Source organism: Eumetopias jubatus, unplaced genomic scaffold (assembly GCF_037043125.1).
Source record: "Eumetopias jubatus isolate StellerSeaLion01/CBP00866 unplaced genomic scaffold, mEumJub1_p1.0 scaffold_12, whole genome shotgun sequence".
NCBI lineage: Eukaryota > Metazoa > Chordata > Mammalia > Carnivora > Otariidae > Eumetopias > Eumetopias jubatus.
The window spans coordinates 68580585-68721557 of NW_028274818.1; the positions used below are offsets into that span (position 1 = coordinate 68580585).

The window sequence follows — 140973 nt, forward strand, 5'->3', positions numbered from 1 at the left end:
TGCGGGTCCTGCGCTTCCCTGGCTTCCCCGTGTGCAGCAGGGCCGGGCTCTCCGTCCGCGCACTTGTGTCTCGGGGCTAGAGGGGCAGCTTCAGTTGTTTGGTTTAGGTGGTGTGGCCCGGATCTCTCCGTTTCCCCCTTCTATAAAATTACTTTGTAATTAGTAAGTATTTTGTGCGGCGCTGCTGTGAGATTATCAGTAAATCCCAAACTTCAGGACGGCAGCCGAGTGCTGGCCCTCTCAATCCGTTGTTCCCTTTACATTTATTTATGTGTTGGCTTTCTACCGAGAGGAAGAACTTTCTAGCCTGTCTGTGTTTGTGTATATTCTCTGAACGGTCAGCATCAAGTAAGTCTGGCTAACCGCGAACCCCGAGGGGCTCCTGTGGGCAGGGGTCCGTCCTCGAGCCTGGCTGACAGCAAGCCTGTCCATCTGCAGGAGCTGAACTGCACGAGGACGGTGAGTGCTGGGGTTTGTGGGGCTCCCGGGCAGGACAGGGCAGCAGACAAGGCTGAAGGAACGGTCTCCTATGGAAGCTACGGGTCTGAGAAGACCAGCAGCCGGCGTGTGTCCCGTGACGAGGCAGGACTCACCCTCCACACGCACCCTGAGCCATGGTGCTGCAGGGCCCGTGACGGTGCAGGGAGGCCGGGACGCTGGGGTCCCCCTCCCTAGGGCAGTGCCAGCCGTGCCCGTGCAGCCTTTAGGAGGACGGGAGCAGGATGGAGGTAGACTGTGGCCACAAGCGCCGGGAGGGGGCGCTCCCCGTACGTCTGGGGGCCACCGTGAAGGCATCTAAGATCTTACGTGAGGAGGTCTAGGCGAAAGCCATCGAAGCGGAGGGCACCTCGTGCTAGAGCTAGTGGCGCCGCGGGACACGCGTTCCAGTCCACACGGTGGCCCCTGGAAGATCCCGCTAGCCGGGGACTGCTTGGGCAGCGACAGGTGCCCCGCGGGGAGCTGTCTGTCTGCTCCCGCCCCACCCTGCGCTGTCAGCCCCGGCTGGGGGCCTCCTCGTGCCGATTGGCAGTGACCCAGGAAGGAAGACCAGGACACCGTCATCTCAGGAAAGCTGGGGATGGTATTATCACTGACTCAAAGACAACGTGAGCTCCCGAAATGGCACTCAGTGTGTTTGGGCTGTCCCATCACATGGAAGCCTACACGTTCGTCGGTGGAAGGACACAGCAGTCAGGAGGCCTTGCTCTGAAACCCTGGGGGCAATTCCCATGGTGCGTGCTTCAGTTTTCATGGGTACAGTGTTTTCTCCAAGACGGGGCAACGTCAGGCTTCAAAAACATGCCGAGACTTACAAGCAGGGTGGCCACACTCTCTCAAACATTACTTCTCAAGTGATTTTCTGGAAGCTGTGAGACAAGCCAAACTATACTCCCGCAGCGGGGCTGGATGATGCCCCCAGGGCCCCAGACACCTGTCGGGCCACCTGGAGGGAGCCTGACCTGAGCCCCTCTCCACACTTGGACAGACGCAGTGGGCTGGTGTGCCATCCCGGGAGGCTGTGTGCATGATGGCCCCGAGCCCCCTGCGTCCCGGCCCCCCCACCATGCAGAGGTAGCCCACCTGGGTCAGGGCCTCACGTGCCACTCACCCAACAGCTGTCGGAGCCTTGACCCGGCCAGCAGGGATCTTCCCGGAGAGCTGTTACAATTCAATTTTAGTAAATATTTATTGGCACTCAACACTAGAACAGATGCTCTGGGTGGAGAGCTCAGGAAATGCAGACAGTCCTGCCTTCAAAACACGGACGACTTAGTTGGAACCCAATCAGTGTCGACTGAGAAGAAAGGAGAGCGTGAACAGAGCCTGGGGCTGCAATCACCAGGATTGCCTTTGGCCCCCAATCCTGTTGCCTGTGGGTTCGGGGGCCTGGGGCACGCTGCTTGACGGCTCAGAGCCTTCCAGCAGCTTCCGTGTCTTCATCACAAAGCAGCCCCCTGCGTGGATTTCCTGTGACGATGAGTGGGGGACCAGACACGGAGCACCCAGCATGCCTCTGCCCCTAATCAGCGCCCCACGAACAGCGGCTGTGTCTGGGGCTGTGGACACACTGGACGCTCTCACCAGGCCAGCCCGCTCATGCTGCAAGCCATGAACCAGGGGAGTGGTTCCTGCTTTCATCACTCCTTTAAAAGCCCCAGACCCATCTTGGGGTGCAGCAGAAGGCCCACGGGTAGGATGCTTGGGCGGACTGCTGGTTCTTGTGTCCTCACGTCCTCCTCCCACGTCCCCAGGTGCCCCGTCTAGTGCAGGAGGCTCGGGGACACTCATCGGGAAAGCTTGTGGAAGTCTACCAGCTCTGCTCCCGGCTCCCTCCCAGAGCCCCAGGCCGGCCGTCCACGTGGCCCTGTCCATCTCCTTCAGTGTGGCTCAGGGGCTCCCACTAATATAGCTTCTATTAAACAGACACATTATATTCCTTCTCTTTGACCAAGGTTATTTTTCAAACGCTAAGCGCAAATAACTATCCAAGAAACACTTTGCAGAAACAGCATTGTTTGAAGACTGTACGAACCAAATCTATTCGAGAAGCTTCTACAAAGAGCAGGAAGTGCGGGGGTGGGGGAAGTGGGGGCTGTGTTCCGTCCTTCAGCAAGGCCCATGCGCTGTGGGGTGGGCGCGGGTGGATGCTGCTGGGCCCACCCTGCCAGAGCGCTGGGACAGGCTTTCCAGACACGGCCCTTTGGCTCCAAACCATCACGCCCTTGGATGGAGCGGCTCTGACCCCAAGGGTAAGAAGGAGGACGTGTTTTCCTGGTTCTGAGACCCGGCGGGCGTCAGGGGTGGACTCTGGCTCAGGGCCTCCCCTTGGGGAATCTGGCATCTGACCTAGCGTCTGACAGTGGTGCCCGCACAGGACATTCAACGTCTTGAAACCTACAGCCTCTGCTGAGCGAAAGCTCTGTTTCTGGAGTTTTGCCCCAGGACTCACGAGGCTCCTGGCAGCACAGGCTGCGAAGCCCTGTGACTACCAAGCCACCTCTTGCAGGACCTTCTGAACCACAGGCTTCGCACCCCCTGTCCCATTCGCCTCACAGCAACCTCGCAAGGCGAGCACCCTCACGATGCCCATTTTCCAGGGGAGAAAACTGAGCTCACAGCCGCCACGTCCCGGACCGTCAGTGAGCGGGTGGGGTGCAAAACCTGCGCTTACACCCAACACAGGAGACTCTGCCCCCACGCTTCACCCCATGGCTGCACCCTGCACCCCAGCCGGCAGCCCCCACCCAGAGAGGGAGTCAGGGCCTTGTGTCTGTATGTGTCCTTGACATAAATGGGATGATGCCGCATGTGCACTTTGGCATCTGGCTTCTTCCATCCACTGTTAAGTTTGTGAGATTCACCGAGATGCTGAGGACGGTTGTGACTGTTTGCCCATCATGTGATTGTGCCGCTGATGGACGCTCAGTTGTTTCCAGTTCTTGGCTATTACAAACAGGGTTAGTAAGAGTACTTAAACTTTGGGGTGCCTGGGTGGCTCAGTCGTTAAACGTCTGCCTTCGGCTCAGGTCATGGTCCCAGGGTCCTGGGATCGAGCCCCGCATCAGGCTCCCTGCTCCGCGGGAAGCCTGCTTCTCCCTCTCCCACTCCCCCTGCTTGTGTTCCCTCTCTCGCTGTGTCTCTCTCTGTCAAATACATAAATAAAATCTTTTTAAAAAAAGAATACTTAAACTTTTAAGGTTGTAGGTAAAATGGTCGATGTGCACAATCACATCCTCTGTGAAAAATGAGTGTGGAGGGTTTTTTTCCCCCTTTCCAAACCTTCTACTTTTTATTTCTTCTCTTTTCCCCCCCTGATTTTAAAAGCCTTCAGCATTAAAAATAATGTTTGCTGTAGGTTTTTGGTACACACTCCCCTTATCAGATTAAGGAAATCCCTTTCTATCTGACCTAGTTAAATTTTTTACAAAATCATAAATAGGTATTTTGAATTTCATCAAATGTGTTTTCTCCGTCTATTGAAATAACCGTATTGTTCTGTTCTTTAATATGCTAATGTAGTGAATGTTAATTCCAGATTTTCTGAAGTTAAGCCTTCTATTCCTGGAATAAACCCAGACTAGTCATGATGTGCTATCTTCTTTCACAAAGCACAGAATTCATTTTGCTATTTATGAAGGATTATTGCCTTTATGTTCATGAATGAGGCTACGATTTTTCTTCACTATATTTTTCGAATTTTAGTATTAAAGGCATAGTGGACTCAGAATAAATTGGTAGAGTGTTTTCTTTTTTCCCCAAATGATTTCATAAGATTAGACCGACATGTTCCATGAACGTTTGGTAGAACTTACCTGAAATCGTCTGTGGCTGGTGATTGATTCTTTGTAGGAAAATCAAACAATTGATTCACACATTTTAAGGATTTTGAGCTATTTGGACTTTCCGTTTCTTCTCCAGTTGGTTATTTTATATTTTATTTTTTAAAAGATTTTATTTATTTGTCAGAGAAAGAGACAGCGCACGAGCAGGGGGAGCAGCAGGCTCCCCGCGGAGCAGGGAGCCCCACAAGGGACTCGGTCCCAGGACCCCGGGACCATGACCTGAGCCAAAGGCAGGCGCCTAACCGACTGAGCCCCCCAGGTGCCCCTCCGGTTGGTGATTTTAAAGGAATGTGTTCATTTCTTCTAACTCCGTGCATCTTTGCGTGCTCTCGGGCACACAGTTTCTCTACAGTACACTTTCTTTTTTATCTCTGCTAGAGCCTCATTACACCCTCCTTTTTGTTTTTAGCATTATTTGTGCATCTCTTTCTTTCTTGAACAATTTTGCTAGACGCTTTCGTAGCTTCCCGTTTTCCAAGACTTCATTTAGAACTGTTTTGGGAGGCAGCAGGGCACTCCTCGTGAATCGCAGACCCAACCCGAGGAGACCCACCTTGCGGGTGATCCGCGTTCACGCCCAACGGCCGGAAGGAAGGTTCCCTCCTGCCCCGGCGACAGCTCAGCCAATGGGAAGCCACTACACTTTCAGCTCCCAGTTTCCTCCAGTGGACTTTCAGTTTACAACAGCCCCTCCTTTCCTCTATGCAAGAGCCTATTGTGATTTGTTCTGCTGCCTTGCCCTATGGCTTTGCGTTGCTTGCTTGTTGGGGTTTGCAATTCTCCGCTATTTCCGAATAAATCCATTTTTTTGCTGGTAAAATAACTGGCAGTTTTTATTTGTAAAGTTAATGATGCCATAAGCCTTGGAATATGGTATTTTCATGATGGTCTAGTTCTAACATTTAAAAATTTCTGAGGGTGGGGGCTGCTGGGTGGCTCAGCCGGTTAAGCGTCTGGCTCTTGGTTTTGGATCAGGGCATGAGCTGCTGGTTGTGAGATCGAGTCCCCTTGTCCTCCCTGCCCCCCTTGTTGGGCTCGGTGCTCAACAGGGAGTCTGCTTCTCCTCTCCCTCTGCTCCTCCCCTTGCTTGAGCACTCTCTTAAGTAAACACATCTTAAAAGTGTATTTCTCTCTCTTTTTTTTAATCTACAAAGTATTTAAAAGTGGGTTTAAAAATTCTAGAATATAGTTTTGAGTTCTAATTTAATTGCACTGTGGTTAGAGAACTTAGTCCGTATGATGATGGGCCCTTTATTTGGTATTCCATGGTCGGCTTTTGTAAATATCCTTTTGTTACATCGAATCTATATATTTCCAATAAACCGAACTTGCTGATGCTATTTTTAAAATTCTACTAGTTTTTTGTCCCATCGAATGAAAGAGGGACCTTGAACATCTTCTGCTCTGATGATGAGTTTAATTTCCCTATGTGTTCTATCAATTTTGCTTTACAGACACGTGTAAGCTCTTATATTTGTTCTATCTTCCAGGGGAACCAAACACTTTGTTATACAGAGTCTCTCTCTGTTTATATGATGCTTTTATCTGCTAAGATCTCCTTTTCCAACAGCAGAAAGCTTTCTTCTGGTCAATATTTTGTTCACGTATCTTTTGCTTCCAACATTTCCCTGTCCTCATGTTTGAACGTGTCCGTTGTGGATAGCGCACAGCTGAACTTTTGAAACGTCTCCTGTGACCATGTTGGTCCAGTATGTGGTGAGTTCAGTCCTTTTTCACCATCACGATGACTGATGTGTCATCCTACTGTCTTCCTACTGTGTTGTAGCTTTTTGCTTCCTACTTACACCATTTTTCCGCTGCTTCTGGATTACTAAAACTTCACATTTTTATTTGTGCTCTTATTCCATTTTTTCCTCCTCATTGCTTAGAAATTATGCTGTATTCGATTTCTGTTCTTTCTTGGGGAAGCTTGAAATTTTGTCCTGAAAACTGCTGAACTCTATCATTAGTGCCTCAACCCTCCCACAAACCACACAACCACTTCTTCCCCCAGCCTTTGAACAGCTGGCTGACAGTAATTTAATTCTTTCCTTTTAAGCATTGTTATTAGCCATGGGAATTAGATGTTAGTATTATTTGTCACAGACAGTGTTAATGTTTGCCCACGTTTACTTTTTGCATCTCAGACCTTTCTTCCAGGATCATTTTTCTTCTTCCTGCAGTGCATCTTTTAAAAGCTCTGTTGGCTTAGGTCTGTCGGTAGTAAACTCTGTTTTTGTTTCTCTGAAAATGTCTTATCTCATTTTTGCTGGGTGAATTCTAGGGTGACTGTGATTTTTCTCTCAGCATTCAGGAGATATTATTCCACTGTCTCATGGCTTTGGATTTTGCTGTTGAGAAAATTGCATAAATCTGTTATCCCTTTGAAGGTGATGTATTGTTTTTTAACGCTTTTAAAAAAAAATCTATGGCTTGTCTTGGTGTTTGGCATGTTATTTTCAATGTGTCGAGGTTTGGATTTACTTTTTCTTCATCTTTTTGGTAACTGCTGTCCTTCGTATGTCCTTGCACTCATGTCCTTCATGAGTTCTAGAAAAGTACCTTTAAATCTGGCCACTCCCCCATTGTCTCTCTCCTCTTTGGACTGATTTGGTATCGGAACTTCTCACTCTGTCTTCCTTGTCTTTTAACCTCTCTTTTGCACTTTACATCTTTTTCTTGGGGCTGCTTTCTGGGAAATTGCTACAGATCTATCTTCAATTTCACTGATCCTCTTTTCATTTGTGTCTAATATGCTACTTATCTCACCCTCCGAGTTATTTTTTTAATAGCAAAAACTATATTTTTCACTTCTAAAACTTCTATGTCTTTTTCAAATCTTCCTAGTCATATTTGCTCTTCCTTTCTGCTTGCTCATTTCAGGATTCCATTGCTTTCTTTTAAAAGCATTTCATATGTGGCTATTCTCTATTCTGGTTCTGAGAATTCCAGTATTTCACATCTGTACGGGGTCTAATCTGTCTTACTCCTGCTGATTATCACTCACTAGGATTTGTATCCACGAGTGATGGTCTTTGTGAGCTCGTGCTGGGCTGGTCTTGATCTGTGGAAACCTTGGGAGTTTGAAGTGCACACACTCCAGCGTGGGTTGTGTTTGCTTCTGCCAGGAGCTGGGCACACTGCTGAGATGGACCGAGGTCGTTGCCTTCCAGTTCCTGGTCTAAACTGGGAATCTCAGAGTTGGCTTCTCTTTTTGACATGCTGTTATTTGGAATGTTTTCAGAGCCACTCTGCTCAGGTCTCTGTGTATGTGCGTTTGAGTGTGTCTGGGTCTCCGTGAGGGTTTCCCTTACTTCTGTGACCCCAGCAATGCAAAGACATTGTATTTTATGAAGCATGTAGCTGTTCTGAAGCTGTAGGAAATAGAAGCGGGAGCCTGCTTTTGCATTAATAGAAGGCGGAGGGGGTACAGGAATTCAGGGAAAGGTGGGAATATTTCATTGCCATTAAAGTGAGCCTAACTATGGGCGCCTGGGTGGCTCAGCTGGTTAAGTGACTGCCTTCGGCTCAGGTCATGATTCTGGAGTCCTGGGATCGAGTCCCACATCGGGCTCCCTGCTCAGCAAGGAGTCTGCTTCTCCCTCTGACCCTGCCCCCCATGCTCTCTCTATCTCATTCTCTCTCTCAAATAAATAAATAAATAAATAAACAAATAAATAAATAAATAAAAGTGAGCCTAACTAAATGCTGGTTATTGCACACAGCGTGTACTTTCCCAAATCTCATCTTGTCGTTGTTCTCTAGCTACCTCATGTGTTGAAGCTTGTTTCCTGAGTGCCAAGAGCTCAGCGTCCTTTCTTCTATTGAGCAGCTCAAGAACAGGCTTGCCCTCTCTGGTAACCCCCATCCCATAACTGCCCCGAGAGGCCCAACGCGCAGGCTGGACCAAGTATGATGCTTTGTGCTACAGTGCTGTCATGGACACAGAGATAGGTCCATGGGGAGGGCTTGGCACCTACTTGGTGCTGTCCAAGTCTTCCCTGGCGCTTCCCGTATTGGAGGCAGAGACGTCTCTCCTCTTGGGTTACAGATAGGAGACACATAAGCTTGAGGCTGTCGCTGGCAATCTCCCATGGCATGTGGCGAGAGCGATCTGTAGCCCTGGTCAGCGTATGGTTCTTAGTTGAGCCTAAGGAAGATATTTAGAAAGTGATTATAAAGCAGTGGGTAACTCCTGCCAGTGCACAGATTCAGCCCACTGCAGGACTCCCCGGCTGTGCCATGACTGCGACCTTGACCTTCTGTCCCTTGCCATCTTGAAGGCCGTGAAAGGGTCATGGCTTGGAGCCATCACCATGGTCCACCCAGCACAAGTGATAAGTAGGCTAATGGAGAAAGTAAGATTCAGGACCTTCTGGAGGAGTCCCTCCTCCCCTTTCAAGAATTAGCTCACCTCTGCTTAACCTCAAAAATGTAGGCTTGCCAGTAAATCTGACCACCTAGTTCCTTTGAGTTAAAACATCTGCAACATCAAAGTGAAGCAATGGCCCCTTTTGAAGCACAGAAAACTTGACTGGAAATAGAACTATTCTGGTTTCAAGTGCTGTGAGAAAGGGAACTGGGTCTCCCTGTAACTAGACATGGAACTGGAACACACCCAGAACTTTCTGCATTTTGAAGAAGGCAAAATCAACTGGCAAATGTTTGGTGTCTCAAAAAATAATTTTTACAAAGCCCATCATTGACTCTTGAGTATCTGGAACATATGGAAAGGAGAAGAATTCAGTTGCAGATCATCTCGGTGACCTTCTGAGCACAGGACGGGTTAATGCTGGGAACACTCACTTGAGTCAGTATTTCCCGCCCCTCCCCCCATGCACAATCACTACAGGATCAGGATGGAGGGAGAACATTAATGAAAGCTGGTCCGATGTGGAATTAATTCAATTACACAGCCAGTGGAGAAACACTTAGATCCCCTAGAGCCAAAGGCAATTTCTTCAAAACGCCTGATGTCTTTCAGTTCAAATGCGACTGATATCATTGTCAGTCTTTAAATTCTGCAGTAAAAGACACAGGTGTGCTACGATTTGACAGGAGTTAGATTACTTTGCCATTCATTCCTCCAAAATTCTGAGCGTACTTGCAAATCAGATTTTTTAAAAATTTTATTATGTTATGTTAATCACCATACAATGCATCATTAGTTTTTGATGTAGTGTTCCATGATTCATTGTTTTCATATAACACCCAGTTCTCCATGCAGTACGTGCCCTCCTGAATACCCATCACCAGGCTAACCCATCCCCCCATCCCCCTCCCCTCTAGAACCCTCAGTTTGTTTCTTGGAGTCCATAGGCTCTCATGGTTCATCTCCCCCTCCGATTTCCCCCCTTTCATTTTTCCCTTCCTTCTCCTAATGTCCTCCATGCTGTTCTTTATGTTCCACAAATAAGTGAAACCATATGCAAATCAGATTTTTTTAAAATGAAAATTTGGGCCCAGTATGAGACTCCAGAAAATATTACATACTAAAGGTGAACATGGCATTCATATTGTATGTTAGCCACTCTTCTACATCCCTTACACGTGTTAAACCGTTTAATTGTCACCCCCTATGGGTTATATACTCTACTTCCTTTATACGGATAAAGACACTGATGCATGGATGGGTGATGACCGTGTCCAAGATCACACAACAGTTAAGTGACGCAGCGTGGGTTTGCACATGGGCAGTCTGGTTTCAGAGCCTGTGTCCTCCCCCCATCACTGAGAGGCCATGTGATGCTGGCAAACAGCAGGTGAGCCACAAAGAACTGGGTGCAAATCCAGCACTGCTACCCACAGCAGGAGCCCCTCAGAGATCCTGCTCATCCTCACTACACCTCAGGTGCTCATCTGTGAAATACCGTAGGACTTATGCCACAGAGGTTATACAGTTAAAGAAGATAATTGAATTTAAAAGTCTAGTGTGCATCCGGTGCCTGGCTCAAAGTAAGCATTCGATAAGATTTGGCTACTAGAGGGGCGCCTGGGGGGCTCAGTCGTTAAGCGTCTGCCTTTGGCTCGGGTCATGATCCCAGGGTCCTGGGATTGAACCCCGCATCGGGCTCCCTGCTTGGCGGGAAGCCTGCTTCTCCCTCTCCCACTCCCCCTGCTTGTGTTCCCTCTCTCGCTGTGTCTCTCTCTCTCTCAAATAAATAAATAAAATCTTAAAAAAAAAAAAGATTTGGCTACTAGAAGATAGGATGTTTTGGTCCCAGTTTTGATCTGATAAGGTGCTGATCTTCCTTGACTTACAATAGGGTTACATCCCCACAAACCCATCACCTGCTGAAAATACCGTAAGTCGAAAATGCGTGTAACACACCTAACCTACCGAACGTCCGAGGTTCGCCTCCCCTACCTTAAACATGTTCGGAACACTTAGGTTGGCCTACAGGTGGGCAAAGTCATCTAATACAAAGCCTATTTGATAATAAATGTTGAATTTAAGGTTCAAATGTGTTGTGTAATTCATTGAATATAGCGTACTGGCAGTGAAGACAGAATGGCTGTCGGTGAATCGGTTGCTGAGCCGTGCGATCCTGTGACTCACGTTTGCTGCGCAGCATCTTGGGGGGATCGTACTGCCCACCGCTAACCCAGGCAAAGATCAAAATTCAAGATTCGAAGTATGGTTTCTACTAAATGCGTTTTGCTTTCTCACCATCGCAGATCGGAAAACTCCTGTGGAACCATGGTAAGCCGAGAGCCACTGTTCATGGACACTGCGGAAGTCAGAATACCAGCGAGTCCGTTTTCACTGAGAGAACTTTCCAACCCAAACTCCTTTAAGCCAGTTAAATTCTGTGGTCAGTTTTCTAAACGGTACGGTCATTGCTTCCACATTTTTGTATTTTGTTTTCAGTTTTAAGACATTCTTTGCATTGAGATTAACTGCATTTATTTTTTGGTGTGTTTTTGACGATACCAAGTGTGACCAATGAGAGCCTCTGCTATGTGAGCTTTCTCTTCTGGGAATATTTCCGCCAGGTTCCATCTCTGCAAATTCTACAGATCTAAGCATCCTAAAGAAAATCTGGTTCTATCATTTAATTTTAGTCGATAACAACTGTTTCTGTTTGCAGTGTGAGCCACTGTTGAGCTTACCTTGTGTTAAAAATTTCTACCAAATCTTGTTATCCTGGGGTCAATTTTTGAAGTTCTCATTGTCACCAACAAAAATGCTATTTTTTTCCAGCGATAAACAATGTGAGTTTTATTTTGCTTTGAGGAACCTTTCGAGATCATTGTAGTTTCACGGTCGGTTTTAAGAATGCATACAGAGAGACCCTGGGTCCCTTTACCCAGGGTTTCCTGACGATGACGTCTCGTAAACTATGGTATAATGTTCCCTCTCCCCCCGGCGCCCAGGTCACTGACACCGAGCCGGTCCAGATGCAGCACATTTTCATCACAGAAGGGCCCCTCGGGCTGCCTTCAGGGACACACGTGCCGTGCTCCGTGTGGACCCTGACAGCTCTACTCTGCCCTCCCTGTCTGCAGTCCTGTTCTTTCCATCACGTTCTAGAAGTGCAGTCACACACTATCTGCGTACCCTTCCCTCAGCGCAATTCTCTGGAGATTCGTCTGAGTTGTCGTGTGTGTCCATAGTCGGTTCCTTTCCACTGCTGAGTGGTGTCTGTGGTGGGGAGGTTTGTTTACACTCTGAGATGTCGAAGGACATCCGGGTTAACCTGGTTTGGGGCCAGTGTGAACAAAGCTGTTAGAAACATGCAGGAATAGGTCTCCGTATGAACGTAAGTCTTCATTTCTCCAGGATAGATGCCAGGAACGCCGTCACCGGGTCATGCAGTAGTTACATCTCTAGTGTTGAAGAAACTGCCAAACTGGTTTCCAGAGAGGCAGTTCCACAACAATCCCGCACAGCCTCTGAGGGATGTGGTGTCTCCGCGTTTCATGGGTTCCCTGTCTCTTACGTTGACCCCTCTGATAGGTGAACAGTGATATCCCGTTGTGGTTTCGATGGTCATTTCATTCTTAACAGACTCTTTCTCACGACAAAGCTTTTAATTCTGATGAGGCCCAACGTATGTTTTTCTTCTGTGGATGGTGCTTTTGGTGTTAAGGCTAGTAACTCTGCTTAACCTTAGATCCTGAAGATTGTCTCCTGTTTCTCCCTAAAACATTTTACAGTATTACAATTTACATTCAAGTCTATGATCCATTTTGAGGTATTTTTTGTATAAGAAGTGACCCTTGGGCTGAAGGTCTTCTCTGTCTGTCTGTCTCTCCCTGTCTGTCTCTCTGTCTGTGGATACCCACTTGTTCCAGAAACGTTATGTTGAATTGGCTGTCTTCCTCCACCGAATCGCTTTTGCGCCTGTGTCAAAAATCATAATTAGACGTATTTGTGTGGGGCTGTTTCCGGTGTCCCTACTCTGTTCCACCGCGGTACGCATCTATCCCCTCAACCGTATCACGTGGTCCTGACTCCGGCAGCTACGTCCTAAGCCATGAAGTTGGGTAGACCGATTCCTCTCACAGCATTTCCCTGTTTTGAAATTGTTTTAGCTCTTATGTGCACATTTGAGACTAGCCTTGTCCATAACTACAAACAAACCCACCTGGATTTTGGAGGGAACAACAATAAAACTGTCCGTGAGCTTGGGGAGAATTGACATCTTTATTCGGCTGGTCTTCTGGTCCACGGAGAGTATGGCCCCCTGTTTATGTCAGTCTTTGATTTCTTTCATCCACATTTTGTGGTTTTCAGCAGACGAGTCTTACACATGTCTTGTTAGATTTACATCTAAGTACTTTTTTAGGCAACTGTGAATAGTATTGTATTTTTTTTTTATTTCAGTGACCGTGTGTTCGCTGATAGTATATAGAAAGACATTGATTTTTGTATGTTGATCTTCTATTCCGCGACCTTGTTGAACCCAATTATGAGAAGATTTGTGCCTGTTCCTCAGGGTTTTCACACAGATCTCCCTGTCATCTGCAGACAGGGGTAGCGTTATCTCCTCTGTTCTAATCTCACCTCTGATTTCCTTCCCCCACCCCCCAGCCGAAGGTCAAGAGCCGTGAGAATAGACATCCGTCCTTGCTCCTGATCCTGGGACACAGCATTCTTCCCTCACTATTGGGTGTAACGCTTGCTGTATATTTTTTGTAGATGCTCTTTACTGAGTGGAGGAGGTTCCTTTTATTTTTCTGAAAGAATTACCCATGAATGGGTGTTGAATTTTGTCAAGTGTTTTTTCCGTATCTGTTGATATGTTCTTGTGATTTACTTCTTCAGCCTGTTAATATGTGAGTTATTGATATGGTGACTGATTTTTAAAGAATGAATCAGCCTTGAATTCTTGGAATAAATCCCACGTCGTTGTGGCGTATGATTCTTTTTAGATACTTTGAATGTGATTTGCTAATGTTTTGTTAGGGACTTTGATGTCTACATTCATAAGGGACACCAGTGTGTGGTCTTTGGTTTGCTTCATTCTGTTCTTGTCTGGTTGGGTATCATGATACCACTAGCTTCCAGACACAAACCAGGAAGGGGTCCTTCCTCTTTTATTGTCTGGATGAGGTTGTGCAGCATTGGTGTCAGTTCTCTAAGTGTTTGTGAAATTCTTTTTTTTTTAAGATTTTATTTAATTAATTAATTTCAGAAAGACAGAGAGTGGGGGGGGTGGATAGGTCATAAGGAGAGGGGCAAGCAGACTCTGTGCTGAGCACAGAGCTTACCCAGGCTCGGCCCCACGACCCCGAGACCATGACCTGAGCCGAAACCAAGAGTCAGATGCTCACCTCACTGAGCCACTTGGGTGCCCCAAATATTGGTGAAATTCTTGAGTGAAATCATCTGGGCCTGGAAATTTGGGGGGAGGGTTTTTAAATGATGAATTTAATTTCATTTGCAGTATGGACTGTTTAAGTGATCTATTTTGTATTGAGGGAGTTGTGGTAGTTTGTGTTTTTGGAGGACTTGGTCCATTTGTCTAAGTTCTCAAATTTATGTGTGTGCAGCTGTCCCTGTTATTACTGTTCCAACGTCTTTAGGGTCCACAGAGATATCGAGGTTTCATTTATGATGTTGGAGTCTATGTCTTCTCGTTTTTGTTTGTTTGTTTGTCCATTTCATCCAACTTTTCAAAGAACTCAGTCTTTGTTTTTGTTTTTAGTTTGATTTCTGCTCTTTTGTTATTTTATTCTTGCTTTGGGTGTACTTTGCTTTTTTCTAGGTTCTTGAGGTGGGAGCTTAGATGACTAATTTGAGATTTCCTCTTATATTAAAATATAGCCACTGTTTTGCAAATACTTTCTTCTAGTCTGGGGCTTGTTTTCTCATTCTTTTGATCAATATTTTTTCTTTCGGGGGCACCTGGGTGGCTCAGTGGGTTAAGCGTCTGCCTTAGGCTCACGTCATGATCCCAGGGTCCTGGGATCGAGCCCTGAATCAGACTCTCTGCTCAGCGGGGACTCTGCTTCTCCCTCTGCCTCTGCCCCTCCCCCTGCTCTTGCTCTCCCTCTCTCAAATAAATAAATTATATCTTTAAAGAAAAGAATTTTTTTCTTCTCTTCAGTTTTAGAAATTTGACTATGATGTGTCTTTATGCATTTCTGGGGGTTTGCCCTTTTTTGGGGGTTCACACAATGTCTGGAATATGTAAGGGGAGTTCGTTTACCAAGTTTGTCAATTTTTCCACCATTATTGCCTCAAGTACCTCTTCAGCCCTGCCGGTTTTCTCCTCCCTTCCCGCCCTGAACGTTAGATCTTTTGTTATAGGCCCACAGGTCCACAAGGCTTTTTTTTCTTCCCCCCTTCGGCAAATTTTCTGTTTCTCAGATTGGGTGGTTTTTGTTGTTCCTTTCTGCTGTGAAGCCCATCCCCTGGGCTTTTTATTTTTGTTATTGTGTTTTCCAGTTGCAAACTTTCCATTTGGTGATTATACTTTTTATTTCTTTGCTGAGACTTTCTATTTGCCAAGACTCAGGTGTTTTTTTTGTTGTTGTTGTTTGTTTGTTTCATTTGTCTCAATTGTCCATAATTGCTTACGGAAGCGTTTTTATTGTGTCTGCTGTAGAATCCTTAGTATTCCTCCCACTTGTTATCCTCATGTTGTCTTTTTCATTCAATTTGAGATATTCTTGGTTATTGGTATGACGAGTGATTTTCAACTGAAACCTGGTCATTTTGAGTTTCCTAAGACTAGCCCTTATTTCAACCTTCTGTTTTATCTGGTTTCCTCTCTCCCTGTTCTGGAAGGAAGGAGGTTGAGGCCTCATTACTGCCCAGTGGAGGGAGAAGTCCAGTTTCCCACCCAGGCTCCATTGTCCCCTGCAGTGTATGTGGGGTTCCTCATCACTGCTGAGTGGAGGTGGGAGTACTCACTCCCCTTGGGCCTCATGGATACTCCCTGGCTGCTGGATGGTGATGAAACTTCTCACTGTCCACTAGCCTTTTTTGACACCACCTGGCAGGAAGAGGGAGGGGCACCCTGTTACTGCATGGTGATGGTGATGGTTGTGGTGGTGGGTGTTCATGGTGATTGGGGGTGGGGATGGTAGTGGGTGGAGTTGGTGATGGGTGGGGGTGGTGACTGTGGTGGTGGGGGAGTCGGGGGTGGTCATGGTGGGGGTGGACGGTGATGACTGCAGTGGGTGGTCATGGTGGTAGTGGGTGGAGTTGGTGGTGGTTGTGGTGGGTGGTGGTGGTTCTTGGCAGTGGGTGGTCATGGTGGTGGTGGGCATGGGGATGGGTTGGGTGGTGGTAGTGGGTGGAGTTGGTGGTGGGTGCTCATGGTGGTGGTGGGCATGGGGGTGGGTGGCAATGGTTGTGGAGGGTGGTGGTTGTGGTGGTGGGTGGCCATGGTGGTGGTGGGCATGGGGTTGGGTGGTGGTGGTGGGTGGTCATGGTAGTGGTGGGCATGGTGGCGGGTGGTCATAGAGGTCGTGGGCAGGGGGCGGGTGGTCGTGGTGATGGTGATGGAGGTGGCGGTGAGTCGGGGTAAGTCTCAGCTCCCTATTTGGTCTCCACTGACACTGGGGAGCTCCTTATTTCAACCTGATGACAGCAGAGGTCTTTGAGGGCATGGGTAGGGTGGGAGTCACGGGGTTTGCTGCATTGTTTAGCTGGAGTGGAGTTACTGTCTGAAAGTTTTCTGTCTTGCTAGGCTGCCCTTTTCCTTATTTGGCTAGAGACAGCAGACTTGTTGTTTCGGGGTCACCTGCCTCTTCCACTCCAGGTCTGGGCTGTGTGTGGTAGAAGGGAAACCCAGAGCATTTGCTCTATACGGTTCCTTGGGTCCTGAGTCCGTGGTCCATTGGCCTTCTGTCCACGTTCAGAGTCTTCTCGTGTTTGTTTCACAGATGATTTTCAGGGTTTATACACAGATATGTGTATCTGGGAAAATACATTTATTTATTCTGAGGTAGAAATAGGGGAAAGTATATTCCATCCAAAGTTTTATTTTCTGTTGATTATTGCTTCCAGTCACATTCGCAGACAACTGGATAAAAGAATGACAGTATGCATTTCTTTCTTGGAGGAGAGAGCAAAGAATATTAGTGGGGGTAAAGTCATAGGATATGGATGTGGGGTCAAAACATCCTGCTTGACGAATGTTTTCTTGACTGTATATTGACCAGCATGGGTATGAAATCTCGAACAGTGACCCTGGATCGCAAAATGGATGTGCCCCACCGGCACAATGGTTGAGTGCCCCATGCAGGCAGTCTGTCTGGGAAGGGTGACATCAGGGCAGGCAGCCAGGGTGCCCCACATTTCACAGAGGAAGCAGAATGGGAATGAGGCTCAGGGACACCTGTCGGGGTCTGACGAAAGGGGGTCAAGACAGGGGGATAGGAACTCACAAATATCATCAAGAATAAAATGCAACATCTAAGGACAGGCTCTGCATTAGGCTCTGGGCACTGCGCCGAGAGCCTTATGCTGATTTACTCATCCCTCCCAAGTACGAATTTTAAGTCTGTTTTACAGATGAGTAAGCTGAGGCTCAGGAAGGTTACTTCCCCATAGATCAGCTGCACCAAGAGGAGGAGTTAGGTTCTTGGGAGGTCTGAAGTATCATGCACTCTCCCACAAGGCCGGGAATGCACCTGGTGTGTGGCTGAAACAGCGGATTAACTCGGGGGAAGAGGAGAGAGTAGATTGGAAATTGAGGCAAGATGTAGGAGCATTTTTTGAGCAAAGGAGTGAGGGCCCGAGGAGGCTTTGTTGGGGGCTCCCAGGTCAGGGGAGGGACATGAAAGAGGGAGGAAGTTCTGGTCCCCACTACATGAGAATATGGGCGCCTGGGGGGCTCAGTCCGTTGAGGGACTGACTCTTAATTTTGGCTCAGGTCATGATCTCGAGGCTGTGGGGCCAAACCCCGCCTTGTGACCCGTGCTCAGCGAGGGTCTGCTTGTCCCTCCCCCACTCCCACGCGCTCTCTCTCAAATAAATAAATAATAAAAAGAAAAATGAGATTAGGACTCACTCTCATGCTGACCTCTGAACAAAATCCCTGGCCAGGTTACTTTTCATGTCATTTCAAAAAATCCTAATAAGACAATCGGGCTCATTCCTTCCCTCTTTTCTAAAGACAAATCTTGCATTAGGGGCTTTGAAGAAAACCTGTATGATTTTTTGATAGAAGCTTTGAGATGTGATGGGTTAAATCCTACTCAGCTTGTGGCTCCTTAAAGTGAAAATGTCATGTTCCTGAGTCATGCTGAGTCATTCATTCAGGGCTGGTGAGGTCAATTAGACACCATATGGGTAGACAGATGACATCCCCCACCTCTTTCAGGAGGGACAGAGGAGAAATAGATTCCAATTGACTTTTGTTCCAAAAGACTGGACAGGACTGGCCAAAGAGGCGGAGTGTGCAAGGAATCAGCGCAGAAGATTGCAGTGAGCTCTTGGATAGCGGGGCTGTGGCCAAGCGATGAAGCACCAAAAACACCTCCCAGAAAACCAATTCCATGGAGTGATCCGAGGAAAGAGGAGTGCCACAGTTTGTGAAAAACTCTAGGTTGAACAGTTGAATTTCTTTACTGCAGGCCTTTTCAGAGCCTTTAAAACTTTCAGATGCGTTAGGAACACCCAAGAGGGGATGTAGTATGCAGGGTTCCCAAATCCATTTGTTTACAGAAATCCCCCCACTCACCCAGTCACACAATCTCTCTTCTTCCTTGGAGATTCCTTATGACCAGTACCTCACACCTCACCTTCCATTGATTATTTTATTTATCATCCCTCAAAGCAACCCTTTGAAGTACCAGTTATAATTTGTAGGTTCTGGAAAAGGAACAGAACTGAATCCCGTCCTGCAGATTTTTCTCTAGTTCCTCCACAATGGGCCTGAAGTGTGCTTCCAAGATTACTGAAGAGCTCACCTTTTCTATTTAAATGGAAACTAAGATTACCAGTCATTTTCTTAAATGACCCCACCCTCTCAGCTCCCCGCATGAATCAATCAATGAACCAGTTCAAGAGAGGATAAAGTGCAGCTATTTTATATACTTTTCCAACCCAGTGCTCAGTTATAATCAGATTAGAGAGTGCATCGGTCGCCCGCCTCTCCTCGCCCCTGAGCAGGCCCCCGGGCATTCCCCCCCCCTCCACCGGCTCTCAGCAGCCCTGCGGCCCGGGCCCGCGGGGGGCTTCGCGCGCCCTCGAGTCCAGGAAACTGCCGGCCAGCGCGCCCGCGTGCTCTCTCCTGGACGCCCTGGAGATCTTCTGGAACTCCTCGACGGTGGCGTCTTTCTCCCAGGAGATCTGCTCCTTTTTCCTGATGGCCTCCTTGATGCCCTCGATGTGGCATTTCTCCTCCTTCTCGGCTTTCAGCTTCAGGATGTGATGGTTCTGCTCCCGCAGGACGCTGAGCTCGTGGATGTGCGGCACCTTGTCCCTGACGTTCCTCTGGACGCTGCTCCGGGCCTGCTGTCCCCTCTGCTCCGCCAGCTGGGCCAGCAGCCGCCTGTGCCGGCGTGCCTGCTCCTGGGCGGCCTCCGCGCGCCGCCGCACCTGCGGCCCCTGCTCCCCCTGCTCCCCCTGCTTCTGCGCCCTGTCCCTCAGCTCTCGCGGGCGCTCCTTCATCAGGCCTTGCGCGGGCTCATGGGGCCGCTGGGAGCTCTGCTCCAGGGACAGCTTCCTCAGGAGCTCCTCAGCCTTGGCCTGGCAGTCCAGCAGGACCTTCCGGGCCTGGTAGTTGACGAGGGAGCTGAGGTTGGCCTCCTGGGCCTCTTCCTGGGGCTCCATAGCGTGCAGGCTCTTCCGCTGAGAGGCCTCCGGCAGCTGCCCCCGCAGGCCCTGCACCATCCTCTCCGGCTCCTGCAGGAGCAGCTCGCGGCTCTGCCTCTGGGGCGCGGGCGCGGGCGCCGGCTCAGCCACGGCCCGGGCTCCCTCCGGGTTCTCCAGCAGCGCCCTGCGCGCGCGCTCCGACCGGGGAGCGTTCCTGGCTAGGCCGTCCCGCCGCCGCACGCGCTGCTCCTTCTGCCGCCACTGTTCCTGGCTCTCCTGCAGAAGCAGCTTGCGCTCCCTCTCCAGGGTCATCTGCACCTTCTGGTCCGAGCGCTTCAGCTCCTCCCAGGCTACGGCCGCCTGCTGCTGGAGCTCCCGCATTCTCTGGGCTTTCTTGAGCCGGGTCAGCACTAGGGCCACGATCTTCTGGTCCCTGGAGGACATGACCACCTCCTCCAGCTTGCATTTGAGGATCTGGGTGTGCGGGCTCTGAATCTCTCTGCTGGAGACTGAGGGCTGGGAGAGCGGGCTGGCTAACGACTCCAGCAGATCACTGCCGTCCCTCTTGTGGGCGCACACGCACGCCGACTGCGCCCTGAACTCTTGAGACCGCACGGAAGACTTCTCCGAGACAGCGGAGGACTGGGACCAGTGACCTGGACCCCTGCACAGCGGTACCGCCCACTGGTCTCCGCTCTGCGTCCTCTCCACCCCGAAGGTCCCGCTCAGGGGGGTGTACGCTCCCTCCCGGTAAAGCGGGGACGAGTCTCCCTGGGCCGGAGGGCATAGCTGAGGCCCTCCGGGCTGTAGTTGGGGCTGCCGCCGCCAGGCGGGGCTGTGCGCGCCGCTTCCGGGCTGAGGCTTGGGCCGGGGCTCGCCCCAGGCGTCCTCCAGGTGCCGGCCGCGGGGCCGGGGCCTCCTGGCGCCGTCCGGGGGCCTCGCTGCCACGTCGGTCAGGCTTTGGCTTTCCCTTGGCGAGTCGGAGCACCTGCGCCGGCAAGGCCGCGAGGTGGGCGCGCAGCGCGGGTAGGGCCAGGGCGCCACGGCCTCGTTCCCCTCGCCTCGGGTCGCGGCCCCCGAGCCCCGGTACGGCTCCGTCCTGGCCCCGGGCCCACGCAGCCGCGCTGCGGACGCACGCTTCCCCCCCGGGTCCAGCACCGAGCGCGGGGAGAAGCGGCCCAAGCCCTCCATGCTCGCGTCTGGCGTGTGAGCGAGGGTCCCGTCTCCGCGGTGCTGCGGCCCCCCTCCCGCCCTCCGACCCCCGCCCCCCGACCCCAGGGTCCGTGCCTGTGACGTTCTGGCCACTTCACAATGCTCCTTGGCCACTGGCCTCCCTGCAGCTGCGGCCAGGGGGAGGGGACTGCAGGGGTCAGGGGGCCCCCAAGCCGGGGGTGCATTAGGAGCCCCCAGTATTTCAGGCAGGGACTGAACTCGCATTTGTACACCTTCAAGTAGCAGGATTTTTTTTTTTTTTTAAGATTTTATTTATTTGACAGAGAGAGACACAGCGAGAGAGGGAACACCAGCAGGGGGAGTGGGAGAGGGAGAAGCAGGCTTCCCGCGGAGCAGGGAGCCCGATGCGGGGCTCGATCCCAGGACCCTGGGATCATGACCCGAGCCGAAGGCAGACGCTTAACGACTGAGCCACCCAGGCGCCCCAAGTAGCAGGATTTTTAAAAGAACTCGCGTGAAGGCATCACTCCAGAATGGAACGCGGGGGATGGTCGAGGTGCCCCCGGGAGGGAGGGGGTGCCTGCGTGCGCCTCCACAGTGTATGTAAAGTGAGCGGCTGCCGAAGCACATTCGTCCGCTTCCCCACTCTTTTGCCGGTGAAGTTAGCAAGCCCGATAATGTTTTACTTTTTTTTCTTTTTTAACTTTAGAACAGGAAAAAGACTGGTCTATTTTTTCTCTAGTGTAGCAATTACTGCTTTTGTCACAATATGAATGTTGTGTGCACACTTCTGAAATAGCATCAGCGAATTACCGCCTGAACCCACATCCATCGCTTTTAGTACTTTTTCTCCAGTTTTGGGAGATTATTTTTCCTTGTTGAGGCTCCCTGGGCTCCGGGAAAAAGGACTGGATCTGATTCTGGAAAGGTGAGTCTGAGTGTCCTCCACCACTCTCCACCTGTGTGGTGTGTGGTCTAGGACGTTCTGGAAAAGGGGCATGGAGGAGGGCAGCTGTCCTGAGGGTCAGATAAAGTTAGCCCCAACGGCTTAGCACTTCAGTGCATCAGTAAATGTTAGGTTGATGTCCTGCTAGGCCTCAGTTAAGAATTTTAAGACTTAAATGAATATATGGGTTTACAGAATTTTCTGCAGATTTCCCAGCTTAAGAAAAGAAAGGAATTAGGGTAATTCTGAAGCAGGCTCTGTCATGTTTATCCTGTGCTGTGGGTCTTGGCTGTGTCCCTTTGTCTGGGCTATGACGACAGAGAAGGAGTTCTGGGCAATATTCTCCAAACATGGTCACTCCTGAAAGAGGAGAATGGAGCAGGACCCACCCTGTGAGTCACCGGCATCTCGTCCGAGCTTCGCACCAATGCGGCCAGGCAGGCCCGGTAGGAACTGATAACATGTCCTTAAGAAAAATCTAAGACCTAGCCGGGTTCACGGAGGTCCCCAAAGTTCACTTGGTCCCTGGGCAAGGTTTTCCACGATGCCATGTTGCCTCTCAGGACACGCGCTTGAGGTTGGGGCATGTGCTGTGCCCCCCCCGCCCCCCCATAGATGGAGGCCCTAACACCCCGTGTGTTGGTACTTGGGGGTGGGCCTTTGTGAGGTAATCAGGGTCAGAGGCGGAGGGTGGGGCCCCACAATGGCATCGGTGTCCGCACAGGAAGAGGAGTATGTGGGGCCATGGCGGCCGGGAGGCGGGCGTCTCGGGCCCTCCTGGGAACGGGATGGACTGGCACTTTGATGTTGGCCTTCCCGGCCTCCAGAACAGGGACAAGCAATGACTGTTTAAGCCCCAACCTGTGGTGTTTCGGTGTAGGAACCCGGTATCGCAGCCTGAGCTGCGTGAGATGGAGTGCTTTTAGGAACGTGATGACTGAGTGTCGGCCCGAGGGCCGTGGTGGCCGTGCCCTTGTGGCCACATGGCCGAGCCCTGTCCGGCAGCCACTCCTGCCTGGGTGGGGCCCATCAGCACATCCCAAGTGGAGGAGAAGCAGCTGCTCTACCCGAGATTTCTGTTGGTGCTACTCACATCATCGTCAGAAAAATGATTTTGTGATGGCAGTTTTTACCAAGAGGTGACTTTAAAAAAAATCAAATTCAATTTGAAACGGAATAATTTAAGTTACAATCTATTTGGGCATGAACTGAGTCGTACTGATACCCAAGGGTCCTATCTCTCTGTTAAAGCTTTGGAAAGTACGTTGGAAATTTCCCTGCCTGGAAATCTGGCTGTGGCCAATACCAGCTGCTTCCTATCACCGCAAAGCAGCGTTGTGGGGGACACAACACAGGTATCCAAGAGCCAGGAGCCCTGCCCTAGCCTGCACTGCGACCCACAGAGTCCCCTCAGCTCGACGCTTCACCCTCGACTTCTGGCTGCTTCATCCCTGCAGGAGAGCATCCGTGGGTTTCTTTCAGCTCCAAATGTCACTGGAAAACAGGAGTTCCATCCAGGAAACACTATGCTTCTTTCTGTAAAGCAAAAATGAGTTAATCCATTAGAAACGCTTACTGCGGTGCCTGGCGTGTGCTTGCTCTCTTATAAATATTAGCCACTCACTAGAATTATCGTTATCATTATGCCAAGAGCAGTAAGACTGTAGCAGTGTAGGGCTGAATGGGGAGACCCAAGTTCGGAGCAGAGCCAGGCCAAGAACCAAGGACTCAAATTCCCAGCTGAGGGCTTTGGCCTCTTGCATCCCCTTGGATGTTCTCAGACTTCCTGGTGGAGCCGAGGATGGCTCGCTCACCTGTTGCTGGTTGAATAAAGGGCACAGTCTTAACTTCATCGTGACATGGGGTTAGAAGATCATCTGGGGCCGTCGTGCACCACGTTGCCTGAAGAAACACATCCAGGGCACAGATGTGACAAGTGGCTAAATAGTGACCTTAACGGGATCCCTAAAGGAGGGAGGCCCAGTTCAGAAGGCGAGTTCGTCTGGGTTGTTGGTCGGGAGGCACGAAAGCTGGGGGCAGCCAGGATCCCACCGGATGGGGACGGACGGGAGTTCACAGTGGGCCGAAGCCACAGGAACGTCACGTGTGTTCTGTTCCGGGGGGAGAGGGGGCTATGTGCAGGCGATAACACCAGGAGTGTGGCTGTACCCGGCTTCCACGGGGACCTTCTATGCTTTCCACCCTGCTCTAGGATCGCGGCAGCGGCCGTGGGCCCCAGGCCAGGTGGGCAGCTTTGGCAGCCCAGAAGCATCTGTCCCTGCCCCTCTGCCCCCAGAGCAGCTCATGCTTTACCTGTTTTATATCCTGGGGCTCTCGTTAACACCTCATTGAAGAGAATTGGGGTTCTGCTTATAGAAAGGGCTGGAAATCCACTGTGTAGACAACAGGGAGGCGTCCATAAGTGTCTTGAAACCGAAAGAAGTGGTCCGAGTGGGTCTATATTTTACAGCTCACCCTGGCAGCAGTGTGGACGCAAACTGGGGAGAAGGCGGGGATTGGAGAGGGGCCAGCAAGGAAGTCGGTTCAGTATTCCAGGTGAGCAAGAAGAAAGGTGAACCTGGACCCGGGCCAGGGAATGGGAGGGGCAGGGTCAGAGGTTGAGGGACTGGGATGGAGGGTGGATTCCTCCCAGAGAAACCTGGGCAGGAGTGAGCAGGAGTGACCAGCTCCGTGGAGGTGACCTTGGGAGCAGCAGTCTTGGAGATGAGGTGCAGGTGAGCCCCATAACATGAGCTTGGAGCACAGCATGGGGTGGGGACAGGCATTGGATGAAGCCCTGGGGAGATGATGGGCTCCTCCCCAGGCCGATGAAAGAGATGTTTTGGGAATGCTAAGCTGCCAAGCATTCCCTTGATACTGCAAACAATCAACCTTGTTTTTATTTGGCAGAAAAATCCTCAAAGCATTTCACTGGAGGCCCCAGAACTTGGGCCTTCTGCCAAATAAAGATCTGGGCCTCTTTTTTTTCATTTGTTGGAGTTTTGGAAAATATGGCAAATGCGCTCAGACCACACGATTCAGATTAATCTCTGAAATGGGAGTGTGCTCTGGGCCCTTCCTGGGAAGCTGGCTCTGGCCCCTTCAAGTTCCGTCTCAGCAAAGCTCCTGGTTCTCAGAGCTAGTTTGTGGGTGGTTCCAACTGTCAAGTGTTCTAGAATGCACACTGCAGTCCAAAAACCGACCGTGAAAGAGTATGTGCAATATCTCAACACTTTTTTATATTGGTTACTTGCGATGCTATTTTGAACACAAAATGGACTAAAGAAAATATATTATCAAAGTTAATTTCACACGTTGCTTGTTTTAATGCGTCTACTAGTAAATTTAAAACTGCCCCTCTATGCAATATATATATTGTGGTGTATTTCTATTAGATTGCTTTGAGATCATCTTTTCTAAGAAGATGATATTTGGGTCAAAGGTGTTTTTCTCGATGGCTGGAGGGTCGGGTAAATTACGAATTTTCCAAATGAAGCTTTGGAGTAGTTTCACAGAAACTCAGTCTTTCCTTGCGTCACCCAGGAAAACAAATGCCCCAAAGTAACAGTGTCTGCAAACCCCGCACAGAGCCGCTCTCTGTCCAACGCCAGATGTGGACGCGCTAAGAATGCCAGACCCACAAAACGGTAAAGAAAGAAATCTCGTGTGAACATCCAGGGCAGTACACGGACACCTTAGGCTCATGCCGTACGGAAATGAAAATTGTAGCCTGTAAACTTGTTTCTTTAAAAAAGGAAAATCGTGGGATAGGAGCCTGGCACTATGAAAGTCAGGTTTCCATGGAGACCAGCATTTCCCCACGATGCAAACATTCCACGTGTGAGCTTCGGTGCATAAGGAGGACAGCGCAGGCGGAGCGCGTGCGGGAGCATCCCTGTGAGCGCAGACCGTGCGGACCCAGAGCAGGAGCCGCAGCTGGGGCTGGCCTCCCCGGGCAGAGACCGAGCGCAGACGGGGCGCAGATGGGGCGCAGATCGCGCGCAGACCGCGCGCAGACCGGGAGCAGACGGGGCGCAGACGGGGCGCAGACCGGGCGCAGACGGGGCGTAGACCGGGGGCAGACCGGGCGCCCTGAGCTGGCGGAGGGAGGACCCCAGTGGCACCGCAGAATCGAGTGTGGACAAGGGGCCAGGAGAGGATTTTAGACATTCGCAGTTGAGCGGCATCTTAGGATTTTTTTTTTTTTTAAGGTTTTATTTGTCAGAGAGAGAGAGAGAGCATGAGCAGGGGGAATGGGAGAGGGAGAAGCAGACCCCCCTCTAAGCAGGGAGCCCGAGGCGGGGCTCGATCCCAGGACCTTAGCTGAAGATGCTTAACAACTGAGCCGCCCAGGCGTCCCGGCATCTTAGGATTTTGATGTTTTTCACATTTGTCACCTTCATGCAATTAAAAGCGGGAGATGGTAATTAGCCAATTCTTGTAAAGAAAGGAAGGAGTCAAAATAGTACTTTCAGAGCTGACGATGACCCAGACACAGAAAATAGCAGTTATTTATTTTTTAAATCTTATTACAGAGTTTGTAATGCTAAACGTAGGGAGAGATTTTTCCAGTAGAAACTTGGGGGGAGAGTTACACTTCATAACGTACCCGATCTGGGGTCACTTCTTCGTCCGCAGCGTAACAGACATTTTGTTGAAGATTTTCAGAAAAAAACATGGTTTGTTAAAACTTAAAAAAAAAAGCGTGGAGTTTTTAAATCTGTCTTTCCCCTCTGGTTGGTTAAAATTGAGCCTGGGGTTTTTAACTTCAAAGGAAATGTGTTTTTCAGAAAGCTCTGAGTGAGGGAGGATCGCTCTGCCATGGGGGTCTGGCCTGGGTGGTCTGCCGAGTTTGCAGGTAGCGTAGCGTGTCGAGCACGTGAGCCATTTGCTGGAGTTATCAGCTGGGTGAGCACCCTCAGCCCCCGCAGTTCCCGCCTGCACACCCACAGGTAGGGCTTCGGCAGGTTCTCGGCCACGCTGCTGTCTGCAGGAAGTGGACAGAGGCAGCTTGGTCTACCCGCCTGGGTCTCTGCATGGCCACCGTCAGTCCTCCTCGCCCCATGGACCAGGGCTCCTTCTTCAAGTCCTGGTCCCAGGGAGGCCGTCCCTGACCTCCCCGACCAGATGGACACCCCCACTGAGGACCCTCGAAGCCCCATGGCTGTACCAGCCCCTGTCCTCGGTGCTCTGGGTCCACTGCAGGGCTGCACGTGGGGGGCTCCCTCTGCCGGGAAGTTCCCTCACAGAATGTCCCCACCCATCCCTGGAGTATGTCCAGAGCCTGCTTTGGCCACACCAGTGGTGTTTCTGTGAAAAGACACGCTCCTTCGTTCATTCAGTCGACGATCATTTCTCAGCCCTGCGCTTGGCACAGTGATGCGTGTGGACATTAAGACCTAGTCCCTGCTCCCTGTCAACCTAGAGAGTCCCAGCAGACGGCAGCAATTGCCAGAAGAAAGGTCCTGAAACATCGGGGACGTCCCAGGTAAAGGACCTCCCTCCTGGGTTGGAAGTGTGGGGAACGGGGTTGAGTACCTGCCAGTCTCCCTTCATGGGATGTGAGCTCCGGGAGGACTGGCATCATTGGTTTGCTCCATCCTGGACCGTCCAGCGCCTGGAGCAGTATCCTCACTCACTAGGACGGGACACGTACTTGCTGAGTGAATGGCTGCCCGAATAAACGGACTGCTCGTGTAAGCATGGTAGGGTTGGGTTCACAACTGAGCTGAATGAATGCCGGGTGAATATCGAGTAAGTGATCCCACAGAGCATGAAGCATGCGCCTTCCTGAAGGCCCATTCATGCTGGGCTGACAGAGGCTTTAAAGGGAAGAGCCTTCAAGAAACCAGGAGATGAGGCGAGGTGATAGAGGAGATGAAATAAAAGAGTCAGGAAAATAGCATTTTTAATGTAATTAACCACTGCAAGTCTCTCTGAAATCATGGCTTACCCTACCTGCTAGTCCCTGAGAAGGGAAGATTCAACTGTAGGGCAGGCTGTGGTGAAGCCACCTTGTTAGCCGCACCTGTTTGAAGTAATCCAAGAACCCGATGTTGCTATTTAGAGGTCAGAGCTTAACCTTACTGAAGTTGTGTCCAACTTGGAATCAGAAAGAAAGGCTCAATGCCCAGAGGCCATTTCTGCTGCTCTTCCCCACCCCCGACCGCACCCCTGTGATCTAAAGTGACACTGACGTGTTCTGAGTATCAGGTATTTATGCCAGGCTCCCAAGGGGCGGCTGTCTCTGCTTGGTGAAACGCCTCGGGGCTTCTTTGGGTGAGAAGCCCACGGGCCTTGCTGGGGAAAGAAGCAACACAAGAGAGCATGATGGGCCTCACCCTGAAGGAGCCTGACTCTTCTCTTCCAGAAACTTGTCCCTGGGACTGCCTCTCCCAGGTCCCTCTGCATCTGTGTGGGACCCTGTGACTCATTGGCCAGTGGAATGTGAGCACAATAGTTGGGGGCCACTTGTAGGCACGGCCCACGCACGCCTCACCCTCCTTCCTCGGGGCTGATGTAAAAAATGTTTTGATCGTGCTCTCTTGACCCAGTTTTGGGACCCTGGCTTGAGGCAGGCCAGTTGCCCTTCTCAAGCAGTGGATTCCGTCCACACCCCCAGCCACTTCCCTCACTGGGCCCCCACACTCTGGGGCACTATGCACTGGCTCTCGTTGGCTCACGGGTAACCCCTAGGTCTGAGAGCCCTCCAAAATTATTCAGACTAGCCGATCCATGGGAGCCCACCGGACCTAGCTAACTGCGTCCCACCTGCCGTACATTAGCCGCGCCCTGGAGCTCCCGCTTGCTGCGACTCTGCCCCTGGAGACAACCTCCCGTGTGGCCCTGCCTGACAGCCTTCTCTTGTTTGGAGCTGGAAGCAGCAGGGAATTCAGCCTTCATCCACCTGAGTGTCTCTTGTGTTGGATCCTGGCACTGCTGAGTCTTACAAAGCAGCTGAAGACCAGAGGCTCCCGAAAGCCACGAGCTACAGACAGCAAAGTGGCTTTCTGCCCGTGTCCCTGAGTGACCGTCATGGAGCGGCTCAACTTCAACCCGGTGGTCCCTGTGCTGTGCATCACGGCCCCGGACCAGCCGGGGGAGAGCGAGCCACTCTGTGGCATTGGACCCATCGTGTTTTAGCTTGTCCATTAGGGAGACATACTTAGACGGAGACCTGACTCCCTCCTCGGGGCTCAGGGCTCCCCCGAGTGCCTTTCCTGAACCAGGCTGTTCCTGATTTCCCCCCATCACAGAATATCTGCGGTGCCTGTGAACACTTCCCAGGTACGGGACACTTCGCAGCTGTGATTCTCTTCGTTTAGCTCCCAGGGCTGCTTCCAGGAGGGACACAGTGAGCGTGCAGCTGAGGCTCAGCCTGCCCCTGCCCCAAGGTGCACGCACGCTTTAAGGGCGCCCTGGGTTTGCCGTCACCCAGTGTGCTCAGATGCGCAGATGAGGAAATGACCGTCAGGAAGGAAGACGATTGTCACACTCGTGGTTCCCTAGAAACAGGAAACACGGAAGTCTGGAGGGACACCCCGGGAAGCCCAGGCGGTCGGGAGGCAGGGGAAGCCGGGGTGGCCCAGAGTGTGGGAGCCCATAGAGGAGTTGGTGGGGTGTGTGGGCTCTGGTTTGCTTCCTCCAGGACTTGGCGGGCCCCAGGAGGGGCCGTCTCTCCACGGTCAGCAAGGCCCCGTGTCAACGCGTCAGAACACGGAAAACAAACCCATGGTTAATACACAGCAACTTACCCTCCTACGGTGGAATATGGGGTTTCTCTTTTCCCTGAATTTTCACGGAACTCCCAGTATCATCACACTTACATTTGCAGTCCGTGTGACAGGGGAAACTGTGTCTGCTGTCATTGGCGTGCTCTGATGGATTACTGATGCTGGGTGCTTTTCACGGATCTGTGGGTCAGGGGGAAACAGCCCCTTCTCAGCTCCCCCTCCGAGTTATTCACACTTCCGCACAGACTCTGGTCACAAGCTGCACTCCCCCACATGCCTCACTAGGCCTTCTCGCTACAGCTCGGGTGCTTCACCAAGCTTTCGGGGTGCTTCCCAACCTGCTGTCTCAATTCTGCCCTTGGTCTCTGGCCCCAACCTCCCTCCTGGTCTCTGCAGGGTTGTTCCCCGTGCCTGGGACACTCCCTGCACCGCCTCTGCCCTTCCTCCACACACGCACACACGTACACACGAGTGCGCACACGTGCACGCATGAGCGCACATGCACGCATACACATGTACACACGAGCGCGCACATGTACACACGTGACTGCACATGCACACATGTACACGCGAGTGCACACACGAGTGCACACGCACATACACACGAGTGCACACGCATGCACATGCACGTACACACTCATATGACATACTGGGTCAGGTTGTCTCCAGTGTCCTTGTGTCTTCCAGTCTTATATCTGCCCCATGACACTACCTGTAGATTTATTCTCAGCTCTGCCCACGGACTGCAGACTCCTTGAAGACAAAGACTGTCTTCTCCCCTCCTGTAGCCTCCGTTCCTAGCGGGTGACTGGAACGTGTCAGTACCCAATAGGATACTTCGCATGGCACAGAGTGAGCGGGAGGTGACTGGGCTTACTCATCCTGTTCCCCATCCCAGGCCGTAGCTCTTCTCTCGGAGGGCGCATCAGATGCTTTGAAAATTCTAGATCAGCATTCAAGCATGGCATCCCTGCAAAGCTAGGCTAATGTTCTAGCATGCTCTGAGTTCTTAAATGGGATGTGCTTGGTTAGTTGTTTCCCTGGAGGTGCAGGATTCAGGAAACCCAGAGAGAAGCAGATCCGTTGGCTCTAGTCTCTGGTTTTCAATGTCAGGGAGAGCTTGGTGGGGATGGTCCTCTTTCCTTCTCATAGTAATTAAGTAATTCAGAAAGACAAGTCCTGATTGCTCTACTATGTTCCCAGCCATGTGCTCAGCCACAGATGGACCAAACAGGTGAGCAGTGTTCTTGACCTGAGAACTTGGGATCTAATCAGAGACGAGGGCAGGCAAGCCCCCATCACAGTCTGTGCCCCGTGTAGCCGTGGGAGATGGATGGAAGGTGGGTGTTGGGAAAGCGGTGACTGTCTGTTGGTCTGTGTGGGAGGTGCTTGGTGGAGGTGAGAGCCCCAGGGAACTGATAGGACGCAGGAGGGAGGCAGAAGGGACCACAGGGCGCAGAGTGGTGGGTGGATGGGTTGGACCAATGCTGAACAGCAGCTCTTGTACCCTTTCCTGTTGAAGACCCCCACTCACAGACCTCCTATGGCTTCTGTTCCCACTCTGAGTAACAGCTGGATCACAGCCAAGGCCTCGGAGGCTGCCTTGGCCAGGAGACTTCTCCGACCTCAGTCCGCTGGTCTCCCCATCACCCACCCCCTCCAGCACCCCTGATGTCCTTCCTGTTTCCTGCGTGTATCTCTTCTGCCTGGACATGCTTTCCCCTCAGAAAACTGTATGGCTTTCTCCTTTACCTCCTCTAGGTCTTTCCTAGAGGAAAGTAACCCCTCCCCCCCGTGAGGGCTCCCCTGTTCACTTTATTTTAAAAAATCCCACTTATTTCCTCACACAGACCATGGGATGGACTGGAAGCTCCCCCTGACCACGCCAGGCCCCTCTCCTCTTTTTTCTGGTCACCTGGTTGCCCAGTAAAGACAACATTCCCAGCTTCCCTTGCAACCAGGTTGCGTTCCCGCAAGTGATTTCTATAACTTCTCCTCACTCACCTGAAAGGAAATGTTTGCCTTAGGTTTCTCTTCTTGACCACTTTCCCTCAGGCTGGACCCTGGACATGCCAGTGACCCAGCTTCAGCTATATGCATGAAGACGTTATCTTAGGGGAGGGCAGAGCAATGATGCAGAAGGCATCCAGGTGCCTGAGTGACTCTGCGGAGCAGAGATGCCGAGAGAGAGGAGTAACCTCCTAAGTTACCATGGATGGGATCTCTCTGTTATGACTACTCAGCCTGTACTTGACCTCCACCTCTCCTCCACCAATTCCCTGATTCATTATTTATATTTATTATATATCTATTGTATTATATATTTCTCATTCTACCCAGCACTTAACAGCACCTAACAGACCCAGTGCTTTCCTTCGTCAGCTTAGCGTGTCTTCTTTCACTGGAATGTAAGTTTTCAAAGGGCGGACATGTTCTGTGTCTGTGTTCACCCCTACATCCCCAGTGCCTAGTACAGTGCCCCATTCACAGCTGGTGCTCAAGTAATACATCCTGAGTGAAATACTGTTGGCCACTGAAAGAGAAATCCTAGTTCCCGCCCCCCCCAAAAGAGATTCAGTACGTTTTGAAAAATACTTGTAGGTGGGCAGGGAGAGGCTGGGGGATGGAAGGGAAAAGTGAGGGAAAACAGCAAGGAATTTCACGGGTGGAGGGGTGGAGGGTGGAGGGCAGGGCTGGAGCCCAAGGAGGGGCCTTTGATCTCCTGGTTTTGGAGGAGACTCTGAGGCTTCGTGGCATTGGTTTTGGAGAAGATGTCTATATAAGAGAAGAAGGGAGACTAAAGAAGTTGTTTTCCCACCTAGCAGTGAGTCAGTGATGCTCTTGCCTGCACCCTATTCTCTTCCTCTTCCTGAGAAGAGTACATATTATAATATATTCAGGACAATTCGTTTGGTAGAACCCTCGAGGTGGAAGATAGGAGCACGGTGTTTGTCAGAGGCCTTCCCTGGCTCTGTGCTCTTGAATCAATGGATCATCCTCCTTCTCCTTCATCATCCTCATTTGTAGGACTTCTCATCTTTGTCGTGAGACATTATGGGCTGAATTGTGTCCCCTCAAAATCGATATGTTGAAGCCCTAGCCCTTAGTACCTCAGAATGTGGTTACATTTGGAGAGAGGACCTTTAAAGAGACAATCACCTTCAAACGGGGTCATCAGGGTAGTGTTCCTCTAAGAAGACGTGGAGGGGGACACCCAGGGTACACACACAGAGGGACCACTGGAGGACACAGGGAGAAGGTGGCTATCCTCACACTGGGGAGAGAGGACTCAGAAGAAACCAAACCCGCCAACACCTTGATCTTGAGCGTCCAGCCTCCAAAACTGAGAAAATAGACCTGTCTTGTGCACGCCCCTGCGCGTGGTATGTGGTTAAGGCTGCCTTAGCCGACTAACACAAGAGGTACCGTAGAAAACTCACAAACTGGTGTGTTGTGGCGGCCACCCTAATGTTTGTCTTCTTAAGTTGCATGAATAGAAGCAAATTATTCAGAATAACTTGTCAGTCCCATCATGTGCTGGTCAGAAACAAGCTTTGCTGGGGAGGCTTTTCTAAGAGTGTTGCTGGCAAATATAACAGGCTTCTGCAAGAAGTATTCCATGAGGCTGAATGACAGCATATTAGAAATGTCAGGGGACTCCAGCATAGACCCCGTGTTTGGACCAGAAAAACGTGCGTGTTCTTTTGAATCCTGATAGTCTCTGTACAAATGGATTGCCCTCTGGTTGGAGAACAGAGTTCAGTACTACACAGATCTCCTAAAACATGTGCATGGTCAAATATTTTTCAGCTTTGTTGATGTGATGGCTAGTAGAAAAGCTTTAGAAAATTTACTGAGAAAAAAATGAAATAAGTATTCAAAAGGCAGAGGTCGGTTATAGGACCTCGGAAATGTGCAAGGGTGCCCAACTCAGATTCCGGACCCCCCCACCCCCAGTACGAGGTTAGCAAGAATGAACTTGTGCCAGTCAAAATCTCAAACCTACTTTGTGCAAAGCTGCCATCTCAATTTGAGAAAGCATAAACAAATACCAACACCGAGCTTGACTTACCTACTAAAAGTTAACCTTTTCTGAAAGAATTTGTTAAAATTACTCCCAGTAAAAAGATGACACAGTAAACTATAATTTCCCAATGACCATCAGTACGTGAGATTTTGAGAAAGTCGATAGAAGCAAGGGATGATTTGGCGGCGGTATCAGAACCACGGTTTGCTGCGGAATAATGGGGTGCCACTGGTTGTGAAGTGCCGTCTCCCCGCACCACCTCCTTAGTCCACCCCTCAACTAGAGGGCGGCCAGCCTCTGGCGGGGCAGCGGGGGCGGCATGGGGGAAAGTGGGCTGCACCGCTGAGGGTGCCGGGCTGCGCTCCGGAACGTGAGCGCGGAGGCGCACCCTCCCCCCTGAGAACTGGGAGCAAACACCCGACCCCCTTGGGTTGCGACCTCTCCAGAGGCCTCCCTTCTCCGGGTACCCAGCCTTCTGCAGCTGCACGGGCCGCGCCCCCCCCTCCGTTTCCCCGTGGAACAGCGGCCCCGAGCGCAGACAGCGCAGAGGCCGGGAAGGGCCGGGGCGTCTCCAAGGCGCGGGCCTCGGCTCGGCGCCCCCCCGAATCCCGAAGGGCAAACGCCGGGGTGCGCGGGGAGGGGGAGAGTCTCAGCCGCCTCGGTCACCACGCGGGCCCTAAGGGGACACACGGAGCCTTGGCGGGGACCGAGGGCGGACGTGTCGCGGCCTCTCCGCGGGGGTGGGAGGCGCCCGGCCGCGCACGCGGGCCCGGGACCCCAGGCCGGAATCGGTCCCGCGCCGCTCGCCGGGGGCGGCACAGGCCGTAGGGCTGGCAAGTGCAGGCGCGCGGGCTTTCTATTGGTCACGGGGCCGCGGCGGCCCCGCCCCCTCGCGCGCCGGATCGGGCGGCAGGGCGCGTACCCGTGCGCGCCCCTGCGCTCGGCGCGCCCCCGCCCGCGCTGCCGGGCTCGCGAGCTCAGGTGGCGGGCGCGCGGCCGGGCCGGCGTCCCCACCCCCCGCGCCCGAGCGCCCCGGGAGCCGGAGGGGGGGCGCGGGCGGGGGGCGGGCGCCGCCGAGGCTTCCGTCTGGCTCGCGCGGCGGCGGCGGCGGCGGCGGCGGCGGCGGCGGCAGAGGTCGCGCACAGATGCGGGTCGGAGCGGCGCGGGGAGGCGGCGGAGGCGGGAAGGAGGCTGTCCGAGGAGCCCCGCAGGTAAGCGCGGGAGCCCGCGGGCCGGGGAGGGGCCGCGGCGCCGGGACCCCCGCGACCCCGGGGCAGGACCCGGGGCGAGGGGTGTCGCGGGGGGACCCTCTGCCGCGCCGCGAGGTGCCCGAGAGTCACACGCATAGGCCGGGGGAAAAGTGATGGTCCAGCAGGAGACGCGGGGAGGCTGCGGACTTGGCGGCCGCGGTCCCTGCGCGACCCCGGCCCGGCCGCCCCTCCCCCGCCGGCCGCCCGCGCGGCGCCCCGCGGCGCTGCCTCCCGCTGCGCGCGCCGGGGTGGGGGGTGCGGGGTGATGCTGGAGGGGGGTTGGGGGGTTTCCCACAGGGAGGGGGGCGGAGGAGGGGCGGCCCCGCGGCCCCGCGGCCCGGGCACCGCCGCGTCCGCTCCCGGTTGCAGGCGCCCGCGAGCCGGATGCGGTGCGTGGACGAAAGATGCATCATGGAATGAACCCGAGCCCGGGGGACGGATTTCTGCAGCAGCAGCAACCCCCGCCGCCGCAGCCGCCGCCCCCCCGCAGGCTGCTGGCCGCCGTCCTGGGGATCCAGCTGGCGCTGTGCTTCGGCCCCGCACAGCTCACGGGCGGTGAGTGACCGCAGGGCCCGCGCCGCGGGGGAGGGCGCGGGTCTGAGCCCACCCTCCGCCGGGACCCCCGGAAGTCCCCCGATGCCTGCGTGCGGCGCGCCCGGGGCACACACACCGCCGCATGGTGCCTGGAGCTGCCCGCAGCCTGGCTCCTCCGAAGGGGGCACAGTGAGCCGATCCATTCGTCTCACTTGGGCCACCGGGGAGCCAGAGAGGGGGAGAGGGCGTTTCTGTGCTGAGCGCGCTTTTGGGGGCCTTGCGCCGCGTCGGTGCCCTCAGCGGAGAGAGGCCAGGTGTCAGGTGTCAGAGGCCGGGGCAAGTTCTCAGGACCACCCCCCCCCCCCCACCTTGGAGTGTGAAGGGTCTGAGGACCCGGCCAGGCTGGCGGAGGGACTGTCTGTCGGGAAGTTAACTTTCTCGTTTCTTGGGAGGTGGTGAGTTCCCGCGCCCCTGCGTGTGTTGGGGGGGGCGCAGAGGGTTTCCTGCAGGGGGGCGGGGCCGCGGAGGGGTTCCTGCAGGGGGGGCGAGGGCGCGGAGGAGTTCCTGCAGCGGGGAGTGGGGGCGTGGAGGGGGCTCCTCAGGGGCGCTTCTGGAGGATGGCTTCGCTTCTCCATGTCTGATTTACAGGAGAATACAGTCAAGGGCGTGTGTGAGGGGGAAGCTGGCTGAAATAAAATTGATAGCCTTGGTCCACACCAGAGGCTGATCCTCCGCGTGTTGGGTTCTGGGGGAGGGGGCTCTGTCGGCCTCAGGCCACGGTGGAGGAGGACAGATGGAGTCCCCGGGAGCATTTGGGAGTGCACTGGTGTCTGTTCCTGATTTCTGGGAGAGCTTGCTCATGTGGACCTGGGAAAGGGCAGACTCACATTTCCAAGCTGAACTACTATTCATATATAAATAAATGATAATTGGTGGAAAAGCAGATATCGATTGCTATCAATAAACCATTTCCTGTTTAAAATATTGCTGTTTCAGAGAGTGAAGGTGAACAAGGAGAGACGTGAGTGGCAAACTAGTAAACGTGGAGGAGGAAAAGCAGAGCAATCCAGAACTTGGGCGTTGTGCGGAGAGATCTGGATGTCCGGAGCATAAGGGAGCTTTCTGGGTGTGCACGTCTCAAAATTAGTGAGAGGACACTTGCTTCGCCTTAGGGACCGGTTTTGGCTTTATTTGGTTTTCTAACAAGGAGTGACTTTTTGGGTGTTCGTAGTTCTGGAGAAACGTCTCTGAGGTGGGTGTCCTCTTCCCAGAGGTCGAGGGCAAATGGGAGGCGAGGCCAGCCGCTGTGCGGCCTGTGGGGCTCTGGTTGGAGCCTCTGTGCTGCTCCAAATTAGTTCTGCTTCTCGGGTGTGTGGGCACAGGTGGGCAGGAAAGCACGAGTGGGGGTGGGCCTCTCCCTTCCTTCTTCACTTCCCCCGATTCTAGCTTTGATCCCTCCAATGCGGTCCACGCCACCCTTCCATCCCCTCGGTCCATTTCTCCCATGTAGATGACGCACTGTCAGGGTTCATCTGTGTAGCTCTTGACCAGTTACTGGACGTTGAGCTTCTCAAGCTGAGCTGTGCTCCTGGGTCTGCTGTTCATGTTCACAGAGATTCTCCTGAAGGATCTCAGAGCTCAGTGCACCGCCCAGCCCCCTTGGGCTCATGTTAGTCCTTTACCCCCGTCTTCCGAGGGAGAAGACGTCAGGCACCAACATCCAGGCCTTGAAGGAGAAGCAGGGAGGAAGGGGTTGCCTGTCAGCCCTCAGTTCAGAGCTGTTCCTTCTCAGGCACTCACATGCCACAGAGAGGCTAGCCACTACCTCTGTTTCACATTGAACTCCTTCAGGCTGCGAGGGTGATTCCTGGGAGAGTATTTATCATTTCAAGATTCCTCTGTGGATAAACAGCTTGGGTGGAGAGGGTGGGGGGGGGTGTTCTGTGGAGTACACTATACGGAGACTTCTTTCTCACGGCAGAAACTCATGTGGAGGCTCCTGGATGGTAATAAAAGCAAATCCCTTAATTCTAGACCTGTGCTTCTAAGACTTTGACGTGCATTCTGTCACCTGGGATCTTACTGAAAGGCAGGTTCTGGTTCAGTTGGTTTGGGGTGGGGGGAGGGGCGGAAGATTCCACATTTCTGACAAGCTCCCAGGTGATGTGTGGCTAATGGTTCAAGACTACGCTGATGAGCGGTGCTTTAGACTGAGGCGTCCTTAAACATGTTGTTTCTGACCCTAGAATCACTCGTGGTTACCAAATGCAAGGGCCTGGGCGGGGGCGGGGGAAAGCAGAGGCCTCCCAATCTTCCCGTGAGGCACAGAGCTGAAAACCAGCCCCCACCCCAGAGTGCTTTCCTTTTTTTTTTTTTGTTCACAAAAAAGATGTATGTTTAATAGATACTGTTTTAAATTGTGGATTTTCATTTTTGATTGCTTTTACTGGAAAAAGAAACAGCATAATAGTAAGATATTATAGTCTGAGCTAGGAGGAAAAAACAGGTGTCCAATGCATGCGTGTATTACAGAAAAAGCCCAAGCCAGAAAGGGAGAAATTGAGAAGACGATCAGACTAAGAGGGGAAAGAACTCTGTCAAAAAGGAGATGCTTTGTCCTCGAAAGGCAGACTCACTTCAATTCTCCGAGTCCTAGGAGAGAATCCGTGAGCCTGAGTTTGCCTGAGGTGACTTTTGGGTGGCTCTTTCCAGGTTGTCTTTTGTGGGTTAGGGAAGAGGGTCCTCATCTGGGGCCACTAAGACCAAATACCCTTAGAGGACTAACAGCAGGCTTACAGGGAGACACAGGACCCGCTGTCCCCAGGGTCTGCGTGGAGGGTAGTTTCAGCTGCTTCTCTCCCTCCAGAGACCTACGGGGTGTTTACATGCAGGGCTCAGAGTTTGCTCTGTAAGTCTGTCCCTGAACGCAGATTCATTAGCACATCCCTGTGTTGTGAGGAATGTAGGCCAGGCTCTGCGACTCCATAGCTTTGGGGCCTTGGACTTTGGAAGCCTAGCATCCTCATCTGTAAACTGGGGATGGTGCTGCCTTACTTCAGGGGTTGGTGTGTGGACGGAAACTGTGTAGGTACACAGTAAGTGCAGGTGGATGGCGCCAGAATCTTCCAGGCCTTTGCTTTATTCATTCAGGAAATATTGAGTGCCTGTCTATACCCTGTGCCAAGCACTGTGGTGTACGATGTTGTTTTACCTAGAACAACCCTCTCTTACTCCCTATTTTTTTGCCCAATGAACAAGTTTCACTTCAAAACAAGTTCAAGTGCCATAATCTCTTTCATATTTCCCTGGTCACTGGGCTGTCCCTTCACCTGGGCTCTCATTGCACTAAGTATAACCCTCCCTCATGGATCAGTCTCACCCGCTGGACCGTAAGCCCACTGAAGGCAAGAAGTTGGACTTTATTCACCTCTGTGTTTCAGGTGCTCAGCACAGCATGTGACACGCAGGAGATGCTCAGCTGATGTTGATTGACAGCGGAAAGGAGTCCCAAATTATTGCCACACTGTTTAGAAAATAATGACCATGGGTGGTCACAAAGATGCCAGTTTCATGGCTATTGAGGCCACGTCCGTTTGGAGGTGGTCTAGGAGGTTGGAGGAGAAATCAGGAAAGGCGCTAGAGCAGAGATGACCCTTAGGCTGAGGTCTGAGGGAGGGATGGTTGGAGGGCTGCAAGGGGAGAGACACCTTGTGCAAAAGTGTGGGGGCGGTCATGTGCTTGCCTGTTCAGGGAGAGTCAGGCTGGTCTAGAACAGCAGACCTGCGGGGAGCCAGGAGAGCGGGGCTGATCTAGAACAGCAGACTCACGGGGAGCCAGGAGAGCGGGGCTGATCTAGAACAGCAGACTCACGGGGAGCCAGGAGAGCGGGGCTGATCTAGAACAGCAGACCTGCGGGGAGCCAGGAGAGCGGGGCTGATCTAGAACAGTAGACTCGCAGGGAGCCAGGAGAGCAGGGCTGATCTAGAACAGCAGACCCACGGGGGGCCAGGAAGGTCAGGCTGATCTAGAACAGCACACCCTTGGGAGCCAGGTGAGTAGGGCTGATCTAGAATAGCAGACCCATGAGGAGGCCGGACAGCAAGGAGGACAAATAGGTTGGAACCCTATTATAAAGAACCTTGGAAGCTGGTGAGGATTCTGAACATCGCACTGCGGGCTGTGAGCACTTGCCAAGGGGTTTAGGGCAGGTGCATGATACTGTCCGAGCTGTGTTTAGTTTCCGTTTTCTGCTTGCAAATCTCCGACCTGGGCCCTCCACTCAGCTGCCCTCTCTGTGGGTCAGAGTTAGGGCACCCATGCCAAGGAATGAGGCTCCTTGAGGTCTTGCTGAGGCCGTGGCACTGGGCTGTGTGCCTGCAGTGGGCAACACGTGCTTTGCCTGGTTCACTGATTCCGCGATGCCAGCGTCTCGGTGGAGTCTCATCGAGAAGGTTTCTTACCTGGTAGAGTGGGAGCTTTTCATGCAACGCGATGTCTAAAAGTCACGGTTTCAAAGTGCACTTAATCTGCAAGCGAAAGTCCCAACTTCTCAAGCTACAAAGTACGTGTATTCAGCAAAAGGCCACCTTAATACATGTGAGTAGCATGGAAACTCTTCTGATTTATCCACGAGGTGGAATCTGAGAGCTTTTGGAGACACGAGAAGGGTTTCCTGCAACAGGCAGCAAGTCTCTGCTCTCAGAGGCCTGAGCGAGTCTGTTGGTCTCTAATTCTTGTGGGTAACGAAGAGTGTAGGTGAAGATCTCTCTCCAGTAAATATTGATTGGACACACGAAGAAAAGCACCCACAGTCTCTGCTCCTGGCGTCGGAGGCATATTTCAAAAGCTTCCAAAAGGCCAGGAGACTAGCCCTTAGCCGGGAAGCTCTGCTGCAGCATGAGGGGCCGCGTTCTTCACAGAGTTGTCCGGTGAAGTTCAGTCTCTGCCGCTGAATAGCTACATGGCTTTGGGCAGGTGCGCACCTTCTCCTTGGCTCAGTCCTTCCCACATCGCTGACCCTCTTTGACTCTGTGATTACCGGAATGTGACGGGTTCCGACCTCTCCCTAAAGCTGATTCTCTGCCTCGCATCTATGCCCTGGTCTTTGTGAGTGTCTGTGGTGTGCCCTGGGGATACCGAGCGAGGGGATGCCGTCCTGCTTCCAGGGAAACTGACAAGTAAGGGCTGGTTTCTTCTCAGAAGCTCAGATGCAAAATGCTTGCATAAAATTTTTTACACATATATTTTCAATTCACTGTAAAACGTATTATTTGTTGTTAGTGATGAGAAATGTGATTTTCCCAGGCTACTTTTCTCTATCCTTGTCTTATTTTGCAAGTCCATTTGGTGCTTGACAATTGGAATAACCACACATAGCAGTGATACATCTAAATAGACCGTTGGGATCCTTGTCTCTGAATTCAGGGAAAGAAGAGGCAGAAAAATAGTTTTCCTAATTTGTTTCTAGTCACATTTCACCAAAACCAACCACAGCATTTAGGACAGATACACCAGATACATAATCTCATATATCAGATAAGACCATTTTATTGATTTACTGTTCCATTCTCACAAGAATGAGCTGTTCACCTGTTGCCAAGCACGGACGATTGGAAACAGATGGGGCAGAGTTTGGGGCCGGCCACCATCCGAGCGATGGGTAGGCCTGAGAATCATCAGTAACTGTGCTATCGGCTGGGAACCTGCAGAGTGTTTGTTCCGCGTCAGGGCTGCGCCCAGTGATTACACATATTAGCTCACTGGGTCCCCATGGCCCCTGACTGAGGCTGGCAGCTACTGACCCTTATTTTACAAACAAGGAAACTGAGGCATGGAAGATCCAGCAGCTCGCTCAGGGTCGCCCAGCTGGTTACTAAGGCGCGGTGATCCAGATTATGTTTTACCACAAGCTTTTCCTGTAGGCGTGGAAATCCCTATTGCTAGATGCTTTTTTTTTTTTTTTAATTGTATTTCAAGGCGAGCATTGCTTTTTAAGCCAGAGTTACCAAACATTTAGGGACTTTGGCCCTCCCCACCCTGATATTAAGGGAATTCTTGTCTTGTAACCGAAAAGCAGAAAACATACAAGCAAATCAACCACACGGAACCCCACCACCCAAGACAAAGTGAAGGCTGGAGTGCCTGGGCCTTGAGCTCTGAAGGGAGGGGGGGAAGCAGCTAGAAACTCGTGAGGCCCCGGGAGCGAGGAGGTGGGCCGAGGGGCCCATGTTCTGTCTGGCTCACCCTCGCTGAGGGGCACAGGGTGGGCGCACGGAGTCCGGGACTCTGCAGGTGGCTGTCCCCGCACCCCACCTTCTGCTTGTTGCCTCCAGCTTCTGGCCCTCCTCCGTGAGGCCCTGCTCCCCGTGATTTGGCCGAGCACCAGTAAGAGCTTCTGTTAATATGTGATTACTGTGTTGTTTGCAGGTATTTTCACATGAACCTTATCCCTGCCTTTGATTTTCCTGACAGCCTGGTAAGATGAGATTTTTATTTTTTCTCTCCTCTTTTTTTTTTTTTTTTTAATTTGAAGAAGCATCTTCAGCGAGGTGGGTCCCCTAAGATGTCAGAATAGACAGACAAAGCAGGTTAGGAGCCAGGCCGGTGGGTCGCGCTCTGTGTCCTGTAGGCCCGGCCGGGACACCTGTCTCCCTAGTTGTGTGATGCAGATGATAACGTAGTTAGTATATATCAAAGCAAAAAAGGACAGTTGTGCCCAAGGGTCACACATATGAGTAGGTGCTCCCTCCGGAAGGTTAACTTTGAGGTAAGAATAGGGTTTGGTAGCTGATGAAATCTGAGACTGCTGGTTGCTGTCCAGGAAGACACGTCTGATGGCCCGAGCTCAAGATGCTAAGTTTTCGGGAAGCATTTGGTCCGACATTTCTTCTGCTTTGAGGAAAAGATTGCTCCTGGAAGACAAAAGGGGTCATCCATTCAAGAAGAAAAACAAATAACTGAGTTGCTCACAAAGTGGAATTATGTGTTTTAAAATGGCTTCTTAATTGAGAGTATTGTAATTGCTTTATTAATCTTCAGTGAGGTAAACTGGGAACATCAGAGAAGTAAAACAAAATAATTCCTGATGTTACTTGGAAATGACAGTGCGCTTGGGAGCACCCTAGTGGATGAGCTTCCGGGACTGCACTCTGGAGGGAAGGCCCCGAGGGGTCCCGGGAGGCGGCTGTGGGCAGACCACGCGTGTACCTGCCACGCGCAGGCCCAGGCTCTGGGAATGGTTTTTTATTCTTAGAAGGGAGGGGAGCTGCAGAGCCCGTAAACTTGATCAGTAATCATTCATCGTTATCCCAATAAACTGAGCTTTTCAAGAGGGAGGATGAGTAAGATTTTTTGGAAATGAATGTTTGACCTTGTTATCTGATGTTTCTCTTTGACATTGGTGACTTTTATCTCCTGGAATTACCAGTGTGGGAGTCGAGCTGAACGGGGAGGGCACTCAGGCACTATATTCCTTTTCCTCAGGGTTAAAAAACACAGATCTTATTTTCTTTGGTCTGACTGCATTTGTGAAAGACGTCCGTGACCGCCCTGGTGAGCCGGGAACAGGAAAGTGCTCCGTAGAAGGAAAGAAAATCCATTCTTACAGTGGACCCTTTCACATCTGTACATGTGCATCCTTGGGATGGATCTGGCTGGTCTCCACATTCAGTTCCTCGTATGTGGAGGGTCCCTTGGACTTCCCTAATCCCTCAAACTCAGAAGATGCTGATTCTGTCCTGGGGAGAAACAACCTTGTTTTGCAAGAACGTGATAGATTTCAGGGGTTAATCTCAGTCCTTTGATGAGCCCCCTGCTGTGACCTAATGCAGTTTCAGCTCAGACCCAAGGCCACGATGGGATGCGTTTACCAGTTTCATTCGGGAGACGCGTGTGACAGCAGGTGCTCGATGGCTGCCTGGGGCCACTGCTGTGTTTAGGTCATGCTCGCCGTTCTTCCATGGGACAACCCACTTCTGAATTGCTATGTGGACTTCAAGGCCTTGCTGGCCTTTCCCCTTTGGATGGTGATGGGGGACTTGGTTTGTTCCTGTCACTCTTGCATTTACACCACTGTTTTGTGGATGAGAGGTGCTCGCTGGCTTGTCGTGGTGACTGGTGGGTATGTGTTGATGTCTTGAGGCCAAGAGCTGGAGAAGGTACAAAACGCCGGTGTTCCTGCCATGCCCACCAGCTAGCTACGGGATGGCCCCCTGATCGCTGCCTCAGTTTCATTATTAGGACCTGTGAAATGGAAATAATGGCGCTTCTGCCTCCCACGGGTGCTGTGAGGATCAAGAGCGTTAAGGGTTCGAGGGATCAAAACCATCGCCAACAGACCAGTAATGGAAGCTTGCTCTCTTCACTGTACTGGGTTTACAGAGCCTCCTGTGGCCTGAGAAGGTGTAGCCTAACAGATACATAGAACACTCAGTGGCGCTGGCCCGCGGCCCCAGGTGTCCCACGGAAGCACCATCGCGACATGGTGTGGTGAGTCCGCGGTGAAGCTTTATCACAGAGACCCTGGGGGTGGGGGAGGAGCGGGGAAGGCTCCCACAGACGGGGACGGTCCAGCGAAGTGTCGAGCAGTAAGACTGTTTTCCAGGCCGGGGAGGTGTTGACAAGCTGAGCTGCGGAACGAGGAGGGGCCTGTACTGAAGACAAGGAGTGGCTGGGGGCGCCTTCCCTGAGGGCAGGTAGATTGAGAAGAGATGGGCGGGGGAAGGATGCTGGACAGGCAGGTGGGGCCTGCACACTAACCACACTGATTAGGAGCTTCACGTCCTCTAGCGGTACCTCGAGCCTACAACACGTGTCCTCCGGCCGTGACTTGATTGGATCTTTGCTTTAGGAAGGGATTATTTAGCACGGTGGGGGATGGAGGGGAGATGGAGAGACGTACGCTCATTGTCTTTATTGTGTTCCTGCGGGTGACTCGGTGACCCGGCGGAGGACACAGCGGGGAACAGAACAGAGCCCTGCCCTCCAGGACGTACTCCAGTGCAGCCAGTCAGGAAGCTCCCCACCGGCCCAAGAACAGCCCAGGGAGGGCTCCGATTGGAGGGGAACAGGTGTGCGTCAAAGACGGCTGGCCGCAGGTGGGGAGGGAAGGAGAGAAGATGTCATGTGCAGTGACACAGGTGAGCCCCTGTTGACCAGGAGGCTGGCGCTGTCTGCCCACCAGGAGCAGGGGAGAGAGACCTGTGCCGGAGTGGTGGGTTTGCGTGTCAGCTGCGGGGAGGGGGTTGGAGGGTGGAGCCCGGGCAGCCCCCACGCTCCCGTGTCGGGAGGAGGTGTTGGCAATCATAGTACGACCACCACAGCGGGACTCGGCTGGCTGCTGGTGGCTCCTTCCGACTTGGGGGCAGATTTATTCTTACGTTGTTACCTGAATGATGTTCAAGCACCTTGGAATCAGGATGTGTGCACCACTGGGCCAGAAAGCAGGGCAGAGCGTGCAGGAAGGGCAGCCCACCTGTGCACAGGTGTGGGGTTCCACTGCAGCAGAGCCTGGGCCAAGAGGGCAGAGCTAGAGGTCGGCAGTCCCTTCCTCCCTCCCTCCTGGGGACGTCGTGCAGGCGTGCGTGCGTGTGAGCGTGGTGGGGGCAGGGACTCTTCCCGGCTCCCGGTGCTGTGTGCTCGGTGCAGGGGTGCGTGAGCGGGAGCATGATGATGGGGGCGGGGACACTGTGTGCTTGGTGCAGGGGTGCAAGTGTGTGAGCGCAGTGGTGGGGGCTGGGGCTCTGTGCTCGGTGCTGCAGGGGTGCATGTGCTTGAGTGTGGTGGTGGGGGCGGGAACTCCTCATGGCTCCCTGATGCTGGGGTGCCGTGTGCTTGGTCCTTTGGCAGCCCTAGCCTTCAGTCCTTCAAAGACTCAGTCTTCTTGGGCTGCCGGTTAATCTTCAGAGGCGCAACCCCTCTGTCACCCCCACCCCCTGTGACCAGCGCTGTCACCTCTGAAGCAAGTCACTTGACCTCACCAGGGTTTGGTTTCTTCCTGAGTAATCAGGGCGGTGGGCTGTGCTCGTGGAGGAGGGTCAGGGGACAGACGTTTTATAAACACAAGACAGCGGTGATGGTGACGATTGTCGTCCTGGAAGGAGACGTCTCTGCATGGTGCCTAGGGCGCGTCAGGGCACAGCGTGGAAGCACCCTCCACGTGTGGGGCCTGCCCCTGTGAGAGCTCAGGCAGCAGGCGGGGTGCTCCTGCTCAGTCCCTGCGGCGGGTGGGCCGGGTGAGTAGTCCTGTCTGCAGATGGAGAAGGTCCTCGTGCGGGCGGGAGGGACGCACCTGCAGCCGTGCCTGAGCCTGGGCTGTTTTTGGGCTTGCAGAAGCCTCGGGGAAGAGAATTTGCACACGTGGGGGGCAGTGATTCACCCTAGTGCTCAGGGTCTGCAGCAGGGGAGGGGCTCCCCCACGTGTCCCTCTCTGCCTCCCCCATCCTGTGCACCACCTCTCCTGCTGGAGGCACTGGGCCAGTGGGACCCTGGGGGGCTGGGGGAGTTGTGTTTGGGTCCAGGAATCACTGAGTGCTTTGTCTATGTGGTCTCTTGCCTGAGAACTGCTTTGTACCTTTGCACACGGCTACTGCCTTGGGGCGTCTGTGGGCTGGAGGCTCGGGGTTCCCTGTTCTTAGCGGGAACGCCCGGGGATCCTCTGTCTGCCTTCCAGCCTCTAGGCCCCTCAGGAAAGCAGCCGCCTGCAGGCCGGCCTGTTTTCAGGAATGTACAGGGATGTGCAAGGCCAGGGTCTGTCCTGGGGAAGGGCTCCCCAGGTGCAACCTGATCAGTGTGCTTTGCCTCAGGGAGAGGGTCCTGCGAGGAGGCTCTGGGGTCCAGGGCCTTTATGCTCTGGAGAGCGGCTTCATTTACATGGTAATGAGCACACAGACCCTCCGCCCTTTGTCATCTGCAGATGTAGGAAGACCTCATCCTTTGGGGGCTCCCCAACACACAGAGTGTCTGAACGTGGGGGCGACCCTGCCCTGCCTCTGTGGCCTGGGCAGAGAAGAGCATCCGGGCTCCAGGGCAGGTCCCCGGACAATTTGTCAGCGAAGGTGGGGAGAATTCCTCCTCCAGCCTTCCCCACCTTGCCTCTGGGCAGGTGGTCACCAGGGCCCGGCCTCCCCTCCCCTGGGCTGCGTGCTCACCTCCCACATGCCTCAGCCTTCTCTCACACTTGCCGCGTTGATGTCTTTGCTGAACTGGGTCATGTTCTTGATGACGTTGCACGTGCTAAGTTCTGCAGAAATGCACAAGATCCTGCCAGGCCTGTTTCTCCTCGGGCCTGCGACTTGCATTTACTCTGTGTTGTCGATACTGTTCCTCGGTTGAGATCCACATGTCAAGAGCAAGGTGGCCACACGTTCATTTAGGTTCATCTTTCCCAGAGACAGATGATGCACTAGGCACGGCCCATTGACCAGGAAAACAAGGGTGGAGCAAAACCCAAATTAGGCCTGAATCCATTGTTTGCACCGTCCTAAGCTGCCAGCTCCTTCCTCGGGCTGGCCTGGACTGCCCTCCATCCCTTGTCCAGCTGCCCAGTCTCCCCGTCCCTTCAGAGACAGCTCCCACTCCTTCTGTGACCTCTTGGATGGCCCCTGGCTTCCCCTCTGTCTTCAGCACTCTGGGAGCGCGGGACTGCTGGACTGAGCCGGGGGCTGTGGAGGCGTTGTGGTCCAGGGGCTGAGCAAGCCCCCCGGGCCCCCACATGCTCCGCTCACATGCGCACCTTCTTTACAGTGTGCTTGCTCACTTCCCTCCGGCAGCCGGTGGCCCCCTTGCCCTGCAGAGGAGGAAGACGGAGCTCTGGGGTCCCACTGTGGTCGCTGAGAGCATGGGGTCTGAAGGCAGATCCCTGGGACTGAGTCCCAGACCTGCTCCTCCCCTTGATCCGTCTATGCCTCAGTTTCCTTGTCTGCATGATGGGGATGATAATGCCCACGTCATGGGGGTGCTGGGAGGATGGAATTGGTGTCCACGTGGAGAGCACGGGGGACAGCTTCTAGCATCATTGTCTTTGTGCTGGTTACGTGTCTTAACGCCAGGATCCCATCTGACTCTACCCGACCGCACTCTGCGTGATCTAGATGTTCCATAACCCTATCTCCTGAGCAGTGTGTGCACCAGGACGGAGGGCAGCCCTGGCATCGGGCCTCTGCGGGGGACAGTCGCTTCCTCCTCCAGGGCGGGCTGCTCCAGGCTTGCGCTCCTGATCTCTGGAAGCACAGATGGACGGAGCCTGGCCTGGCCCCGGGCTGGGTCAGTGGGTCACTAAGCCCTGCAGCCGGTTCAGCAGCCAAGACCTGCGACCGTGGGATTAAGAGATACTGTTGAATCGAGGGTTTTGTTACTTCTGATTGCTCCTTCCCTTTGGCTCTGGACGCCTGGGTCACTGGCAGGAAGAACACCGGCTTTGCCTTGAACCCTGTCCCGCCCTTGGCGAACGAGCGCAGCCCCGCAGGGCCCAAGTTTTTCCTCACTGTGGCCTGGTGGCCCGACGGGCTCAAGCAGGGCTTTGAGCTGCTACGAGCGAGAAAGTGGGGCGGTCTTGCCAGCCTCATCCCCCTCCTCTCGCATGGTTGCCCCGTAGAAACTTATTAAGCACTTACTGTGTGCAAGCCCTGCTTTAGGAGCTCAGACCAGAAATGGGAGCGAGGACCCGGTGTCACGTGTGGGCGCTGAGCAGTCTGCTCGGGCGGCCACAACAAGACCCTGTAGACCCGTGGCTTAAACAACAGAAGTTCATGTTCTCGCAGTTCTGGAGGCTGGACGTTGGCGGTCAGGGGCCAGTGAGGCCCGTTCCACGTGAGGCTGTCATCCTGGTGTGCGGATGGCCGCCTTCTTCCTTCTTGCTGGGGCCCCGTGAGGCCTTTCCTGCTGTGTGTGGTGCATGGAGGGAGTGGGGGGGGCGGGGAGGGGGGCTCCCGGAGTCTTTTCTCACGAGGACACCAGTCGTAGCGGCTCAGGACTCCACCCTCATGACGTGTGTTAACCTCAGTCACCTCCTCCACTCACTCGGGGGCTTCAGGCTTCGACATGAATCTGGGGGGGACAGAAATCAGCCCTTAGCAGATACCCGAGGCCAACAAGCGTGAATTCTGATGAAAAGATACCATGAGGACCCAGAGCTCTTATCCCAGCCGGGGGAGAGCAGGGAAGGCTTCCAGGAGGAGGTGATGCCAGAGCTGAGTTCTGAAGGTAGAGTGGTGCATGTGTGTGTGTGCATGTGTGCACGCGTGTATGAGATGGGGGTGTTGACAACCTGCTGTTTCCCTATTCACGTGTTTTCTTAAGTCATTCACCAAACTTTTCCTGAGGTTTGCTCTGCACAGACCACGCAGACACTGATGTGGGGTCCAGGGATGATCTGGAAGCTCAAATGTGCAGCGTTTCCCAAATTACAGGCCATAATGTTTGCTCTAACCTAATCAGCCAACTGTAGACACTCCCGGTATTCGATTACAGTTGCTGGCCCCTAAAAAATCAATTGCAAGTGGGTCCCCAGGCCACGCAGTGGGCCACGTGTGGTTTAGGTCAGGTAAATATTGAATTACTACTTGAGCTGGCCTGCAGACAAGCGATGGGTTAATATCTACAGTAATAGGAGGTTAGCTCTGATTGCATTTTGTTGCTTCGAATTATCTTTTCTGGGGCAGTTTCTTCTCTCCCAGTCAAACATTTCCTTTGTTCCTCCTCCTTCTCATGTTCTGAGTTGAAACACTCAGAGTGTCTGACTGATCTGCGTGTCCAGGTGTGCTTGTGGTGCCTGAGATCCTCGGCAGCCTCGTCCAGGCTGACGGGGAGGGCCGCGGCCGGGCCAGCTGAGGTCGGGCTTCCCACGCTCACCCTGTCTGCTCACCGCCTCCTGGGAGCCCTCAGCCTCCGCCTGAAGTCCAGCTTCCAGAGGCGTGTGAACGCCTCACCCACCCCTGCGCGTGCGTGCAGACTCACACGTGTGCGCCGCCCTGAGGAGGGTCTGTGGCTTTCTGCAGATCCTCAGATGCATTCATTACCCGAAAAGGGTCAAAAAGAATCCCAGGCTCAGAGCAAAGTGCTCAGATTTAGCATGCGGCTGAGCAGAGGAGGACACGGTGTCCAGGGGGTTGGGAAATTGTTTCTCCTACGTACGATTTTCTTGCTTTTGAAGTTTTGGACTTAAACCCTGGAGCGGGGACCAAGGTGTGCGGGGACGGCGGGTGGAGAGGCCGGGCCCACCCGGGCAGGTGCTGTCAGAGCTGCCTGCGGTTTAAGCCCTCGCCCGCCTTGGCAGTTGCACACCCTGCAATTTAGAAAGACCTGTTGCGCGGTTTCGCTATAAATATTAAAAAAATAAGCAGGCCTGGAAGAGGGGGCGATCATTTACCGAGCAAGCGTTTTTTGAGCCGTTGTGATGTACGGGGCGCCGGGCCAGGCAGGGTGGGAGTCAGAGATGAACGACAGGCAGGACCCCAAGCCTGCACTGTTCTAGAAAATCACATGTGGGAAATATTCATCTTTATTTTTTCCCCCTGAAAATGTGGGCAGAATGAGAAATATTCCAATAAACGGGCAAAAGCAATGCTTCTCTCTTAGTTATCTCTGTAATTCAGCACATCGTTATGACACATAGAAGCGTTATGGGCTTTGTAAGTGTGATTATACGCTACTCTTATAAACGGATGGCTTCGTTGCATAGGAGAAACCGTGTTTTTGTTTTTGTGTTTTCTGCAATGAATATTAGAAACATAATAAACGTCCCTGTTGTTCAGATCCGTGGTCTACCCAGCGTGGGCCTTGGACCTTGGAGGGGGTGTTAGTTACTGGTGTGCAGGCGGCCCAGGGGTCGGGGCCCCCGATTTCCTCTCCCTGAGGCTCCCCTTGATGTCTCCCGCCCTCCTGCAGACAGCTGGGGGTCGTAACGGCGCCCACCTCCGGGGGTTCTCTGGCTTAGATGAGATCACATGTGGAAAAGCACTTACAGCAGCGTCTGGGCCAGAACGCGAGCTCGTGGGTGCAAGCCCTCCATGCCTCCCGTGCATCTCGTTCTCCACGAATCCTCTTCAGCACGCCTCGAGTGGGCGCTTCCCCTCGCGTGGTAGATTTAATGCGCTCACGAGCTACTACATACTCCTTGGATCGTCCTTGGGCACGTTCACAGTTGCGGGGACACTCAGATGAGCCGTGTCCATTTCTGTAGACTTTACCATGCGGCTGTTCTTCCCCTCGTGGAGCATCTGTTGGCCCCGTGTCCTCATCTGTCCCTGTGCCAGTCCCTGCCCTGGGACCTGGGGGTCCAGCCCCCGGAGGCCTGGCCGAGCGGCCGTCCACTGCCCATGGCCAGCATGGTGGGTCCCTTTCCACGGGCGTCGGGAACGTGGTTGGCGGCCCTGCTGGTGTTTCCTGACACACGGGGTGATGGGTCCCCAGGCCTGTGTGAGGAAACACCGGCTGCCGATGAACACCGCACCACGTGCGCTGGTTCCCGAGCCAGACTTGCTCATGCCAAGACTGGGGAGTAGGCATCACGGGGAACCCCTCCTGCTGGGACCTCATGCTCATGAGCACAAGCCGTGGGGTTCACACCCGGCCCACAGCCTCCCGGGTAGGGGCACTCAACCCCGGAGGCTTAGATGGATTTGCCAGCCGCCCTGCCTTCTCTTCCCGTGCACCCTGAACCCCAGCCCGAGGATAGTTAAGCCCAAAATCCCAGAAGAAGTAAATGATGACAGGAAACATAATTTCCTAATCTCTTAAACACTGTTTCCTTCCCAAGAACTCATCCGGAGGCCCACGGCAAGCCCCTGGGGGACCCGGAAAGGAGCAGCATGTTTGACCTGCGCTTTAGGGCACGTTCGCCCTTGGGTGTTGGGCGATATCTGGAGATGTGGCGATTGTTGTGAGTGGGATTGGCGTCCAGGGGGAGAGGCCGGGGTGCTGCTTACACCGGGCCGTGCATAGGGTGGACCCATATGGAGGCATGCAGCCCAGCTCAGGCCTGGGCCAGAGGCTGGGAAGTGCTGCTCTGGGGACCAGTCCAGCTGTGGAGGAGGCCCGTGGCCGAGCAGGTGTCCGGGCAGGTGTCCGGGCAGGAGCGGAGGGGACGGGAAGCCAGGAAGACGCCATGAAGGAAGGTGAGGGAGGCGCAGCAGTCGGGAGTTCTCGTGCAGGTGGCGGGGAGAAGCGTGGAGTCCGTATGTGGAATGGAGACGCCAGGGACAAGCCCATTTTAGGGAGATGGTGAGTTTGGTCCTGAGACATCTGGGTTCGGACAGATGGAAGTGCCCTACAGGCCTATGAGAAGGAGTGCTGAGGGGCACGTCGGGGGTATGAAGGCAGATTTAGAGCCTTCTTCTGGGAGGCAGTAATTGTGATCAGTGTTTGTCGTCCAGAGAGAAGACCATAGGCCGGGAGTCCACCAGGGGCTCCCCGGGCAGAGGTCTGGAACTGCCTCTGAATCGCAGCTGTACAGCCCATGACCTTGGGCACGTCCTGGAGCTTCCGTGTGCCTCAGTCTCCTCACAGTGCCCCGGGGGGGTCCGGAGAGGTGGGTGGGGTGCCAGGGTGGTGCAGGGGGCTGGGGAGGGCTGGTCCGCTGCGTGGAACCCCACAGGGGTGGAGGGAGGCGGGCGAGGGGTGCACAGCACATGTGTTAGCTCACTGGTGACCTCGGGGCTGGTGCTCACACGGGTGGTTCAAGGGCCCCTCGCTGCAGTGGGCCTCGCGGGCATGACCTCAGAGAAGGTGAGTCCAGGAGGAGCAAACACACGAGTGCGTTGTGGCGCGCTCCGGCTTTGCTTCTGACCCCAGACCCCAGGCCTTGAGCATGGGGAATGGTGCCGAACTTTCTGAACCAGGAAGCATTCTGCCGGCCTCTGAGCGCACACGCCGCTCCTCCTGGAACCCGGGAGCCCAGGCAGCTCAGGGGAGCAGCGTCCACCCGGGTCACACGCTGGCTGGCCGTATGGAGAAGATGGTGTGGCCCTGAGTTTTCTGGCTACTTGGTGGAAATCTGAGGTTTTCTTCACGTGCCCTTACGTTTAGTTTCTTCTCTGCAGGTGGGTGATCTGGGGCTGGGCGGTTGCTGAGGGGAGCTCCGCGCGGGGCCTGGGAGCTGGGCTGTGTTCTCGTTCTGTCTGTCCGGGGAATGAGGGTGGAGGAACATCCACGGGCTGCGTGGAGGGGCCCTGCTGTGGTGAGGTGGTGCGGGATGATCGAGAACCGGGGAGAGCCCGTCTTTATTGGCCGCTTGCATTAATGGTTCGAACTGTCAGTTCATGTTCTTTGTCAGTTTCTCTGTCAGTGCTTTTGTCTTTTTCTTACTTATTTATAAAAATGCTTCAAGTATCCGCCTTTCCACCTATGTACGAGTACTGGTTTTGCAGCTTCTGTTTAATTGTTAATGAAGAAAAATCTGCATCTTTTCTCCACATTCCCACCAGCTGGTGTCATGTTTAGAAAGTTCTCCACCAACCCAAAGTCACTTAAATATCCACCTATATTTTCCATATTCTATTTGTGACGTTTAAACTTTGGGGCAGTCTGGAAGTTCGCATCTGTGTGTTTGGAGAAGCGCAGACATCATTTATTTTTGTCCAAACGGTTAGGCAGTTGTACCAACGTGACTCACCGAGTGGCCCATCCTTTTCCCGCTGCGTCAAAATACGCCCCCTTGTGATATACTAACACCGTCTAGATAGTTGGGTCTGTTTCCGGGCCTTCCACTACATTCCATCGATCTGATGTCTCTTCCGACGCCGCTCCCATGCTGTTTTACTGCTTCTCCCATTTAAATCTGAGAGAGCGAATCCCCGGTCATTACTCTTGTTTTTCAAAATGGTCTCAGCTAGTCCCATGAAATTATTCTTCCACATACATTTTAGAATCATTTTGTTAATTAGTAGATTAATTTGGGGACAAGTGACATCTATTCAATAGTAGTATTGTCAGAAAAACAGCAAGCCTCTCCCCGTTACTTTAAATCTCCTTTTGGGTTCTTGGGGAGAGCATTTCTTTCTTTCTTTCTTTTTTAAATATTTTATTTATTTATTTGAGAGAGCGCAGGAACAGGGGGAGGGGTCAGAGGGAGAAGCAGACCCCACGGAGCAGGGAGCCCGATGCGGGACTCAATCCCAGGAACCCCGGATCATGACCCAAGCTGAAGGCAGACGCTTAACGACTGAGCCCCCCAGGGCCCTTGGGGAGAGCGTTTCTAAAGACAACATCAGCTCCGAGGGTCCTGCTTTCCTGTGGAAAATACCCTGGCCTGGAGAATATGCCTGAGCTGGAAACTGGACCAGGACACCAAGGGCCCTCGATGGTTTTCCTGACCCATGTGCCCAGGCCCTGTGTGTGCTCCTGGCCGAGGCCCCACGGTGCCCGTGGTCCCCAGGCCAGACCCCAGCCCTGAGTGAGAAGAGGCCGCAAAGGGCAAGAGGTGCTGCCTTTCCGCTCGCTCGCGTACACCATACCCTTCTCAGCGCTTCTCATGTCTTTCCTTGTTTACTCCTAACAGGACGAGCATATTAGTGATCTTGAGCGCTGTTTGACCCTGAGGGAGGAGTGACAGAATGTGGCCCAAACGGGCAGGGGTAGCGACGAGTGGGCAAGAGGCAGACGGTGTCTGTTGAAATGCGTTTGTACCCAGGCCTCTCTGAACAAAAAGCCCACCTCTTTCCACAGCCTCCTTCCCACGAGAGCGGCCCCCTCCCTGCTCATCAGCTGGGGAAGGGAGCTGGGACCAGCCCTGTGGGTGTGGCTGCCACGCAGTGGTTAGCAGGTGTGGACGTGGGGAAGCAGCCCGGTGTGTGTTTGAAAGGAGACCCCCTGCACCCTTTCACCTGGTGTTCTGGGGAGGGGGCTTGATGGGAGCCCCTGCTCACTGCTCAGGGTGGCCTGGGCGGGGGCTCCATTGGCGGCAGCTGCCTTGCCCGTGGGCAGCCGAGCTGGCGGATGCAGCCCCAGCTTTGCTATTTTTAAGCTGTCCGCTGTGCTCTGGTGGAGGCTGCCTGCGCCTGATGCTGAATCATGATCCAGCTTGCTAATTGCGGCAGTGCCCGTGGCCTGCCAAGTACCCGGCAGGCATCTGGCTCTGTGCTTCGGGTTCCGGAGGTGGCAGGGACAGGGAGGGTGACCGACGACCCCCGAGACGGGGCGCAAGGCATGCCCGGTGCGGCGTGGTTCCTGTAGGTACCTCTGGGTTTTATAGATTCACAACAACAGCTCTCCAAGACACCAGATCGTTGCCGGATGTGAAGATGAGGACTGCGAATCAAACACGCATATTTTAGCTGTCAAAGCTGCTTTCATTCCTTGCCTCAGAGCAGACAGGGCCGACGTACAAGTGATCAAAAGGCCACGTAGCGCACGGGAGTCAGATACCGGAGGTCGTGTGCGTCCCTCCGTATTTCTGAGAAGGGAGATTTAAGCAGTGTTCCTGCGGGGAGTCTCTCCTGCAGCAGGCCTGCCTGCTCTGCCGGCTCACGCTCTCCCTCCCCGAGCACCTGCAGGGCGCAGCCTGCCGCGTTCCACCTCCTGTGGGGAGGTCTTCCTGCTGGAGCCCCTGGTGAGCGCACCTGGGGAAGCCCCTCAGAGGTCAAAGCAGGGCAGATGTTATGCCTTCGGGTGAGCGAGGGTTTGAAGGACTAGGCTTCCCAGCCCCTCGCTCACCTCTGGAAGGCCTTCTTTGCACCCGTTCGCATTCCTGCCTCTTCCCCAACACAAGGGTGATGTGGTTTTCAATCACGGAGCCGGCCGGCACCCCACCCGGCTCCACACCACGTGGAAGGGGGCTTCCTCCTCCCCATCTGCTGAGGCGGCCTCTCGGAGGGACCCAGAAGCTTCCAGAGCCTGAACTCCTGTCTGTTGCGGAGGCAGGACGGAGTTCCTAGAAGCCGGGCTGTCATGGGAAGGGGAGCGATGGACAGCGTGCGGCTCCTGGGTCTCAGACAGCGGGTGTTGGCCTCTCGTTCCTTCTTCTTCGCGGGACGCACGATGCTCTGGTGCAGACGCCACATCACAGGCAGATGCCGTCCCAGGACTGGGCCTTGGAGTCATCCTCAGGGACCGTGATTCCTGCAGGATTGCGGGCTGTTGCTGGCACTGGGGGGCAGGTGTGCCCCAGGTGAGGGCCGTGTCAGTGAGTCTCGGGACCTGTGGGGTTTGGTCCACACTTTCCTTGGCCCGTGGACCTGCCGCTCACAGGCTTGAGAAGCTCCTGGCATCCCAGGATGGCGGCTGTCACGGGGTGTGAGGACACGTTCCTCCAGGGCACAGCCGCAGGTGCCTCTCCGACCCAGCCCCCACTCACTGCTGGCCTGCCCTCCCACTGTCCTCCTCTGCAGCCAGCCCTGGACAGAACCGAGTCTCTCTCCTCACTTGCAACTCTCTCTTCAACCCGCCACAGTGTGGTTCCGGCCCCCACGCCTCCAAAATCCTCCTGGCAGGTGTTACCTTGAGAGGACACGTGAGCACCAACCCACGGACATCGTGGAGTTGTCTGTTCTCAATTCCCTTGAGCTCTTTGTGGCCCTTGAAGGCTCCTTCTAGAGAGTCTCCTCCCATGGCCGCCGGGCATCACCCACCAGCTGTTCCTCTTCCTGGGCGTCCGTCTGTCCGTCCGAGTCAGCCAATGCAGCCTGGACTCAACTTCCACCAGACCTGGGGTCCTCCTTCCACTCGGAGTTCTCCCTGCACCTGCTCAGGGTGTGCACCCCCCACTTCCCCAGTCTGCCTGAACTGAAGTATATTCTCTCAAAGTGCTCCTCTCCCCAACTCCCTGTCTCCGTGAGTGGCATGGTCGTCTGCCCAGCTCTGCAGGTCCGGGGCCTGGGCTTCCTGCGTCCAGCATGCCCTTCCCGCCCACCCTCCCCTCTGTGAATGGACTGGTCGCTCCAAACACTCACTGTTTCAGAGTTGTTTGCTGGCTCCCACGTTTTCTGAGGCATAAACCTTACCTATGGGTTTTTGGATGTTACTGTTGGCTTCTTAACACGGACAGCATGACCGATCCCTTCCCTGGTTCCCATTTTTCCTGCTATCAGGCAGCTGTCTCCACAGTTTTGTCAAACCGTGGTCACTATTCAGGCTTCAGGAACTCTGTGAGTGCCGTTTACTGCTGAGCCACATGTACGTGGGTAATATTTGCTTTTTTTTTTTTTTAACAGTTTGTTTTTCCAGGAGTTACCCATCATCTCTTTGGTTTTTGTTTAGTTTTCTCTTTGGCAGTATTTTCTGTGTCTCTATACTTAATTCTTCCCCGAGTCTCTAGAAGAACACTCAGTTTCTCGAGGCTCTGCTCTGTGTGGTGGAATGCAGTCGGTTGGGTGAGCGATCACTCCCACTTTCCCTGGGCACGTTCCTCCTGAGCCCACCGATCACTGCCTGGGCCCGGAAAGCTGTTCTCCAGGTTTGCTGCGATCTCTCTGACCCCCTGTGTTGGGTTCCCTGTTTTCTGAGTCTGTCTTCCCATTTCTTGGATGAGCCCCAAGTTTGGTGGGGCAGATGCTCTAGGAGCTCCCTGAATCAGGGGGTTTGAGAGATAACTATTGTGGGATTTGACTGTTGAAATGTCTTCTCTCCTCGACTCACACGTGACTGGTAGAGTCTTGGAGGAATCACCCCAGAGGTTCCAGCTTCTAGAACTCCCACCGAGGAGTCTGGGGTCATTCTGGTTCTCGGTTTCAGTGTAACCTGCCCTCCTGCCACCAGAAACTTCGGGTCTTCCCTTTATGTCTGCTCCCTGAGATTTCCCAGTACTGTGCATGGTCTGGGGGTCTGTTCGGTTGCCTGTCTCTTGTCCAGTGGGGGGCTTGTGCCCCTCACTTGTGACAACTCCACTCTTCATTCCCCTCTTCTTCCTGGATTTCATATCAGCAGGACACCAGAACTCCCAGACTTACCCCGTATTGTTCTTATCTTTTCTCCTCGACTTCCCATCTCTTAGATTTTTTTGTTCCCTTTTCTGAGAGATTTCCATAACTTTTTTCCATATTTTTTTTTTTTTTTTTTTTTTAGCTACCATGTTTTAATTGTTAGGAACTTTTCCTTTTTATCTAATCATTTTTAGAATGGCATTCTGCTCTTGTTGCTTGGATATGTTCTCTTGTTGTGTGGATGCATTATTTCCTATCTTTGGGGCTATGAATGGTTATGTTTTTCTTCTGGGGCGTGTCCTGTTTCTTCATATGCTGCTTCTCAGCTTGGAGACCGCCTGACCGTCCGTGATTACCGCTGAGACCCACAGGGGCTGTGTGTGCACAGGTGCAGTGGTCTGGGCTGTGGCAGGACCCAGGGACCATTGCGCAAGTGCTAGGCACCGCCAGCCCCGATGTGCTTCTTTTTGCCTTTCCTGTGGACAAGAGTGTTTTCTCTATAACGCTTCCTCCAGGAGTTCAATTTTGTCCTTTAAACCTGTAGGTGGAATTCCACAGGAGTCAAGTCCAACTCCTCTCTCCTCCCCCACCTCATGGTGTTCTGTGGCACAGAGGAGATCCGTGCCTGCGTTCCTTCATCAGAGGTGGGACGCGGTGTGACCTTCAGGCATGGAGCACCCTCACCCTGCCTCACCTCTCCAGACCCGAGTCAGCGGCTGCCCTCCCCCCTGAAGAGCAGGGACCCTCCAGCGGCACACTGGCCACTGGTGCCCACCCAGGCCCTGGCCCGAGACTGCCTCCTGCATCCTGGGGGCGAAGCACACGTGGCCAAAAGAAGCCAGATACCAGAACGTACAACCTGCCTTTGACCCTGAAATCAGCCTATTTCTCGCTGAACAGGTTGGGGCCAGTCAGTGAGCCCCTCTGGGCTGCAGCTTCCTACTCTCTCAGAGGAATGATAAGGTGCTTACCTTCCAGGGCTGATAGGAGGGCTCAGAGATATTATACAGGAGGTGCTCAGAACCCTGCCTCGCACCTGCTAAGCCATGTGTGCTGACATCCTCCTCGCTGTCACTGAGCTCCCCTTGGCTCTTCTGGGAAGACCTCCAACTTCCCTGCGCAGGGCCGAGCCTCTCCCTCTGTGCCTCTGAACGCTGTGCTCACGTCCCCAGCCTCACCTGCCACAGCACTATAATTATTTAGTCGTGTGTCTGTCAATCCAACCACACCAGGCATTCTAAATCTTTTTGTGCTGTGGGTCCCTCCCTGTGGTGTTCCATTGAAGGCAATGGACCCATGAATATAACATTTTTATGCGTAACATAAAATGCAGAGGATTATAAAGGTGAGTGATCGTACTGAAATATAGTTATCAAGATATTTTTAAAAACAGATCCGTGATGTGGTGTGTGTCTTTATTAACACATCAAGTGATGAGATTTACCACTGGCTCTAATGATTTGCCCTAATTTCAAAGGAATGATGAGCATAGATGATATTTTGAGATACTCACGACAAGTAGAACAAAAACACGCGTGATTTCTGCTGCCGACAAAGTCGCAGGGACTTCTAGCATCGCTTAGGGCAATTCCCTGCCTTCCTGAGTGAAGAAAGGGAACGCTCTTCACCAGAAAACGAGCAGAAATAAAAGGTACTTCTTTCTAAGCTAAGACCTCTCGGATTCTGCAGAGAACATTATCTGGACTGGGAGCTTCTGAGAATTCACCATCTATTTATCTTTATAACCTCAGTCTCAGGTACAGAGCTTGGAACACAGGAAGGACTTAGCATGCTTCTTTTAAATTAATAAACTTAGGATATTTTGCCAAATAACTGGGCACTAACTGATGCAAGATAGAAGCTGGGAGATGCTGTGCAGCAGGCAATTAGGAAGATAGATGGCTGGGGATGCGTGTGTGCGCTTGTGCATACGTGTGTGGTCAGGAGTGTGGGGGCTGGGCGTGTGTGTGTGAGTGTGCTGGGGAAGGGAAGGGGCGTGGGGGCAGCACCAGGGCCCTGAGAAGACACGGCTGAGGGCACTTACTCCCTGCATCCGTGCCTTGGCATCGCCAGGACACATCCGCCACAGAAGGGAAACGCTGCAGCGGTGGGTAGCGGAGAACGGAGGGCCAGCAGTGCACGGGGGGCGGCCGTGGAGAGGAGATGGGCTGGGGATGCGACTGAGCACGAGGCCGAGACTCAGGACAGACCAGTGGCAGGCGGCTCTGCCAGGGGACCTCACACCCAAGCGTTCACCAGCGGCTGACTCGGGCCCTGGATGCCAGCAGGATGCCTGGTGGCCGTGGGGCAAGGACTCTGGGAAGAGCTCAAGGCCAGCGTAGCACACCCGCCCCCACCGGGACGGCTGGACTTTCCTCCCCCCAGACACCACGACAACACTTGGGACGTGGGGTCGGAGTGCGGCCTCCACAGGACGGAGCAAAGAGCAGGCAGTGGGCCCTCGGCAGGGCCACACGGCATCGCGGGACTGCGTGTGCTGTTATCAGCCCCCCCCCCGTCAGCATGGCGTCTGGCGTTGGTGCTCCCCCATTGCGGTCGAGATGGGCCTACGAGTCCTGTGCCCTCGTTCTGCCACGGGGGAAGGAGCCAAGGCGTTTGGAAATTTGAGTGCCTGCTTACTTCGGTCGTCCCCAGCCAGGATGGGGCTGAAAGTCGTCTTATGTGGTGTGGCATCACGTCCCCTCTCTCCTGTCTTCCTCACCCTCCCATGTGCCGAGAAAAAGAAAAAACAATAAGCAAATTCCAAAATAAGAGGATTCCCAAATAATACTGTCATTTGATCGAACGGAACCATAAAACAAAACTCAGAGAAGACATGACTCTAACAAAAACATACTGAAAGTTAACGGAGGTTCTACAGAATTCTAAGGAAAACAACTCAAAATGTATACTCGTCGACGGGTGCATTTTCCTATCAACTATACATTGAGCTCGTCCTCCAATGTCACCCAGAAGGGCAAGTGTCCTTCCTGGCTGCGCTCCCACCACTCGGAGGGGCACAGGGGATCCGGGCCGGCGTTGGGACGCGAGGAGTGCGCCTTCTCCTTCCTCAGTGGGCCGGGCAGACGCCATCCGCTCCACCACAGGGCGCTGGCGAGGATTCCGGGCCGCGCCTGCCCCGGCCAGGAGTGCGTGTGCCCCTTCGTCCTCCCCGGGAGAGCACCCCTGCACACACTGAAGGACACATGTGCACGCTCTGCTGAAGACAGCGGTAAAGTCACGAGGCAGCTGGAGAGCACTTCGTGGCCCTGGAAGGACATTCTGCCGTTCGCCTCCTGGCCCCTCCAGCTGCCGGCTCGCCCGCATCCCGCTTCACGAAGTCCCAGCCTGGTCCAGTCGCTGCAGAGGGCTGAGCCGTGGGGACGGAGGCGCCTGTTCTCCAGCCTCGGAGCGCGGCGCCTCCTCGTCTGGCGCCAGTTACGACGTGCAGCAGCCCTCAGGGGGGCATGTCGGGGACGCTACACACAGCCATAAAATACGTAAGATGAGGCTCACGACACACTGGGAGGGTGCTGTTAGGGAGCACGGCTGGGCTGGGCTCGGGGCGGCGGCGGAGGACACATGGCCCTGCAGGAAGTGTTACAGTATGTATATAATGATACATCTGTATCCAGACGCGCAGCTGAATTCCAACAAGCACCACCGGGACTAAACGACCTCGGCGAGCTCTTGCAAAAATTGGGTATTTCCCGCTGCTGGGAAATCTATAGATGCTGTTGGCATCTATAACAACCTTCGGGAGCCCACGTTCCCGGCCCATTGAACACACAGTTTCCTAGCTTCTGTGTGTTTCAACCAGAGGTCAGTAGTTGTTTTTAAGGCTGTAATTTGGATCTAAGACTAAAAACACACATCCTGGGCACTGACCTGAGTTATTCTGTGATCCTTGGTGACGGGAGGTGGCTGTGGGAGGACCCAGACCCACCTCGAGCCACCAACCCTGGTGGCTTAAATCTGCAGGGCCATCCGCCCTGGTGTCAGCACCTCCTTCCAGGGCGAGCATGAGGATTCAGCGAGATTGCACATATAAACCACTGAGAACGCATCTCGTACTATCACCCACGCACAAAAAAATTATTCTGAAAGAAGTTGAAATTAGGGCTTTCTGCTAAAGCTGTCAGATTTAACACGTGGATATTTTTTCTCCTTCCCAAACTCCACTAAAATGAGAATTAAGGAATAAGAAAACGCAAAACCCCACCAACACAGAAAACAGGAGAAGCGAAACAGGAGAAGCGACAATGCAAAAACAGCCTCTAATTTTTTAAAAGTGAAGGGTGGACCGAGGAGTTGGCAGAGCCTCGAAGAACAGCGTGAGGGTGCCCGTCCCGGGCTGCTGACTCCTGGGCCGCGGAGCCCCAGGAGGTCCTGCAGAAGCTGGGGCAGGTGGGGGCAGAAAAGCCTGCAGGAGCAGTCAGATCCAGGCGCTTCCCCAGCCGGGGCCTCGGGATGAGCCGTCCCCCTCAGCAGGTGCAGACCTTCACTCTCCGGATGCCCCGGCCAGAGATTCGGGGGTACCACCTGCAGCAGAGAGCAGGCCCAAAGCAGGGGCTTCAGGGAAAGTATAAATTGAGAGACCAACACCCCTCCCCAGGGCTCTCCCACCTCTGCAAGAATGGCAGCCTCCAGGACACTCCCCTCCTCCCTGCCGGGGGGAGACATCGGAGGCCCTCCTCCTCCCAAGATGACCAGCCTCAGAGAAAAGAGGGAACCACCTGCCCTGACAGAGTGGGTGAACTCCAGCCCAGTTTCAGTGAGTCACAGGAACCCTGCGGGATGGAGAGGGGCTCAGCCCCACCGGGAAGTGGCAGAGCTGGATTCGCACCCGTGCCTGGAGCTCCTGTACCCCACCCCCCCACCGCCCACCCCCAGCTCTTCTAGGCGAGGTCACATCCTTTGTTACTTTGCTGGTCGGAGAGGTCGGTGTGGAGCTCTTCACGGAAAAACACGAACTGTGGAGTACAATTCAGCCCCGGGAAGGACGCCGATGCTGGGAGAAGCCCGCGTGCCCAGCACTGTGACGCCGGACCGTCCAGGCTCCTGCTGCTGCATGCCCTGGCCGGTCATGCATTTTCCGTGTGTGTGCTCGGGACTTGCCTGCATGCCGGCAGGGCAGAAAGAGGGTGTCCCAAGGGGAGGCTGTTGCCTCACCCTCTGAAGGAGGCAGAGCCCACAGGCTTAGGAATCTTGCATTCAGAAGGCCGAGCATCCAGGGGCTCCTGCGAAGTCAGGGCAACCTCAGGGCGGCCGCGGCCAGCCAGGCCTTGGCCTCGTGAGAAGCAGAGCTTTGAGTTTCAGAACCTCAGTACGCAGCGTGCTTCTGGGGGTGAAGGAGGAAGGGGCTGTTGGCAGCTCTGTGTCCCCAGGGCTTCCTGAGGCCTTTCTGAAGGACCGAGTGGGATTTCAGAGCCGAATCTTTCCATAACCAGGTTGAGACCGGACACATCCCGACTCAGGCTTGGCTGGGAGGATTTTGTCCCTGGGGTTCAGGGGAACCTGGAAGCACTGCCTCCGAGGCGCCCCCTTGCCCTCTGGGCCCAGTCCTGTGCCAGGGTTCAAGGCCCTGGTGGGGTCATGGGAGGGGCCCGGGCTGCACTGCCCTGCATTCAGATCCGGAACTGACTTCTGCAATAGCCTCTCCCTCCCCAGGCTTGGCCCCTCCGACCTCGTGGGTCCACAGGGGCTGAGGGGCAGCCACACCAGACAGATCTGTTTCCCAAGACACACCTAAAACTATAGCGGCAGAAACCTTTTTCAAATGAGTCTTACCTGTAACCCCAACATAGAAGACAAGTGGTGGCCCCAGAGCCCCTGGCTGGGCCTCTCTGTCCCGCCTGAGGGGGACCCTGATGCGGCCCATGCTGGGAGGGAGGACTTCCCAGAAGGTTCTGGAGCATTTCCCTATGTGCTGATGTCTGCCCTCCTGTTTCTCCCCAGGTTGGAGCGGCTGTCTGTCCACTGAATATTCGCCCAGGTCCTGGGTGGGGGGTGGGGGGGGATGCTTTGCTCAGCCCTTGTGGCTCCATGTGGCCCTCCGTGTGGAGACTGAGTTTTGGGCAAACGAAACGTTTAGTGACTTGCGTGAAATCATAGAGCTGAGTGATGATAGAGCCTCAGCTCAGCCCCAGGTTTTGCGATCGAAAACCAGGTCCAGCTGGTCTGTCTGTCCTGCCGCCACCCTCCGGAGTGAGCAGGGACCCCATGAGGGGCCTGCAGCTGTGGGGGCCGCCGGCTCCTGTGCCCGGACGGGCTGGTTGTAGGTTTGGGAGTTCCCTCTGCCCGTCAGGTTCGGTAACTACGGCGCTCACGGAGCTCGGGGCAGCGCGGTACTTGGATTACAGTTGATCATAAATACAGGCCAGTCAGAGACTACACATGCAGGGCGACGGCGGGCAGGGTCCCGAACACCAAGTGCGTGTCCTCAGACCTGTCGGCCTGCCGGTGCGTCCGCGTGCATCCCCAGCAGAGAAAGCGCACCCGAGTATGTGCGTCCGAATGTCTGCTGGGGCTTCAGCACCACAGGCACGGCTGACTACATCGCGGGCCGCACGGGGTCGAACTGCGTCTTCAGCTCCCGCTCCTCCCCCGAGGGCAGGCTGACCCCCGTGGCTCACAGCCCCGACCCCCTGGTCACATGGCTGGTGTTTCTGACGTGGCCTGTCCCCATCCTGGGTCATCCTGTTCCTGTGTGCTGTCGGAGGACTGCCATGGGTCAGAAAGAGATGAGTCACCCGGGAGATCCCAAGGACCAGGGGCTGCCTCCTGGGAGTGGGGTGGCGAGGGGGGCAGATTCCTGCTCGCCTGGAAGCTTCTGTAAGTTCCCCAGGTGCTAGAGCGGGCTGGCTGCCGCCGGGCACACCCGCCCCCAAGCCCAGGGAGTGATTCCACATGGATCACCTTTTTTTCTGGTGCAGAGGTGAGGCCAGACCTGCTTTCATGCCCAGCCTGTCCTGTTTGCCAGCTAATGAGACCAATTGTAGGCTCCATAAAAAATTAGACAGCAGCTGCTTCATTCTCTTCCTCTCCAACTTTGAAATTATGACGACCTCATTTGCATGGCTGCTCAGGGTACGGCTGTTGGGGCCTGTAGGGTCCACGAGCCTGAAATGTAAGCAGAGTCCTACGGTGTTTTTGGGTTGGCTGGAATGAAATATTCTGAGCACCAGCATTCACGAACCGAACCATTAGCCGTGCAGATGAGGCACGGGATTTCTGCTCAGCCTGTTGGCTCTAATTAATAATGCCCTACGGGCGGGGGCACACCTGCAGCTTCTCTCTGGAATAACAGCAAGGAGATGGAATGAGCAGGTGATGTGAGTCGGGGGAAGATTAGCCAGCTGCTGAATCCCAGACCTCAAATGCCGCTCTTCTAGCAACGAGGACAGAAGGGCAGTGCAAGCCTCAGGCTCATGCACGTCCTCAGCGCAGATACCCCCACTTTGTACTGGGTTCTGGCCAGTGACGATGGTACGGGCTGCGTCTTGGCAATAGAGAAGGAAAGACTAATTTGCTTCTGTGTTACAGAGGTTTGGGGATCTTACAAAATTTTGCAGGAAAAATAATAACAAAAAAAAGCCTGAGCCTATTTCTGCGTCAACAAATACCTGCTTGCATTTTTTTTCCGTTGTGTTCATCTTAGTGTATTCCCACTCGGACTGCTCACAAAGCCCCCTTGGTCCCTGCGGTAAGGCAGCATTTCACGCCGTGGGCGAGGGTGGAAATCTGTGATGAACGGGGTGTCTTTCGATGCCCTTTACTGACTATGATTCTTTTGAAAGCAAAGCTGCTCATTAGCAGCCCCAGGCTGCGCAGAGAACACCCTACATCATGTGCAGCGTTTCCCTTCGTGCTCCAAGGCAGCATTTAGCTAAGATCAGAGAGAAGGATGTTGTTTCGGGAATGGGCGGTGTTTCCTCAGTCTGTTCCTGATCCATCTCCTTTCTTCCCCAGCTAACTCCATTGACAGGATATTTATAATACAGTTTCAGAAATTTAGTAATTCCGGATAGGATGTAACGGTTCATCATCGATGCCGGGCACACGGCGGTTTTATCCCCAGCATCCATCGGTTTTGCTCTCCCGGTCTCCCGGTGCCTGCCCTGCCTGTGCCCCACCGGTTTTCAGCATGCGGGCCCCCGTCCCGGGAGGAGAGCTGCCAACCACGGCCACAGCATTGTGGTGCAAGCAGCCAGGGACCCTCCCCGTAGACCTGAAGGGCCCAGGGTGCTCGGAGTCAGCACCGCTCCTCCAGCAGGGAGATGACTTAGGGATACCACTAAAGGGATGTTGTGTGGTTGGCAGGCGCCTCGGTGGATTTAATACCCGCCAACACAGAGCCGGTCCTCAGTATGCACTGCCCTGGGAGAGCCCGTTTTATTCTGTTCATCTCTGAGATGGCAAGTCTGCCAAGAGTCCTGCAGGCCGTCTCTCACCTGGCCAGTCTAACACCACCTTGCCATCAGGGTTTTTTAAAACAGTAATGTGGGCTTCTTGATTATAAATGTTCATCACAGAGAATTTGGAAAATGCAGAAATGCATAAAGAAAGCTATAAAATTCATCCTTCAATCCTGAATCCCAAATAACACAGGTCATATTTGGGCATCTCTCTTTCTCTTCTATGCACGTGTATGTTTTTGTATGTTGAAAACAAGGATCATGATGCATATGCTGTTTTGTGTTTTGTTTTTTAAATTAACTATGTGGGGAATTGTCCCATAATCACCCACATTTAATGATCAGAGAATCTTCAGAGCCTTGTATGGTGTGAATGGATCATTAGTGATGATGGTGGTTCGGGCACCTGCCACGCAGGTGCTCGGAGGAAGTGCCGTGTGACCCACAGGCTGGCAAGTCAGGTGCTATGTGGTCTCGTGCGAGGGTCCCCAGGAGGGGAGTGATGGGGAGCGCACAGGTTTGCCGCAGCCTGAGGCTAGAACACTGTGGCCAGCCATGCTGATGGAACAGTCATAGCTCAGGGCCACAGGGGTCGGCTCTGACAAGCCGCTCTCCCCGTTTGCAGAACAGCACTGTCCCGGGCCTGCCCAGCTGTGCAGAGGGAGGACCTTGCAGGACCCCAGGACTCTGTGAAGTAGAACACAGCCTTTTCCTGCCTGCCTCTGAGAAGGTTCCTCTCCATCTCTCCACCACTGGGCCCCCAGGGAGGCCTGCCCCTCCATGCCAGGCACCCCCGGTGCTGGAGCTCATGTGTGGACAGGGTTAGATCTCGGCAGTCAGACCCTGGTGGTGGTGATGTGCAAGGCCACATGGGGAAACCAGATTCCCTGTGTTTTGTGAATGATAAAACGAGGTCAGAAGAGCCTGCTAGTCAAAGATCTGTCTGGCTCAGACAAAAAGACCAGTCCTTGGACGGATACATCTTGTGCTCGGGATGCCTTTCACGGGGGCCTGGTGCGTCCTGGAGTAGCTGCTGCGGGGTCCCTCCTCCCTGCTCCCGCCTGACATCTGCCCGGGGGACGAGACTCCGCGGGAAGTGGGGGAGCTGGGATGCTCCACCCCTGCTCCTTCCATGCTCCTTGGGTCGGACCCGGGGCTCTTGTGGTGCCGGCAGGGAGAGTGCTGGGTCGTCCGGCCTTGGCGGCTGCCGTGGCACCCCCCAGACTCCATGGCAAGTTCCCCAGCCCGTGTCTTGGGCCCAGGCCTCTGGGGGGATCAGGCTGCATCCCCTAAGCTGAGCACGCTGGAAGCCCACGTCCCTGGCCCTTGTGTGCCCCGGTTCCCCTGCTGTCCTGGGGACAGAGGCAGCTGGTGGTGAGCGGGGAGACCGCGCAGGGCAAGGGAAGGAGGCGGTCCACACGCGGGGTGTTCGGGCCTCTGTGAGGCGGTGAGGGCACGTGTGGACCTCCTTGTTTCTGCTTTACCTGCAGCCCCGTTGACCTGTGGCAGGAAGGTGTTTAAGGCCTCACCCTCCGTGCTCGCAGGTGGCTGGAGGAGGGATAGAGCATCAGAAAGGTCGTGTTCCTGCGTCCTATAGTCAGAAAAGAACGACACTCTGTGCAAGTCTGTTGGAACGAATTCATGTTGTCATCCGATCTCAGACAAAATCCTTCCTGTTTAACAGCCTGACCCCCGTGTGTGTTGCTGGAGGTCGGTTTCGGTAGCGGTCGGAGGTACGGGCACGTCGTCGGATGCCCGTGGGCGGGGGCGCCATGCTGTGGCCTCCCCGAGCAGGTACAGACCTGGCCTGGCGCTCTCGGCCCCCCTCATTCAGAGCTGTGTGAGTCTGCACAGTCGGTTAAACTTTTTGGTCTCAAATTTCTCAGCTATAAAATGAAGGAAATGATTTTGGGAAACTTTTAAGATTCCTTCCAGTAAGAACATTCTGTAATTTCTGTGTGGCTGAAAAGCTTCAGCTGATACATATGTGCATATTATTTTGTAGTTTTCAAAACATTTTTTTAAAGATTTTATTTGTCAGAGGGAACACAAGCAGGGGGAGTGGGAGAGGGAGAAGCAGGCTTCCCGTGGAGCAGGGAGCCCGATGCGGGGCTCGATCCCAGGATGCTGGGATCATGACCTGAGCTGAAGGCAGACGCTTCACCGACTGAGCCCCCCAGGTGCCCCTCAAGACATTTTTATAAAGATCGCATCTAACTTAGTTAAGCTTTAGAGGAGACGGGTGATACACATTGCGTATGGGGCACGTCACTGTCTAGATGGTCCCGACACGTTCAGATGAAGGATCTGTTGACACAAATCCCAACAGCTGGACAATCAGCGGTGTTGTGGCTTTGACCCACGACTCCTGGGGGACTGAGCGGACATGTGGGCAGGTTTGTCGGGGCGGCTTTATAAAGGGAGTGGAAGCCAGATTTTCCTCCAGAGAACAAACGAAACTGAAACAGAGCCCTGATCTCTCTGTTACTCGACTGAGCACACAGTGAGGTTTAACTGTTAGCAGGGCACAGAGGGCGATCCCCTCGAGCCCCGTGGCCTGACATCAGCCCACGGTTGCCTCCCAGGGGATCTGGACTCCAGTTTGTGGTGGAACCACTGGCGGGAAGGGGGGCGGACACACAGTCTTTCTGGAAAGACTGTGTGAGGTTAGTGCTGTTGATCAGCGGCTGGATTTTCATGAAGTGACCGTGGACACGAATGCTATCAGATGTTATATTGATCCCATGGGGTTGTTATGTGGACAAAAGGAGATCAAATGTACACTTTGCAAACTGTAAAGTTCCGTGCACAGGGAAAACAGTTTGAGCATTGCTCTACAGTGATTGCTTCCAGAAACAAAAGGACACTTCAAGATTTAAAGACAAGAAAGAGCCACGGGCACTTTCCGAATGTGTTCTAGACATTTTTTTTCTTTTTTTACACCACGAGTTGTCTCCCGGGCTGGGTCAGTCTGAGGGTGTGTGCTTTGGGAGGTCATTACTGGTTTTCATCAGAGAGAGACTAGAAATCCTGGAGTTTAGGAGTGGAGGGGATCTGGGAGGTCTTCTGGTCGCCTCATCTAGTGAGAAGACTGAGCGACCTGTCAGGGCCATAGCTGGCCAGCCGGCAGCCTCCTTATATTTGATAAGGACTTGCTTTAGAAAAGAGACCCATTTTTGACTTACTTATCAGCTTTGTAATTTATCCACGTTCGTCGACGTCGTCAACTAATAATCCCAAGGTTTATGTCAACGACGAGATGTCCGTGCCCCATCTCCTGTTGATAGAAGAGACCCTTGGACTGTTCTGATGGGTGGTTTTCTGTGCTGCTTTATTTCAGACGCAGAAAGGCTTGTTCTGTTTCTCCGTGTTGTAACATTGGAGTCTGGAGTAATTCTGTCCTGTTGTTGGGCACGCGTTTATGGAGCAGTACTGAGACTGGAGTGGAAACCACGTTATGAGTTAGCACCGTTACCAAAATTCTATAGGAGCTGAAACCGAGTGAAAGGATTTCAGAATAATTGGGTAATCAAAGCGAATTAAATCAAGAGGGGGAAAATACCAGTTTTGGCATCAAATGGGGAGCGCGACAACTTCCACATCTGTGGTCTTTATGCATTTTAATCAAGTCTAAATTATGCTATTAAGATTTACTTTTGCTGCATTTACTTGCTCAGATGCTGAGACGCAGCCGACTTTGTATTCCTCTCTGGATACTTCGTGAAACGTGGAAGCATTCTCACGGTTTCCGGGGGGAGAGTTCCCTCCCTGCTGGGCGCTGGGCGCGGGCTTGGACCCCAGGCCATGGTGGCTCCGGGAAAGTAGGTGTGCGTGGTGTGAGGCGGGTGTGAATCCTCTGTGATGAACGGTGCGCCGTGCTGGGGCTCAGAAGCAGCCCCGCAGCAACTCGCCTGCGTCTTGGCTGTGTTTCCCAGGGGATCCTGCTTTTTCAGTGAGAAGTCTGTTTAGCCTAATAAATAGTAACAGTGATCAGCGTCTCCTTTTTCCAGATGTTCCTTTAAATACGTAAAGGGATGCTGCGCGGATCTGTGGCATGACGGAACGCTGTATTCACAGACAAAATGAACTTAGAAGCCTTTGATTTCCTTTGTTGCATTTTTGATCTTGTATCGGAAAATTTGTCCTGAAACTGTTCTTTGGCTCGAGCAATTTCTGCATGTGTTCTGTTTGGTTTTGGTCTGACTCACTGTCCCCAGGAGCGTGCCCATCCTTGAGCCCGGGCCGGGGAGCCTGACTGCTTGCTCCGTTGCAGGGTGCCCACCATCTTGTGCTGCCCACCGCCCTCCCCTCCAAGCCTGGCTCCCGATTCACAGAAGGCCCACTCTGGAGCTTTGTGTGACTCAACTGTTTGCCGAGGGCAGGATTCTAGAAGTATTTGTTATCGTTCTGACGTTCAACAGCCATTTGCAAAGACAACTCTAGAGCAAGTTAGGAAAAGAGCCCGGATATTTTTGGAAATGAAGGTGGTTCTAGGAAATCAGGCGATTGCCTCTTTATGAAGCCATATGTTTTTGTTCTTGAGGGAACTGGCTGAATATCAATGACATAACAGCTTACCTATGTTTCTTGTGAACTTATCACGTGCTGGCCATTGCATTACTTACATTTCTCAGTAGCCCTAGAAGCAGGTGCTTATTCTTAGTACCTGTTTTATAGATGAAGAGAGCTGAGTCACAGAGAGGTGAAGTAATTTACCCAAGACCACACAGCTAGAGAAATGGCCGAGTCAGGATGCAAAGCGCACAGCCTCCCTCCACAACCCAGAGCATCCACATTACTTGAGGTAAATTTATGTTTGCAAATAGGATGACAGGGTAGAGTATATTTAAAGCAGTGTCTTTCAAACCTTTTTGCCTGTGAACCATGGAAGCAAATCTATTTTATCTTGCAGACTAACAACCACTAAAACCACACGAAACAGTTCTCCCCTTACTGGGTGGGATGCACTCTGACTTTTCCTTTTTGTTTCCAAAACGTTGTGACCCTTAAAGTTGATTTTGTGACTTGCTGTAAGGTCACAACTTGCAGATCAGAAACTCCTGACGGTCCTAGATGTAAGCTCACTTTTCGGGGGGTCCGGGCTCCCGTGGTTTGTTGAGTGAATGCCTGTTGACAGCTTTCCTCCAGTGCCCGACACTGTATGTTGACCTACTGAGGATATAAATAGATTATAATAATCCCCTCCTCTCCTCCTTCCCTTTTCCTTTTAAAAACAAACAGCTGAAATTTTGCCAAACGTGGAGATTATTTAGACTGGAACGGAGAAGGTCAGGAACTACTTAATAACAATCTTGTTACAGAAATACGGGTTATAAGTGAATTTTTATAAAGCAAATTCTGTTTTCCCATTGATTTAATTGTAATTGTGACAGTGTTAAATTGTTAATTTGCTGTTTCTCCTGCATTCCGACTCTTGTGAGGGTCTTCTGTGGCCCGCCGTGGCTTCTCCTTAGAAAGGTGTTGGGCCTGGAGTAGGCTCAGCTCCGTGGTCCACGGCAGCCCCGGGCCACCGTGCTGAGTCCTTCGAGCACTCTGGGGAAGATGTCTGTCACCGGGGAGGGGGGTCCTCCCAGTGTTCGAGCCTGACCTTTACAAGACGGGCCTCCAGAATGTGTGGGTAATGTTCGGTTGGCTGTGAGGTGGCTGGAAACTTCTGGCAAGCTCATGGTTCTGTGTTCCCGACCACCATCAGTGTGGAGCATTGCGTTTGAGAATATTGGTGTTGAGGGTTGATTTATTTGCTGGATAGGTTTTGCCAGACGTCACTTCCTCAGTGTTGTCTCTCTGGCTCTTGTCGTTGCTGGTGACTGGTTACAGACACGCCACCAGCTCACATGGTTTCTGGAGCAGGACGGGCTGTGGATGCACCCGTTCACTGGAATAATCAGCTAAGGCCGTTCGGAGAGCAAGAGATTTTTGTGGCTGTGGGGAAGCCCGAGGTGGCGTCCGGGGCAGTGCGAAGGGGGTCGGAGGGGCCCCTCACCAGCAGGCCCTCGGGACCTGCCCAGCAGCCTTTTGTTGGTGCTTGTAACGCAACAAGCCAGGTGCCGAAGCTTTCAGTGTCTTCAAACATAGCAAAGGCGTTCTGAAGATCTTTCCCTGCCGTGACAGAAGGAAGGGTTCCCTTCTGGTCGAGAGGCTTGCTGAGGCACAGTGACGTCTCGCTGGTTAGTGGTCTCAGAGACTTTGTCCGCCTCACTGGTGATGGGAAAAAGCAGATTCTGTGCGGGGGAAGCTGGGTGTGTTCAGATCTGCTGGAGGAGAGCGTCGTGTTGCCAGGAGGGACTCCTTGGGGTCACGCGGGGTCACCGAGCCTCCCCGCCTTCACTCGGGGCCGCCGAGGGTGTGATTCCTGCACTGCACCCGGCTGCTTCTGTCTCAGGAGCCTCTCCCTGGGCCCGAGCTGCGGCCTCTCCCGAGGCTCTCACCGCCCATGTCGTCCACGCCATACTGTGGTCAGTGGCGGCTCCGTGGCCAACTGCCCTGAGTCGGCGTGTGTCGGGTGACACAGAAGGTTCCCCAGCCCCATCTCACCGAGACCGTGTGCCAGGAGGTGTCAGGGTGGAGGAACCACGAGGACTGTTTCCTGCGCGGTGATGAACCCTTCAGAACCCCCGCTGAGGGAAGGATGGTCCCCATGATGTGTCCACTCTCCAGGACTAGCTCACGGATACCTCCCCAGGAGCCATCCCTCCCCGCACAGGGTCTGATCAGGAACCTCTCTTCCCATCAAGGCACCTGTGCCCAGCTCTCCCAGAGCACCCCTCACCCTGGCAGCATTGTGCTCTGCCTCACAGCGTCTCCCACTGGGTTGTGAACTCTGGGGTGGGGGAACCATGTCTTATCCTTTACTTCCTAGTACCCAGCATGTTGTGCAGTGAGTGGGCATGCCCCAGGTGCTGCTAATGAAGGGCAGAGGGAGAGAGATGGAGGCAGGGAGGGAGGAGGATGGATAGTTGGGTAGATGGAGGATGGATGGATGGATGGGTGGATGGATCATGGATGCGTGGATGGATGGGTGCGTGGATGGTAGATGGATGGGTGGATGGATGGGTGCGTGGATGGTAGATGGATGGGTGGATGGATGGATGGATGGATTCCACAATGAGGGAGGCACGAAGTACTCTCCCCGAGCACAGACAGGCTCTTTCCTACACCTTCTCACCCTCCTCCCTTCTCCCAACCTGAGTGGACTGAATTCCTTTGTTTTACAACCTTCTTCCCATCCACACCTGCACACACCTCCTCCTCCCTCGGCAGTGTAGGGCCAGAGGTGGGGGTTAGGGACTCTTTGGGCAGTCACACCCACTAACAAATGAGCCACACTGACCACCAATCATAGGCACAGACCCCTCAGCTTGTCACACCCCCTGCCCCAGGCAGAAAACCATTCTCTCTGAGAGGACAGATAACCCAGGTGAGAGCTGAGCCTCCCTGAGATCCAGCCCTGGATGACTCACACATCCAGCAGCAGGAATGACTCCTGCTCTCACAATAAATGGGAAAACCATGCTGTGAGGACAGAAAAATTTCCTCAGGGACCCAGCTCTGTGCTCTCCTTACGTATTCCTTCCCTGTCCACATCTTCTGCCTCTGAAGGACCACGGCTAGGTTCTGCGTCTCCGCACCTGGACCGTCCGAGCATCAGGATGCTGCTGGCCAGGCCCAGCCACTGACGCAGGAGAGGGAATAAGGACAGGGTGAAGAGCCAGCAGTCAGAAGGTGGGACGGTATAAGAAGAGCATATTCTTCACTCCGGACACCTCATCCCATGGAGCAAGACAGTCATTGTCCATACCTTGCCAGAGCTCTAGATGCCACTTTTCAAAGTACCCTGGAGGGTCAGTCCCCAGCCCGGGCCGTGTCTCTGCAGAGCCGTTCTCTTGGTGTTTTCTGTAACGTGGGGATCAGCCTACCAGACGCACACCCATTTGGGGGTAGCTGGCCTGCTCGGAGGGTCTGGCCCTGGGAACCTGCCCTCCCAGGCTCCAAATTCTGCTTTACAGTCCAGCAGCCACAGCTTCGGGAGGAGAACAGAGTTCACGGGATGATTTCCAGTATGTTTCTTTTGGGGGAAGTGGAAAGAAAGGGGAACGTCCCATTTTCATAAGTCCTGGGAGGGGGTATCCCTAACAGTTCTCCTAAGTTCAGTCCAGAACACAGCACATATATACAAGAGACATTTCACACGTCAACACGACCGGGCCCTGGGCGTGCAGACATTTGGTCCCACAGCAGTCTCGGTGGGTCTGTGGGGTGCTTCCGGATGAGGTCACCGTTGCAGTCAGTAGACTGAGTAGAGCAGACTGCCCTCCCTGATGTGGGTGGGCCTCATCTAATCTGTTGACGGCCTGAATCGAACAAAAAGTTGAGTAAGAAAGACTTCTTTCTCTCTGTCTGCATCCTCAGGCTGGCACATCGGTCTCCTCCTGCCTTCAGACTCGGACTCAGGCTGGAGTGCACACTAGCAGCCCCCTGGGCCTCCAGCTTGCCGAGCGGATCTTAGACTTCCCAGCCTGCATGCCTGTGTCAGCCAGGTCCTTGGTGTGTGTGCGTGTGTGTGAGACAGAGACAGAGAGTGAGCTCTCCCCCTGGCCATGTTCTCTGGAGAACCCAGACGCATGCAGTCTTCCTAAAGCTATTCGGGCACTTTAGAGATGTGAAGACATGAAAGCCAGCCATCCCCACACCCCAGGGGACACCATTTCTCTCTGGACCCGAGTCCAGGGAAGCAGCCTGCTGGGTGGGGGCAGCACCTGGGGCCTGGGATCTGCAAGCCTGGCCCAGAGTACCGGCCTGTGACGCTCTCCTCGGCCCTGGCATCTCTACCCCTGGCACTGAGTGTCCTTCCCGCATCTGTGACCCCAGGAGAGATCAGGGGTAGGACTGTAATTTGTACTTGGCTTCTGGGCGGAAGGCAACATGTTCTCTTGCCCCTTCCTTCCAAATGAAAGCCGGGGTGGTGACAGGAATGCAGGGTCTTCACCCCCCAGAGAAGGGCATTATTATGAGGGCTTGACCCCTCTGGTCTGGGGACTTCAGAGTCTGTTGAAACCCACCAGACCGTTCTGTGAGCAACACGAGAAGTCTCTGCAAAGAATCATAAAAATGAAAGCAGTGTGAAAAGCAATCTTTTGGCTTATTATAACTGGAAAGTCATATTTGAGAAAGGAAGACTGTATCAAATGTAGCCAAATCAATTTAGAACTCAGGCTGGTTTCCATTTCTCTGTAAACTGCTGGGTGAGTCTTTGGAGGAAGAAACAGAATAGAGACACAAAAATTGATTTTTTATGCATTAACTTAGGGAGAGGGTCCTGGGGCGGGTGAAGGGAGGGCATCCCTGCCAAGGTTGAAACACACACGTCTGCACATCTGAGCCAGAATCCAGAGCCCCCTGCCCCCCAGCACTCACTGTCCGCCCCACATGTGGGTGTGGGAACACTGACAGGGCTGGTCCGAGCCCTGGCCTGGGGCTCACGGCACTCACCCTGCTGCCCCTGCAGCCCTTTCGTTGTCGTGTGGCGGGGGTGGGGCTCACATCTTCACGACTTTGCAAACCCTTTGAGGGAAAGGACATCTGTCAATGGTTTTGGGGTCTCTGTACCTGTTCACACAGGACTGAGCAAACCCACACACCTGCTTCCCCATCTGCTCCTCATCTGCAGGCTTTCTTTCTCCCTGCTTTGTGGACACAGGTTCAGATCTCTTTCATCCTCAAATTTTAATACGGTAACAGAAAAGTCCCTCCCTTGACCCTAACGCAGGGATGGCTTGTGCCCTGTGATTCTCTGTCCCCACGAAGCACCGTGCAGGGGAAGTGCATGCTTGCTGCGGCCTCCCCATCACTCGTGGGCGGGCAGGCTCCCCCACAGGCCCGTCCAGCCCCGAAGCCGCCCCGGCCACTCCCTCTCCGGCCAGCGGCCTGCCTGACCCCTGAGACGCCTTCCCTTGCTTCTGCGGCCTTGCTCAGGCCATCCTGTGTTCTCACGCCCTTCGTGGCTGCCTCTGTCTGAGCCATGTGTGGTCCTCTCCCCGTGTGTGTTCCCAGGAGGCCGCCCAGCTGTGCCTTCAGCTGCCGCCTGTGTGCAGACCTGCGGCTCAGGACAGCGCGGCTTCAGACTTGGCTCTCTGGCTGGTCGTCCCCACCCGGTTTGGGTGTCCCGAGGACTCAGACTCACCGCACCCGGCCGCTGCACCGGGACGGGTCCCCAGGCCGGTCTTCACCATGTCCCCTCCCTCTGCATGTAGGCCTGGTGCCCAGCCCTGGCAGCCATCCTCGACGCCTCTCTTAACTCATTCCCCTCCCCCTGGCCACAGTCCCTGAATTCGAGCCTCTGTGTCCTTAGTATGACCTGCAACCTCTCTGGTCCAGTGCTCCCCCCCTTGTCTGGCCCATCATTTCCCTCCAGGACTGTGGCAGGAGCCTCAAGAATCCACAGACCTCACCTGCTGTCCCTCCCAGGAGCTGGACTGGCTGCTCAGAGCCATTTGGAGAGCTTTTCAGGAGGACAGCCCTTCCCCACCCACCAGAGAGCACCTGGGTCTGTGGGTCGGCCTTTCACAAACCTTCCTTCGGATCCTGGTGCAGCTGGTGCCTGGGAGGCATTTCCGGCAGTCTTCCTGCCACCCCTTTGCTGGATTGAGCTCCGCCGCGTCCCCCCTCTGTGCCCCACCCGTCCCCTCAGGCCCATCCTCCCTCTGTCTGGCTGATGTCCACTCACTGGGGGCCTCAGCCGTCCCCTGCCACCTGCACGCAGCCCAGCCCTCTGGGGCTTCTCAAGGCTGCCAGACACTGAGGGCCGGCATTGACCAGCCCCACGGAGGGGCTTCCAGACGGCGGGTTCCGTGGGACTCCGTTCATTCCTCACATGTGTGTGGGGGCGATGGAGGGCGACGGCGGGTTCCCTGGGACTCCGTTCATTCCTCGCACGTGTGTGGAGTGATGCAGGGCGACAGCGGGTTCCATGGGACTCCGTTCATTCCTCGCACGTGTGTGGGGGCGAGGGAGGGTTCCATGGGACTCTGCTTGTTCCCCGCACGTGGGGGGGGCAATGAAGGGCGAGGGTGGGTTCTTTGGGACTCCGTTCATTCCTCGCACATGTGTGAGGGCAATGGAGGGTGATGAGGGATTCTGTGGGACACAGAGATGAGCAGGTTATTTTTCCCTGGATGGCTCCCAGCTGAGCACCGGTGGTGGCTACGCTCTTGTTGGGACACAGAGGGGGTGGCTGGGTGGGTTTGGAAGATACCCAGACCGTCAGGGAGCCTGGATGAGGCCTGGCAGGTGGGGCAGGGGTGAGGAGCAGAGAGGAGAAGGGTGTTCGCTGCTCAGGCCCGTCCTGTGGAACGCCAGCCCTGCATCACCTGCAGCCTCGGTTCTGTTCGTGGAATGTGGTCCATCTGTCCTGCAGGGCAGCTCAGAATCTGCCTCCTCCTCCCTGACCCTCCCGCCTCACCCCCCGCAGCATCTCACCCTGTTTGGTTCCCTGTGTGGCTTCCTTCTCCCCTCCCTGTCCCAGAGCCCCCGTGAAAGGCTGACTTGGCCTTTGGACAGAGACGCTAATGGGCGCTGTTCCAAGCAAGAAGCTGGGTATGGCGTGCACCAGAATGCGTACGTGCTGGAGTGGCTGGGTGCTCACGGTGTGTGACAGGGTCTGTCACGACGCAGGAAGGCCCCCGGCATCAGAAGGACCTATTCAGAGGCAGCTTCTCTTCTCTCTGTCAATGTAGGGTTGGATGACCTTCAGGTGTGCACTGACCCAGGCGTCCCCGAGGATGGCTTCAGGACGCCCGGCGGAGGGGTTTTCCTTGAAAGCTCTGTCACCCAGTTTCACTGCCAAGATGGGTTCACGCTCAAGGGCCCTACAAAGAGACTGTGTGTGAGACATCTTAATGGAACCCTCGGCTGGATCCCCAGCGATAAGCCCTTCTGTGCGCAAGAAGGTAAAGTGCCTGCCCCTGCCTGTGGCAGCCGCTCGCGGGGCGCGGGGACGAGCCGCAGGAGCCTGGGGCCGGGATGCCAGCCGCGCCGTCTGGGGCAATGCTGCATGCTGGTGGGAGAGCACTGAGGCTGGGGCCGTGGGCGAAGGCGGCTTGGCGTCACAAGTCACTGTGTCTCTCTTCTACCGCGATTACAACCCAGGCCGTCCCGTTTCTGTCAGGGCAGGAGAGCAGCTCGGGGCACATGCAGGCTTCTCGCTGCCGTGCCACCCACCAGCCGTGTACTCACTGCCTCGGCGCTTGAGAAAGCGCAGTAAAGGTCCAAACTGCGCGTGCTGATGCAGAGACGCATGGTGCTCAGAAGATCGGCTCAGTTACCGTCGCGTCTGTTCAGGCGGGATCCGTTTAGGGAGACAGAGCAGGGCCGTGACAGGTCGGCAGGTGGATGTGTGTTTGCCGCGGTGACGCCATGGTTTCTCGTCGCGGCGAGGTTTCGCTTACGTCTGGCAAGCATAGCTGCGTCTGCTCTTTGTGGTTACACTGCGTGGGTGCGTTTGAGTTGAGAACGGTGCTCGGAGGTTAACTGGGTGGTGGCAGGTGGCCGAGTGTCTCTGCAGCCGCGGAGCTGATGCAGGTGAGGTGCGGCCTTCACGGCAACGGCTCAGTCTCTGCAAACCGCCCCTGCCTGAGGGTGAGGACAGAGCTTCTAACCCTGACGGGTGACTGTTCTCGGACTTCACGTAGCTCCTCTCTATGGAAGTCCTCGAAGCACTGAATTCGGTAGTCCCTGAGCGCCGGCGGTCGCTGCCCCGGGCTGAGAGCACGCCCTGTCTCTGCCTTCATTTTCAAGGTGTTTTTTTTAAAGAGTCAAAGTTAGTACAAAGAATTAAGGTGAAGTAAGACAAAGAAAGACGACTACGTGTGACAGGAGGAATCTCAACAAGAAACGAACAAAAGAGAAACAGACCCGTGAATGTGGAGATCGCTACTGTGGGAGGGGCGGGTCGGGGCGCCCAGAGGGTTGCAACTGTGAGGTGAGGCGCAGGAGGGAACGTGCCGGGGGGGAGTACTGTCTGTGGTCCTGTGACCACGGTGGGAGGGGACAGATGGGGACTCCCCAGGGGCCATGTCCAAAAGTTTGAAATATGGAATCACCGTGGTTACACCCGACAGCAATAGGATGTGGTTTGTCAGTTATGCCTCAGTTAACAACAGTCAGTGTCACGATTCACAAGAACGCACTCTGTAGGATTTGCGTAGACATTGTGTGTTAGGGAAGGGGGTTTCTCCGTGTTTTAGTTGGGAGTCTGTGTCGCATGACACGGAACACTTCTCTGTATTTACTGCGATAGATGTGTGGTTTTTCCTCTTTAACTTTGCAATCTGGCAGGTTACATTGAACAAGCTTTCCCTTGAAAATCAAAAAATTTTTAAAAAGGTTTTTGAAAGTCAATGAATATTTTCTGCTCACGTGCAGCCCATGCAAAAGCTGTTGTTCCCATCAGGTTTCAGTAATTAAAAGTTTATTTGGCTTCAGAGATCGACTTCCCTGATAAGACTTTTGGCCCAAGACACTCCATGTTTAAAACCCAGACAAGCTCAGGAACATCTCAGGACACAGAGAACAAGTAGGCTTCATGAATATTGCCCAGAGATGAAGGCCTTCTGTTGTTTTATCACCCCGAAACCAGAAGGCTTCTCGAAAGCACAGCCTCTTTCCAGCCCTGTCCCTAACTACGTAATGTGCTGTGCCCCAGTCTCTAAGGCCTTTGCCTGCCCTTGCTCACTGGTTCTCAGACTCATGGGCCTCCTGCGTGTTTTTACAGACACTCGCGTTTTCCTAGCCTTTGCCCCTGCTGTCCCTCTGCCCAAAGCCTCCTTCTCCCAGATCGGCACGATGAGGCTCCTTGCTCTGCAGCTCCGCTTCATCAGTGTCACCTCCTCAGGGTGCCTGTTCTGTCCACCTGAATTCCAGGGGCCCCTGGTCGGTCTCTGTGACCTTGGCACCTGTTCATCAGAGCGGTGATCATGGCGTGTTAGTCTCTAGCTTACGCATCTGCTAACTTGTTCGTGGTCCTTCTCCACGCGGGTGCAGCAAGAGCATGATCCCTAACTCTGTGCCCAGCACCTGGGACGCGTTGCAGGTAGGGTGGGTGCTCGGGGATTCAATGATGGACGGGTAGGCGGACGGGTGGACGGACGGACGGACGGATGGAGGCATGAATGAAACTGATGGATGAATGAATACCGAGCGTTATAAATGCTGGTGTAACCAAAATCCGGCAGCCTTCCAGTGCCTTTCCCACATGGACATGAATGCTGCGTATCCAGTGCGTACTGTGTACGCACGTTCCCAGAAACACTTTTTAGGGAGAATGGGTGTCAGAAGTTGGCACTTGAAGGAATCAGATTCATGTTCACATATAACCGACATTTAAAAAGACGGTAAATCTCGTGTGTGTTTATATTCTTAAAACTTTGCCTTTTCTGCTCCTTAGGATCCTGCTCTGTGCTAACTAATGTGATCAATTAATTTGTCCTTAGGTATAAATGTGTAATACTGCCTTAATATCCCCGCTTTCATTTATTTATATTAAATCCCCTGGTACACAAGCAGGAGTTGGACGCAGCGATGGGGTGGGCTGGGGAGAGGATTTCTAGAAGGGGAGGCTTTGCGATCCCTCAGTTACATCCCCAAAGTGCCCATTTGCGCCCGTCTACGTAGGGTTTGATCGCTGGCCCCACTCATCATCCTTGGTAACGGTGTTTTTGCAGTGGTTTTTAAACATTCTTTCTGCCAATGGAATGCACTTGTGCTATAGAAAATTTGTGTTATTTCTGTTTGAAACCTCACACCTGATGAAGATTATGTATTCGTTTTCGGGCACTAAAGAGCCTGGCTTCTCTGCCTCCATAGAAATGAGGTGCGTAGTCACGTCCAGCTACGGACAGCTGGCTGGGCCAGGCTGTCTTCCGATCCGCCCTCCTTCGGTGGGGGGTCAGGTGCCAGACGCTGTGGGTAGAATCTTAGCCCGGCTCTGGGGGGGTGGCTCCCGCTCCCCGCTCAGTGTGTGTCTCTGTCCTGCAGGGGCTGGTTCCCGTGGTGACTCTGCCGTGAGCGGAGCTTGGGAGGCCGTAGTGCCCTGGGACCTTGTGCCACGTGCCCTGCGGTGGCCACCAGCTCCTGCCTGTGGACACAGGTGTCTGGTCAGGAGTTCAGGGCGCTCCGCATGACTGACCACAACCCGCGGGCCCCGGCGTCGCTTCTGTCCACTGACTTTACTCCCTGATGGCTGGCTGCCTCCTGAGGACCTGGGTCAGTTCCTGGACAAGTCTGAAGTCAGTCAGGGAACGGTGATGTAGTCTTTGCTGCGAATAATTCTTGCGTAGCAATACCGAAAAAGGTAATTCACATTTCCCATTAAGAAGGTAGCAATACCGTGCAGAGTTGTCGCTCACCTCGTGACTCTGGTCAGGATCATTCTGGCATCTATTTGGGGGGAATTTGTCTATTCTGGTAGAAAAATTATTGGTTAAATGTGAGCAGTTGGAAACCCCTTTCCATAGCCTGAAGCTCAAAAACGAGCGTCAAACCAGAACCAGAAGAGTTTTCCAGCAAGGTCGCTTCCTGCTGAAATCCACAGGCAGAGGGATGGACTGGGGGAGTCCCGGGGCTCCGGGGTCCCACTTCCTCAGCATTTCCTCTTTGCCAGCTGTGCGCGGGTTCTGGGAGTGCGGAGGGCACGTGGGAGAATGCGGGCAGCGCCATCCCTCTCGAGCTGACACGGAGACGCAGGCAGACACTGCCCCCAAGACTTGACTTTGAAAGACCCCGGGAGGCAGTAGATGGCCGCCTCCCTGTGCTCTCCTTTCGGCGCCGGGCTGCCCCATCGCTGACATTCTGTTTTCTAGAGTCTGTCGTCAGATTCCCCAACCCCATATCAAAGCCCCCGGGACGTGCTTTTTTAAAGCCGCCTGTGTTCCCGGCCACGGGCTGGCCCTGTGTCTTCCCTCTGAGGCTTCAGGACTCCCAGGCTCAGGCCTCAGAGCCGACAGTTCAAGCTTAGGGGAACCCCAAGGTCAAGGCTCCTATTGACACCATTTCAACCATATGGTGGATTCAGAAGGCTTTCGGGGTGGCTGAGAAACCCACAGTCTTTTAGAGCATTGAGAAATTTCTGGAGAAAGTTTCTGTGATTGTCAAAATGCTGTTCTTGGATCTCGCCTTATTTTTAAAAATTGAGAGGCTTGGAGCACAACCCATCTGTAAGGCAGGGCCCACCGGACTCCAGCAGTGGAAATAAGTGGCTTCTGCTTCCACATAAAGTCAGAGACTTGGGACCGAGGTGTGCCGTGAGAGGTGGGCAGAGGGAGCAGGGCCCGGGCTGGTGGCACAGGGTGGGGGGATGCTCGGTAAACTGGGAGGAGACTGTGTTAGAGGAGGACTATAATTTATCCACTTGATTTTATCTTTTAATCGTCTGCTGTGTGGACTCCTTGTTCCTCTGCCCCCAACGCCCGGCCGGCCGCCTCCCCTTCCGAGTCCGCATCCTGCCCCGACGCTGCCCGCTGGGAGCCTGTGTGGTGTTGGCGGCCGCACGTGCTGCTGCGTTATTACCTGTGCAGACTGGATCAGGTCGGAGGGAAGTGCTAGCAGATGCGGCCCCAGCTCAGCCCGCTCTGTTCTGCAAGGCCTTTCTATCTCATGCCCCAAGGCAGACGCGGTGGGCCGGGCGGGTGGGGACATCGTGAGCCCCCAACTCTTGTCCTTCTTCACTTATTTCCAAAATCACCCGAGGCTCGACAGCATGGTGTGAAGGGTCGCAGGCAGGAGGTAAAGTTCCTTTCGTGGCTGGATCCGGGTACCTCCTCCTCTGTCCCGGTGAAGCGGGTTCTGCCGCTCGCCCTCGGGATCCGAGCCTAGCAGTGAGTGAGGACCGTTTATCACAGGGTAGCCTGAGGCCAGGTCTGAAAATAAGAGCTTTCTTGCCACGCTGTGAAGCACAACCAGCTTAAATTAAAAAAATAACATGTCCTTTTTACACAATTGCAGATTGCCGTATCCCTCAAATTGACGACGCTGAGATTCATAACAAGACGTACAGACATGGGGACAAGCTGATCGTCACCTGTCACAAAGGATTCAAGATCCGCTACCCAGACCTGTACAACATGGTTTCGCTGTGCAGCGGTGACGGGACGTGGGATAACCTGCCACTCTGTCAAGGTGGGGGCGCGGCCGTGAGCATGCGCGTGTCTCTCCAGCGGGACGTGGAGGGAAGCAGGGCCCGCCAGCTCTGGTCTCGGAGTCCCCACACCCTCCCTGCGGTCCCCACCAGCCCCATGCGCCCACTGTGAGAGCATAGACCGGAATCCCTTATTCTTGAGCAATGCTGGATTCTCCTCCACGCTGAGAAACCAAAAGTCGTTTAAGAAATAGGCGTTTGTAACTGGGCTATGGGCACAATGATGAGCTATTGTATATTTAATGAAAATAGCAGAGCATTTATGCTCATTTCAGTGGTAGTGAGAATATATTTAAGGCTAATCTTACAGAGGCTATTTTTTCTTAATGTCATCCCTTTTTATAATGCACAAGGAGCAGAAAAATAATCAAATTCAGATCTTATCCAAACCACACAGTAAATATTAATCCTTTTGCATTTTTAAGATTTGCCTGGGCCAACGTGGAGGGCCCTGTTTGTGAAATTTAGTCCTAGTGTGCACATTAATTCCGATTTTATTTTTTGACCTGTGACTCAGAAGCCAATGCATAATTCATGCTTTAGGGGAGGGCTGTTTGCACCAGAGCACAGGCATGTTCCAATCAAGACAATGTTAACACTGGGCTTGAAGTCACGGCTAGTGGGCTCTGATATTGCTCTTTGTGCCCCATCGTTGGAAATAAATGATTTCCTTCTGCGAGGGCTGAAGAGTCATGGCCCCTTGCAAAAACAAAGGCTCGGGGATCGGGAGGACCGAGGGCGCCCAGACCGCCCCCTCCCCAGTGCACTTCTCTGCAGAAACCCCTGGGCCGTGTGGCCTGCCACACATGACATTTCCAGGGACACATGTGATTCAGGGGCACTTCCAGGGATGCTCCGCAGAGTCGTTACGCAACCCGAGGTCGGGCTGAATGTTCAGCGAACCTTACGGACCACTGGTCTGCTCCTGTCCTGGGGCCAAGAACACTCCCTCTGACACCAGCCACCTCTGCCTTCATGATTCCTGCTTACCCCCGTTCTCCCGCCCTTTCTAGAGGTTCCTTCCTTGTAGGTCTCGTAAATACTGTGCACCTCTTTACGAGCTCTTTTGGTCCCAATTATTTCTTAAGAAATGTCCGATGGTCGTGTCCTCATCAGGGGCTCAGGTGCGGCCTTCCCCTCACTCACCTGGCCCCTTGGGCCCCCTCGGGACCCTGTGTCCCTTCATCAGGCCTCCCGCCCGCCTGGCACAGCAGGGGCCTGAGGGATCTGGTGGCCCTTAGACGGCCAGACACCTTGGAGCCCCAGGGGGGACATAACTGGCCGTCAGACTGATGTCTCGTCCTGTGGCTTTTATTCACACCTGCAGATGGAGGGGTGAGAGCCTGAGGAGCCGGCTCACTGTTGCCTAGAAGTGCAAATAGAAATTGCATCAAACTATTCAGTCAAAGCCCGACTTCTGCTGCTGTGTTTAAGACGGGTGGTCTCCAACCGAGGAGCGTGTCTTTTCTTTCCCTGATGTACTACTGGAGTGATAACCCCATCTGACTCCTTTTGGGGCAGGCGAGCGGGCGGGGTGCTGTTCCTAGGCCACATTTTCCGTGGGAACTTTGTGTTTTGGAAAGCAGGGTCCGGATGCCTGTTGTTCACTGTGGGCCCATTTGTTTTAATTTAGGGGACACCAGCTAGTCCGTGTGGGCGGCCGGGAGCGACACTCCTTCCCGGGAGGAGGCACAGGCACCGTCCCTTGTGCCAACTCATTTGAATGGCGCTGAGGGGCTTGATACGTTCAGTTGTTCGTGTTAATATGCTTGTCTTGTTTTTCTCAGTCCTAGATTCTGTTTATTCCTGATTCCCACCCTCCCCTGCTCCCCAGCATTTCACTTTTGCTGCAAACACTGCCCGTGCTCAGCTCAGACGTAAAATCCTTTCAAGCCGTGGAGAAAGGATGTGGCCATGTGTCTCAATGTGGTGTGGGTGGTGGGTCTGAGGATCTCTGTGGCACCGGGACATGGTCAGCCCCAGAGGGAGCGTCTCCCTAAATTCTGCATGCCAGGGCCTCCCTGGCCTCACCCTGGTCTCATCCCAAAACTCAGACACTGCATACCATGTCGCTGACCAGAGCAGTCCATGGAGCGCGAAGCCCTTCAGTGCTTCTAACGTTGAAGTAAGTCAGCTCGGGAGCAGAGCTCAGGCATCTGTTGTCGTGGGCGTGATGTGATTCGTACTTGGCGACTGGAAGAGAAAGTCGGGATTTCCATTATACACTATTTACTTCACACACAATTAGTTCTCCCTGGGCAGAGACCCAGCTCTGCAGGGTCATTATTCCATCCAGTGAGACTGATGAAGCCGATAGGAAATCCCAGGATTGCCGTGGGGGCCTCACAAAACGGGATTCTGCGCCGCCGGGGATGTTCCATGGGCTGCACGGGCTTTGAGACGGAGAGGCAGCTTCTTCTGTTTTGCGGAAGCAGGAGTGTGGGGATGCAGACGGCATGGAGAATTCTGGGTGTGCTGTGAGGGCTCTTGGCGCCTGGTCCCACGCCTGCCGTGGGCGTCCTCGGGCTCCGTGCAGACCTGGCCGGGGAGCCCCATGGGAGGGCCCAGTGGGGTGTGTTCTGAGACGCCCTTTCCCTGGGTCGTCCTCAAGGTTGAGAGCCACATAAACTGCACATAAAACACAAATCGATCTTGATGTGGAATCGTACGGGGTCGGCAGGTGCCTGCCCCACAGTCCACGCAGTGGAAGGGGGTTTCCACCACCACCTTCTCGAGAACCCCCCAGGCTCCCCACCATCGAAACAGTTGGGAATATGATTCCTGCATGGCACCTCAGTGGTTTTCACCCCAACAGCACGTCAGGATCACCTGGGATCTTTAATGAAGACAGGGTGCCCAGCCTATGCACAGACCCAGGGCTTGCAGCCGGGATGGCCTTGGTTCAAAGTTCCTTGGGTGATTCTGTGGTGCACTTGGGGCTCCCCGATTTCAGCTGTGCCCTCCCTCACTTCCTCCCTGCTCCCGGGCCTCTCCGTGTGGTTTGTAAGTGTGACACCAAATGTCCGTGTCACAAATAGAACGGGAAAGCGGGTGCAGGCGTCTGGACGACGTGCGAGCCCTCAGAGGCCGGGTCACGTTTGCAGCGGGCGGACCGCAGGGGCCAGGGATTCGCAGGTCTCGGTGCACGGTGGGGACTGAGTGTGACCATCTCTCCTCTTTCCCCCATCACAGGCTGCCTGAGGCCTCTCACCTCTTCCAACGGCTATGCGAACATCTCCGAGTTGCAGACCTCCTTCCCCGTGGGGACGGTCATCTCCTACCACTGCTTCCCTGGATACAAGCTGGAGGGGGCCGAGCACCTTGAGTGCTTACACAGCCTCATCTGGTCGACCAGCCCACCCCGGTGCCTTGCTCTGGAAGGTAACGCATTTGCTCTCTGGGAGGTTGAGTAACTGTTACAGCGGATGTCTCAGTGGGAGGTGACGAGCTGAGAGTTATGGTCCGCGTAGCTCTCATTCCCTGAGTGCACGCGGCCCCGAATAGCGGCAGCAAGGCTGGTCATCCGAAGGCTGGTCATCTGCCGAGAGGCAGGACTTACAGCCAGTCATAAAACAGGATTCCCCCGGCCTACACTTAAAGGGGATAAGAGAGAGGAACTTCAAGGATTCGAGGTTAAACTGCAAAATATTGCCAGGTTAAGTGAAATGTCCTCAAAAATTAATTTTCTCCGCACGAAATGAAAACAGATTGTATCATGGCGTCATTCATCTCCCCCTTTATTGTTCTGCCCACACTTCTCCCTGTTCCGTGCGTTTTATGGCTGTGGCCGTTTGGCTGCCGGCGCACACCTGGAAGCCTGAAGCCAAGGGCTCCTTCTTCCCCGTTCTCCTCGAATGTGTGTCATTGCACTGAGCAGCGGCTCACAGTAGTGAGGGGACAGGGCATCCAGGGACAGGAGCAGGCCCAGGACTGGGGGGTCTCCCGCTGCCAAGGTGGGCATGCTGGTTCAGCCCTCGCTTTCATGCAGGTCTTGAAATTATGACTGAAGAACACACACCGATGTGTGTGTTGGCCTCTGAGCACGGTGGGCAGGAGGGGTCTGTGAGGGTGAAGAGGAAAATGAAAGCAGGCTCCAGTCAGGAGCCCCCCAGAGCCTGTGAGCAGCCTTTCCCGGAAATAAGACACGATCGCATGGCGTTCTTTCAAGGGTGCGCGTGCCGCAGGGAAGACGCCAGACCGCGGGGTGTGTGGGGTGCTGACAGCCAGAGGGGGCCGGGGAGCCTCCTAGAGCAGCGCTGGAGGGAGAGTGGGCGGGGGGCCCTGGGCCAGGACAAGAGTGCCCTAGTGAGCCCAGCCCCCCCCCCCCCGCCCCGTCCCAGGTCCCCGGGGCCGAGCCTCCAGTGCACGTGGCAAGTAAGACACGGGATGCCCCGTGAAAGCCGAATTTCAGATAAACAACAAATAATTTCTTAATATGAACGTGCTCTAAATATTGCATGGCACTTAATTCATGGTAAATCTGTGATTCAAACGTAACTGAGCGTCCAATACTTTCACCCGTTAAGTCTGGGGACCCTCACCCGCAGGGATGGGCATCCCCTGTGTCCGGATGTGCAGGCAGGCGGAGGTGAGCCTGGGCCGTGAGGAAAGGGGGGTGTCTGCCTGCTCAGAAAGCCAGAGCTAGATTGGGTGGAAGGTGTCATGGTTACTATTCTATCGGTCTGAAATGCCTGTTTTAAGATCTTGTCAAGTTTGGTTTAAATGTTTTTCAAGCAGTCACCCTCAGAGAAGCTTCATTTTGAAACTTTGAGAGCTGTTTTTGTGGAGCCTGGAGAATACGATGTGAGCAAAATAAAACAGGCCCGAGCGTCAGGGGCAGCAAGCTGAGGTTGGAACGGGGGAGCTGTGATGTGGCCCCGTCCTCCACCAGCGAGGGCCGTAGCCGAGGGTGACCGCTGCCACGAAGGCCACAACGGCCTTTTCCCTCAGGTTTTGGTGTGCGTGCACGCCTGTCTGTGTGTGCGCATGTGTTTGAATAATCTTCACATCGCCATTCTCCCTGTCAAGTATGTGATGGGGTCACTCGTGGGACCTTGAACTGCTACCTGGCTAAAGACGCCAAAGCCAGGATTCTGACCTGAGAGGCACAGCGTGGACTGAGGGATGTTTTTCGTCTCAATACCTGATAGAAACTGGGCTACGTTGAACGATGGGTCAGAGTAACAGGTGAGGGTTCACGGAAGGCTATCCAGAGGTGCCGGGAGTTGATGTTTCTTCAGCCTGACTTGAATCGTATACCGTCTTTGAAAAGCGGGGTCATATCTGTGAAATGCTGTCACGGGGTGTCCACTGGTGATCCGTCACTGGGGACTCTGCCCCTTGCATCTGTCACCCGTTTCCCCCCTCAGTTTCCCGTCTTAGCACACAATCTGGTTTTTCTTGATGTCCCAGTGAAAATCATTGCATGGTGCTGGAAAGCATGATGCTCTCAGGGGCTTTTAAATGTGGGGGTGATCTGACACCCGAGCACCCGGGTCTGGTCAGCTGTGCTGTGGAAGCGCTTCATGCATTCCCTCCTGGGCTCACTGGGACCCACCAGTGCATCGGCACCAGCCTTCTCCACACCCGCCAACAGCCAGGAGATGGGATCACCAAGAGGCTCAGGAGGCAGTGTGCCACGTTGAGCAAGAGTGTGGACCGATGTCAGACTGGCCGGGGTCACAATGTGGGTCCCCACGTGACAGCTTTGCCGTGGGGTGTGTCACTTAGCTTCTGTCAGCCCCATTCCCTCGCCTGTCGAATGGGGCAGATGGTTATCCATGCCTCCTGACACCGTGAGGATCCAGCGTGACAACAAATGTAACACGTTTAGTGAAGCGCGTGGTACATGCTGGGTGGTCGGTCCATCAAGGGCCACCATTAATATTGCTCCCAGAATTCTGCAGAGTCACATTAAGTAAGTGAGTGAGAATCTGGGCATGGCCGTGTGAACCCAGTACCCACACTTCTGTGCACACTCATGACTGTCCTGCGAGTTCTAGTGTTTGTGTGGAAGATGAATCCCACATAACGGGAGGGAGCACTGAACAACACTAGTAATTGCCGTTAATTCTGAGAGCTTACTGTGTGTCCAAATGTTTGATGAGGTAAGTCGCTTAGTGCCTTGTGAGGCAGGTGCTGTTTTTGACCCACTTCACGGATGGGCAAACTGAGGCTTGTAAAGTTCCAGAAACTGAGCAATTCCCACAGCCAGAGCGTGGGTGCGGGGACTCAGAGGCGGGTCTTTGTCCCGTCAGAGCTCGTGTGCTTAATCATCAAGGTACGTCACCTAACTACCTTGTTCTGATCGCTTTGCAGTCCAGCAGGGAAGCAACGTGATGTTTTTATAGCCATTTCTTAGAGAGTCAAACAGTTTTGGAAGAATTAACCGTAGGAAGGGGTTCATCTTTCTAGAGTGGTTGTTGTCACTCTAGAGCTCCCAGCTGCAGGAGACGTGTGGCAGACGGAGGCCACTCACTGCTGCCCCCTGGCACCCCGTCTCCCCATTACAGTGCAGAGCCTGGCCCGGGTTGTGTCTCCTCTCAGGCCAGGACGGACACCTCGAGGGTGACCCGACGTGTCCAGACCCTCCACCTCTGGGGCCATTGCGGCTCTTTCTGCCACGTGGTGCCTCCTGTCCTCAGTGGGCCGTGGGGCGTCTTCTGAGGTTAGGCTTCTCTGGCACCAGCGTCGGGTGGCAGCTGCCCCCCTCACGGGTCAGCAAGCCCAGAGTGGACGCCTCGCTTCATGAAGGAGTTCATACTTTGGAAGGTAAAGCTCTGTCAGCTTCCCCAGAGGTCCAGGTTGTGTGTTCCGACGTCTGTACCCTTCTGAGAGCGGAGGCTCCGGGAGCCTGTGATCCCTGCAGCTGAGCTGGGGGAGGGGATAAAGCGCCAGAAATCACCAAATCTTGCATCAGAATGTTGCTCCATCCTTTAAAAATAGATGGGTGCATATAAATACACCTAGAAGGGGCGCCACAGGCCCCCGTGTGCCAGTGGGCCTCTGTGATTTTCATCCCCGCGCATTGTCCGTTCTGCCTTCATCCCAAGGCATTCATCCCTGTCTGCTACACACACACACACACACACACACACACACACACACACACACACACAAAGAATCCAAGACATTTTTAGAAAAACAAATAAACACCAGACCTTTAACAGTGAATGTGGCATTTTCTTATTTACAAGTGCTAGGACTCAGCTGTCGGTGGTATTTATTGAACACCTGCTATGCACAGAGCAGCACCAGATTAGGCACTGGGGAATGACAAAGAAAGTACCAGAAGTAATTTGTTACTCCGAAGAGTTTATACTCTAATGGGAGGAACCAGACGACAAGTCCCATTATCCAGAGCCCAGCATCATGACAGACAGCACCTGCGGTGGCATATACAGCTACCTTTACCAAGGGTACATAAGTGTTTATGCATTTGGGAGGCTGGAAGGACAGTTCCCATAGGTGATATTACAATTGTAAAATGAAAATTTCTACCCAGGGATTTGCAGGGGTTTTTTTCCTTCTCCCAGAGACCAAACAGAAACAAGTTTTCTGTCTCCACTTGAGCTTTGGGAGAAGAGGAGCCTGAGTATCTCACTCACATCGGGGGCTGTGCATTTTGAAGCTCTGTAGGGCTCATCAGCTCAGGTGGTGTGCCTCAGTGTGTGTGAGGGTGCCATCCCAGTGGTTTGAAGGGTAGGAACGTGGAAGCATGTCGAGGGGGCAAAGAAGTCAGTGAACCACCTGTGCAACAGTACTTACAGGGGAGACTGCATGCACCCTGGGGCTGTCTAGGAGGAGGTGCTAACTGCCCAGAATCCCCTAGGTACCATGTTTTGGGGCTATAAGGGATGCTGCATATAGTGCCTACAGAAAAGGCTCTTTCTCTACATAGGGAAAACCATCCAAACGCCTTAAGTATCCAGAATATTCTTCTCACATTCAGGTTTTTGAATGGCCTAGAAGTAGCTCAGGGTGGTGGGGATCTGCTGACAGGCATTCCTGGGAGCAGGTTAACAGGAGAGGTCACATGACTACATCTTTCAGGCAGGTAGCTAGCACTGGGAAGACAGATGGTTGAAGCTCAAACTTGGAACTTGGAATCTTGATTGTGACCCCGCCCCCTTGCCACATAAAGAGTCTTTGGTTTGCCCACTGTTAAGTTAGAAGGCTAGGCCCTTTAAGCAGAAGTCCTTCTTTCAGTAGATATCTATGGAAAAAGATGGAATCAAATCTGGAAAGGACCAAGTTTTGCTGTGTCATCCAGGGGACACCCCTACATCTCCCCGTCTATACACCAGCAAGGATTACGATTGTGGCCCCATAGGACTGTGTATATTTGCAGACTTTAACAGCTGCTGCCTGAGGGTCTGGCTTCCAGTCAGCCTAAAGCAAGGTACTAAGTGAGATTTCTACTGACAGGTCTTGGCACACCTTCAACGGGGGGACATATCAAGAATAGATCAGGCAGTTTAAACAATCACAGAGGTTCGAGAGACAGCCAAGAGCTAGGGCAGGATGAATGAGAAGTTTCATCACCTCCAAACATCACTCCTTCAAGAGTGAGAGAGGTAGCTGTTTAGCCTAACACATAGAAACAAATACAGAGGGTCAAGCAAAATGAGGACACAGAGAAATGTGTTTCAGATGAAAAAGCAAGACAAGACCTCAGAAAAAGACCTTAGTGATACAGGGATAAGTAATTTGTGTGACAAAGAATTCAAAGTAATGGTCATAAAGATACTCACTGAACTCAGGAGAAGAGTGGATGCACATAGTGAGAACTTTAACAAAGACACAGAAAATAAGAAAGTACCAAAGAGAAGTCACAGAGTTCAAGAATACAAGAACTGAACTGAGAAATACACTAGAGGGGCTCAACAGCTGGGTGAAACAGAACAGATCAGTGGGCTGGAAGCCATGAAACTCACCCAGACAGCGCAGCAGAAAGAAGAAGGTTTTACAAGTGAAGATAACATACGGGACCTCTGGGGCATCAGGTGGAATAACATTCACATTATAGGGGCCCCAGAAGGAGGGGGGGGGCAGAAAAATTATTTGCAGAACTAATGGCCAAAAATTTCCTTAATCTGGGAAGGAAACAGACATCCACAGTCCAGGAAACCCAGGGAGTGCCAAATTAGAGGAATTGAAAGAGATCCACACCAAGACACATTATAATTAAAATGTTAAAAGTTAAAGAGAGAATCTTAGAAGCAGCAAGAGAGAAACAGCTTATTACATGCAAGATAAACCCATAGGCTATCAGCAGATTTCTCAGCAGAAACTTTGCGAAGCAGAAGGGAGAGCAGAACATATTCAGAGTGCTGAAGGGAGAAAACTTCCAACCAAGAATACTCTACCCTGTAAGGTTATCATTTAGAATCAAAGGAGAGATAAACAGTTTTCTAGACAACCAAAAGCTAAAGGAATTCATCACTACTAAACTGGTCTTACAAGAAATGTAACAGGACATGGTTAAGCTGAAAAGAACTGGCACTAATTAATAAAAAAAATATGAAAGTAAAAATCTCACTCAGAAAGGGTAAATATAGAGTAAATGGGTAGTGGCTTAGTCACTTGTAAAGCTGCTTTGAAAGTAAAAAGACAAAAGCAAAATTAACTAACTACATTAATTACTTAAGGAATACATAAAATAAAAAGATGTAAAAGGTGACAAACATAAAAAGATAGTGTTCTGGAACGTGTTCAAATTTAAGTTGCTATGAACTTAAAATAGACTGTTATAAATACAGGACGATGTATGTGAACCTCATGGTAACCACAAAGCAAAAACGTACAGTAAATACACAAAAGAAAATGAGAATGGGATCTAAACATAACACTAGTTCTCAAACTATGAGAGAAGAGAGAAAGAGAAGAAAGGAACAGAGAGAAACTACAACAGCCAGAAAACAACAAAATGGCAATAAGTACACACCTATTGGTAATTACTTTAAATGTAAATGGACTAAATTCTCCAACCAAAAGCTGTGGCATGGCTGAATGGATTAAAGAAGGAGACTCGTGTCTATGCTGCCCACAGAAGACTCACTTCAGAAGTCAGGACACGGACTGAGAAGGAAGGGACAGAAGACATTCTGTGCACATGGAGGTGAGCAAGAAAGCTTCTTGACACTTCTGTCAGAGACTCTGAGACAAAGACTGTGAGAAAGGACACTGAAGGGCCCCTTATTCCCGTACTACATGATGATAAAGGTGCCAATCCAGCAAGAAGATACGACACTGGTAAGTATATTTGTACCCAACACAGGAGCACCTAAATATGTAAAGCAAATACTAACAGACCCAAGGGGAGAAGTTGACTCAATGGATACAATACTAACAGGAGACTCTACCTACATCAATGGGTAGATAGTAAGGAAAGGACAGAGGGTCAATAAGGAAACATCGGCCTCAAACAACCCATTATACAAAATGGACTTCACAGTTATGTACAATATTCCATCCAAAAGTAGCAGGATATGCATGACGCACTGCCAGGGACAGATGACGTGTTGGGCCACAGAGCGAGTCTCAGTGAACACAAGAAAACTGAAACCATATCAAGCATCTTTTCTGACCAGAATGGTAGGAAACTAGAAATCAATGACAAGAAGAAATCTGGAAAAAGTACAAATATGTGGAGTAAACAACATATTACTGAACAAACACTGGGCCACAGGAGAAATAAAAACATACGGAGAGACAAATGAAAACAGAAATGAGCCACAGTGAAATCCACAGGATGGGGCAAGAGTGGTTCTAAGCGGGAAGTTCATGACAATACAGGCCTACCTAAAGAAGCAAGGGGAATCTCAAACAGTTTAGCCTAACAGCATAAAGAACTAGAAGAAGAAGAAGAAATGTCCAGTGTTAGTAGAAGGAAGGAAATAATAAAGATCAGAGAGGAGGGGCGCCTGGGTGGCTCAGTCAGTGAAGCGTCTACCTTCAGCTCGGGTCATGATCTCAGGGTCCTGGGTTCGAGTCCCGCATCGGGCTCCCTGCTCAGTGGGGAGTCTGCTTCTCCCTCTGCCGCTCCCCCTGCTTGTGCTCTCTCATGCACCCACTCTCTCAAATAAATAAATCTTTAAAAAAAAAAGATGAGAGAGGAAATAAATGATAGACTAAAAGGACAACAGAAAGATCAACAAAACCAAGAGCGGGTTCTGTGATAAAATAAACAAAATTGACAAACATTTAGCTTGACTCCCCAAGAGGAAAAAGATAAAGGGCTCAAATAAATAAAATCAGATATGAAAGAAAAGTTATAACTGATACTACAGAAATACGAAGATCGTAAGAGACACTATGAACAATTAGACATAAGCAAATTAGACAACCTAGGAGAAATGAATAAATTCCTGGAAACTTAGAATCTTCCCAGACTGAATCATGAAGAAATAGAATATCTGAATAGGCTGATGACTAGGAAGGAGATTGAGTCAGAAATCAAAAACCTCTCAGCAAACCAAAGTCCAGGGCAGGACAGCTTCCCAGGGGAATTCTACCAAACATTCAAAGAAGATTTAAAACTTACTCTTCTCAGAGTCTTCCAAAAAATTGATAGAGGAGGAAATGCTTCCAAACTCCCTTTGTGAGGCCAGGATTACCCTGATCCCAAAACCAGACACGGATGCCACAAGAAGAGAAAGTTACAGGCCAGTATCCATGATGAACATAAATGTAGATATCCTCAACAGAATATTAGCAACAGATGGAGAACAGACGCGTGAGAAGATGCTCAGCATCACTCACCATCAGGGAAATAAAACCAAAACCACAGTGAGATCCCACCCCACACCTGTCAGAATGGCTCAAATCAACAACACAAGAAAAACAGGTGTTGGCAAGGATGCAGAGAAAGGGGGACTGTTGGTGGGAATGCAGACTGGTGCAGCCACTCTGGAAACTGTACGGAAGCTCCTTAAGACATTAAAATAGAGCTTCCCTACAATCCAGCAATCGCACTGCTGGATGTTTACTCAAAGCAAGTGAAAACACTGATTTGAAGGGAGACATGCACCCCATGTTTGTAGCAGCCAAGATGCGGAAGCAGCCCAGGTGTCCATCGAGTGATGAATGGATGAAGAAGATGGGGTGTGTATGTATACAGTGTTGTATTACTGAGCCATCAAATTAGCAGTGAGGTCTTGCCACCTGCAACGGCTTGGATGGACCAGAGGGTATGCTAAGTGAAATGTCAACAAAGACAAAGACCACATGATTTCACTTAAATGTGGAATCTAAGAAAACAAACCCAGCCCAGACTCCTAGGTTCAGAGAGCATACTGGAGGTTGCAGGGCGTGAGGTGGGGACCTGGGGAGGGCATGAAGACACAGACTCCCGGCTGGAAAACAGATGCAGCAGGGGCATTTAGCCAGTGGTCCTGCGTGAACTCTGGTGACAGGCTCACTGTGGCGGCTGTTTGGTGGTGTGTATAGACGTCCAGTCCCTACGCTGCACAACTGATGTAATCTTGTGTGTCAAATACACTCCAGGAAAGGAAGAAGGAGGTGGGAACAGAGGCGCCCGGGAAGGTGGGAGGCCTGGGGGCTGTTGTGCTTGCTTCTCCCAAATACGGACGAAATCACCCCATTTGCGTGACTTGGGCAAGAGCTCCCCCACCTTTTCCACAGGCTTTCTCCCAGGAACAAGCAAGCCTGACCTCGTTCGAAGCCGAACATCTGAATTTTTCAATCCGACCGGTCCCACAGCTGAGGATGCCCACGGGGTTTCCCCCTTTAACCCACCGGTTTCAGACCCCATTAAAGGGAATGCGGCTTTCGATTTCCTGAGAACCTGCGAGTGCCCAGGGATCCGCGCAGCTCCGCGGCCTTCTGAGAGAAAGCGCGAAAACAAGAACGAACCTGAAAAACCCTGTTTGGTCAAATGTGAAATCCCTGGAAATGTTCCGATTTAGGATCGACACTGAAAGCCAGTGTGGACATGGAGGGGTTGTCCGCACCTGTTGGGTCCCAGAGCACCTGGTGCCCTTTCCACGGCAGGAAGCACCTCGCGGCCACATGGCAAACCCGTGAAGGAAGCAGGAGACCCGCAGCAACAAGTTGGGGTCCTCACGTGTGACCTGGGATACACTCAGGCCGTTCCAGCCCTGCTGTGCCTGGTTGTTCCCGTCTTACGTGAGGAAAACTCAGAGCACATGAAGGAGTAGTCCGGGATGTGGTCACGTGTCTCCGTGTCACCGCAAACCAGCTGGGAGCCTCTCCACGTGGGGCCGGTGCCCCTCCTGCCACCCCCACCAGACCAGCCAGCCCGGGAGCGTCGGCTCTCTCCCGCCCTCCTGCCTGAGGCCCCCAGAAAGTGCAGAATCGTAACCCTTCTTAACTGGAAACTCTCCTGCATTGGGTTTTAAGTAGCTCAACAGAAATGGCGTGACTGAGTCACTGCGGGATTGACTGGTGCTGAGTCTGGACCATCAGTCATGGAAGTCAGAGCTTAGGAGGCCTTAGACATCACCCGTGTGCCATTCTCCCCGACCCCACACGCCCCGGTGGAAATGAAGCGGCAGGGACAGAGCTGAGTGGCCATGTCCCAGGCCTGGCCGGGGTGTGCGAGTCCCCGTGCCACCCACACCCTGGCTTGGGCGCCACCCCTCGCGTGGGGCCCCTGCTGCTGTGTCCTATCCTTCCTCCCCTGCACCAGGAAGACAGCCTCCAGAACTCAGCTTCCTGCGAGAAGCGTGGGGCCGGGGGCACCTGCGTTCCTTGCCCTGGAAACAGCGGGAGCTCGTGCAGCCAAAGGTCCTTTGATTGGCTCCGCGGGCAGCCCAGGAGGCCTGCACGGTGCCCGGCGCCGCGGGGTGCCGTTAATACTCGATCACTCATCCTGAGGAGCCTCCCTAGAAGCGTGGAGCCACTGATGGAGCGGAAACAGGCTCCGCCGGCGTCCGCCCTTTCCCCAGGTTGCCCGCTCACAGGTGGGCCTGTCTACGCGCCCCCTGAGCCCGCGGCTCCTCCAGGCACTTCTAGGACCAGCGTACCTGCTGGAAGTCAGGCTCTGGGTTCTAATCCTTGCTTCACAAGCCCCTTTTCTCAGATGCAAAGGGAAGGGGCTGGGGGGATGGGTCTCCAGGCTCCTTCCTGGCACCACATTGTGGGACTCTGCTCCTACCCAGAACGCACTGCTCCAGGGAGGCTGCAAAGGGATGGGGTGCGAAGAGCGTCCCCCCGGTGGCCGCTCCAGAGTTCCCCTGGGCCTGCCTCACCAGAAGGGAGCCGTGTCTGCCGCAGGCCATCTTGGCCCCAGGCACTTCACTCCGCGTCTTTATTCCGCCTCGCAACAGCTCCGGGGTTATTACAGGCTCTTGGCTGAGAGAACAGGCCTAGGAGCCCGCTGCAGGGGCCTGGACTCACTCCCCAGCAGCTCTGTGCTGGCTTCCCTGTTCCACTGCTCTTCCCCGCACCCTGGATCTCCAGCACGAGGGTGTTTTGGAGGAGGGAGGGTACACACTGTGATTTGGCCCAGGCTGCTCAGCAGGTGATGGGGCTGGAGTGTCCTTCCTCCTTTCCTCCCTCCTTCCCGGGAGGGCTGTGGCGCCGGCCTGGACATACTGAAGCTCCCCTCAGCTGGGGTACCAGCAGTGAGCTGCCCGGGCCTCCCACCGCTCAGAAAGCACCAGCTGGCTAGCTGCTGCCCTGTGAGCCTCCCCTGGGCTCTCCAGCTCCCCACAGACTCACCCCTGATCCTGCCACCCCTGCATTCGGTGTGAAATCGAATCAGAAGATGAAGAAAAGAGCAATGAGTCCCTTTTCTCCTCTCTTCTCTCCCCAGCGTAGCCATGGGGCTTCTGCTCAAGGGAAGACGGAGGGCGTCTGCTCTGTCCGCTCTCCAGCCTGCACCCTGCTCTCGGCTTCCCTCCCGCGTGTAAAAGGTTTCCGCGGGGCCACGTAATGCGGGCTCGAGCTGCGCCCTCCCTCCCCGAGGCCCGGGAGCTCCTCAGGAAGCAGCGGCTGGCGTGGGTTGTGTTCCGTGCCCCCACCCCAACACTCATCCTTGCACTGCGTTTCCGTTTAAGATGTATTTGAAGGAAGAGCTTGCGGCCATAAAGCGTGCACGTCGTTCCTCTCGTTCTGCCTCCTGAGGACCTTGATACCAGAGTGAAATCACCCCCCTTCACAGTCCCCGTCTCCTCGGCTGCCAGCCTGCCAGAGAGGAGCCCAGCCTAGATCAAAGTCTTACAGCATTGTTAGGTCTCAAACACAAGAGACTTGTCGGCGCTCTGTGAAGACCTACGTGCGCCCTGGCCTGGGGAAGAGGCAGGTGGCGTTGGCTCGCGGAGCCCGTCGGAAGCGGCGTGGGGACTGATGTGCGCTGCCCCCGTGGAGTTTACCTCATTGCCTCGCTCTGTCCTCCGTCTGCCGGCATCGGAAACTCCTGTGCCGGGTGCGGTGCGACCCCAGCACGGCCTTTTTATTACGAGGAAATGCAGAACTCAAGCCGTCTTGCTATCTTACGTCCGAGAAGGCGTTAAATCCCTCCTAGCAGGCAGCAGCAGCACTGGGACCATCCGGGTATTGGGGGCGGTGTTGGGGGGCCACTCCCCACCCCCTGCTCTTCTTCACAGATGGTTGCCAGAAGGCCTGTCTTTCCCCATTTGGGGGACAGGCCATCAGCTCATGCCACCGTTCCGCATGTATCTCAGGGTCTTGAATCTTTCAACGTTTCTGTAGGGCCTGTCACCATAAAGCCTGTGTTCATAGTCATTTCCTCTTTTTGTGCAGGAAGAGGAATTTTTGTTGTTGTTGGTTTTGTTCTTGCAAAAAGATGTGGCCTGACTCTAAATTGCGCCCGGACTTCTATGGAAGTGACAGCTCATCCTTCTCCCAGGGGCTGTGGCTCACATCCTGGCCAGTGCGTCCTGATGGATGAGATCCTAATGCGGTTTCCAGCGCTTGGCTTCCTCACGCGAGAAGAGGTGTGGAGAAGGGGGCAGAGCTGGACTTTGAACAAAGGCAGTTATATTGGAATCTGGGTTTTAAACCAGTCCCCAGCGCAGGTGATCACAAGTGAACACCCATCTGTGTTTTCACACCACAAATACCTTATCCCGAAGGAAACTGTTTTGACTCGGGAAGAAAAGTAAATTTCTAGGAAGCACGGTGGCCCCAAATCCTGTAGCCCGCCACGGCTGAGGAGCGCGAGGGGACCTCGCTCCTCTCTGCCTGACATTTTCAGGACGTGGGCCCTTTGCGTTGACTCTGGGCGACTCTGTCCTGTCCCCAGAGCGCGGTGCCCCCCAGCCTGGTTTCTGCGGGCGCGGCCCAGGGAGGCCTGGAGGCCTGGGACTCGGTCTCCCTGGTCACCCTGCTTCCACCCACTGCGGCCTGTCTCAGCGGCCACTGCAGGGCACACAGCTGGTTTACTTCCCTTTGAGGAAATCTCGGTGTCCCGCTGTTTTGGAAAGACACTGATGTGAGCCAGGAAACCCTCCTGGTCCGGTGGGCTGCTTCCCCAGGGCCCCACGGGCTCGGCCTCGGCTGCACGGCTTGTGTTCCTCGCGGGGGGCTCACACTGGAAATCTGAGAAGAGTCCACAGGGCTGTGTTCCCTCGGCGACCCGGGGTGGGACCCCTCCTGCCTCGTCCGACTCCCAGCGTGGACTCCCAGAGCTGCAGTCCCTGCCTTGGTGGCTGGTGGCTGCCTCCTCTCCGTGCGTCTCTCCCGCGGCAGGGACACCGGTCACGCTGGAATGACAGCTGCCCCTCCTGCAGGAGGACCTCCCTGTAACCTGATTTCATCTGAGGCATACCCAGTTTCCAAATGAGGTCACACTCACAGGTGCCTGGACTTAGGACTTAAGCGTGTCTTTTTTAGGGACACAATTCAACCCGCACTGCAGCTCATGCTTCCCTTTGGCTTAGGGGGAAACAGACACCCTCTGTCTCCCCTCTACCTGCTTCCAGTTTGGAAGGATTCTCTTCAAGGCATCCCCAGCCCATTGGCCAGCCGCCTCTGGACCCTGTCCACAGCCCTGTCCCAGGCTAGCGTCCTCTCAGGCCCAGCGTATGGCACCCACTGCACCCCTAGAGCCAAGGGGGCTCCCCCACCTCCTCTCCCTCTTTCTGACCTCCGACCTGCCCGCACACAGCCCACAGCCCAACAGATGAAGAAATTGCTGCTCGGACATCTGCCCTTGGGTGGCCTGCACGCCCTTCCCTGGGGCACATGCGAGACCCCAGGCAAGACTCGGCAGGGAGCCAGGCTCTGGAGTAACTGCACTTACAGTCAGATCCCTGCTCAGCTGTTTATTTGCTGAGTGACCTTGGGCAAGTGACCTCACCCTGCTGAGTCTCGATTCCCTTATCTGTGCAAGTGAGGCCATGAGGAACCCCCCCTGCACGGTGGTTGGGACGGTGTGCATGCAGCCCTCAGGGTCCGTGAGGTCAGCGTACCCCTGGGAGGGTGTCTGTGGAGTTGTGGTTGCAAATCCTGTTTGCATTTCATCTCGCTGCCCATCACGTGGCCATCCAAGGCTCGGGGGTCCTTCCTCATCTGACCAGGCTGCCGGCCGCTCACTGATGGCCAGCCCCCCTGTGTCTCCTCTCACGCCCACAGCGTCTCAGCCAGCGCTTCCCAGATCGGTTCTGATGTCAGGAGTGCTCAGTACTTTTCACAGAACGGCACAGTTTGTTTTCGGAACACTGGGACATACCGTGGAAACCTTAGAAGCGTCTTTGCTGGCGGAAGTCGTGGCTGTTTATTTTCCATGTGTAACGTGGAGCCATGCCCAGGGTGTGCGAGCACACAGCTTGGTGCGAAGCGTGCCTGTCGCTTCCCACGCTCGTGAACTCGCCGTCCAAGCACCTATTTGTCATTGGCAAGGATTTCCGAGGAGCAGGAATGAGAAGTTTCAAGTTCAGAAAATTCAGTACGTTAATTTGGTGGTGGAAGAGCTTGAACAGGGCCACGACACCCTGGCCCACTGACCCGGGCGGGGTCGACGGCGGGAGGGTTTGCCAGCCAGCTCCGCATGCTCTGCGCCTGTGGGACACACTCCTTTTCATCCTGCTCTTCTGCTTGCTTCCCCTTTCAGAAAAGTAAGATGCCCCAATTCCAGCAGGAACCCTTTTGGAAAAGGTTCACAGGCGTGAGGAGGCTGACACATAGTGGCTCGTGCTTTGCTTACCTGCGGGGTCTGAGGCCACGCCCACTTGGCCATCAGCACTCAGTCGCTGCCAAGAGAGAAGAGCAGCCTCATCAGAACCCAAAGCTACCGCCAGCGTTCCCCACGGCCAAGGCCAAGCAGCCGCATGCACCTGGTGTCCTTACCTCTCCCGGGTGCTGTGTTGTTTGGGGAACCTCGACGTGGCAGCTCCATGGTGCAGAGCAGATGGGAGCCCCCCTCAGGGCTGCTGTGCGGTATTGATCTTAGCCGATCCATCAGCACGGCTCTGGGCAGGCAAACGCCAGGCTCCCTGCAGCCCAGAGAGAAGCAGAACCCCAGCCTTGTCGCCATTTCCTTCCTTCGGTGGACATATGTACTGGCCTTCCGTGTTGGTTACAACAAAACCAGAGTGGAAACTATAATGTGCTGCGTGATGTTCACTGACTTTCCCTGAGCGAAAAGCAAAGTTCCCGGCATCACCTTGGAAGCACCTGGGACTTGGGCCTGGAGGGGCTCCGTCCGGCTTCCCGGAATCATTACCCAAATGCAGAGCGGCAGGGGCAGCCGGTGCCATGGCAGTTTTCATTACTGGAAGCCCACCAGCCCGGTGACCACAGAGGTGTGGTGATGCTGTGTGTGTCGCAAGCAGGGCTGCGCCACCGGCTCCTGGGGGCCGCTCAGACAACATGCTCAGTGCCTCGGAATGATTGGCACAGGCCCCTTGGAGCTGCCGACTTCCCGCCGCATCGCCACGCTCCCCAGCCTGGCGTAGAGAGAGCAAGGTCGCCACAGAGCTTTCCCCCCCAGAAAAGACTGTCCGACTCGCCTGGGACTCCTGCCGGATGGTGCTGAGCTGCGGCGTTTCTACAGGCTCCCAGCTGAGCCGCAAGCTGCCGGTCAGGTCCATGGACTGCAGTCGGAAAGCATGGGTCTGGGGGAAGCTGCAGACCCAGCATGGATACCACGGCCACGTCATTCTCACACTGCCGTGAGCCAGCCGCGAGGTGGAGGGATTGTCTTAGTGTCTGATGCAGCCGCGGAGCCTGCGCCCTCAAATCGGGCCACCTGTTAGACCCACCCGGGGCCCTGAGGACCTGGCCGAGCCCAGGACCCAGCCCGGACCGGCCAGACCGCACTTTCCGGTGACACCACGTGCAGCCAGGTTGAGGACCCATTGACATGCGTCACTGAGACATGGTTCAGGTGCAGTGTGAATGGATGGGGGCGGCAGGAGCAGCTGGGTGGGCGCACGGCGCTGTTCTACCCCGGGGAGAACGTGGTAGGCCATGGATGTGAGCGCGTCCCCCGAGACGTTCCGTGGCTCCACCAGAATAGAAGTGGATCTTCACGCACTGGTGTTCGTGTACGTGGGCCGGCCAGTCACTTGGGCTCAGCTGTCTTCAGGGTGTGGCTCCCGGGATCCCTGGGGTCGTCTCTGCTGTGGTCAGCCTGAGGCTCGGCGCGTTTCGTGGCTCAGCCTGGATGTAGCATTTGTCACGTCAGCTAGCATGACCGTGAGGTGGCTCTGAGCCCCGTGGGGTGGCGAGCAGCCCCCCAGCACCAGCGCCACAGGCAGGCGGTCCGGGTGCGCAGACTGAGGGGTGGCCCTTCCCTCCCACAGGACGAGCCCTGAAGCACTGGTCAGCACACCTGGGCTCGCGGCTCAGGGGGTTCCCGAAACAGCGGCGACCGGGGGTGGTGCCCCACACACTTCTGCCCCCACGGTACATTGTGTGTTCGCAAGGCACAGACTCTATGAACTCGTTCTCCTGTTGGCTGGAGAGAGGTCAGCGGCTGAGGCCTGAGGCAAGTGACCAGATGGTCAGGCCAGGTCTCCCCAGCAGGTGGCCTCCCTCAGTCCTCTGTAGGGACTCGCCTGTGGCCACCAGGCTGCCCACAGCTCTGTTGCCTCCCCACCCCGTGTCCCCCCATGAGCGCCAGTCTGCCCCCTCGGGGGCTTCCTTCCACCCGCCCTGCCTCCATCTAGTCCTTGTGCTCAGAGCCCTGGTGTCAGGGGCATCGCCATGGGCTCAGCAGACCTCTGACCACTGTCTGCACCCACCTGTCTCCTCCTCAGCTCATTCCTAAATGGCGTCCCTCTGCTGAGGTCCCGGGGACTCCGTGTGGCCAAGTCAGGTGTCACTCTTCTCCCAGCTTTCTCACTTGTTAGGAGCCACCCTGCTCCCCAAAACGCTCTCCACCCTTGGCTCCGGTGACACGGCCCTCAGCTCGGCCACTCTTGTGCCCTCGGCCGATTCCAGCGTTTGGACTGGGACCCCCCCAACCAGGGGAGTTCGCCCCACCCTGTGGTTTTATCTCTGTGCTTCTGAGCCTTGAGTTCCAGGCGAGCTGCAGACGCTCTCCACGGTTGCCCCATCCCGGGTGGAGATCTCCCTTTGCTCAGACGAGCCCATGCAAAGCCAGACCTCGGTGCCATACTTCCTACCGATGAGCAAACCCATCAGGACAACCCGTCCTGGCGAGGAGCTCCACCATCTGTCAGGCACCAATGTCAGAAATCTGGGAGACACCCTCGACTCCAGACTCCAACCCTCACCAGTCCTGTTGGGGGAACAGGCTGAAGTCTGTCCCCTCCTGTGCTCCTCATGGTCACTGCCTCTGTCCTGGGCCAGGCCACCTCCTTCCTCTCCTGGCTCTGGCCTGAGCCACACGACGGCCTCACCGCTGCCATCCCTGCTCCCGGCGGACTGTCTCATGTTAGCGCTGGCCGTTGCTGAGCGGTGTCCGTCCCTGCTCCCCCAGTGTCCAGCACACACAGGCTGGACCCTGGGCTTCCTGCCCGGCAGCCCCTCCACCCCCTCTCTGGACCCGGGGCCACCGTCCCTGCCACTCTCCCTGTCTCCCACTGGCCCTCCGTGTGCCTGGCCCTGTGCACAGCCCGTGACCAGCTCCTTGCCGCTCTGTGGGCATCGTGCGTTCCTTGTGCCCAAGCCTCTCATCTGCCCACACTGAGAGAACCAGCGGTTTGGCTTCTGTTTTCTAACATGTTATAGACTGATAACCGTGTAACATTGGATAAAAATGGATTATAGAAAAAATAAAGTCGAAGACCTAATACGAGCCCCACTTTAGACGATTAGATACAACAGTATTAAAATTGTATTTCAATAGGTAGAAATAAAAACAGTCTTTGATGTTGCACCAAGGTCACCTTGAAAGTCAGATTGCTACATCTGGTTCCCCATGTCCTGGACTAGAAGCACACGGTCGGAGAGCCGGCGTTGGCCTCTGGGCCCGCGGGACGTGGTGGCAGCAAGCCGCCTGCAGACGGACCGTCCCTGAACCGCTCTCACCCAGGCACCCCACATCGTCTGCGCCTCCCGCCTGCGCTCTGCCACGGCGCCATGAAGCCATCTAGGGCCTTGCTGACCGGCGGGCGGCGTCTCCGGCTCTCTGACCGCCCTGGGGGAGGGGCTTCGGGGCCTGGGGCTCTGGGTGTAACCTGGGAGACAAGAGCTGAGTCTCCAGTGAGGCCCGGGTCGTTTCTGACCTCGACCTCCATTTGCAGGACTCTAACCTGTAGGGTCAGGGTGGGGTCGGAGACTCAGGTGGGGGAGCTGTGGCGTCAGGGTTCCAGAGAGAAGCTGAGCCAGCAGTGTGCTTGCGTACCTGCAATCATGCTCACATGTGGTATGTGGGCTCACGGTGTACGTACACATCGCCATGCATGGTGTATGTGGATACCGTCAGTGCGTATGTGCCTCACGTGTACGCGTATTCGGTCCCAGCGTGTGTGTGTACCGTGTGTACATAACCCCAGTGTGTATGTTCATACTGCATGTGTGGGGTTGGGGGGGGTGGTCCTGGCTGCATCAGGGCCTGGCGGTGCCCAGCTGGGCTGCTCCCAATCCTCACAGGCACCCGAGGAGTTAGGAATCGTTCCCTCATTACGTGGATGGCGAAGCTAAAACCCAAGAACTCAAACGCGCCGCCCAGCACGCTGGAGCTCATCAGCTCAGAGCTGCGATTTGCACGTAAATCTGGGGATGTCCACAGCCCGTGCCCCTTTGCGCCCCACTGCCTCGGTTTCCCTGCTGGATGGCTCATCAGTCCAGCCCCGTCATTCTGTAGCACATTGTGGGACCCTGTGCCTTGGGGTTAATGCAGTGATGGGGACGGTCCTTTGTCTTTGAGGCCAAGGCTGGGGAGTGCTGCTGAGACCACGGCTCCCTGGGCCTTGGAAACATTCTGGTAGTTTTGGATCCTAGTGGCTCCAGGACTTGCTCAGAGTGCCTGCTGGGAGAGAGTCCCACAGCCCCATGTGCCCCTGACCACAGAAAGGGCCTCCCCCGGGCGCAGCGCTATGGGGGCTCTGGGCTGTGGAGGGGGGACCTGGGCAGAGGTCACGGCCAGGCTGGCCTCACCGCAGATGTGGACGCTCCCCACCGGGCCTATCCCTCTGGGGCTCAGGGCATTGTTCAGCCAGGAAGGCGCTTCCCAGAGCCCCACCAGCTCCCTACCTGCCACACCTCTGCCTGCATCCCCAGACTGGCTGGTGCCTCACCCTCTCCCTCCTCCTCACCGGCCACCTCGCTCACCCACCAGGGACGCTTCAAGCGTCCTGGAGGTGGTGCCTCTGACCAGAGCCCCAGTGTGTGGAGCTGGCCATGCACTGGGGATGGGACTCCTTGGGCAGCTCTGGGAAGGCGGCGGCTACCCCTCAGCCTTGAAGTCGGGGCTCTGTTCCTGACCCTGCCTGCTTGCACCTGACGCCACATTCATGGGGCACGCTGGGCCTGCGACCTCAGGCCCCAGCTGCAACCTGCACTGCCCGGCAGGCCGCCTCTCCCAAGTCCCTGATCAGCTGGCTACCCCCGCCCCCCCCTCCAGTCTAGATGGAGCCTGCAGGCTGGGCAGGCAGGGAAGTCGGGCCCTGGGGCATCCTGGGTGGTATTGGAGTCTCCCTGGGCTCCGGCCCCTGCAGGACACACCTGCCCGGTTCCAGCTTCCACTGGGGACCCAGCAGCAGGGCCGCTGCGTGCTGCCGCCACTCTCCACCAGCACATAAGTGGTCCCTGCGCAGGTGTCCCTCTGGCTCCTGGGGCCTGGCTGTCCCTGGCTGCCCACTTCCATGACATCAGAACAGCCCCCAGACTCTCCCGTTTCATTGGCGAGGACACTGAGGTTTACCGGTGAGAAGCAGCTTGTTGGGGGTCGCTCGGCTGGCCTGGCGTTGAGCCAGAGCTCAGACCGGGGACGTGAGCTCTGCTTCCCCATCTCGGCAAAGAGTTCACAGGATCTTACTGCCTGTTCTCTACGGGATTGGAAGAGGGTCTGTAGGGGCCTCTCACCCCCACACCTCCGGACGGCTCTGTGCGCGGGGGCCTATCTGCTAGCGGGCCCCAGGGCCTCCTGCACACGTGGCCTGCGCGTGGGGGCTTCCGCAGGTGTGGACGTGAAGCGGGCTATGTGTTGTCTCCCGGGGACATTGAAGCAGATTGGCCGTTCTGAGTCCTGAAGAGAAACTGAAAACGTTTTCCTTCCCCTAAAATCGAAGAATAGAAGAGTCAGAAAAAACCGTAAATCGTGGAGGGTAGAATAGGCTTCCAACGTACAGGGAAGAACATCAGACTGGGAGAGGCTACGTGACCTGTGGGAGGTCACACATGCACGGGGGCCAAACCGAGCCCCGGATCCAGGCTCCTTCCGCACGATGCCTGCTCCCCCATCAGCAGCCCATCCGGGGTCCACACGCAGCCGGCAGGATTGGGTCGAGCCCCCGCAAGGCACATGGGGATCAGGATGGAGACACCCAGGGGTGTGGACAGCCCCAGATGGCTGCCATAGCACACAAACAGGCTGGGGCCGGCAGGCCCCGTAGTAAGGGCTTCATCCATGAACACCCTAATGTTACCGACCTTGTGGTCGGGCAGAGAACGGCGCGCGCCATTAACACAGTTGCTTAACGCTGTTCGTGAAACGGGCATGCTCTCTACCGTGTGAGACCAACCTCTGCTTCACCAGGTGGTCAACAGTGCTGGGCGGCGGCCGCGGGGGCTTGGCATGTTTAGCGGGTTCCTGGGTGACCCCGCGGAGACAGGTCGCGGGTCTGGTGGTGCACGTGCAGATGCCCCTTCCCGCCGGACCTGTGTCCTGATGGGCCTGATGGCTGGCACGCAGTGCTGACGGAGCTCTTCTCCCCGCCGCCTCAGTGTGCCCGCTGCCTCCAACCGTGAGTCACGGCGATTTCGTCTGCCACCCGTGGCCTTGCGAGCGCTACAACCACGGGACCGTGGTGGAGTTTTACTGCGACCCCGGCTACAGCCTCACCAGTGATTACAAGTACATCACCTGCCAGTACGGGGAGTGGTTTCCCTCCTACCAAGTCTACTGCATCAAGTCAGGTGAGCGCTCATGGCCCGGGCCATGCCACACACAGTGGCCGCCGGCCGTGTCCCCCCCACCACGCGAGGGTCAGGGACGCGGCGCAGAGACTCATCTTTGTGAGTCCCCATCCCTGGGGCAGGAGGGGCCGCTCTGTCTGCCCCCATCCTTTCCCTCCCACAGGCAGGGACCTCAGCCCACGCGTGTGGCCCAAACCCAGCCGTTCTCTTGTGTGTGAGGACATGTGTCAGAACCCAGAGGGTGTCATTATGCAGAACACCTGCCCTCACACGTAGGAAGGCCCAGTCCACTTGGAAATGTTGGTGCCTCTCAGTTCATAACAAGTGACTAGCAGACCAGCCTTACCGCTGACCTAAGGAGCCCGGGTGGTGAGCACGGGGCACAGACCAGGGCACCAGCACCCAGCCACCCACCGTCTCCCGCTCGCCCCGGCCTTTCCTGCCAGAGCACTGACGATCACTGAACACGTAGCCCCCGGCCCCCATATGGGGGGGGAGCACCTGGTGACCCGGGGGCAGCACCTGGTGACACGGGGCCTCTGGAGGCCGATGAATGGCAACGGGAGCCAGAGCAGGATGCCTGTGGAGGTGGCAGCAACAAGGGAGGACAGCAGGGGGCAGATGGGGTGGCCTGGGCCCCAGGGATAAGAACTGCTCCAGAAGGCTCACTGTCGGCTGCCCCTCCTGCAGGTGTGCTGACAGCCAGAGGTGGTGGGGAGGCTCGCCCCTCTACTCCTCTGTCCCTCTCTCTGCTCAGCCCACAAGCCCAGGACGCCCTCCCCCTGGCCCGCCGCCCCCTGGCCCAGGTGCACTGCAAACACAGCTTTCCCGGGGAGACGGACCCCCATTCGGGCCTCCAGCAGGAGTGCTCCCAGCTGGGCACCGGGCTCTCAGCCCGGTGGGGAGCGGCCCCTGTGGGTGCCTTGCAGGGGCCATGCTGCAGGCAGAGTGCAGGGGGTGGGGTCCAGATGCGGGGAGCCCCCAGATGCACGTGATAAGCGTGCTGTTTCCCAGATCACCCACAAACGGACACAGGGCCGTCCCAGTCTGAAAGCCTCATGCACCACTCTGCTCTCTTCCCGGCAGAGCAAACGTGGCCCAGTAGCCACGAGACCCTCCTGACCACGTGGAAGATCGTGGCGTTCACGGCAACCAGTGTGTTGCTGGTTCTGGTGCTCGTCATCCTGGCCAGGATGTTCCAGACCAAGTTCAAGGCCCACTTTCCCCCCAGGTGAGTGCCGGGGTCCAGCACCTATGAAGGTGGGTGGTGAGAGCAGAGGGTCAAGGGTCAGGCTCCTGTGGGGCGCGGTGGGGTGTCTGCGGTCAGAGCGCGGGCTGGACAGGGCTCCCCGCCCTCTCCTCCACCTCCACGTGAGCCCCGAGTGCTGTGGGGCGTGGAGAAGGGGCGTGCAGAGTCGGGGTTGCTGCCACGCAGGACCCCCAGGACCCCTTTCCCATCACGCGCACGTGGCCCACGGCCCACAGGGAGGGTAAGAAATTCACGGAATTAGATGCAGCAAAGGTGTGTGATGCAACAGAGGTTCAAGAACGGCATGCCTGGAAATCTCCAGAAGGAGATAGGGTTCTGGAGAAGGCGTGGGGTAGGGGACAGGACCCGGTCGCCCTCCCCTGCCCGTGCGCAGAGAGGCTCAGGCCGATGCCTCCGTCCTCCCCTCCGTCATCACGGAAGAGGAGCTTGTCCGGAAGCAGGCCAGCTCCTCAGCAACAACAGAGCCATCACCGCGGCTGCTGGCCGGCCACGTTCCCAGGAGGAGGTGTTGCTGGGAGAGCCGGGCGACGAGGGTGCGGCCATCCAAGGCGGAGGGCAGGACGCTGGCCAGCCTCCCCAACGCCAGCCGCCTTCAGCCACCTCGCTTCACGGAGTCTTGAGCGTTCTCAGGCCCCTGTGCTGGCCTCCCCTCAGGGGCCTTATGCTTCCAGAAAAGGCATTTGTCTGCCCATGGGGACAGCGCCACCCCCAGAGCTGTGCGTGCCCCCTCACAAAGGGGGTGCTGATGGTGGAGGAGGAGGCTTCTGGAAAATCCTGAGTCCCTCACAGTCCCGGCCGGGTGAGGAGGGAGGGACGGCACCTGCCCGTCTACCGGCCCAGCCTGCGAAGTGCCACAGCCAAGCCTCTGCCGAGATGGCGGAAGCTTCTGTCCTGCGGTCTCTGTCCTCAACAGCACAGCTTAGTAATCAGGGCCTGTGTTCCATAGTGAGCAATTACAGTGTCTGAAGAAGGCCCAGGGGTCACACAGGGGGGCTCGCCCACACGTTGTGGTTTATGGCACATGGGGGTGCTTGGAAAAGCTGCTCAGCTGTCCAGATAGAAGACCGCGTTGTTTGGGGCAAGCCCAGGATAGACTCTTCCTCAGGCTGCATGGGTGTGGACGCTGGAGAACCACTTGATGAGCACACATGGGGGCTGAGCGCTGTGGGGGGTGCCGTGGACAGGGCGAGGCCCAGGAGGAAGGGGGCTGGCTTGTCCAGGGCACCCGAACGAGAGCGAGCAGCCTCTTGAAGGTTCGCGGCGAGTTCGCCCTTCATCCCCGCCCTGCCTCCCGGGGAGTGGGCCTTGCTCCTCGCTCTCTGGAATGCGCCCCAAACATCCGCAGACTCGGGCTGGGTGCTGCCCTCCCCCAACACCACGTCCCGACATGGCATTTCCTTGGGCTTTGGAGCCCTGCCGCCACCATGAGGGTCTGCCCGCTGGCTGGGCTGTCTTCTCTCCGCTCGCGGCCACTGGGGCCCCGTGGGGGCCAGGAGCAGAGAGGTGGTCAGACAGGGCCTACGGGGTGACGGGGCATGCAGGGGCGAGGCTAGCAGCCGGCGCCGCGTCGGGGACCCCCGCACACAGACCACGGCCCCTCCCGGTGGCCCCCGTGGCTCAGGTTCAGGCGGCTGCTGGGCTGGGGGGTGGAGCGGGGCCCACGTAACGGGTCAGGTGGTGAGAGACGGCTTGGAGCTTTCCTTTCTTCCTGTTTTCTACCTTGACCAAAACTCCGTGAACAAAGTGGCGTAAGCAGCAGGAGGGTCCCCCTTCCCTGGTGGCACGTGGGGTCCTGGGTTCAGGTCAGTCTGCGTTGTCTTCCATTCCCAGCAGGCTCCGCGAGGGGCCCTGCGGGGGCCCGGTGGACAGAGGCCAGAGACGGGGAGGAGGAAGCCTGAGGGGGGCGCGGGGGCCCAAGACAGAGGAGGACACTGCGGGCGGAGTGCCATGGGCCACAGGAAGCCCGGGAAGGAGGCTGGTCCTCCTGCAGGAGCTCCACGCAGGCTCCTCAGCCATCAGGGACAGGGTCACTGGTGGCCTCGGTCCACAGGGACCTGCTGTCTGATCTGTGGGTGCTGCTTTCCTTTGCACAGGGGGCCTCCGCGGAGCTCCTGCAGTGACCCGGACTTTGTGGTGGTGGACGGCGTGCCTGTCATGCTTCCGTCCTACGACGAGGCTGTGAGCGGAGGCATGAGGGCATCAGGCCCCGGGTACCTGGCCTCTGTGGGCCAGGGCTGTCCCTTGCCCGTGGACGACCAGAGCCCCCCAGCATACCCCGGCTCAGGGGACACGGACACAGGCCCGGGGGACTCAGAACCCTGTGATGGCAGCTCAGGCTCTTCTGAGCTGCTCCAGAGTCTGTATTCGCCCTCCATGTGCCCGGGGGGCACACGCCCCGACAGCGCTGACACGGGGGCCGGCATGGCGGGAGAGGCGGCATCCACCAGCCCGGGCATCGACATCGCAGACGGTGAGTATTTGCCCCACGCCTGGCCTCTTCTGCAGCCTGAACCACCGCTTGTCGCTCTCCCTGAGTGTGAGGCCTCAAACGAGGCCGTCAGGTCCCCCTCGATGAGCCCACAGCTGAGACTTCAAGAGGCACACGCCGGCTGCAGAGGCCTGTGCTTGGTTTTGTAGCATCCATGGGAACCAGGATGGTTCCTTCCCCGTCCCTGCTTTAGACGGGGGCCTGGAGGCACTCAGAGACAGGGTCACCGTGCACATGATCAGGCAACGGGTGCACACGGTATAGGGCGGCCCTGGAGAAGCCGTGTGCATGCGGGGCGCTCCTAGCAGGCATGAAGTAACAGGCATGCATGCCTGGCGATCGCAGCTCATGGTAGAGAGACCAGGGTGTCTCCCCGGCGAGGCTCACAGCGCCCCGTGCACACAGGAGCGCCAGTCCCGGTGGTGGCCGCAGCTGCCCAGAGCCCAGTCTCCTTCCCACACGCCTGCTTGCTTCCCTGTCCCTAAATCCCATCTTTCGTCTGGCTTGACTCCTAAAGGCACGGGGTTAAAGTCTTAACGTTTTATTTTTCATGAGCTGGTGGAAGGTTCTTCAGCAAAGAGGCGGCATACGGAGGAGTGGTTTCTGTGATTATTAACGGATATGTGGAACTTAACAGTTTCTTCTGACACAGGGAATTACAGACATTTTAATAGAGCTTTTAACCGCTGGGCCTTGCGGCAAACTAGTAACTGTCTCCCCTTTCACAGAGATCCCGCTAATGGAAGGAGATCCGTGACCAGCAAAGCCACGAAGATTATCCTGCCCCTGCGGGGACGGGAACCGTGCGCCTCAGAGGGAAGCCCCAGAGGGACCGGGCGTGGGGGCGTGGGGGGTTTCTAGCTTACCTACATGGGGACCATGACTCGCATCATCCATCCCGGGCTCGACGCTGTGGCGGGCACTCGCGGGGAGCAGGGACGAGGGGGCCTGGGCGGTCCTGATAAAGGGGTCCGGTGTGTCCCTGCTGCAGAGCAGGGCGCTCCACACACGTCCCGCTGAGCCCCCCACCCCACGGCTTGTGCTGCGGGCACTGCCTACCACCTCTGCAAGCATGTCCCCCACCAATTTGCCCCGCGTTGGCTCCATGCGATGCGGCCGCCACATGTCCTTGATCCGGACATGGTACTCGATTCGAGAGAGAGGAAAGGAAGGACACAGGCAGATTCTGCTTCCTGGAAGTTCATCCACAAGTGCAGTTGATGAGCTCTGAGCCATCCTTTGGACAAACACCATGGTTTTCTGTCTCACGGGCTGGTGTGCGGATCGTGCTCCGGGTAAGTCTCGTGTCTCGTGACTTTGCGGATGGTCGGATGTGCTCAGACATGTCTCCTGGTGGACAGAGTTACAAGGTAACGTTCTGTTTGGCGTTTTAAGGTGTCCCTTGACCATGTGTCTCAAGAGTTGCGAGTCCCCTCTCATCACCCGTTACGATGTTGCCCCCGCTCCCAGAATGCAGCCATATGTTTATTTTCCAAAACAGAAATTGTTTCTGTCAACGTGCTCTTCCTCTGAATAAACTATGAGGCTGGACTTTTTTCTTTCTGTTTCATCTGCCGAGCGCACAGGCCGGCCTGCTGGCCAGACGGCTCTCTGGCTCTCCCCTCTGGCCGCTCCTGCCGCGAGGGCATCCCCGGGCCCACCAAGTGCTCTTCCTAAGAAAATGATTGACAAAAACGTTCCCCAAGTCCTAAAATGTCTCCTCAGATACATGCTGATCTGTGGATTTGATTTCTTTCCTCCTCTGGGCTTTAGGCAAATATAAACAAAACTCTGATCCATAAAATTGCTACATTGATGGAGTGCGGGAGCTGGGAGCTTGGTCAAATCCTGTTTTTTAATTTTAAAAATTAAAAACAACATGGCAGTTTGAAGCGTGGCTTTAATAGTGGAGTTGGGTGGGCAGAGGAGAGGCGGTGACCCCTGTGACCGGGGGCTGACGGCGGTGTCTGCGAGGTGCCCACCGAGCTGGCCCGGGCCCGAGAGCGGGGGGCGCGTGAGGAGCAGTGTTTAGTCACGAGAACTTTGGCACAACTTTGCCTCACAAGCCACACACAAGGAGCTGGTTTTCACGAGTGTTTGTGCTTAAATGCCACCCAGTCCATCAGGAGGCAGAGGGCATAGGCGGCAGGGGGGTCTGGGGTCTGCCGTAGGCTGCCGCCTCTAGGCAGTCGCCCCAGGACCAGGCCTGCGCCGGCCTCCCTCCCGGCCCCTGAGTGCACGGCAGGTCTTCCTGGAAGTGGGCAGGTGGGAAGTGGGCGTTCCTGGCCCCACCACCTTCCTGGAAGTGTTCTCCTCCCAAACTAGGGAGCCGCCCCTCCCCCCGTGAGCCGAGCCCAGGGATGCCGGGCCCAGGGATGCCGCCCCAGCCGTGCACCTGGAGACAGAAGCGCAGGTGCCACACATGTCCAGGCATCTGCAGCAACAGTGTTGGAAACGTAGCAACCAGTTAGAAGATGCCTGCTCCTCAGCCTCAGAGTAACGCAATCACCTGGACCACCTCGGTCCCTTTAGCTTCTGGCCCCAGTCCCTCCCACAAGCGCTGCTGCCGTGACCTTTCATCCTGGGGAGGTGGTGTGGCAGGAGAGAATGCTCGTGACCTCCCCAGCACGTCCTGGTCCTGGTCCTGGCTTCATGTGAAAGTTCTGGAAGGCCCTCTGACTCAGATGCAAGCCCGCGTCCCCTCCATGCCGGCTCCGTGCTTCTGCCCTGGGGGAGGAAGGCGCTTGAGGCCGAGCCCGAGCCCAGACCCCAGGCTGCCCCCAAGGAGTCCGCCCGAGAAGTCCAGGAACTGGAGGGGAGTTCTCTGGTTCAAGCCCAGCAGACGTCACAGGACAAACTCACACCTCACTGCTGTGAGGCTTGTGTTAACTGCAGTTTGATTTGCTGGCGCGGGGTCTTCAGAACCTTCCCCACCCCCCGCATCCATCCCAGCGGCTGCACGAAACCCCCTCCTACTCCCTGGCCACACTGCGGGGCCCAGGACAGCAGGGAGTCAGGTGCAGAGGCTCGCAGGCCCAAGCCTGCCGGGTAAGGATGCCCCTCTGCACCCTGGTGTCCCTGCGGGGGCAACACACCATCACGTGCCCACCCCACCCCCCTGCCGGCTTCCAGTCCTGCCTCTGCCACTAATGGGCTGTGTGTCTGGACGAGGGGTTGCCTTCTGGGGCCTCCGTCTCCTGATGCATAAGTGAGAGATGGCCCCCCCTCGGCCTTCCTCACTGGCCTGTGGTGAGGACAGCTAACGCCAGGCACGCACCCCACGCCCAGCAGGCGTTGGCGGACGGCGGCCGTTCTCCCCTGGTTGCCGAGCGTGGGTGAAGCTGTCATGCGGGTCATTTCCAGGCACTTTTCACCTACCTGGGTCGCCACGGCCCTCAAGCATGCCTGCAGGTGCACCATGCTGGAGGCAGCCCCCAGCAAATGGGCAGAAAGGTGGGACGCCCCTTCCCCTGGACCCGCCCCCAGGAGCTCCTACCTGGCTTCCATATGCTGAGCCTTCCATGCAGGGGGAAGTGTCTGATCCTCTGAATGCTCCGGAAGCTTCTGCTCAGGGAAGGCAGGACAACCTCGGGAATCTCCCCAAGGACTCTGAAGAACCCAGACCACCTCCACAGGCAGCCCTGTAAATTAACACTAACTGCTTCCCTAGTTTTATAATCTGTCTTGGATTGAAGGCATAAAAGCTAACGCCCATCCATTTCCAAGGTGATAGAGGGCCAGACCCACAGTAAAGATGCGTCTGGTCTACTAGCAGGCAGAGCAGGGCCCGGGAGAGAGCAGTCGCTTGTCAGGGAGGGCGGGTCCTGAGCACAATGGTCTTAAAATCATAAAGCTTAATGCAGAGTGTGTGGTGACCATGTGGCCATGGCAGGCAGCCTGCTGTCCCCACGCTGGGCTAGGACTCAGTTCCTGGGTACCTGTGATGCACAATTCTGAGTGGCCAGAGGTGTGGCCCTGCCACCTGCCCTGCTTAGAGGTGCATCAGCGCATCCAGAGCCCACGGGAATGCTGGTCCCTGGTCCCCCGAGGCCGTGGGACATAGAAACCCCAACTCCGGGGGTACAGGATGGAGCCTGAGGGAATGGCTGTGTGCCAGGCCCTGCCTCAGCTCTCTGGGCCAGTGGAGGCAGGCTGGTAAATGGGCAGGTGCAGACCGGGAGCTGGGACGCACGGGACACCCACCCAGGTGCTCAGGGAGGCTGCCATGTGGGGGGCGCCCGGGGGGTCCCCAGGGGTGGAGGAGCAGGTGTGTGGCAGAGGGGCAGGAGAGATGAGCTGAGCTAGGGGCCCAGACGCCAGGAGGAGAAGAGCAGGTGAGGGGAGGGAGGACGGGCAGCAGAGGTGGGACTGGAAGGAAAGCCGGGCTGGCAGGGAGGGGGGTGCCCCTGGAGAAGGACAGTGGTTCCCTGGGGACTCGAACCCACCAAAGGCTTGTAGCAGAGAAGCACACCCAGGGCTGAGCCGTCTGCGAGGCCCCTCAGCTTGTGGAACCAGGCCCAGGAGTCAGTTTCCGGCTGCCCCTGGGCCCCTGCTTCTGTCCCCACCAGTGCCTCCTCCCTGGGAAATGCGGGCTCAGTCAGGGCGCTGTCTACACCAAGAAACTCTGCAGCCACCTCCGTCGGGGAGGGTGGAGACGAGCAGTCTGCAGGAGCAGACTCTGTGGAACACCAGCCCCCGAAATTTGTTAACTTCCGATCTTACGGTGATTTTGATCAACCACCGCTTGGGTATCTGAGGGCTGGAAGCCACCTGCTTCGTCATTGAGCCAAACGCCTGTGTGGACCCAGCGTGGAGTTCCCACGTCCACAGGCCATGCGCCTGCCCTCTCCACGCTGGTCAAGCGCTCCCTCCCACAGTTCCTGGGGACCCCTGACGCGGGCGGAGCGATGTCGGCCTCGGGCTCGTAGGGCCTGGCTCCTGGGGGCCTGGCTGGTGCTGGGCTGCACATGTCCTGGCTGGGCTCTCCGCCCGGTCCCTTACGGAAACCACACCAGGCAAAGACTGCGGCGTTCAGCCTCACGTCCTTCACCAAGGTGAAGCTGTGAACGGCCCCGGCCTCTGTTTCTTGTCTGGGTTCAACACCATGACGACACGGGCCGCAGAGCAGTGCCTGGCGCTGAGTAAACACCCACAGCTGCATCTGTCTTCTCTGTACTCCGAGGCAGCAGTGTCCCTGCCCCTCACTCTTCCTGCCTTTACTAGACCCAGGAATCCTCTGCGGCTGGGTGAGGCCCTCCCGCAGCCCCTGCCCTGCTGGGGTGTCGAGTCCGGGCCTTGGCTGTTCCCCTGGGGCATCCGCAGCCCCTGCTCCTGCCCCACCTGGGAGCCTCTGTGGCAGTTACCACGGTGAGAGCTGCCGGCACTCCAGACAAGGCTTCCTGGGGAACCTCGAGCCATGCGACCAGCCCCTCTCGATCCTGAACTTACTGAAATCTGGCGTCCTCACGAGAACAGGATTTTGTAAAAGCCTCATTGAGGGCTCGGCAGGGAGGCATTATTACAGTTGACCCTCAAATCAAGGGTGCCTCTAGCCCGCTGGCTTCCAGCCGGGGAGGTCTTGCACCCTCGGGGGATATTTGGCTGGTGACAGTGCAGGGGTGGGGCATTACCGGCATCCAGGGGCAGAGGCCGGGATGCTGTCAACACCCTGCATGCACAGGACAGCTCCCAACAAGGATTCACCCCAAATGCCAACACTGCCAAGGTGAGAAACCGTGGTTTAGGAGACACTCATGCTCTCAACTGACACAGGTGAGGTTTGACTGTCACTCTTGCTCTGAATCAGGGCTCTGGGCCCTCCCACCGTCTGCAGAGGCTTCTGGAGCCTCCCTCAGAATCACATCTCCAAATGCATAACACAAAAATGAGTGAATTACATGGAAACACAATTATCAAAACATTTTTAAAACTAACATACAACACAATTATTTTTTTTTCCCTTGATCAGCACACTAAAGAACAAGGTACAACAGCAGGTCTGATCACAATAAATGCAGCGTGGCTAGCGTGTGTGAACAGTACCTGCCCCCACCCTGGCGGAGCAGACCCGCGAGGGCCGGAGCAGGTGGGCACGGCGGTGCGCACGGATGTGGAGGACCTGAGGCAGCCCCTGGGGGGATGCCCCTGGGAGCCACGCAGCACAAGGACACGGACACAGCTCTGGGTGGGGGGCTGCCAGGAACTGGCTCAGCTGTGCAGCCTCTGCTCGGATGCCACAGTTCAAATGCCCCCCATTCCCCTCTGCTCTGCCGCCCCTGCTCAGATGCCCCCCCCGGATGCCCGCGCTCTGCTGCCCCTGCTCAGATGACCCCCTCAGATGCCCCTGCTCAGCAGCCTCCCGTTCAGATGACCCCTGCTCACATGCCCCGTGCCCCCGGCAGCACCCTGCCCGCACTCGGATGCCACGTCACCAGCACCAAGCAGAGAAGCCAAAAGAAACAGATTTTCAAACTATCGATGGTAAAACAGAAATTGAGATCAACGGGGCTTACAGAAAATACAGAATTATCTTTGTATTCTCTCTACAGAAAATGATGTCCTAGAAAAAGATAAAAGAACGTAAGGCCACAGCATGTAGGGGTAGGAGTATGATGGACGATTGGCAGCAGATAATCAATAATCATAATTTACAGACTATTTTGTTACTTCTTTCTCAAGTGTGTTATTTTTGTGATGTCTGTGTGGCCGGCTTATTGTAATCTATAACTTGTTGCGGTTTCTTACTCTAAGTAAATACTCATTTTTGTACCCCAGGTTCAATTTTGCATCTTTCTCCTAACAAGGGCCCCACGACGGCGGGCCTGCCGTCTCGCTGCAGTGTGCAGGTGGCCTGGATGACCCCCACATCCCTCCCAGCTCTGTGGTCGAATCAGCCTACCTAGCGCCCAAAGTAGAGACGCAGCCCCAGTAACGCAGAGACAATCGGACGACACTGAGACTCCGGGTTCTCACTGCCCCGCGCGTGGACCCCGACAGTGCTCACCACCAACCGGGGGCACGTAAGAACTATTCCATGCATCTACATAATAAAGGCTAAAAAAAAAAAAAGAAAAAGAAAAAGGGCTATTAAACCAAAATACCTTGAAACTAAGCATTTTTCCATAGCCTGAGCTGTCTCTCCAGCCTTTGCTGAGCTTGTCCCACCTCCCTCTGGCCTGGACCCCTCGGCCCGGTGACGTCACCGCAGGCAGTCAGGCGGAGCTCCCACCCAGTGATATCAGTGCGCACAGTCAGGCCAGCTCCTACCCGGTGACATCACCCCACACTCAGGTGGAGCTCCTACCCGGTGACGTCACCCCGTGCTGAGGCGCAGCTCCTCGCCCTCGCTCAGTCACGTGTTGTTGCCATTCCTGTGGTTTTTCTATTTACTAGACAAACATCATCATGTGGTAAAGCCAGGAGACCCAGTTTCTGGATCTCTGTCACTAAATGTAGGACTCTGAGCCGATGTCCTTCTCTCTCTGCCCGCAGCTCCCAAACTGGCCAGGTGAGCGGTTGATAAGACTGGGTACCCCTGGCGGACGCTGCCCTGCTTTTAGAATTTCTGGGGGCGCCTGGGTGGTGTAGTGGTTAAGCCTTGGACTCTTTTTCTCTTTTTAAAAATATTTTATTTATTTACTTGAGAGTGCACAAGCAGGAGGCGCAGAGGCAGAGGGAGAAGCAGGCTCCCTGCAGAGCAAGGAACCTGATGCGGGATTCGATCCCAGGACCCGGAGAGCAGACTCCTGATGACTGAGCCCCCCCAGGTGTCCATAAGCACTGGACTCTCGGTCTCAGCTCAGGTCATGATCTTGGGGTCGTGGGAGCCCTTTGGGAGGCGGCTGGAGCCTCATGCCCTGGAAGTCTCCGGGGGCCAGTCCCACCTGCTCCTGGGCTGACCCCTTCCTCTCGAGCCCCCCACGAGGACGTGCGTCTTCAGGCCAGCCTGCCACACAAGGGGGATGCAGGGCCCATCCTGCCTGCAGTGGCTGCTTGTGCCCCAGGGCTTAGCATGATGCTGGTGCAGGGGCTCCTCCCAGGTGCCCCCAGACCCAGGCAAAATCCCCAGGTGGGGTACACCTGCCTGCTGGGGGACACAGACGACTGTACATGTTATGCGGGCAGCCTTCTTTGGAGATTTAGGTGTTTGCTTTTTAGCCTTCCACGTGTACAATAAAAATACAATTAAAAAGTCTCCTTTTTAAATCAGGATACTTCATTTTTAAAAAAGCAACTTTTAAAAATCAGCAAATAACAGCATATCCAAAGCAGGCCAAGTGGTGAATGAGTGATGCTGGGAGCTATGCAGTCCAGCACTGGGCTCCCTCCGGCCATGTCTGTGATTCCTCTAAGCATTTGATGCTTCAGGCAGGAGCCCCTGAGCCCTTAGCACCCGGCAACAAAGCCCACCTTCCAAGACCGTGTGCGTTGTGGGTGTGAGTGTGCACATGAGCGGGGGAAGGTGGATCAGGGAGTGGTCCTGGCACAGGTGACCTGAGCTGCTGACCCCATCGGCCAGCAGTCTCTCAGCCCAAAGCCCCAGAAGATGCTGGGTCCCAGGGATGCTGCCCCAGGCAAGCTTGCTCAAAGAATTGGGGGGTCAGTTCGGAAACCCCCAGAATCCCACCTGCGTCCACACTGCAGACGTCCAGAGGCCCCTGGAAGATGAAGGAATTCAGCAGGCTCTGCCCCCCAGGCTGGCTGGGCCAGGGACGGAGCCCACGTGGGAGGCCAGCTAGGGGGACAGAGGCCTGGCCAGCCCAGTACCAGCAACTGGGGCTGCCGCCGCTAAGGAAACCTCCTGGCCAGTGGCAGGAGCAGCTCCTAGTTCTCTGCCTCAGACCCCAGCGGCCTCCAGCACCTGCAGAATGGGAACCCAGCCCCCTCTCCTCTGCACACCAAGGGGGCCCTCTCCCCTCACCCCGCAGGCCCCTCCCAAGGTCATCGTGCATGCTGCCCTGACCCCTCTGCTGGGCTCCCTGTTGGGGCTTCAGCTCTCAGTGTAAGGATCCCTGAAGGTCTTTCCTGTCCTCTGTACCCGAATCCCTGCTCCCCTGCCAGGCCTCTCCCAGCTTCGTGCCACTGTGTCCCACAGGCTCTGGCCCTGGACTGGAGGCTCCAAGGGGCGGGGCAGGTTGGCCTCCATTGTAGCCATTCGTAGCCATTCCTGGGGCCCAGCTCCGTGGCTCTGCTTGGTGGACAGCGAATGCTCTTTGAGTGAACTAATGAATGAATGATCCCGTGCTTCTGGGAATGACTGCATATAGGAGACATTTGAGTGCACTTGCCATAGAGAGTGTTTGGGGGCTGGCTCTGCTCTTGTACGCACAAGTCTGACACTTCCAAGGTGAGTCTGTCCTCCCCAGAAGGGGTGTCTCCCCCACCCCAGAGTGGGGAGCCTGCACCCCATGATCCAAGGACCCCAGGCCCAAACAGTGGAGCCTCTCAGGTCCTCCTGACACTGGGTGTCAGCCTGGGAGCACCGGGTGCAAGAGGGGGGCTGGAAGTGTCCTGGCAAGGCTGCTCCCCTCCGCACCTGCTTTCTCAGAAACTAGGGAAGCGATGTTCCTGTGCTCCCAGGGCCGTCTGGACCCCAGGCAGAGACGCAGGATGTGCTCTCTTCCAGAACGTTCTGCTGACACTGCCCCATTAGCGTCCTCCAGGTTCGTCCACGTGGCAGAATTTCCTTCTTTTTCGAGCCAGATACTCTCCCCTTGCATGTTTGCACCAGAGAGCTCGAGACCCCACATTCTGTTCTTCCGAGGGTATGCCAAGGTGGACAGCTGGATCGTATGATGACAATGGGTGCCATCCTACAAGGAACCGTCTGTTTTCTTCAGGGGCTGCATCACCTTAGCACAGACCCGGAATCAGCCCCGTCCTGACGCCGAATGCCCTCAAACCTTGCAGGACACGCTGGCCAGGCCCCCCAGGCTACAGAGGCACCTGGACTCGCAACGGCCCAGCTGGAAGGCGCTGCCTGGCCCCGGCTCTCCGTCTGCCTTCCTTGCCGGCCTGTGCACGACAGAAGCTTCCTCAGCCAGAAACAAGGGCTTGTTTGCAGGTGGTTGGTGTGGGGACGAGAAGCCAAGCAGCAGGAGAGGGGGCTTGGGAAGAACATAGCAGAGGGGAGACAGAGTGGAGGGACGGTCTGTTCTTGAGATGTCCCTGCCGGGAGCTCGGGCCCACCCTCTGCAACGCCAGGAGCACCTGCCTGGGAAGCCCTGGCACCGGACGGACGAGCAGCATGGCTCAGTGGTTCCTGCTGCCCCAAGTCCACAGCGGCCCCAGGGCTGCGGCCCCCCGCGTGAGTGTGGTCAGGTTCCAGGGGGCGCTGGATGACGAGGCAGGATGCTGACAAGCTCGCCTGTGTGAAGCTGATGGCCTCATGAGAGCCAGGTCCTTCCTCTCGCACAGGGATCTGGCCTCGGGACAGCGCTAACCCCGTGTCTGTCAAAGTCGCAGCACCAGCCCCCGCTGGCACTTAGGGTAGGCCCAGCGCGGGGCTGTGCGGACATCAGCTCATTTAAACGACCTGCGAAGGCATCTGTGAGCACCCCGATTTACGGACGACAAAGCAGAGCCAGAGGCAGGATCAGGCGTATGCCCAAGGTCACCTCGCTGCCCCACAGTCAAGCAGGGCTCAGGGCAGCTCCGAGGATGCCCCTTGCAGACACCCATCCTGATGCACATGCGCGGCAAATGCCGAGCTGCCCCAGGCCAGCAGCCCCCAGAGACAGGGATGTGAAGGACTTCTGGGCTCTGGTGTCAGGCCAGCCGCTGCGTTCGGGTTGAGGCCCTGCCCCCACGGGCAGTGTGACCTTCAGCAGGTGTACCACTTTCATCTGTAAGATGCAGCTGTGAACCCACTGTCGTCCCTGGGAGCCAAACCGGAAAGCGGCCTGGGCACCTGCCAAGAGGAGGGCGGGACCGCACATGGTGGGTGCTCCTCAGCAGTGGGCAGGCAGGAGTTATGGACGCATGCAACGTCATTCACCACGGATGAATCCTGAAGACGTGCTCAGGGGAAGGAGCCTGCAGCATACGACTCCACTTAAACTGGCAGGTGGTGGAGAAGTTGGGACCTTGGCTGCCTCTGGGGCTGGGGGCTGGGGTCTGCTGAGGACTGGCAGGAGGGAACGTTCCGGCAAGGCGGGAGGGCTAGTCTCTAGCCTCATGGGGTTCGGCTTGTGCAGCTGTTCCCCTTTTTCAAAACTCATTAAATTTGACTTGACCCTTTCCTTGGAAGTACGTTGTTTTTGTTTGTTTGTTTGTTTTTTAAAGATTTTATTTTTCGATGGAGAGAGACGTAATGAGAGAGAGAGCACAAGCAGGGGGAGTGGGAGAGGGAGAAGCAGGCTCTCCACCCAGCAGGGAGCCTGACACAGGGCTCGATCCCAGGACCCTGGGATCATGACCTGAGCCGAAGGCAGACGCTTAACGACTGAGCCACCCAGGCGCCCCTCCTTGAAGTACATTTACCCCAAAAGAAAAGCCTGTAAAAAAAAAGTTGAGCTCTAGTTAATGTTTCACGCTGAATTTAGGGGGAACCGTACAGATGTGCATGGTGTTCAAACCCCATGCTGGCGAGGCCCCTGGGATGCACCCTGTCCACCCTGCTCAGTGTGGGGCAGCTTTGTCTCCCGTGTCCCAGTCTGTGCATCTGCCCTTGTGCCTGAGGTTCCCTCCTCCAGCTGACCCCAGAAGCCTAGAATAGTGCCCAGAGTTCAGCCACCGCAGTGACAGGACCTCGAACAGCTCCAGGCCCACCTGGCCCCGGGGGAAATGCAGAGGGAGGAAACCGGCGGGACCCAAGCCCTGAGCCCCACTCGGTAAGGAGGATGTGGGGCTCCCCCAACACACGGCGAGCTCCTTGCCGCCAGCCCCCCGGCCCAGTCTGCCATTCAGCACGCCACCCCATGCCGGGCACAGAGGCCTCTGTGAGGAGGCGTCTGGCCAGTTCTCCACACGCGGGACCCGTCCGCTTACGTGTGTGGTTGCCAGGACACTGAGCCCGTGGGGCACGCTCAGAGAGAGATTTACCGCAAGGAGCTAGCTCACGCAGTCATGGGACCCGCAGAGCCCATGTCCCTGTTCAAGTCCAAAGGCTGGCAGCCACTGTGGAACCAGTGAGAGCCACATCTCAGCGCGAAGGCCATCAGGCCTGAGGCCTCCCTCGTTCAGGGGATGGTCAGCCTTGGGTGCTACTCGGGCCTCAATGGATCGGACAAGGCACACCCTCTGGAGAGCACAGCCTATGGATTCCCGTGTTAATCCCACCCAGGAATGCCAGGAACAACGTGGGCCCCTGTGGCGCAGTCACGCTGACACGTAAGACTCCCCATCACACACGCCCAGAGCCGGTCACTGACAGCCCTTCCCTTGCTAACGGGGTGTCTGGCAAGTCTGGCATTGCCCTTAGCCCAGCCAGGGCGGACACACAGGTGTCTGTCCCAGAGAACAGCAGACACTGCCGTTCACAGACTTTCTCACCTCTGCCAGCGCTCCCTGCCCCGCCCCCCGGGGCTGAGCAAGGAAGGCCAGTCTGCAGGGACTGGCTGCGGCCCCCGGCCGGGACATGTCCCTTTCTCCCGCCAGCAGGTGCCCAGCACGTGGCAGCAGAGCTTTGATGAGTGGCAGCCTCTCCGGTCTCGCTAACAGCACGGGCGAGGCCTGCCATTGGGGCCTGACTCACTCAAGAGCAGGATGGGGGAGGCTGAGCTCCTTGGCAGCAGCCCGTTGGGGGCCACACGGCTCCTCCATGCAGGGCTGGGGCGGGGGGGAAGGGGCTGCCTCCCTGCTACTGCCCCACTGACCCAGGCAGGGAAGCCTGGAAGGCGGCAGTGGCTGGTGCATTTCCCCCGCCCGGAGTGAATGCAAGCCCTCTGGCCAGCCTCTCTCTGCCCCACGCCCTGCAGCCCCCCAGCGTGGGTCCTGGCCAGGGCCACGGCAGCCCAACAGTGCGTCTCCAGAGACGCGGGACTTCTGAGGCAGAGTGGCTTTCCACCAGAGCAGGCGCGACACATAAGACTTCTAAACGAGTGGCTTTCCACCAGAGCAGGTGCGACAATCAGCTCAGACTGCTGGGCTCCATCCCCCGGCGGTTCTGGTTGTGAAAGTCTGGCCGAGGCCCGAGAACCTGCCTTCCTAACGAGGGGGTCTAACCAGTCAGCGCTTCCCTGGACTTGGAGGGGAGTGCCCTGTTGGGTGGCCATTAACAAAATGCGCCAGACATGGGGGGGCTTGAAGAAGACCATTGTTTCTGGCAGTTCCGGAGGCCGGGAGTCTGAGGTCAGGGTGTCCACGTGGCCAGGTTCTGGGAGAGCCTTCCCTCTGTGGCACCTGGCCACTTTCTTGCTGCCCCATCACGTGGCAGGGACAGCTGTCGTCTGTTCATATGAGGCCACCATAAAGGTCCCATCACAGAGGGCCTCGTCCCCAAGACCTCTTCCAACCTGATTAGACCACCAGCCAAATACCATCGCCCTGGGAGTTAGGGCTTCGCCACGTAAATTTTAGGGTCACACATTCAGTCCGTAACACCCGCCCCCCAATCCTGCCTCTCTGCCTCCCCAGTGCCCACAGCACAGACTGCATTCCTGTCTGCAGGGGGACCGGACATGCAGGTGAGCACTGGGGGGCCCTGATGGAGGCCAGAAGCACGACTTGTGCAGACGTGATCGCTCCAAGTAAACGTTCGGTCCAGTCGAGCTTTGGACGCTCCAGGCTCTTCTTCCTTCTCTCAGGACCCGGGGGTTTCTAATCCCGGACATTCCAGGCCAACGGGGACAAGCGGGTCACCCGAAAACCCCCTTGTTAACCTGTACTTCGTGACAATGACTGAGATTGGGCTCTTTTCATGTGTTTACTGGACTCTTGGGTCGCCTCTGCCACGGTTTTCTTACTATGATTTATCTTTGAAAAACACGGTTAATTCACGGACACTCTCTATTGCTCTCTCTCCACCTAACGGAAACACACGGCCTAATCAACTGTTCACTCTGACTTTGCTTATGGATTTTTCATGTCATACCGAATGCCTAATTTTTACAAGTCAACATATTTTTACCCTTTCTTTGATGGCTTATGAGGTTCCTTCCTCAGCTAGGACAAGTTCCCTCACCCAGGCTTTTACCAATATGCCCCCAAATCCTATCCTCAGGTCTTCATGTTTTATTTTGATGCCAACACTCAACTCACATAGAATTTGTTTTTCTATATGCTTGGGGCAGGGTCTCTGTTTCTCTTGAAGTTGGAAAAACAGTTTGTGTGCATACAATTTCAGTAAACCACCTCTCCCTCTGGCTGGAGGTGCCACCATCACGGTCTGGCTCCCTCTGTCTGTCTGCATCTCCTTCTGGGCTCCCTCATCCATGTCCTACCCACCACTCTGGTGCTGACCCCGGGCCGTCCAGGCACAGAGAACGCGAGTCTGCGTCATACCGTTTACTGAGGCTGGTCCTCTCTCATTCCCACTTTTCTTCACGGATATTCTCTGAACTTTTGAACCCTGAAATTATTTTATCCATATTAAATTGAAAATTACTTTATCCAGTTCTTGAAAGTAGGATTTTTTAGGGGCACCTTGGTGGCTCAGTCGGTGAGCGTCTAACTCTTGATTTCGGCTCAGGTGGTGATCTCCGTATCCTGGAATCAAGTGCTGCGTCTGGCTCTGCGCTCAGTTCATCGTCTGCTTGAAGATTCTCTCTCCCTCTCTCTCTCAAATAATCTTTTTTTAAAAGTAGCATTTTAATTATAGTTGCACTAAATTTATATATTAGTTTAAGGGCTGGCATGTGTCTGATACTCTCTCTGCACAGAAACCCGTCTTGTACATCTCCAGCTGTGGAGGTTCGGTTTTATGTCCTTTGCTTCAGTTCTATCATTTGAAGCAGTAGCATCCCTTTCTTAGCCTTAGAAAGTGTATAGTTTTGTTGCTCTTATGAGTGGGATCAAAACTCTGTATTGCTCTACCTTTCTAAATTCTACCAGTTGTAATAAAACCTAATAGATTGTCTAGGTACGCCTCCAGTCGTCTGCAAATGAAGGTATCTTCTGTCCTTTTCCAATATTTATTGCTCTGCGTTCACTCTCCCATCCCACAGAATCAGTTAGAACCTCCAGCACCGTGTCGATCCGTTGTGGCAAGGGTAGGCCCCGGACTGTGTTCTTGAATTAACAGAACGACTCCTGCATTTTTCCATTTAGTAAAATGTTTGATCTGGGGCTTCAGTAAAGAGTTTTTATCACATTTAAGTAGTTTTTCTCCACACTCAACAACTTCTTAGGGGAAAAAAAGAATATGTACCTGTCAGGTTCATGATAGAAGTACCAAATATCTATGAAATTGGGTCCATAATTTGGGCATATATCATATTTCCATTTTCTCTGCAACAGTATGAAACTCCTAATGTTTTTGTGGTTAGAAAATTTAAAACAGCAGAAAACCATGCTTTGGAAACCACCACTCCCGCCATCTCCCAGCGGGGTGTTCCCCTTGCCCCTGGGTCTGCAGCCCGGGGAGCGTCCACGCGCTGCACTCAGTCCAGGAAGTGGCGGCTGGAGGTGAAGGGGCGCGGAGCGGAGCGAGAGGGCAAGCGTGGGAGAGGCCAGCGTCCAGGCGGGCTGGTGGGTCTGAGGCGGCGGCGGCGGCCAGGCACGTGGCGGACACAGGACAAAGCTGGTGTCTCTGTCGCACTTGCCACCCACAACTGTTGTGTCCGTAAATGAGTTACTCCCAGGAGGACTGCAGAAGCAGGTCCAAATCCCGCCGTCGGCAACGTCCCGCTGCCAGGAGGCCTGCCCTTGAGGCCCCGGAGCGGGGAGACCTGTGTCTCCTCCTCCTGAGGCCCCGGTGCCGGGCCTTCGTGTCCACAGCCTGACCTGCCACGTGGGGGAGGAGGAGCTCGGCCCGGTCTGCAGGGACACATGGCCAGCACTCGGGGACAGCTCAGGGATGCACAGCAAACATTCAGCCTGGGGGCTTCTGACTCTACGGCAGGTCGGGGGCTCCTGCCCACCCTCCCCCCAGCTCCTCGTTTGGCTGCTGCCGACCCTTGGTCCCTTGCTGGCGGGGCCGCCTAAACCTGAGTCTTTCTCGTCCCACTGGTTATGCACCCCCCCCAGGGAAGGAGGTGACAGGGGCGCGTGCAGCGCATCTCCACCCCATGCAGACTCTGAGGAGGGGCCCCTCCACCCCCTGCCCCTCCTCGGCAAGCTCCCCCTGGTCTGGAGGCAGCAGGACAACTCCTCCGACGGTCCTCAGGGTCAGGGCTCACGGTTGTGCCACGGCCGTGTGGGGACAACGGTGGGGGCAGCGAGCCCGGACAGTGCCCGTGTGAAGGGCCATGGGGGCCCAGGAGGTGCTGCCCCGCCCAGCAAGGCAGGGTGTCTGCAAGCCAGCGCCCCCTGCCGTGGAGGGCCCTCGATACACAGGCCACCCAGGAAAATCATCAGCTACATGGCTTCCTCTTCAGACCCAGCAGGTGGGACAGGGTCAGGTATATATACACAATACGTTACAATGTGTTTCTCCACACACAGATGTAGATCTGCATCTCACAAACTTAAATATTCTCCAAGAACATCTTCAAAGCCTGCATGTGTCCCAGGATGTCAATGTGCCCTAATTTCCTTAGCCGGTGTCCTTTGTTTGGTCACTCAGCTCCTCCCATTCTCTGAGAATTACAAACGCTGGGCAGGAGACCCGTCCACACATCAATATTATTGCAAAGAAATGTTTAAACACAAACAAAAAATTTTAAGCACTAAAACTAGTGTCAGAAAAGACTAAGAATTTAGTTCCCTGGAGGGTCTGGGGGAGGGGGTCTTGGGCCGTGTCTGGGCTCAGGAAGGATGAAACGCCCCGTGCTCTCACGCAGGCCCAGGCCCAGGCGAGGAGCGACGGGGCAGCATTCCCGTACCTGGTCCTGGCCCAGGTTGGCGTTCTGTACCCCCCTAGCTGCACAGCCACTCACCACTGGCCTCCCAGGCCCATCGGCCAACACGGGGGGCCCGTTACACTGGAATTGTTAGTTTTTCCAGTTTTTGTTTTTTCATTTTTGCCAGTTGACGGGCAGGCTTTGGGGGAGCTCGGCTGGTAGGATGACTCTACTTGCCCAAGCGCTAAGCCACTCAAGAAAGAAGACAGAGCACTGGGCAGATGGACGACCAGCAGCGGTAAAGTCGGGTGCGAGTGGGAGCCTCAGAACAGCGTGTGCTTGGGTGTAACCACGCTTGCCCAGGCTGGGGGGAAGACAGACCACACTCCCTGCACTCTGCGTCCTGGTGACGTGAGCCCCACCCAGGAGAAAAACAGGAGCCAAATGCGCCAACCAGGTAAGTCAGTCCATCTCCGTGGGGAGGAGACCCGGTAGCATGAGAGGCTGTGGATACAAGGGGTCTCCTTGAAGCAAACGTCAGGATGGGGAAGAGACACTTGTCTCCCAGCAGGATGCCATGACATCACGCTGGTTTGGGTGGGGATCTCTGATCACTAGTGAGGCTGGCACAGTTTCATGAGTTCATTGCCCATTGACGCTTTTTCTCCCGGGAACAGAACATCTTTGCCCATCTTTCGGTGGTGTTCTCTGTCTCTAGCTTAGGGGTCTGTGGGCATGACTGACATCCTGAATACCAAGCTTTCGTCAGCAGTGCACACCACCGACACGTTATTACTGTCTTCGAGTGATGTTTTCACTTATTTATGATGAAGTAGAAGCATATGAAAACTAAAGGGTTTTTTAGTCTTAAATGTAGTCAAATTCCAGGGTGCCTGGGTGGCTTAGTCGTCAAGCGTCTGCCTTCGGCTCAGGTCACGATCCCAGGGTCCTGGGATCGAGCCCCACATCGGGCTCCCTGCTCCGCGGGAAGCCTGCTTCTCCCTCTCCCACTCCCCCTGCTTGTGTTCCCTCTCTCGCTGTGTCTCTCTGTCAAATAAATAAATAAAATCTTTAAAAAAAATGTAGTCAAATCCTTCATCAGTTCTCTCTTTTTTTTTAAGATTTATTTATTTATTTATTTGAGAGAGAGAGAATGAGAGACAGAGAGCACGAGAGGGGGGAGGGTCAGAGGGAGAAGCAGACTCCCCGCCGAGCAGGGAGCCCGATGCGGGACTCGATCCCGGGACTCCAGGATCATGACCTGAGCCGAAGGCAGTCGCTTAACCAACTGAGCCACCCAGGCGCCCATCAGTTCTTCTCTTTAAGGTGCATGGTTTTTATACCTCATTTAAAAAACCTTTTGCTTCCTTTTATGGGCCGGGTGTAGCAAGAGTTTGGGGATGTGCATGAGCTAAGCTGCTTTGACCACATCCTGAGGGTGGAAGGGAAGGTCTGCATGGCCAACCTGGTGGAGAGTGGTGTGGACGGGAGGCAGAGGGGCTGGCCTTCCCCCGCTGAGCTAGTCCTGAGCAGTACAGAGGCCCCCAGGGCAGCGGGGCACCTCTGGCCACAGCAACCAGCAGGCCGGGACAGCCCTCTACCCTTGGGCAGCCAGGGGCCTCCCAAGACAAAAAGCCCTAAGGGTCATGAGGAGCACAGGGAGGACCACCCATGGTGGGTCTGGACCTGCGGGAGGCAGCTCTTTGTTCAGGATGGCCCCTCTCCTCCTCTGAGGACTCTGTTTGTCCCCCTTACGCTGAGCATCATCCTGCCCCTGAGAGGTTTGGGGAGGGGAGAGGCTGAGACGTGACAGGCCCTGTGTCCCTCCGGGCAAGCAGGGGCCCGAGGGGTCTGGGGAGGGCTTGTGAATCCACAACCATGAGCTGGGGTGGCTGCAAGGATGGGGTGCAACAGGGAAGATGGTGCTGGACTGACGTCTGGAGGATTGTTTCCTCCAAATCTGCTTGCACATCCCCGGAGGTGCCTCTGCCAAAACCACCCACGGCGTCTTGTCCTGAAGGCCCCCGGCAGCAGGGCTTCCTGGGCTGTGTCTGCACCTCCCCGTGTCCATGCCAGGGGCACCCCCTCAGCAGCCCCACCAACCCCCACTGCGGGTGATGATCGTCCTGCCCAGTGGGGACCAGCCACCCTCCGGGACAGGCCTGCAGCTATAGTCCCTCCCAGGAGCCCTCCTCCCTAGCCACCCTTCCGCGGTGACGTCCACTCTGCATGGGCTTGGCTGCAGTTAGCAGATGGTTGGCGCCATCATGTCCCTGGGTGCCCGTTGGTGGTGGGCGGCTTCCCCAGAGCCCTGTCCCCTCCTGGGGAAGCCATTCTAGCTGATATGCGTCAGGGGGACGTGACCACCCTGGGAATTACTGCGAATTTCCCGAAGGCTAAATGAATAGGAATTCCCCTAGAATAACGCATGGGAATCAGGAACCCAGTTAAGGTGGTAAAGACACATCGTTATCACCTGCTACTCGCCCATCAGAGCACCTCCCTTGCTCAGCCCTTCCCCCTATCCTGCGTTTGTCTCGGTAGCTGCAGCTATTAACGCGCACACACACACTCCCAGCCATTCGTGGTCGTTTACAAAGCGTTTGCGTGGATGGGCGGGTGAGCGCATGAGCGAGGACGGAGCGGAGGACCGCCGCAGGAAGATCCTCCGTACGCGAGTGCAGACTGGGAATTTTATGCCCCAACTACTCAGAAGGTCAAGGAACAGGCCTTGGGAGCCAGAAAAATCCGCCACCCCAGCGGCGGTTACCGTAAAGTAACCGACACAGAGGAACAAAGTGAGAGCGGGGCACACAGACACAGGGAACAAGATACAGAAAGAGGGTGGCCAGCTCCCGCGCATATAAGGGCGCCCGGAATCCACGGTCCCAGGCGCCTGGGCGTTCCCGGCACAGAACCAACCCACTTCTGCATGCACACACATCAGTCCTGGGAGGAAGGCATTATTCTTTGTGCTTTCCAGAAAATCAAGTCCATGCTGTGGGAACTGAGACATGCCCGGGAAGGGTGTGCGGGGCAGATGCGCGGGCGTGTGAAGACAGGACGTGGTGGTGGCTGCAGGGCACGGCCTGTGGGTCACGGGAGGAGCATCGTTCGCGGTGGGAACCTCAGCCAGTCTGAGCTGGTGCGGCATGCGCTGCTTCCCGATGCGCAAGTTGGAGACACAAACGCTCCATGGCTGCGCACTGCGCCCTCCGCGAGCCCCGGAGTCAGGAACATCCACCTCGGGGGCTCCAGGCCGGCCTGCAGACCAAGCTGACAGTGGGAAGCAGACGATATGGGCATGGAACAGCATGAGGGCTCAGACACCACGTGCTACCGGAACTCAGAGGAAAGGGGACTGCGGGGGCTGGAGCCAACGTTCACAGGGAGCTAAGGACAGAGTAAGGGTGAGCCTGATGGGGAGAGGGGTTCCGGAGCCAGATGCTGTCCCGACTGCCACGGGAGGGGCCTCGACTGACTCCAAAGGGCCTTCGCAGCCGGACATACGCGCGGGGTAGCCTGCGTGTCAGTCACCAACAAAACTTTCCCCTCTTCCCAGTAAAACGCTGGTGGAGATGGAGACTTAGAAGAAACCTAAAATTTAGGTCTAACAGTCAATCCATCGCCATTCCGAACCACAAAGTTTGTAAGCCTGGATGGAGGAGCCCAGAGGCAGATATGAGACCCCATCGCTCCCCCCACTGCCTGGCCTGGATTCCGAAGCACAAAATCCACAGCGACTCAGAAAACCGGCAGCTCTACTGAGCAGGGAGGGACCGTGCTTCTTCTGGCTCATCTTCCCTCCGCACGCACCTGCTCACAAAGACTCCACGGCCAAAGCCGATGGCGCAGGCCGAGAGAGGTGGCGGGAGGAGGGACACAGGTTGGGGAGCCCTGGGAGACATGGCGCTGAGCACAGGACTTCGATACACCAGAGAACAGGCTGGGGAAGACACTCGTCATCCAGCCACTAGACGTGGGAATCGGGCTGGCAGAGATGAGTCTAGAAAGGGAACCTGACACACAGGTGAGTGAGCAGGGGGGCCACGCCCCTCTGGGGACACATGCTGCGTCCAGGCGGATTCCTGTCCCCTCGAGAAGGAGTAAAGCAAACCCCAAGCAGAACCTGTGAAGCATGCTGTGGGACACGGGAAACAGCCATCACCCTGAACACTTAGACACTGTCCCAGTCTCGGCAGGAGGTTTTCTACAGAAACCGAAAGGAAAGCTAAGAAATCCATTCTGTAAAAGATAGGACCTCATAAAGCGGAGCTGAGAGAAAACAGTCTAGGATGAAGACAACAGATCTTGCATGGACGATGAGAAAACCCTACAGTGAAATCAAACATACAACAGGAGTGTTAAAATTCACATGGGTGCCTGATATCACCCCATGGATGGCTTGCTAACCTCAGAGGGGAAATACATCTTCACCACAGAGGGCCCGATGCTTCCTGCCCTGACGCCGAGATCACACTGAGAAGGTCGCCTGCAGACCTAGCTCCCCATTACAGCAAATACAGGGGCAACGGGATAAGCCAAACACACCGAGAGGAAACAATCAGACAAATCCCGAACGTGGGACAGTGTACATGTAACATCCTGGAAGAGCGTGGGGAGCAAGGGGCTGCTCTGGGTTAAAGACTAAAGAGGCCAAACGTCAGAAAGTGATGTGTTAACTTCGACCACACATGGAACTTGGGGGAAAGGCCCTGGGGGGACAGTCAGGGAAGTCTGAATATGACTGGTTATTGGATCCTGGGGAATTATTGTTAGTTTTTAGGTGTGACGTAGTATTGAGATTATAAAGAAGAGAACTTCCTTTTAAGAGACAAGCACGCTGAAGTCCTTCAAGGTGGCATGTTACAATAGTTGCAATTTGTTTTCAGACAGGTCCCTATTTTAAATACACATATATTACAACATTGTAAAACACTGACGATTATGGAATCTATGTGATGACTGCTGTATTATTCTTGCAGCCTTTGCATTTGGTAACTTTTCACAATAAGAAGTGGGGGAAAGCCACGTTGTGTGGGTAAAGGGCAGAGCTAACTGCTACCTACTACGTCAGCAAGTTGAAGACGCCTCCAGGAGCACTTCCGGAAAGCGGAGGGAGTAGCAAAGATGTCGACACTATGAGTCTGGGGCAGCAGGTGCAAGACAGAGCCTCAGGTGTGAGTCAGCAGGTGGGACAAGGGGAGTCTTACCTTCCGAGGAGCAGAAATGAGAGAGGGGCGCCTGGGTGGCTCAGTCTTGATTGCGGCTCAGATCGTGATCTCCGGGTCCTGGGATCCAGCCCTGCACTGAGCCCTGCATGTGGGGCACCACACTGGGCGTGGAGTCGGCTTGAGATTCTCTCTCCCTCTGCCCCTTGCCCCGCCCCTGCTCGCTCTCTCTCTCTCATTAAAAGGAAGGAAGGAGGGAAGAGAATGGAGGCCCAGCATGGGAATGGGAGGTGTTCCTGGAGAAGACGTTGCAGCAAACAGAAAGGATTGGGAGCAGAATTAACACAGCCCACAGCCGAAGTACAGAAGTGCAGTCTGGATTCCAGGGAAAAGCAATTGACCCATTTCTAGAAAACTTCTGGAAGTAGTTTTCAATTATAAAGAAATGCAAGAAAATACTATAACCATTCCCAGAAAAGGGAAAAATTTACATTTGCATTATAAACAAAGAAATGAATTTTATGTCACAGACTTCTAGGCAATGCTAAGTATTTTTTTAGTTACCTCCAGCGCGCTCTGAGTGAAGGAAGAATTCAAGAATACTATTCCCAGCCAAATTACTTGTGATATGTGATATAAAAATATTCTGTATAAAAATATTCTTATATACGGGCATAGAAAACATAACATTTTGGGGAAAAGTTACATAAACCTACGTCCCATTCAACCAAGAGCTAAATTTGAAACACGAGACTGGTGAAGGCACATACAAATGTACTTACGGGTCCTCTCTCGCTGGATCTGGACCCCAGTTTTAGTAATGTCGTCTGATTAGGGTTCCGCAGAGCAAAGCGTGACCGCGCAGAGTCCCCTCTCCTGTTCCTCCCCCGGCGTCTGCGTCTTTTCCAGCGCCAGCCGGTGTGACGTGGGGCGCACGCACCGTCCGCGGGTGGAGGCACCTCTCCCGTGCTCGTGGGCCCTGAGAGAATATTGTTCGTTTCGTCCAGCCGCCACGAGCAGCAGCGAACCGTTAGGTTGGCGGAGGGTTGGGCCAGGGGGGGTTACCCAGGAATCTTTTCTGTCTTTCTCAGATACAGCTACACAGTACGAGGAACTTTAACAGTGATTTCACTACATCGAGAGTGGTACAGTATTTTTGTTTTATTTTTTTAAAGTAATACAGTACCAGGAAGCAAATACTGTCTTTGTATCATCTTCCACCTCTTATGTTAATTATTCCTTAAATAGAGCATATGCAGTGTGGCCCTGACGATGCACGCGCACAGCTCAGGAGAGGAGGGGGTGAGGAGGCGAGACGAAGATGAAGCTTATTCCGCGGATGCAGGGATCCCCTCCTGGGGCATAGTCACACGCCCGGGAAGTTTGCTTTGACGCGCACGCGCGCGCATGCGCATGCACACACAGGCGGACACCGCCGGTAGCTGTAAGGTTCCCACCCACGTGGCCTTTGTTTTGCTGAGTGGCAGCTGCAAGACCTGGTGGTGGTCGAATGGCTGCAGAACAGCGCATTCGGGAGGCTGAGTGGGAATGCTATTCGCTAACTCCTGTTCTGCACCAGACGCCGTTCTAAGCAATGAAGGACAAACAACTCTGCGAGGCGGGTACTATTATGACCCTCACTCTAGAGGTGAGGGAAAGTGAGGCGCAGAGAGGGAAAGTAACCATCCGAGGCCCTACCGCCAGGAAGCAGCAGAACGTGGGGCTCCGGCCAGGCCCGTGGCTTCGCTGCCTCGCGCTGTGGACGCCGCTACCCGTGGCCGGCAGAGGTGCCTCGACAGGAGTGCAGGCGCATTTCTCACGGTGGCATTCCCGGTCTTCCAACAAACTGTTTCATAACATAGTCCATTCTCCTTAAGGCGTGGTAACGTTGAATTTGTTTCGTGGTTCAAGGAGGTGCCACGTATGGTGTGTGCGTGCGGGTATGTGCACGTTGCATGCATGTGCAGAAAGAATGTGGGCACGTAGGAGAATCTCGGTAAGTTTTCCCACTTTATGTTGTCATTTTCTGTAATATTCTGCAGTGAATGTGTGCACTCTTACAATCAGGAGCAAAGATTGTTTCTTAAAAAAAAGGTCACCCAATTTTGCCGTTGCCACATGATGACCGCATAGCCAGTACCTTGGAAAGGAAGTCATCTGAGTGTTAGCAGCGCTCATAACTGGATGGGTGACGAACCCGCGTGGTCCCTTCCTTGCTCGCCGTACTGGAGCTTCCAGCCCGACAGTAGCCAAGTGCCACCTTTGAAATGGAAACAATCATTTTAAAAGAAGAGCCATGGGCTCTTATCGAAGAGGAGGGACGTGAAGACAGAAGGCTGGGGGTTTGCCTGTGACTGGAGGTGAGAGGCTGGGACGGGGCTCGGGAGGGGTCTGGCCCGTGTGTTCAAAGCAGCCACGGGCTGACCACGGCGAGGGGCTTGGATGGAGCGGGGCGCTCCTGCACTAAGCAAGTGCATGGTGGACACACGGCCAACTTCACACGGTGTCAGGGTGTGAGAGGGAATGAGTAGCACACTGACCAGGCAGCGTGGGGCGGGGAGGACGGAGTCCTACTCCAGGTGAGAGGCAGGCGGTGGGAACCACGGGGACAAATCCTGGGAAGAAGGACAGGACGACAGCAGGAGGGGCAGGGGGCAAGAGTCGAGTTTGGGGGCTGTGAGGGGGACAGGGACAAGGAGACTCCATTGGAAGACTTGAAGTAGTGGGACTTCCGAGTCACTCGGCCCATCAGAGAGACCTGACGCAGAGCTGGGCGGAGTCAGCCGCTGGTGGCGGTGATTGGCGACAGGCCTGACCGCGGCAGGACCCAGCCGATAGAGAACCAGCCCAGCTGTAACCCACGTGCCCTACGCTGTCTTGTGGCACTCACATCTGTGGCACTCGCCCTGTGGCCTGCGTGCGTGTGCATCACGGTCCTGTGACAGGTGGGGCTTCTCCACTCCCACGTCACCATGACAACAGCCACGTGGTCCCACCACCACCAGGCTGCAGAGTTTCAGGCCACGTGCTGTTTTAATCCTGACAACAGCCTGGTAACATGGCTATTATCACCCTTCCACTTCACAAATCAGGAACTGAGGCTTCGACAGAAACCCATCCAGGGTCGCAGAGCTGGGCTTCGCACACGGGGCTGGCAGGTCTGGAGCCCATGGTGCTGCCAAGTAGAGATTCGGTGAACACCTGTCAATGAGGGATGGAGGAGAGAAGGCCCTGGCCCAGGGCCGCACTGACGGGACGGACGGGGACCTGCTGCTGGGAGGCAGGATGACCCTCTCTGTGTGCGGGAGCCTCGGGAGCTGTGGGAGGAGGAAGCCGGCGCCGCCACGCCGGCAGTGGGAAGGCCGACCCGGGCAGGGAGCTGGCGGCTCTGGGTCTGACCCGATCCAGGTGACCCACTGTGTTGCAGAGCATGGCCCGGAGGCCGAATCGTCAGCACCTGCCAGCACCTTCTGGGACAAAGGGAGTCAAGACTAATACCGTTCACCACTGAGTGCGGCCAAAGAATGTTCTCCAGCTTGCATGTTGAGAAGAGAAGCGAGGACTCGGGGTCCATCTCTACCCCTTCCCTGCCCAGAAGAGGAAGGGAAAAGGAACGTCGCACCTTCTCACGTTCTCGGGACTGGAGTTGCCAGGAAAGCGTCTCCCCTGGACACACCCATGGTGCCCCGGAGCCGGGAGGTCGGAGAAGCGTGCACGACCCAGCACCACCACCCACGCAACCCTGTGGCCGAGCCTGAAACTGCGGTGTGTGGGTGCAGGTCACAGGGCCACCCGCTCAGGCCAAGTGCCGGGCGCTCACTGGCCCCCCATGGGGGGAAGGCATCCACCTTGACAGGGACCTGGGGGATGGGAGGAAGGGGCTCTGCAGATCCAGTGGGGGTGTTTCCAAAGGCCGGGAAGCTGGAGTCCAGCACAGAGGACAGGCGATGTCCACTTATATAGGACAACTTCCTCTCTGAAGGGGGAGCACGAGCCAGAGGCTCTTCCAGAGCTCAGGGCTAAGCTAGGAAGGCACAGGCTTCACGGGCTACTGAGCTTGCAGGTAACGCCCGTCCTGGAGAGCCATGAATAAGCTCGTCCAGAGTCTGCTAGACACGCTTTACTCCTCAGACGTCTGAGACCCACAGCAGACAGCCGTCTCAGCTATACCTCCCCGTGTGTCCCCTCCCCCAGCCCCCCCACAGGGTCTCCCAGGACTTGCAGCTTACAGGGCGTGGCAGCATGGCGGTGGCTCCGCAGAAGCCCAGAGGCCCTCGTGGGCTGCCGCAGAGGAAGTCCCTGCCCTACGGTCCCCAAGTGTGGCTGCTAAGGGTACAATGAAGCCACACAGCTTTCCACCGGCCTCGGCTCCCTCTTCCCGCCGGCACTGACGGAGCACTCATCGCAACTGGTACCCAGAGCCAGACCAGGGACAGAAAGGTGCAGATAAGGCTGAGTGAGGATCCCCGACCTGCTGGCTGAAAACAGCTCCCGTGTGCTGCCCCACCGCTTCCCGGGTCAGAAATCCCTGCTCCGGTCCTGACAAACCTGAAACTGCGGTGTCCACCAGGCTGCGTCCGTTCCCAGAGCTTGGCCTCCCGATCCTAAGGTGGAAGACTCCGTGGTCTTGCTGAGTGGTGGGGGGACCACTTGTGCTCTGGGGGCCATCCTCAGGTCCTGGCCACGTGACCCCTCCATGAGGCAGCTCACAATGTGGCTGTTTGCTTCCTCAAGGTCTGCTAAGATGGAGTGCTATAGACGTGACCTGGTCACGGGACAGATGACCCACGGGCATCACCGGCCTCCCACACAAGGGGGGGGTGCGCCGGGCGCGGACGTCTTAGACACCTGTCGGGGATCTGCCAGCACAGTGCCCTGCAGCAGGCCACATCCTGTGGGACTCTTCCCTCTCCTTGGTATTTAATTTCTCCCCCACCTTCTTGAGAGCCACACGATGATGACCTTCCTAAGTTCCTCTTTCTCGGTTTTCCTATTTTTCTGTCCACTTACTGTGAGTCTTCCTCTCTTACGTAATTCTGCAATGAGAAATACTGTGCACACACATAAAACACAGCAGCATTTTGTGATGAGCAATCATAACGCAAACCCCCTCGGATGGGATGCAGAACGAGGCCCTGCCGTCCGAGACCCCTTCCCAGTGGGGCTGCCTCCCTCTGGGCCCCTGGCTTCCACAGTGAAGTCGGCCTGGCCGTGTAAAGCCACCTGTCGGCTCTTGACATACACCCTGACAGCACAATGTGGCCTTGCCTGTTTTGCGTTGTATATAAGTGAAATAATATTCGTCTATTCTCTTGGGTCATGATATATATAAATGTATATATCTTTTGCTCAACATATGTCTTCACGTTTTATCCATGTTGTTGGATAGAGTCCTAGCTCATTCCTTTTCAATGCTGTTGAACACTCCATTGTATGACTGTTACTGGTCTGCAGTTTATTTGTCCATCCTACTTTTGATGGACATTTGGGTGATTCTCAATTTGGTGATTGTATTGGGTACCTATTTCCGTATGACAAATCACCCCCAAAACTTAGTGGCTTAAAACAACCAGGACTCTGGGCCTGGCTGCCTGGGTCCTCCGGCCCCGGCGCCTCCCACAGCTGCTGTCCAGACGCTGACCGAGGCCGGGATCATGTCAGCGTTCGCCTGGACTGAACTCCTGTCCACGTTTCCTCGGGGGGTTGTTGGCAAGAGTCACTTCTCACAGGCTGTTGGACTAAGGCTTCAGATCGTTGCTGGCAATTGGCAAGCGGTCCCCCCTGCACCCCCTGCCCTGGGGATGCAGCCGCGGGGCAGCACTGCAGCTGGCCTCCTAGGAGAGCCAGTGAGAGGGCCAGAGAGAAGGTGTGAACAGGTGGAAATCACGTTATTTTGTGAGTTAATCTCAGGAGTGTCACCTGTGCCGCATTCTGTTGGTGAGAAGCGCATCGGTGGTCCAACCCACACCACAGAGGAGGGGTTGCAAGGAGGAGAGAATGCCGGGGAATGAGAATCACTGGGCGCTGTTGTAGAAATTATCTACCATAGTGCCCGTGTGTCCTGCAGTGTGTGCGAGCTCTCAGCCATACCCTGGCAGGCATGGAATTTCTGGGGATCGGGGGACGTGGATCTTCAGCTGTCCCAGAGAATGAGTGCCCGCTTCCCCGAGCGCCCGCGCCAACTCACATTCCCACTGGCAACACGTGCGAGTTTCTGTCGCTTCATACCATCACCAACGCTTGTTATCACCAGACTTCTTACTTTGGGTCAACATGATTATGTGAAATATGGGATCTATGAGGGTTTGATTTGCGTTTCTCAGATCACGGATGAGGTCTGGCACTTTGCATTTTTTCAGTGGTTGCCTTGGATTTGCTCGCCTGTGGAGGGAGTATCTGCCGGTATCTTTCATCCATTTTCCTGTTCTTTTCTTACTGATCTGTGTGGCTTCTTCATATAATCTGGATTCTTGCTCCTTGGCTGTCATCAGAATCACAAGCATCTTCCCGGTTTTCTTTCCTGCCTTTGCACTCTTTAAATGATATCTTTGGATGAACAGGGGTCTTATTTTAACATAATTACATTTAACAGTCTTTTCTTTTGCAAACTCTTACTCCCTTTCCTGGGCCTTGATTTTGCCTGTCTTCTAGACGCAGTTTTTCACCAATGTCTCCAGCTGTCTGCCGGATGGTGCCACCGGCCCTTCCCACAGACAGCCTCACGCCAGTGCACCCCGAACTGAGCTCCACCCACCCTTCCGAGTCCACCTTCTGCCACGCTCCCACCCGCCCTATGTTTCCTGATTCCATGGCTGGCACGCCCCCCATCAGAGAGTCAGGGTGACATCCTTGGCAGGGACCACATCTGAACCCTCCCCGCATCTGTCTTCTGTCTCCGGAGCCAGAAGGGAAGTTCTGTGACATGGGGACCTTGTCCAGCTTGTTTATCACCGTGATATCAGTTCAGGACAGTGCTGAAGGGTTCTGGAGCCCAGGGACCCAAGTTCAGATCCTCACTGACCAGCTGTGGGAGCATCTGGAAGTAACATAACCTCTTTCCCTTCAGTTTGCTCGTTTGTGAAATGGGGGTGGCAGTCGTCCTGATCTGTAGGGTTTCAGTGAGGATTAAATCCGTTAACGCACATATAGAATGGAGCAGAGCACATGGTAAGCACTCAGCTATGGATATTACATCCTACCCACCCTGCATGGTGCTTGGCTCATAAAAGCATAAAGACACGTACTGGCTAACATGAATGAGCAGCACATCCCAGGAGGGTGTGGGTAAGGGAGGGACGCAGTGTTAGGACGCCCAGGGACTCCCAGAGCCCTCTCCTCGGTGCTGGTCCTGGCTCCAAGGGACACAGCCCCTGCTCCGTGGTCCTGTCTTTGGACAGATGAGGTCACTGGGGCAGTGACAACTCCCACGTGAATGGCCAGAACCTCTAGGTCTTCTCACGCGTGGCCCTCGAGTGAAAGCTCCCTTTCTCTTTCTTTGTGGCCCAGGAGATGCTGGTGATCAAAGTCTTTGCTGCTCAGAGCCAAGGACTGTCACTTGATTTGTCCATTAAAATCCAGAGTAGCAGAGACGCCTGGGGGGCTGAGATGGCTAAGCATCTACCTTCTGCTCAGGTCATGATCTCAGAGTCCTGGGATGGAGCCCGGCCCCACCCCTTGCTGCTTTGAGTCTCTCAAGATCTTGGAAATCTGGCTGGAGGTTTGGCCAAGGGGAGGGAACACCGTTTGGCCAAGGGAGTCCAGAAGCACGAGCGAGCTCCTTCTCGCCAGCTCGGCTGTGCCTTTGGACGGTTACTCCAGGTTTCCTCTGCACCATGGCAGGAGGGGCGGCCGTGCTGGCCTGGATGAGCCCAAGGACAGTCCTGGGGCAGCCCCTTCCCCTCGGCTTGAGGACGCGTAAAGCTCCCGGCACCCACGCCTCCCAGCCTCCCGCCCCCCAAGCGCA

The 140973-nt window shown here is 55.1% G+C and overlaps 2 protein-coding genes across 3 annotated transcripts; one reads left to right on the top strand and one right to left on the bottom strand.

Annotated features, from left to right (window-relative positions):
- Positions 1–18951: 18951 nt before the first annotated feature.
- CCDC185 (coiled-coil domain containing 185) lies at positions 18952–20754 on the bottom strand. The gene has a single exon (XM_028111779.2). It carries the CDS (start codon positions 20752–20754, stop codon positions 18952–18954), a length of 1803 nt encoding a protein of 600 aa, XP_027967580.2.
- Positions 20755–35096: 14342 nt separating this feature from the next.
- SUSD4 (sushi domain containing 4) lies at positions 35097–111716 on the top strand. 2 transcript variants are annotated; one of them, XM_028111442.2, is made up of 9 exons: positions 35097–35247; positions 77248–77460; positions 82511–82684; positions 85896–86084; positions 90678–90683; positions 107010–107201; positions 108288–108432; positions 110565–110941; positions 111688–111716. In XM_028111442.2, the coding sequence occupies exons 1-9, from the start codon at positions 35097–35099 to the stop codon at positions 111714–111716; spliced, it is 1476 nt and encodes a 491-aa protein (XP_027967243.1). The 2 variants fall into 2 exon arrangements, with proteins under 2 accessions (XP_027967243.1, XP_027967244.1); XM_028111443.2 differs by lacking the exon at positions 90678–90683.
- The last annotated feature ends 29257 nt before the right edge of the window (positions 111717–140973 follow it).

Coding starts and splice junctions, on each gene's coding strand:
- SUSD4 (XM_028111442.2), top strand. CDS start 35,097: ATGCATCATGGAATGAACCCGAGCCCGGGGGACGGATTTCTGCAGCAG. Junction 107,202..108,287: donor AGTCTACTGCATCAAGTCAG/GTGAGCGCTCAT, acceptor TCTTCCCGGCAG/AGCAAACGTGGCCCAGTAGC. Junction 108,433..110,564: donor AAGGCCCACTTTCCCCCCAG/GTGAGTGCCGGG, acceptor TCCTTTGCACAG/GGGGCCTCCGCGGAGCTCCT.
- CCDC185 (XM_028111779.2), bottom strand. CDS start 20,754: ATGGAGGGCTTGGGCCGCTTCTCCCCGCGCTCGGTGCTGGACCCGGGG.